Source organism: Sciurus carolinensis, chromosome 16 (genome assembly GCF_902686445.1).
Source record: "Sciurus carolinensis chromosome 16, mSciCar1.2, whole genome shotgun sequence".
Taxonomy (NCBI): domain Eukaryota; kingdom Metazoa; phylum Chordata; class Mammalia; order Rodentia; family Sciuridae; genus Sciurus; species Sciurus carolinensis.
The window spans coordinates 42673305-42813808 of NC_062228.1; the positions used below are offsets into that span (position 1 = coordinate 42673305).

A 140504-nucleotide genomic window follows, 5' to 3' on the forward strand; every position below is an offset into this window, starting at 1 on the left:
GGTTCTTTACTGTTCTATTTAATGTTCTATTTTCTAGATATAGGAAACACTTCTCTTTTCTCTTTAGTTATTTACAACCCACTGAAAATTAGTAGTTTATATTTTTTAAAACAAAAATCAAATAGTGTCCTTTTTTTCCTGTTTAATATCTCCAATATTCAGGAACTCTTACTGAGTATTCTTTTTTCTCATTTCAGTATAATCATTTACATAGTAAGGTCAATCAGAATCTGTCTTCCTTGGAAGGTGACTGTGTTGGTCAGCTTTCTGTTGCTGTTACAAAATACTAAAGAATAACAACTTAAGAGGAGGAAAGATTTATTTTGGCTTATGATTTCAGAGGTTTCAGTTCATGATCACTTGGCTCTATCACTGTGGACTTGTCATGAGGCAGAACATCATAGTAGAAGGTCAGGATTGAAGAGGCTGATCAGCACATGGCAGCAAGGAAGGAGAAAGAGACATAGAACGAAAGGGAGACAAGATATCCCCAAGGGTACCCCCAAAAGGATTCATTCCCTTCAACTAAGTCCTGCCTCTTACAGTATCTATCTCCCAATAGTCCATTTAAATTATGAATTCATCAATTAAATTGAATTGTTTAGACCCCTTGTGATGCAGTCACTGCCCAAAGGCCCACCTCTGAACATTGCTGCGTTGGGAACCAAACCTTTAGCACATGAGCCTTTGGGGACAATCCAGATTGAAACTGTAGCAATTACATAATCAGAACATTGAATACAGCCTAATGTAAACTATTAGTTTTAGTCAATAATACAGTGTCATATTTGCTCATCAATGGTAACAAGTAGGTCACAATAATGCTAGAGGTTAATTATAAGGGAAAAGAGCACACATACGGAAAGTCAGGGGTAGTTTTAGAAACTCTTTGTATTTCCCACATATTTTTTGGTAAATAATAACTGTGCTGAAAAGGGAAGTCTTTTTTTTTAATAAATCAAAGGAAACAAGAAATTACACATTATGCTTTCATTTTAAACCAGAATGAAGAACCAAGAATCAGCCACAAGACCTCTGGCAGAACAAGGGACTGAAAGATGGAGAGGACATCTCTGGGATATCTTAACACTGAAGCCATGTGTTAGGCTATCAGTGCAGTGTGGACGGAGTGGGGCAGACCTGGACTACAGGGGCAGTTCCAGTGCCACAGTTGGTGGTCAAGGCTCTGGGAGTCCCACTGTGATATTTGTGTGTTACACTGGACAGAAGTTATTTTCCCTGGATTATTTATGTATAAAAATTATTGGTCATCAGTGATAGAGAAAGGCATGCAACTTAGAGTCAAAGCCTTTAGCTAGAAAGGGCTCTGAAACTATTAAATTTACCAGTCACCTAAGAGAAATAAAGGCTGCTAACTCTTGACTCCCCTATCTGTTTTGCAAGGCCAACATAATGCCAGATTCAAGACATAAAGGGTCTTACATAAAAATCACCCTTAAGAGACAGATTTTCATTGAATACAAACTTCCTACTTACCATTCCCAAATAAGATTTTTCTATGGATAGGAAACTGAGAAGCCACTAATCAACTGAAACCCCACCAGAAGCAATCATCAAAGGCTGGCCCAACACAGGGGACCTACTTTGCTCTAAGTGGACAGCTGGTAATATACTGGGACAGAGGAGAAACTAAGAACCAGGAAGAGTGTCTTCATTTGGAATGATGATTTTTCTGCACACCAATGGGACCTTTTGACTTTTACAAGGAATCTGAGAACAAGGCATGTGTTCATCTGCTTGCTTGAGGATCCAGGTGGGCCACTGTGTGTGGCACAGGAGGCAAGAGGTTGTGTGTGCAGCAACCTCAAATATCTCATCTCTGACACCTTGTATGTTGGGACAGGTTGAATCCACTCTTCTCATCCATCTTAGGGTGGTGGAAGTTCATGAATGTGTGTCTGAGTGTAGTGTGTGCCCTTCCTGAAGGTGTGTGTGAGAGATGACTGACCAGAGGACTATGGTGCTATACTTGACTAAATTGGGAGGCATCGGCAATTCTTCTCAATCACACAGATAAAAGAGGTGGAGTTATATTTTTTACATAAAACTAATTTTAAATTAGGATGGCATGCTAGGAGAAAGAGTAGGGCTGACCACCGTTACCTTTCGCTGAACCTGTCTGAGCGCTTCCCTCATCAGTCCTAACGTAACTCATATTCTTTTGCAAGGCCACAAACCTCACCCGTTTTACGATGGTGGACAAGCCCCGCTTGTTCTGAAACCATATGCATTCCTCTGCTGTGTGACACATGTACTCTGGGGAGAGGACTTTGGTGGGTTTGTGGTAAAGCAGGTACTTGTTCAAGTGGCTCTCGTCATGCCACACGGCCTCGATGTGATTGGCTTGATCCATCATTATGGCCTGGTGACAGGCATTGGTGAGCCTATAAACCTCTGGCACAGAACCCCCAAAAAAGGCCGCTGTATAATAGAAGTCCCCTTCATTCTCTAGGATAGAGGCCTGTGACTGAGGGTTGCGTTCATAGGGGAAGAACTGCTTGTTGATCGCATAGTAGGCAGGATGAAGAGTGCCAAACAAGGAGGAGAGGATCTCCACGCCCACGTGGTCCCTGAACTTCATGTCCACATCTACACAGACAAGATAATTCACCTCTCTGTGGAAGCGCTCCTGAGAAAAAATGCTGATGGTTTCCATGCGGCGCATGGAGATGTCCTGCCAGCGGGCATAGCTCTGGACTTTGAGGATGACCATCTGCCTTCCTTTCTGGAGCAGGATTCGAGGAACATTGTCAGGTTGGTCAGTGAAGATGTAGTAGTTCACCCTGTGACCCACCATGAAGTGTATCTCTGCAGTCTGCAGGAACATCCTCAAGTAGTATATGTATCTTTTTACTGCAAACACAGTTAACCCAATGGTAACATTCTGACATTGGAAATGTTCATCCAACAGGTCAAAGTTGAAAGTTCCCTCCCACACAATGGGGGCAAGCCAAGGGGTCAAAACAGGGACATCTGGCCTAGGGGCTTTTAGCACATCTGGCTGTGGATATACCACTCTTGATAATTCCATGGCTTGTGGGCCACAACCTTCTCTAACTGCCAGGCTTGCCCCAGCTTGCCTGCTTCGAAGATTCTGGCTCTTCAGGTTCAAGTAATCATAACCAAAGAAGTCCACGGCAAGAGCGATTAGGAGAAGAAAAGTCACCAGATGCACTGAGCAGCACTGCCAGTGCGGTGTCCTCAGCAGCTTGACCATGGCTCCACTTCTGACTGTTGCAGCCTGGATCTCTCAGGTGCTGTCAGCCACCCGCTGCTCCTTGACCATCTGTCCTCAGCGGCTTCTTGGGCGAGATGAGGCAGAATATGTGGATCCCAAGGCATCCATGCCCCCTGCTGCTCCTCCTGAGACTCTACCACAGTGCAAGGGGCACCTGAGAGCAGGCTGGTCAGTGCCTCCCAGTGAAGGAAGGGTCTGGGGCTGTCAGAGAACTGGTAGACTTGCGTCTGGTTTGAGGTTCATGACAAGGAACCAGGCTGCGGGCCTCAGATCACCTGCGAATGGAACTTCTGGGCCAGAATGTAGACAGAAGTCAGGGCTCCCCAAACAGGCTGAGGAGGCTACTGAGCAGATGAAAGACAGATTGTGATGAAAGCAGAAAAGGGCAGGTGCCATCAGAGGGCCTCACCGAGTGTCAGAAGGCTCGTGCTCTGGCCTGTCCTTGACATTAGCTGTGAAACTCTTTCATTCGCACTGTGATTTTTGGAAATCCTATGCTGTCAAGACCGACTGTCTTCAGGGTACATCCAGTTATGACAACTGTTGTGGTCCATCATTTAAGAAGCCTGATCTGGGAGCCATGGTAGAAGAGACCCTGGTTTTAGAGCTAGGATTACTTTCACTTATTCCCCTATTAGGCATTCAAAATTCCACTGAGAATTCACTCACTAGGCCTTGCATTGTGCTTAGGATTGGGTACATAAACTTAATGTGCATTATCTTGTTGACTCCTCAGAACAAGGCTGAGCATAATAATCCTCCCTCAAAGAGTTGGGTGACTGGGACATGACCACATGGAAGCTGGTAAATGCCGAAGGCCCGTAACCAGCCAGACTCCCAAAGTGGAATCCTGACACACAGTATTCTGATATGCTGTCTCACTGGTGTATCCTCTGGGTTCTTTTTTTTTCCTAGGTTAGATTTTTTTTTTGATATGTGCCTTAGGGTTCCACGTCAGCCGATTCTCAGAGCTCTTGAGATGGGGAATGAAATCTAAGTCTTCATTAATTTTGGACTTACCATATTGTCTACAAACAAATCCTCTTTCCGCAGATCCAGGCACTTCCAAGCATGTGCCTCTTGGAAGATGAGGCCTTTGACATAGACCTTTTCCCACTGTAAGACCAGCAACATGTAAAAGGGAGTCCCACAGTGGATAGAAAGCACCTGCCTCTTGTACAATGAAGCTGCTTTGTCAAGTCTTGTTTCTGTCCTCCTACGGGGGAGGAGCTGGAGACGTATTTTTTTTCCTGGAATTCTGAAAACTCATTAAGGAAGTTATGAGCATGTCAGGAAAGGGAAGGATGAATATGTTTTCATAAGTGTGCTTTAAAGCACTGTCATTTTTATCTTTGTGGTCAGGGTTGTGACATTTTCCCACTTGTGGATACGAATATTAGCATAATCATCCCTCATCAATATGCTAATGTAGTAGCAAAATACCATAAAATTGCTATGGTTTGGACATGGTTGGAATGCCCCTCAAGGGTCCATTTTGATTGGAGGCTTGGTCTCTAAAGTGGCTCTATTGGAAGGTGGGACCTGGTGGGAGGTCCTTTAGTCATTGAGGGTGTACTCTTGGAAGGAAGTTCTCTTGCAACAACTTGAGTTCCAGTGAAAGGACTGTCATAAAAGGACAAAGTCTGATCCCAGATACAATTTTATTGCTCCTGTGTATGTTCCTACCATTGCTATCTGTCATGAAGTGATATATCCAAGGGATGGCCCTCACCACAGAACTGATGTTATGTCGTTTGGACTTTGAATCTCCCAAACTGTGAATTAAAAATCCTCTTTACTTCATAAGTATCCTACATCAGGCCTTTTGTTATAGTGATGAAAATATGATTAATACAATAACGTGTCATATTGCAAATGCCAGTGAACCAAAGAATTTCTTCGATGGGAAGATCATGTCAGAGAATAAAGAGTATACACTCAATGTGATTGTGTATCTCACTGTGTATACCTGTGCCTCTGTGCCTCGGGTGCCTGTCTCAGGATTCTACACACCCTAGGAGAGTGGAAAGGAGTGTCAGGGTCTTAAGCTCCCTTGCCCTTCTTGACCAGCAACAAGGGAAGGGGACACTCCCCAACAAGGTCAGACCGGGATAGGTAGGGCTGACTGACCGCCCGCCCCCAGCCCTCCGGGTGGAGGACAATCAGATGCGTCAGGGAGATCCATCACAGCAGGAACTCATTTATTGAGGAAATCACACAGCTTTTATGTAGGGTGGGGGCTAGGCGGGAACCAATCAGCTTAAAGGTCAGCAAGGCAGGGGGGGTTCATGCAGGCAAGAGTCCCATTGGACTATATGGCAAGCACGAGCTGATCACGTTGGAGGAACTGTTGTTAACCAATCCCTGACAGTGGTCCGGTTTATCATTATGAACCTTTGAAACCGCCTTTGAGCCTTGATCTTGCTCACTCGCCAGGGAGTAAGGAGTCAGCCTGAGTTAGTTAACGTGTCATTAGTCCCAACTGGGGAGGACTGATTACCTTTCTCATTAAAAAAAAAAAAGAACGAGTAGTGGGTTGGGATCCCTCAATCCCCTCAAGGGTATGCCTCCAACAGTGTCATCCTAGGGATCAAGTCTTCAACACACGCACTTTGGGAGATATCGGAGGATATTCGAGATCTAAACCATAGCATTGGGTACAACGTCATTCTTTATCATGTAGACATCCAATTTCCCTAGCATCATTTGTTGGTTTTTTTTTTCCCTCACTGAATGCACTTTTTATAGTTGTTGAAAATCATTTGGGGAACTGGGCACAGTGGCGCACCTATAATCCCAGTGGCTCAGGAAGCTGAGGCAGAAGGATCACAAGTTCAAGGCCAACCTCAACAACTTAGCAAGGCCCTAAGGCCCTAAGCAACCTGGAGAGATCCTGTCTCAAAATGAAATATAAAAATTCTGGGGGTGTGGCTCAATGGTTGAGCACCCACTAGGTTCAACTCCTAGTGTCCCGCCCCCCTGCAACAACAACAACAACAAAAACATGTGGGATTATTCCTGGATTCTCAATTCTACCTCATCAGCCTACATATTTGTCTTTATATCAGTATCACACTCTTCAGTAAGTTTGAAATTGGCATGTGTGAGACCCTCCAACTTTGTTCTTTTTTTCCAAAACTGTTTTGGCCATTTGGGATTCCTTAAGATTTCATATGAATTTTAGGGTAATTTTTTTTCTATTTTGGCAAAAAATGTGGTTGAGATTTTGATAGGGATTGCATTGAATGGATATATTTTCATTTATTTGTGTTTTCTTTAACCAAGTTTATGCGTTTCAGTATATAAGTCCTCTAAGTATTTAAGTATTTTTTGATGCTATGGTAAATAAAGTTATTTTCTTAGATAACAAATTGAATTGTACATTGTTAGTGTTTAAAAATGCAACTGATATTAAATTTTTTATTTGTTCTAATTAGTTATACATAACAGTAGAATGCATTTTGACACATCATACATAAATGTAGTATAACTTCTCATTCATCTGGTTGTGCATGACGTAATTACACAGGTCACATAATCGTATATGCACACAGGGTAATAGTGTTTAATTCATTCTATCATTCCTACCCCCATGCCCCCTCCCCTCCCTTTACTCCCCTCTGTCTAGTCTAAAATACCTATATTCCCCCCACTCCACTGTGAATTAGCATCCACATACCAGAGAAAACATTTGGCCTTTGGTTATTTGGATTAGCTTATTCTGCTTATCACAATATTCTCCAGTTCCATCCATTTACCAGCAAATGCCATAATTTCATTCTTCTTTAAGGCTGAGTAATATTCAATTGTGTATATATACCATAGTTTCTTTATCCATTCATCTGTTGAAGGGTGGCTAGGCTGTTTCCATAGTTTAGCTATTGTGAATTGAGCTACTATAAATGTTGATGTGGCTGCTTCACTGTAGTATGCCGATTTTAAGTCCTTTGGGTATAAACCTAGGAGTGGGACGACTGGGTCAAATGGTGGCTGCATTCCAAGTTTTCTGAGGAATCTTCATACTGCTTTCCATAGTGGTTGCACCAATTAGAAATGCAACTGATTTTATGTTTTGATGATACAAATCATGCAACTTTTTATTAGATCATTTTAATTATATATAATATCAGGGTTCATTTTGATATGATTATACATGCATGGAATATAACTTGCTTTAATTCAGTCCCCAGTGCTTCTCCTTTCTCTCCTCTCCTCTCTCTCCATTGCCTTACCTCTACTGTACTGATCTTTCTTCTATTTATTTATAATTTTTAAAACTTAGAGCCTTGTGGAATACCTGAAGGTGAGATTTGCTGTGATGTATTCATATATGTACATGGAAATTCACAGCAGATTCATACCACAGTCCTTTCCTTTTTCCATCCCTCCTCCTTCCCCCTCAATTCCCTTGCTCTACTTCACTGATCTCTCTTCTCTTTTCATGGAATTCCCACGCACACACCCATTTTCTTTTTCTCTTCTTTTTTTCTTTTTTTCCCCATTATTTTGGTCTAGCTTCCAAATATCAAAGAAAACCTTTGCCCTTTGACTTTCTGGGTCTGGCTTATTTCACTTAGCAAATGCCATGATGTCATTCTTCTTTATGGCCAAGCAATACTCCATTGTGTATATATATATATACCACATTTTTGTTATCCATTCCTTTGTTGACAAGCATGTAGGCTGGTTCCATAGCTTGGCTACTGTGAATTATGTTGCTATAAATATCGATGTGGCAGTGACATTGTAGTAGGTTGATTTAAGTCCTTTGGGTATATACCGAGGAGTGGGATAACTGGGTCAAATGGTGGCTCCATTCCAAGTTTTCTGAGGAAACTCCACACTGCTTTCCAGAGTGGTTGTACTAATTTTCATGCAAATTTTCTTAATTTGTGTGTGTGTAATCATTATAGTTTGGCATATAAAATCACATCATCTATGAGTAGTGATAATTTTACTTCTTTCTGAATTAGATATTTTTTAAAATTTGTCTTTCCTAGTTGTTCTTGCTAGGATTTCCCATAGTTGAATAGAAGTGTTGGTAGTGGGCATACATGCCTTATTCTTAGATTTTAGAGGAAAAGTTCTTTCACATTACACATATGAAGAAACAAATATCTCTAATAATGGTAACGATGCAAGCAAATATAAAAGCCAGTTTTAGTGCATTTTTGGCTTGGAAGTTCACTTTTAAAATTTCTTACATAATATAAAAGTCAAATGCATAAAAATTAATTAAAAATATACATTACAGGGCCCACAATGCATAAAGATGTAATAACAACAATAAAATAAAAAGAACAGGGGCTATATAGTAGATATTTTATATGCCACTGAAATTAACTTGTACTAAATTCAAACTAAACTATAAATTTAGGATGTTAAATGTAATTCCCATGGAGACCACAAGGAAATGAAACTAGAATAAAAGTAGTTCATCAAAAAAAAATCAATTAAACACAAAAACGTCAGAAATGGAGGAAAAGAAAGACAAAAGAGGTATAGGACATACACAAAACAAATGAAAAAATGGTAGAAGTTCTTCCTTATCAGTTATTATTTGAAATTTAAATGAACTAAGTCCTTCATTTAAAAAGCAGACTGGAAGAATGCATTAAAAAACAAAACCCAGGGTATAACTACATACTATCTAAAGGAGACTCATTTAGATCCAAGACACAGATTGAAAGTGAAAATTTGGGAAAAGTTACCTGATAAACATAGTAACCAAATGAAAGCTGGAGTGGCTATACTAATATCACATAAATAGACTCTATGGCAAAAACCATTATAAGAGCAAAGGAAAGACACTGAATACTGAAGAATCAGTTATAACAATTATAAAAAGACATGATCTAATACAGCCAACTCAAGAATGCAAAGTTGGTTTAAATATTCAAAAATCAATATAATGTATTGATTATCACTCTGTGCCCCATACGTATTTATGATTAAAATAATAATTTAAAAGTCAAGGTAGTTCACATATTAGGGAAAAAAGTCATATGATAATCTCAAATCTGTGTGTAGAGTAATTGACAAAAATTTAATATCCTTTTCAAAAAAAGTGTCTTACCAAATAGGAATTGAGGGTAGTTTCTTTTATCTGATAAAGTACATTTACAAAACAAAACAAAACAAAAAACCCAACAACTTCGGTTAACAGCATGCTGAACACTTTCCCACTATGTAACCTGGAAAGCATGTCCATTGTTTCCACTTGTAATCAATATTTACTGAAGGTCTAAGCAAATGTGATGATAAGAAAAAGAAATGAAAGGCATAAATACATATTAAACAGGAATATGTAAAACTAACTTTATTCATAGGGAACATGAATATGTATGTAGAAAATCCTAAGAAATCTACAAAAAAAAAAAAACACCAGCCAAATAGAATAAATTTAGTAATAATAAATAAATAAAATCATAATAAATAAATAATTAAAAATAAATAAATTTAGCTTACAAAATTAACATATAAAAGCCACCTATACTCTCTATGCTACTGGTAAACAAACAATTAAAATGATATTTGAAAGATTACATTTATAATAGCATTAAAGTAGCAAATGCCATACAAGACCTATACACCAAAAACTATAGGACAGGAGTTAGTAAACTTTTTCTGTCAAGGATCACAGGAAATATTCTAGGATTTGCAATTTATGTATATCCACATTTCTGTTCTCTTATTTTCACAAGCTTTTAAAGATTTCAACACCATTCTAACCTCATTTTTTTCATAAGATCAGGTTCTGGGTCAAGTTTTTTCCCATGGGCTGTAATTTATGAAATCATGCTACAAAACATTATCTGAGTGGAAAATTTTTTAAAGACCTAAATATAATAAATATAAGAAAAGTTGTATCATGCTTGTAGACTAGAAAAGTTAAACTTGGTGGTTGTTAATATTGGCATCAAATCTGCTATTTTGCTGCTGCCATTTCCTCCCTCCCCCACACCACTTTACAACCTAGATTGCTAGCCCAGGAACTTGCTAGTCAAGTCATTGGTCCAGATTGTTAGTCCTCTAACCTCCTCGCCAGCCTTCGCTCCATTGCTATTAGCCCACGAAATTCTATTACTTAAGAATAGCTCCACTGCCATTCTCTCTCTCTCTCTCTCTCTCTCTCTCTCTCTCTCTCTCTCTCTCTCTCTCTCTCTCTCTCTCTCTCTCTCTCTCTCTCCTTTCTCTTACCTTGCGGGCAGACACTCTGACTTTCCACTTGATAAAATCTCTTGTGAGTTTCCAAGTCCGGAGTGGTTTTCCTGGTGCTTTTCAGCTAATCTTGGATACGACACTGAAAGCAGACCTTTGGGATTCTATCAGAGATCTTGGTGCAAATCCTGCCCAAGTGATGTCTACATCCTAGTTGGAGGGAAGAACATCAACAAACATGATAAAGAAGTAAATTATTTTGTAGGCAAGCTGATAATGACTGCTACAGAGAACAAAACATTTTGTGGAGAGCTGAGTTTGTAGATAGGGAGAAGCATAGATTGTGTCTATATTTACATGAGAAAGACAAGGTGTCCCTCACTAGAGAAATGAGTGACTCGCAAAGGTAATAAAGGGAAGAAAAATCCAAATAGCAGGAACAGCCATTGCAAAGATTCCCTAAAAGACTACCTGGTGTCCTGGGGAGTAGTTATTAAGATGAAATAAAGTCAACAAGCATGAGAGTAGGAGAAGAGCGTAGAGAGGACAGCACACGGTCTATGAGGGCCTTGCAGGAAGTCATAAGAAAGCTGCCTTTTACTCAAAGATGGGAGTAATTAAAGTGTTAGAGGAAAGGATGGCCTGACCTGATTTCATTTTTGACAGTACTGTTCTTTACCTGGGAGTGAGCATGGAAGCAACAATAGTCAGGAGGTTGAAGCAGTAGTCTAGGTGGGAGATAATGATGGCATGGACTCAGCAATAGTGATGGAATATTATTTCTGGCCTGTCTCTATTTCTTTTTCATCTGATACTCTCATTAGGTTCATGTTTGTATGCCTAACATCATCTCACAATTAATCATAGAAGTGACCCAGTTTGGGCTTGTCTTCGTATGGAGGTTTTGATTGCTGATTTAATCTCTTTAAATCTGTTATGATCTATTCAGATTTTCTATTTCTACTTGAGTCCATTTTGGAAGTGTTTCCAACAATATGTCTATTTTACTGAATATATATGCAATATAGGTTGTTTTTTGTATTCATTTTTTACACAAGAATATGATCATTCTTCTCCCTATCTGTCAAATAAAAGATATACAGAAGAATTTGAATATGGTAGGGAGTTTATGATATGGATAAAAGATACTGAGAAAAGAGTTAATCTGCTTACTGGGTTACACATGATTGCCTGGAAGGAGCAAAAATGGTATAAGAACCTCATAGAATAATCTTGACAGAACAAGGGGTTACATAAAAATTTAAAAGTGGAAGAAATGGTATTTTACTTTTAAAGAAAAATGAAAGTTTATATTTTAAAGTTATTTCTTACTTATAGAATTTTAGGTTTATTAACCAAATAAATTAAGCACCATCCAAGGACATGGGGTAATTCTGCATGACCTCTGATACTATGTTCAAAAAGGAGAAAAAAAAATCTATACTATAACAGTCATATAGTAATGAAACCTCCCAGTTTTCAGTAGCCTGATGCATGAGAGGTACCTGACAATGAGCTTCCAGTCTCCAGCAGGCGTCTCAGGATGGGATTTGCCCCACATAAAGATGGCAGCTTCTGCTTCCAGGATAATCCAAGATGGCTGCACTGGCTTCCAAACGTGTTAGCAAATGGGGAGCTGCAGTGAGGGTGTGGGCGTTGAGTCTGCATGGGGTGAGGTTTGTCAGGCCGGGGGTCCTGGAGGCTGGGCACGGTTGGTCGGGCCAGGGGTCCTCCAAGTCATGGCTGTTGTCCCAAAATGGTGGCAGCCATGTGTAACCAAACCTGTGGGTATTGTGGCAATAGACTTCCAGTCAACAGTGTGCAGCAGGCGATCTGCTTGGGGTCTGTGGGTGGTCTGCAGGCAGACGATCAGCAGGTGAACCTTGGGCAGTGGGTGATGGGTAGGTGTAATGAGACAAGGAAATAACAGGAATTGCTGTAGTTGTGTATCATGTAGTATTTATAAGCTGTATCTGGTATTTGCCTGAACTTGTAAAATTAAATAAAGGCACCTGGTGACCAACTTGCTGTGTGGCAGGACGACACTCCTGAACAATGCCGATAGGAACCTTTATCTATGATTTGAGCGGGGGCTCCTAGTATAGTTGTGTTCTGGTCTTTATAATGAAGACCAGAGCACGACTGGGCTGAAAATCACTACTTAAACCCCTGAACTTTTGGAGCAAACTGTCAGCAGCACCATGACCAGAGGACTCCACGTTGCTCTGTCTCTTTACCGCCCTGGCTGCTGTCCACTCCATCACTGATTGCTGATCAACCATTGTCACTGAGGCCAGATGACTGCCACCCAGCCTCCAGCTTATTGGACACCCAAGGACAGCCCAAGACATCTGAGGAGTTGAGAGAGGCTACGGCAGAGAAGAATTCCCTCAGTCTTGCTGACTGACTTCTTGGCTAAGAGATATTGCATTGAATAAGTCCATGGGGACTGGACTCAAGGTGAACAAGGGAGTGAATCTTCAATGTATTTGTGACTTGCTATTATTAGGAATGTTAAGTTGAGTGTGCATTGCATGAATAAAATCCGCTTGTTGGAACCAAACTTGATTCCTCTCTTATTCACTGCTCATGTCAGTAGGTGAAAGACAGGAGATGGGCAGGCAAGAGGCAGGCAATCAGGCAAATGGCGGATGATAGGCAGCAGTCAGTGAGAGATCTGCAATCAAAAAGTAGGTGATATGCTGGCAGATGGTGGGGATTGCGGTGGACGAATGGGGTAAACATCAGGGGATTGATGAGCAGCAAAGACTGCCTCACAGAGAAACAGATTTTTCTCTGCTTGAAACCCAAGTTATGGAGCGACAAGGAATACAGCCTCCCTCTAGTCCACCATCTTGGATCTCCCCTGGTATTGTGTTTTGTTCCAAAATTAGATTTCATTTATAACTTGTTTTGCTAGATTTTTCCTATGCACACACCAGGACTGGGAAAATACATTCATCCTACTTTACAGAAAGTATATGGTAAACTTGTAAATACTACCTCTGTACCTCTGTACCCATTGTTCATAGCTACTCACCAACTTCTAAAAATAAAAATATTTAAAGACAGAAGGCTGAGACAGAAAGATGAGGGGACCTAGCTGATTACCACAACTCTACTGGACTGAATATTTTCATTTTCCCTCTGAATTTTCCTGTCACTGTATGGAAAGTACCATAAAAGAATTTCCAAAAACTCAAGGAGAATGGTCTGAGGGATTTAACCTTGATAATGCCTTCATTTCTATTAGTTTATGCAAATAATGTGATGGACATTTTCCTTTATAGGAGAAGGAATGAAGTTCATTTTCATAATGCAGCTTCATTTTTGCTGTGCTCTTTATTTTCATATTTGGTTAAGAGAGATATGTACATGAAACCATTATCTGTGCCATATTAATGACATAATCAATTGAGGAGTGATATGAGATATGGGAAAGATTCAAATGTGAAGTGATGAATCATGATTAGATATTGTAGGGATGTTCCTTGGTGCTGGCGAACATTATTTGGGAAACTCAAGCAGTGGAAGTAAGATAGCATAAAGGCCCTTCTCCGTGTTCTTCCAGTCTCCCTGAATTCACCTGCAACTGAAAAAACAATTTTGTCTACAGCAACAGGTTCCTATCCTTAAGCCTGCAGCTCTTTGGAAAAGACTAAAAGTTCACTTAAATGCAATAATAAAAATGATTATAGTAATATCATTCAAAGAGGAAAAGAAGTATACTAATAATATAAAAGATCTAAAGGAAACATTAATCATAAAATACAGTCAGTTATATAAAAAAACTCAGCTGATGTGGTGAAAGCAAAATGGAAACAGATAAAATATGAACCAGAGAACAAAAAGTGAACTAGAAAAAATCTCCAAATACCTGGAAAATAAACAGGACTCCTCTAAACAGTCAATGGGGAGGTCACAAGGTAAATTTGAAAATATTTAATTGAAAATAAATTTGAACACAACATATCAAAACTTGTGGGATGCAACTAAAACAGTGTTCTGAGAGGTGTTTTGAGCATTAGACGCTTACAGGAGAAAAACCTATGATCTATGCTTCCACCTTAAGAAACTAGAAAAAGAAGAGCAAATTAAACCCAACACAATTCAAAGGAAGGGAAAAACACAGACAAGAACTGAAATCAATCAACTGAAAACAGAAAGAATAGATAAAAAGAATGCTAAAAGCAGCTGGAAAATAAGACATAATAAAGATTAAAGAAATAGAAAATATACAAGAATTCTAAGGGTTGAAGAATTAAAGTGGGAGTATGGGACTGGGTTGTGGCTCAGTGGTAGAGCACTTGCCTAGCATGTGTGAGGCACTGGGTTCGAGTCTCAGCATCACATATAAATAAACAAATTAAATAAAGGTTCATAAACAACTAAAAAATACTTTAAAAAATAATAAAGTGGAAGTACAATATCTGGGGAAAAAACCTACAAAGGAGAGAAAATACCATGCAGAGAGAAGACAAAATATTACATAAGGAAATACAACAGCTAGATCATACTTGAATAAAAGAAAGTGTGTGTGTGTGTGTGTGTATATGCCTGTATGTTTCCCTGAGATCTTTCTCCAGGACCTGGGAGCTTCCTTAGCCACCTCCAGATGCTAACCAAACTACACGGGATACTCTCTGCAGGAACATCCCAACCAGTGAGGATGGGAATTGACAGATACATACCCTAGGTCCTCCACCCTGAGGATGCTCCACTATATTTCTCACAGTATCTTCAGCATGTGAGGCTGTCATGGTTTGTTTCTGGAATGTCCTCCAAAGTCTCACATGTTCAGAGTGGGACTTTTAGGAAATGATTGGATCATGAGAGATCTAATCCCATCAGCTGATTGATTTATCTGAAGGATTAAAAATTTGGATCATTGGGAGGTGGTAAAAAAATGTAGGAGGCGGGGCCTAGTTGGAGGGAGTAGGTCACTGAGGGTGTGCACTGCAAGGGTGTGTTTTGTCTCTGACCCCTACTCTCCCTTCTCTCTCTCTCTCTCTCTCTCTGCTTCCTGGCTTCCATGAAATAAGCAGGTTTCCTTCACCACAACTTTCTGTTTGTGTCAGGTATTTTGGTCACAGGGACACAATGTTGACTAACACAGGGGCCAAAGTTTCTCACAGTGTTATCTACCTTTTCTTAAAGAATTGCATTTTTTTGGGGGGGTGCTGGGGATCGAACCCATGGCCTTGTGCTTACAAAGCAAGCACTCTACCGACTGAGCTATCTCCCCAGCCCCTAAGAATTGCATTTTTACACTACAGTTTTCCTTGCTGCTTTTGGGGACTGTTTGTGAATGTTTAGTGATTCATATCTCCAAAATTCTCATTTCACAGAATAAAATCATTTTTTCTAAAATGATAATTTTAGCTTATAATAAATTTTAAATTCTAGTAGTATATACAAATCAGATTATTTTCCCTTTTGGTTTTTTTTTTTTTTTTTTTTTTTTTTTTTTTTTTGCAGGGCCTTGTGCTTATGAGGTAAGCACTCTACCTTATTTTCCCTTTTGAAGATCTTCAATCTTCATTTGACTTGTGATCCATAAGATTATGTTGCCAGAAATATTCTCAGGAATATGTGTTTTATATTATAATATTTAATGAAAATTTCCCACTGGTATATTTTCTGTTGAGTATAAAGAGATGAGATGAGCCCTAGACACCACAACCTAATGTTGGATTCACCCACTTCCCACTTCAATTGGGTGTTAGTGGCCTAATGCTAGTGGTAAACAGAGCCTCAGGGGAAAAAAAAACTTTTCCAGGTCCTAAATCACTGGACTTGGGGTTTTGGAAGAACAAAGCTAGAGAAATTGGTGCCCAAATGCAGCTTGCAGACTAATTGTCTATACCAACAATAGCCAAACAGAAAATATAGTTTAATATCTAACAAAGAATATCATTATCTCTATGAGAAGACATCAAACTGATAAAAACTGCTTGGTTTGGATAAGTGTTCCCCAAAGGCCCATATGCTAAAGAACTGATCATTGGTTTGTGCCCCTACTGGGAGGTGAAAGAACCTTTAGGAGGTGAGGTTGAGTGGAAGGAGGTTAGGTCATTGAGGAAATGCCAATGAAGGCAGTGGGACCCCCAACTCCTTTCTCTCTCTTTATCTCTCTCTCTTTTATTTTTATTATTATGTTTTGCTTCCTCCCTTCTATGGGCCTCTGCCACCTGCTCCTGTCATGATGTATTATGCCACCACAGATCCAATACATCAGGGTCAAACAACCATGAACTGACACCAGAAGTGATAATGAACCTTTCCTCCTTTGCAGTTGATAATGTCAGGTATTTCGTAACAGTGATGGAAAGCTGACACATAAATAAAAATTTAAGTCTAAAACAGAAATTTATCACATTCTTTGGAATAGATGACTTAATGTTAAACAATGTCAGTTTCCCAGAATAATTAAATTTTCTAGAGGGAATAATGGTGAATTTGAAAATATGTTGTAAAACTTACAAAAAAGAAAGAACTCTATAAAGAGATAAGTTGGCATTGATTAAGGTGTGCAAGTAGAAGTGATTGGCTCTTCTATATATTTAAAAAATAAAAGACAAGCAAACAGAAACAAAGGCATACAAATAATAAAACTATAGACATGACTGTAAAATCCTGACATGGGAATAAATCAATAAGTTTACAAAACATAACTCAGCGACATTCTCTTGCATTTGTTGAAACTTACATCTGATAAATGTAATCAATAAAATGGATGCAGTATTAAAATCGCTCTCTTCCAGCTCACTCTGCTCCAGACACATCGCTGTTGCTCTCACATACTAACTGTGATGTGTAGGGCTTCAACCTGTTGCTTTCTTAAAACACAACCTCAGGTGTTCATGTGGCTGCTTCTGCACACCCACTCCACGAGTGACTTTTTTTGTCACTTTACTGAAAACTGCAACTCCATGACTATTTCTATTTCATTGTTCTACTTTATATTTTTATGGCACTCATCACAAATGTTATACATTTTACTTAGTAAACAAATGAAGATACAACATAAAGGAGCAGATAAAATTAAGGTTATGACCTCTAAGGTTATGACCATAAGCCTAGGGCCATGAGGAAGTCAAAAATGTAGCCACTATATATTTTATTAGGACCTCAGATTGGAAATGTGGTGTGTCTCCCATTAAATATTTTTCATTAGAAAAAACATTTTAGGGAAAAGATCAAGTGCATGGTCCCACAGCATCCTTACAAGTTCTAAGTGCCATTGATTAAGTCTAAGGTAAGTATCATTTAGAGGGTGGCAATGCAATTAGCCCAGAAGTTTAATGAAATCAAGTGAATTTTAAAAAAAATCCATCAAGTCTTAGGAGAGAATTAAATTGCCAAACATATTGTGAGTGTGGATTTTTAAAAGACTGACTGAGTCTTTGGGACTGCCCGCAAAGTCCTCACGCTGAGAAGGAAGTTAGAACAGTCCTTGGCTCATGGTAAATACCCATTGGAGAGCCAGTAATTTTTCACTGAGAGTCTCAGCTCTGCAGTCTTCCTCTGTAGCATCTCTGGCTATTTTCTTCTTCACCTCTTTAGTCACGTTTATGTCTCTTCCAAGGTGCTATCAGAATCACCTTCCAAAATGTCACCCCCTGCCTCGATTCAACCCCACTTTTCTACCACATTGGACACTGATGATTGCCTTCCTGAATATATCTTCTGTTTCAGCTTGGGTGACTTTTTTAAAGCTCATTTTCCATTTTGGTTTCATTACATACTCTTTCTACTCCTCTTCCCAAGTCATCCTTTGACCTTGACATCCATTTTTCTTCTGTTTATGGACGAACAGTGTCCAAGCTCTCATTGATTCCAAACTCAATTGCACTGTTCATCATGCTGGTTCCCACTGGGCCTCTTTATCCCTGAGGAATTATATGTGCTCCAGGGCTTATGTGTCTACCTACACCTCCACTAGGAGGCTCCACTCATTTAATTCTCAGTATTCAGAAAATAAGACTCACTGTCCTTCCTACTAAATGAGAACCCCTGTTACACTTCACGTCTTCTTTTTAATCAAGAACTTTTGGGTATTTATAAGGTCCTTGCCTCATAAATGTAGAGTCATTGATACTTGCTATGGACATCATTCCTAACTTATTTCTTTATAACTTTGCAATTGTTGCTACTTTCAATCATGAAGTATCTTTTGGATGCCCTATTATCTTGGTTTTCACTAATATTATCCCATTTTAATCACTTTCCCTTTGATATAGACCAAAACCAGACCCAGATCTCCTACAACAGATTTAAAAGGATGCACGTATATGGTATTTAGCTACTGATTTGGCAAAGGTGTCCTTTTCTATTCTGATCAGAAAAGAGGCAGCAGTTCACATTTATATGGAATAGGAAACAAAATTAATGTATGGTTTTGCCCCAGAACTCTGTTAATTCTCCTGCTCTCTGTTAAAATACAGTTAGAAGAGACCTGAACCACCTAGATAACCCACAGCATGTCTCATTGATCAATTATATCATGACATCATGATGACTGGAAAGGAAGGACAAGAGGAGGCCAGGATGCTAGAGGCCTAGAAGAACACATTTTCCGTAGGGTTACAGATAAACTCTATGAAGATTCAGAACCTTACTGCTCCAATAATATTTTAGAATATAGTAGTGAGGGGCAGGTCAGAACATTCACTCCAAAGTAAAAGACAGATTACTGTCTCTTAAATCCCATTCCATAAAATAGAAAGCACAGTACCTGGTATATCTTTTTAGGTTCTACAGGCAACATACTGCACACCAAGGAACATCACATTGGCCTAATATATGCTGAGACGTGCAAAAGGTTGCCAGATTTGAATGGGACCTATCGAAGGAAAGTGGTCAGAAGATCCAGATAGTGGCAGATCCTGCTGGAGATGTCAGTGCTGGGAAACAATGTAGTCTGGGTTTTATGCCAAGGATCAGTGAAAGAATCACAACTCAGTTTCCTGAATTTGGAGCAAGGCCATGCCATCTACAACAGAGAATTAAAAGTAGTTTTAGAAACAGTTCCTCTTGTGTTACTAAGCCCTACTAAATATGTGTTATTTACTAGATGACCATACATCTGGAACTTCCTTATATGAGCTGGGCCCTTTTGTGCTAACCAAGTCATAAAGTTGAAGAGGCCCAGAAGGAATTCATTATAAAATAGAAATGACATGTCCAGGATCAAGCCTGAGCAGGGTCAGAACACAACATGTTATATAAGCAGATTAGTCCACATGTACATATAATCCACCATCCGTGTTGTGTCCCTAACTCGTAACTCTGGAAGTCATGAGCGGGCCTCTATGGTAAGCTGAAGGATGTGGGATGAATCATTTCAGTGTGTATGTATGTTCAAGTCATGTTCGGGAGTAGGCTTGATAGTGGAGAGAAGCATTCGCATGGAGCTGACCTGAGAACACAGCCCTTGGTCAGCTATTTTATGCAGAAGAAATGGCCTGATGTAAGAATATATGTAAATTCCTAGGCAGTGGCCAGTGACCCAGGTCAGAGACGTTGATGGAAAAGGACTGGATGATTGGATATAAAGAGATTTGGAATAAAGGTATGTGGCTGACTTGGAAAGTAGATGTAAAGTGTGATTATTTTATATAACAGGTTTACATTCATCACAGAGCATTCACTGTAGAACAGGCAATTGTGGGGTGATATCACACACATTTCTGTTTTACTGTAATCCTCTCCTCCATTGTCAATGCATTTCCAGATTAGAGAAAAGCACTTTCTTGTCCTGCACTTTGAAAATATTGTTTTATGGCAGGCCAACCTTGTAACATCTTTTGTTCGACTAACAACAATGAATCCTGTGTTGTAAGTACACGTCTAGACACATGTATTCTTCCATTTCTACAAAGTTAATAAAGTGCTTTTCCACGTTTTGAGGAAACTGAAGTGGCCAAAAACTTGTAAAGTCTTCAGTATCATAGGTAAGCAAATTACATCACTGTTAGTCACGTTGGGTATAGGTTGTGTAGAACAATTAGCAAATAGATCTTATTTTCTTTTATGGATTGGAAGAATTTTTGCCAAAATTTTCCACCTTCTTTGCTTACTGAAGATGCAGATAAATGAGTAGTTTTGTTTGTATTTGGATATCAACAATCTTTTATTTCATTTTTATGTGGTTCATTACAATCTTCATAGAAATAAATACCATTTGAAATTCCATTTTCAAATCCAAGGACCTAAGCAGCAAACATTTTTTTAATCAGTGTTTTCATGATTCCACACATCATACTATGATGAGTAAGATCTGATAAAATTAGCCCTGCACTGTAAACATAGGTAGTATCAAAATGTCTCCTTTTGTTCAACCATGGGATATTTTAGTTGAAATCTCTAGATCAGGAAATGTAACCCTACTTAGTTTAACAAATCAAAGGAATGATAGAACACACGTTTGTTCATGTGGTATGTAAATTTAACAATTCATTGTTTTTGACAAACATCAGTGACTTTTTAAATGTAGAGCTAGAATTATTTCCCTGTCTCATCCTGAACCTGAAAAGGCCCATCTCCAACAACACTATCACGCTGTTTTCCATCAGGCCCAACATTAAAATCTTTCCTTCATGTTGTACAGCATGCTGTTTAATTTACCTAAGTCAATTGTATGTCTTCTTCCATCTGTCATTAAAACAATAGTTATCAAGGATTCTCTTTTGGTGATTTCTGGGTTAGATAGCACTGACATTGTAATCATTCTCATTTGGATGGAATTTTTGGAGACCCGGAAATTAATTCCCACAAATCCCCCCAAATCCCGCTGTTGCTAGGAAGTAAAATCCTAGTTATTCCACACTCAAACGCTACTATTGAAAGGATATTTAGCTTGATATCATATGGACGGGCAACAAGAATCAGGGTCACCTGGGCCTGTCTCGAGCAGAACTGCAAGTCAAAGTGATTTTTACATCTGTCAAGTACTGTTTTACAACTACACAATGTCAGGTCTGGATTTAAGCAGCTGCACGGGAGAGAACAAAACAGCTAGCAACCCACTGCAAGCGCGGAGAACCGGGGCATCAAGCAGTCCACGCGCCAAAGTACAACCAATCAGACGCCAGCAGATAAACTTTAGTGGCGTCCTGCAACCACCCGTCAATCAACGGAGTCTCCAGGCAACCCCAGGGGACACTAAACCCTCAAGCCTTCCCCCGCCTATTCAGGTCTATAAAGACCCTGGGCAGCGTGGCCACTTGCGATTTTCTCTGGCTCTCCACCCTGATCTGTAACCGCCCAGGGCTGAAAATTTCGACAGAGAGCCAAATTCCAATACAGCTTGCTTCTGCCATTTTTGTCCGACTTTTGTTTGGCCACCAGTCCGCGCCCTCGAGTTTACACACAAGAAGAATGCTATAAAGGCTAGAGGCAGAAGTAGTATTATTGGAAAAAGAAGCAGAAAGGATTAAAATATCCTAATATATATCGGACAGGAACGTGTCTTTTAAATATAGGGAATACTTAGTCATTTCATAATTACGTTCTCCTTTTGAAAGATCTTACATTTATGTCTCTTATGAATACACAGTAATCTAGCTTACACAATTTAATTGTCTAATAAAAAGTTAAATAGCTGTACCAGTGGAAACATTGGCCTCCAATGTAATTAGTCTTATTAATCATCACTATAAATTAGTCCTATTAATGGTTTATTAAATAATAGCATTCCTGTAGCAGAAAAGTAGATACAGAAAATCATTTCAAACACCTGTTTTTCATAGGTTTGAGATAATAAACCATTTTGGTACACACTGTGGGGGTTTTGTTGTTTCGTCTGGTGTTGGTTGTCTAGAAAGTTGAGCACCTACTCTGGATCGCAGACGCCGAGCAATCTAGAACTCCTGATGCGGCCAGGCCCTATTCTCTGGGCGATGACCACAGACCCCTCAAACCCGCCCAGCAGCTCTGACGCGGGAATTGTCCCCTTGGGGGTGACCAATGTGAATGATTGCGTCTGCGCCGGCGCCCGCGAGGTCCCACCACCTACAGGAGCTCCCACAAGCCTCCGGGGCACAGGGTGGGAGGTTCTCGTGGGCGGGCGGTCGCTCTTGTTTTCGGTTTTACGACTCCGAACTACACGTCCCATAGGCCACTGCGATTGGACCAATTTAGCCTGGAACTACGCTTCCCAGAGGCCCCCGGGGCAACTTCGCCTAGTGCTCTGGCTGTCTGGTGTGCTGTGATTTTTTAGCCTGGCAAGGAGCTTTGGATTTCTGTGAGGAAGAAATCAGCGCCCAGTCTCGGGGCGAGGTCTTGCAGACTCGGGCGAGCCCCACGGAGTAAGTTGGATTTCTATGAAGGGAAAAAGTGTGGGGAGTTCGCGGGTGGGGCAGTCTGCGGCCGTGGAGTGGACGGGGCACGCAGGACGCCGACAGGGCTGATCCAGACCGGATCCCAAGCCTGTGTGTAGGAGCAGCGGGAGTTGGGGAGGAAAGGGGTCACTGTGAATGTCCGCGCATGTGACAGGGACCGTGTACCCCCAGGAAGACTGGGCGCGTGACCTCTGTGAACCTGGATTCTTTCAGCTGCGGGAATTTAGGCTCCTCTTGCCTTCTGCACCCTTTTCCCGAACAGCCCCAGGGTCTGCCCCAAACCGGTCGTCCCCAGAGCGAGCTCAGTTCTTGAATGAAGTTTCCCAGCAAGAAGGCTCGGAACTGATCTTCAGATGGGAATTTTAGAACTTGAAGTGTTCTCGAGAAAAACTCCCGAGAAGCTTGGTTGGGAAATCTCCTGGAGTAGAACTCCCCCGTCCCGGTTGCGGGCTCTGTGAGTGCCAGTTCCGCGTTTGAGAAGCGCAGCATTCCCAGGGCACTGCCTCCAGACGCTGCCTCCCACTCACTTCCATCTGGTTATATGGGTGAGGAAGGGTTGAGTGTGGCCTGGAGGGTGTTTTCTGAGCCCCCGAAAGGCCTTTTGTCTCCTTGATTCTGTCATTCTCCAGAGACCCTAAAGCAAAGAAATAATTGCTACATTAACTAGAATTAAGATTTAGGAAAATTTGTGTTTCCCTTTTGTACATCAAATTATTTTCAGAATATGAGAACATTTGTTTTCCTTAGCCTGAAATATTCTTCGAAATAGTGACCTACCCAGATCTTGTGAATGAGATCCTGGGAGATTGCATCCCCCTTCCCTGTGACGGCTCATTTTCTTTCTCTTAGTTAACATCTGGTTCCCTTTGAACAAATCATTCAGATCCTCTTCTGTGCGCTCTTTCTAAGCATTGTGATGGTATGGTAGAGAAATACAACTCTGAAGTTGTAAAATACAGAACTGTATTTTAGATTCTGATTTGGTAAGGGGGACACTTAGTATTTATGTTGCGTTGCATGCTAGGTAACATTTTGCCTGAGGCATCATTATCAGAGCTTAGCAAGATAGAAATCAGTTTAATGATTTTAGTCAACATGACAAAGTCATTTTCTGGGTGAAGCTTTTATGAGTGGGAATGTGATTGTAGATTTGAGCATATATAGGTTGCTCTGTGTCCTCAGAAACTTATTAGGTCTTGCATGAGGTTTGACTGCAAGTCTATTTCAGACCTCGTTAGACTGTGAGATGCAGTGTGGTGTGCTGTTGAAGAGTATGAGTTCTGAATTTTAAATATCTGACTTTTGAATATTAGTTCTGCCACTTACTCGATGTTTGAGTTTGAATAGACTATTTATGCACTTTTGTCTACATCTCCAAAATAGAATTGATAATAGTTTCTACTTCATAGGGATATAAGGATAAGATTTTTTTGTTTTGTTTTGTCTTGTTTTTTGGTACCAGGGATTGAACCCGGGGATGCTTAACCACTGAGCCACATCCCCAGCCCTTTTTTAATGTTTTATTTAGGGACAGGGTCTTGCTGAGTTACTTGGGCCCTTGCTAAATTGCTGAGGCTGGCTTTGAACTTATGTCTCTCCTGCCTCAGCCTATGTGCCCACTGGGATTACAGGCATGAGCCATCTTTCCCACCAGGATAAGATGATTTATTATGTGTAAAGTCCATTAAAACCGTGCCTGGAACATGGTACATGTTCAGGAAATAGTAGCTATTTATTATTTGGTAATTCTGGGTTATTCTTCAGAATTCAGTAGCAATAGAAATAAATTCATTGGCTAAAAAAAGAAATTCTTAAAAATGAAGATATTTGACATTATTTAGAGTCTTTCAGGCAACCACAGTCCACCTGTAACTATATGCAGAATTGTTTGTAGAAAATAAACTCAGTGGGCTGGGGTTGTGGCTCAGTGGTAGAATGTTTGCCTAGCATGCATGAGGCCCTGGGTTCAATCCTCAGCACCACATAAAAATAAAATAAAGGTATTGTGTTTACCTACAACTAAAAAACAAAATTTTTTAAAAAAATTTATAAAGAAAGAAATAAACACAGATGTATTTTTCTGGGGCGAAACATTGTGATTTTATTATATTAACAAAGGTGCTATGCATTATAAAGATACTTAGAACCATTGATGTGCAAATAATTTAATATACGGTAATGATCTTGTATCAGTTCAATGTAATGTAAATGGTTGGATAGATTCATGTGATGGAATTAGAGTCTGCCTTCATCACTGTTCTGCATCCAGGAATGGCTTGGTTCACTGGAGTTCAAATCCTCCTGTTTTTCCTCAAAAATTTGTTTGATGGTAGTTGTAGCATAGTTTGGAAAATAAATGAAGGAACAAAATTTATCGATTTATGTCCTTGGGAATACTAAAGCCTCCTTTTCTTCTCTCAGCTCTGAGAACTTCTCTGGAAGAGGAACCCCATATTTCTAAAAGCATGGCTTGTGTAAGTTGGCATTTCTTCTTGAAATAGTGGGATTTTTAGATTACGTAGCTATTCTCATTAATGAACCTCAATCGTTCTGCCTAAGAGAACACCATCTAAATTGCTTATTGATTCTTCATTGAAAGGATGATGCCAAATAACTGTTTCCTCCTTATGAGGTCCTCTGTTCTAAACAGTGTTTATGAATTCATTGAATAAATAACTGAACAGGTACTATGTGATAAGTCTTTGTGGAAGGGCTATGATAGAATACTGAAGGAGTGATGTCCGTGAGAGAATTATTTGAGCTTCCTCTGTCTGTGGTTTGGTGAGTTAGAGCTGTTGGTTTTATTAGATCCTACATCAGAAGATTAGAAGTTTTCCAGAATCCTGATAAGATGGAGTTTTGTATTGATTGATCATAATATTAGTATGACGAGATCACATGCTCTTAAGGTTGACTAGGAGCTTCATTGTGACATGAAAACATCCATATGATTTTGCCAGGGAATCCTTGAGAGTGATGTGAGGTCAGTCTGTGGAATGGGTAGCATACATATAATTCTGAATTATCTTCATTATAATCCACTGATTCAACAACAGCAAAAAGGGTCAAACAAGGGATCCAGCATAACAATACAAGTATATTATCCAAAGTAGTAGATTAACAGATTACAGAACTGGGGAAACCTGAGACAGTCCAATATACATTTACAAATATAAAATAATTTGCTAACTCTTATCTATATCCTTAAGATGACTTTTATGTCCTCATGGAAAAAAATTTATTTCAACAGAAGGAAAAGTGCTTATGATTTGACAGAATGATCTTAAAGCTTGTAGAATTAACAAATTTTATAATGCCTACTTTTTAAATAGAAATTTATTTGAAAGAAAAAACCATAGCTTTTTTCTCTTAAAGGGAAAATAATGTAGAGACTAATAGTTCTTGAGATTTTTATTAGTTGGGTACGTAGCAAGCACTGTCTTTGTATGTGCTATTTTATAAAACAGGGGAAATTATATTATTTTATTCATTTCCCTATAGGTCTAGAGAATTGAAGTATCCCACAAAATATATAGAAAATTTTGTCTGTGACAATAAGATTCTTCTACAACATACAGATACTACACTTTCCATTCAATCCCCATGTCATAGGCTTTCAGCCTACTTGATTACTATATTATTACTCTCTTAGTACCCTGAAACTGGGAAATACCTTCTTTAATTTCACCAGATATATGTGGGTTTACAGTTTCAGGGATCAGTGACATTCAGGGATGTGGCTATCACCTTCTCTCAGCAAGAGTGGCAAAGCCTAGAATCTGCTCAGAGAGACTTGTACAGAGATGTGATGTTGGAGAACTATAGGAATTTGGTCTCACTGGGTAAGTTTACCTCTCTCAAATAATTTAAAATCCGCTCCCTGAAACTTTGTCCATTATAAATTTTAGTACTGTCTTAAGTGATTGCAATTAATTCTCCATGATCCCAAAGAGTTTCTAGCTTTGTTAGGCTAGAAAGGATGAAACAAGAAGATTAGAATTTTATTATTGCATAAACATTGACAGAGAGGCCAGATTTCCATTGTGGTTAAGCTCAAGATTGCTATAAATGCTCTATGAAAATCTGACCCATATATAGGCAGAACAGCTCCACAGAAAGTCTGATTTTTTTCAAATACCTGAAAAGCCTATACAAATGGTGGCTTGTGTAAACAAATCATTTAAAACTAATTTACCTCATTTTATTTCCTACAACATAGTTAATCTGATTTTATAGTTAAAATATATAATTCCTGAACTTTGCATTTAAGATTAAATGAATATCCTATAGATAGAGGTGACTCAGGAAAACTTTTTGGTTTTTTTCCTAAGCAAAGTAACAATTGTAATGTGAATAGTTTATGTTGTGCTTATCATGTATGAGTCACTATTCTCAAATATTTATAGATATTTATATTAACTGATTTTTATCCTCAGAATCACCCTATAAGATAGGTACTATTTTTACAACCATTTTATATGACAGGGCTATTTAAGTAGATTAGACCCTAGTTAATCAGATCATATGACTGATAAGTGGCAGAAATAAAATCGAACCCAGGCACTTTGCTTCTGCATTCTGTGTTCTCAGTTACAATGTTATATTTTCTGTTAAGACACAGAAAGATAAGTATGTAGGTAGGTACACAGATGGATACATAGATTTCATTTAAAATACAACCCTGTTTCCCTACCAATCTGGTTACTTGAATTCCTTTTCCCTTCTCTGAAGTATTTATCAAAATTGTTTTAATCTTTATTGCAAATTAACCTAAGCTCAAGGTAGTTTTGAATTAATATTTTTCTTTGCTTTATTGTGTGGCATGCTTGTTTGTAAGCAGGGTATTCCCTTTCTAAACCACATGTGATTACCTTATTGGAACAAGGGAAGGATCCATGGGAGACAGTGAGGAAAGATAAAAGAAGACAATGTGCAGGTAAGAGTGAGTCAGGTGTGGAAATCATCACTGCTGGAAACTGCTCAGGTGGTCAGGGAGAATGCATATTCCTAACACTACTTATATTGCTCTGAGATTTTTTGTTTTGTTTATGTACTGTATTTATATCTCTTATATGGAAATATTAAAAAAATATAAGAGAATATTACACCATTCTTAAAGGTGTAGGTTTTTGGTTTGTTTTAGCATTTTGCCAACTAAATTAAAAACTATATAAAAGGTGAAAGAATAATGTAATGACCGTCCTTAATATCTTCACCTAGATTCACCAGTGCTAAATAAACATTTTACCACTTTGCTCTATACCTATATGCATATAAAACTTTAGCTGTACTATTTAAGTAAGCTGCACAGATTATAACTCTTTATCCTTAAATACTTTAGAATGTACTAATAAAAAGGATATTATTTTCCATAATCCCCCCGCCTCCCCCTACACACACACAATATTTCACTGGCAGTACCCACTGAAGGATCATCTTAGGCTCAACTAAGCATTCAGACTGAGACAGCCTTTGGTATTTTGGCTCATTCCTCTAGATTATCACACAAGAGGAACTCCAGCTTGCCAGCACAGCAGCATCAGCTGTTCCTCTCAGTGTGAGTCCTCACAGTGGTTCATGTAGGACGCACAGTCGTCCACAACGTAAGGTGCAAGAAATGAGATACCCATTAGGCAGGTTTGGGAGTTGCCATGACTTAAAGAAGATGCATTTCACAGAATTTAGTACTTGTATCAATGCCACGGGTATAGTCTCCAGGGCCCTCACAAAAGGCACGTCATTTAAAAGAAAGCCACTTTCAGAGAAGCTCAGGATGTGGAGTTCCCATCAGGTTTTTGTAATTCTTCCCCTTAAGAATCATTACATATTCATCTTTCATTGTTACTGATTTTATAATTCGAAATAATTATTTGCATACTACTTTTGTCATTAGATTTCTGTCATTGTTTTTACCAGAGCTCCAAATTAAGAGGCTTTTTTTTTGGACAAACTCATGAATCTCAATTTTTATACTACTTTATTGAGATATGATTGGCATACAAAAACTTATACATATTTACTATAACTCGATTGAGTTTGGGAACCCATCGATCTTTGAAATTATCCTTCCTTTTTTGGTACAAGATATCAGAGTCTCACTTTCTACCTCTGCCTCATTCTGGAAAATATCTATTCCATCTCATATTCCCTGATTCATATTAATGGATTATCAGTAATTATTATTATAATACTCTTTTAATATTATTATAATTTCATTTCTTTTGTCCAGAGATTTGTTTGTAATCAGCTAATTACTACTGTGTGCTTATAGTTCAGTACTGAATGAAAGAGTTGTTGGGCCTGAAATGAGGAATGTATTATTAGTTGTTTATTAATGTATTATAAGTTGCAAGTCAGAAATCAGCACAGGTTGGCTAAATCAAGGTATCAGTCATAGCTGCAATCCTTTGGTGCTCAGGGTTCTCTTCCAGGGTCACTGGTTGTTGGCAGAATTTATTTCCTTGTGCCCCCTTCCACCTTTAAGCCAAGAGCTAACAAGGCTTATCCTTTTTACGCTTTCAATATTTCTGACTTCCCCTTCTGCTGAACCTCTCTGAGCCTCATCTGTCCTCAGCCAGGAGAAAACTCTGCTTTTAAGGTCCTGTCCAGACAGTTCAGGATAATATCCCTATCTTAAATCAGTTGATTAATAGCTAATATAGAGAGCTTTACCATGTGACAGGCTATATTCAAGGACATGATGAGCAGACAAAGATCATGAGGGCCAAGATATTGTTTACTACAGGAGGTTTGGAAAAAGTAAAATCATAAGAGAAAAATTTTAATTATATAATTAAATCAGAAACGAGTAGGAAGTCAAGGAATGAAGTGTTGGAATAGAAAAAGACATGGACCTCCCTAGACAAGGTCAGCAGTTTTATAGTATTTCTGGTAAAATGACATTTTACCTTAGACATATGTAGGATGAGAAAGATCCAGTCTGCAAATGACACATGCCAAAGGATTTTGGGGAGTTGGTGCCACCTGCACATGGAATCAAAAGATGAGAAAATTAAATTTGTGGCACATTCTAGGTGCTGAAAGTGGGAAGTGAGGTAAATAGGGAACACAGGGAGCTGTGGCTTGATAGGAGGCCCGACGGGTAAACAGTGACTGTATCATTTGTAAAAAGGCATGTGGGCTTAATCTAAATGTAGGAAGAAACCATGAGGGGATGAAGTATGGGTTACGAAAGTTTCATCTGAATCAGAAACATTTGTTAGAAATGTTAAAAATATTGATGCCCAGGAACTTCCCTGTATATACTGACTCAGGACTCTAGATAGTGCTTGAACATTAGTTTTGTTTTTTTTAAAACAAGCCCTTTGAAGATTTTGCTCTACACCTAAATATCAGAAATGAAACCTATTTCACTAATCACCAATCTTACTATTTTACATAAACTCCCATTAATCTCTGCATTTCCTTTATTTTTGTATTTTATAACAATTTATTTTTATTCAAGTCATTTATTTCTAATTTATACTTTTTCAATTTGTCTTTTTTTCTTCCATAGAAATTATTTTTTTCTCATTTGGAAAACAAACTTTTTGGCTTTTTAAATTTTCTTTCAGATTTGCAGTTGGAGGATGAAGTAATTAGCCATGAAGAAATTTCCACTTATGAAAAATGTACATCTTTTGCTCTACATCAAAGAGTTCTTAATAGAGAGAAGCCATGTGAACGTCAAGAATTTGGGAAGACTTTCTGTCAAGGCTTGAAGTCTGTTCCACACAAGAAAGTGCATGCTAGTGAAAACCCCCACAAATGTAAAGAATGTGGAAAGAGCTTTAGTAATGGACAGCAGCATTCTATACATCAGGGACTGCATGTTGGGGAGAAACCCTATGAATGTAAGGAATGTGGGAAGGCTTTCACTAGGGAATCAGCCTGTGTTAAACATGGCAGAATTCATACTGCTGAGAAACCTTGTAAATGTAAGGAATGTGGAAAGACCTTTAACAGTAGCTATCAATTTCCTGTACATCAGCACATCCATACTGGGAAGAAACCACATGAATGTACGTCATGTGGAAAGGCTTTTTACAGTGGCTCATATCTTGTTCAACATCAAAGAATCCATAATGGTGAGAAACCCTATGAATGTGAGAAATGTGGGAAAGTTTTTATAGTGTATGGAAAACTTATTAGGCATCAGAATATTCACACTGGTGAAAAACCTTTTGTATGTAAGGAGTGTGGAAAAGCCTTTAGGCTTAGTTCTTTTCTTAATGCACATCAGCGAATTCATGCAGACGTAAAGCCCTATGAGTGTAAGGACTGTGGGAAAGCCTTTAGTCTTGCCTCATACCTTGTTCAACATAAAAGACTTCATACTGGTGAGAAGCCCTATGCATGTAAGGAATGTGGGAAGGCCTTTAGTACCTTTTCATACCTTGTTCAACATCAGCGAATTCATACAGGTGAAAAACCTTACGAATGTAAAGAATGTGGGAAGAACTTTACCACTAGCTCATCCCTTGTTCAGCATCAGCGAATTCATACTGGTGAAAAACCCTATGAATGTAAGGAATGTGGAAAGGCCTTTACTGTGCATGGACAGCTTACTCGACATCAGAGTACTCACACTGGTGAGAAACCCTTTGAATGTAAGGAGTGTGGAAAAGCCTTTAGGCTTAGTTCTTTTCTTAATGCACATCAGCGATTTCATGCAGGGATAAAGCCCTATGAGTGTAAGGAGTGTGGGAAGGCCTTTAGTCGTGCCTCATATCTTGTTCAGCATGGAAGACTTCATACTGGTGAGAAGCCCTATGAGTGTAAGGAGTGTGGAAAAGCCTTTAGTTCTAGCTCATACCTCATTAAACATCAAAGAATTCATACTGGTGAGAAACCTTATGAATGTAACAAATGTGGGAAAGCCTTTACTGCTTATGCTCAACTTGTTGGACATCAGAGTGTTCATACTGGTGAGAAACCCTTTGAATGTAAGGAGTGTGGAAAGACCTTTAGGCTTAGTTCTTTTCTTAATGCACATCAGCGATTTCATGCAGGGGTGAAGCCCTATGAGTGTAAGGAATGTGGGAAGGCCTTTAGTCGTGTCTCGTATCTTGTTCAACATCAAAGGATTCATACTGGTGAGAAGCCCTATGAGTGTAAGGAATGTGGCAAGGCCTACAGTACCGGCTCATATCTTGTTCAGCATCAGAGAATCCATGCTGTTGAGAAACCCTTTGAATGTAATGAATGTGGCAAGGTCTTGATTAGTCGCCATCAACTCACTGTACATCAAAGGGTTCATACTGGTGAGAAACCCTATGAATGTAAGGAATGTGGCAAGGCCTTTAGAGTGCATGTACATCTTACACAGCATCAGAAAATTCATACTGATGTGAAGCCCTATGAATGTAAGGAGTGTGGAAAGACTTTTAGTCGGGCCTCATACCTCATACAACATGGGAGAACTCATACCGGTGAGAAGCCCTATGTGTGTAAGGAATGTGGGAAGGCCTTTAGTACCTTTTCATACCTTGTTCAACATCAGCGAATTCATACAGGTGAAAAACCTTATGAATGTAAAGAATGTGGGAAGAATTTTACCACTAGCTCATCCCTTGTTAAACATCAGAGAATTCATACTGGTGAAAAACCCTATGAATGTAAGGAATGTGGAAAGGCCTTTGCTGTGTATGGACAGCTTACTCGACATCAGAGTGTTCATACTGGTGAGAAACCCTTTGAATGTAGGGAATGTGGTAAGGCCTTCAGATTGAATTCATTCCTTACTGAACATCAGAGGATACATACTGGTGAGAAGCCCTTTAAATGTAAAACATGTGGGAAGACCTTTAGATATAGTTCAGCCCTTAAAGCACATCAGAGAAAACATATGGATGTACAACTCTAAGATTTCAGAAATGTGGGAAGTCTTTTCTATATGGTTCAAACATTGTTCATTATACCTGTAAGAAACTTTTGAATGCAAGGAATGTTGGTAGACCTTTTGGAAACGTTCTCATCTTTCTTAACTCATGCTCTCTTACAATGAGATTATGTCCCAATAAACAGATAGAAAATACATTTAATGCAGTACCACTAACTAATCTACCAAACATCACAGCTTAACCAAACCTACCTTAACCTTTCTTGAAACACATTAACTTGTAGGCAAAATCATCTAACACCAAACCTACGTGATAATAAAATGTTGAGTGTATCAGTAATTTATTGAAAAAAATCAGAATCTGAAGTACAATTTCTACTGAATACAGAGCATTTTTGCATCATCCAGAAGTCAAGATTGTTAAGTCAGGGACCATCTGTTTTGGAGAATTCATAATTTAATTCAGAAAACATAAGAAAGCCTCCCTAGGTCTTTCTTGTGTTCACAGCATCAGACTCAGTGGACACTTGAGGAAAGGTGGGAAGCATCAGTACTTGATTCTCACAGCTTGGACAGGCTGAAATTCGGTATGCTGTATTCTAATGCCCCTGAATGAAGAAGTGAGGAAAGTCTCCCTGTACTTCTTAAATCATCGTCGGACTTCAGTTGATTCACCTTGGTTTTTAAAGATGATTTAATGTAATGCAGTGAAAGCTTTAGCTGCTGCCCATGTTAACATCTTGTCATTCCACTGTGGTACAGGCTTGTTGATGATACAACCCATACTTATTACCTCAGGGCATTGTTTTAAAATGGTGACAATAAAACCTACATTCTTGTAAAAACCTGTGCTCAAGAATAATTTTTTCTTTTTTTTTTTTTGCACCAGGGATTGAACTCAGGGGAGGTTAACCACTGAGACATATCCACAACCCTTTTTATTTTTTATGTTGAGACAGGGTCTTGCTCAGTTGCTTAGGGCCTCACTAACTTGCTGAGGCTGGCTTGGGATTTGCAATCCTCCTGTTTTAGCCTCCTGAGCTGCCGGGATTATAGGCATGTGCCACTGCATCTGGTTCTTTTTTTTTTTTTTTTTTAATAAATAGTGTGAAATTTTGAGGGTCAGTCCCTACAGATACAATTAATCTAGAAATGCCTCTGTATCCACTCATCCATTTTAGGATTTCAGATAAATCTTTCTAGATAAAACTTTGTAAAAAGAAAGGAACATGAGAGATGATTCATGTAGAGATCATTTCATAAGGTGAGTCAAAATTCTTAAAAGATCCACTGTTATATTGTGTATCAAAATGTTCACACTAAAATTGACAAAACAAAAAGTTGGTTCTTTGAGAAAGTAAACAAAATAGACAAACCCATAGCCACACTAACAAAGAGAAGGAGAGAGGACTCAAATTACTAAAATTTGTGATGAAAAAGGAAATATCATGACAGACACCACTGAGATACAGAACATAATGAGAAGCTACTTTGAAAATCTGTATTCCAGCAAAATAGAAACTACCGAAGACATTGACAAATTTCTAGAGACATATGCTCCTCCCAAACTGAACCAGGAGGACATACATAATTTAAACAGATCGTTATCAAGCAATGAAATAGAAGAAGCCATTAAAAATCTACCATCCCAAGAAAAGCCCAGGACCAAACGGATTCTCAGCTGAGTTCTACAAGACCCTCAAAGAAGAACTCATTCCAATACTTCTCAAAGTATTCCAGGAAATAGAAAAGGAGGGTACCCTTTTCTATGAAGCTAATATCACCCTCATACCCAAACCAGGAAAAGACGCATCAAGGAAAGAAAATTTTAGACCAGTATTCTTGATGAATATAGATGCAAAGATCCTTAACAAAATATTGGCAAACCGTATCCAAAAACATATTAAGAAAATTGTGCACCACGATCAAGGGGGGTTTATCCCTGGAATGCAAGGATGGTTTAACATCCATAAATCAATAAATGTAATCCATCATGTCAGTAGACTTAAGGAATCATATCGTTATTTCAATTGACACTGAAAAAGCATTCAACAAAATACAACACCCCTTCATGCTCAAAACACTAGAAAGAATAGGGATGGTGGGAACATACCTGAACATTGTAAAGGCTATTTATGCTAAGCCCATGGCCAACATCATTCTTAATGGAGAAAAACTGAAACCATTCCCTTTAAAAACGGGAACAAGACAGGGATATCCTCTTTCACCACTTCTATTCAACGTTGTCCTCAAAACTCCAGCCAGAGCAATTAGGCAGACCAAAGAAATTAAAGGGATATGAATAGGAAAAGAAGAATTTAAACTATTCCTATTTGCTGATGACATGATTCTATATTTAGAGGATCCAAAAACAACCTCCAGAAAACTTCTAGACCTCATCAATGAATTCAGCAAAATAGCAGCCTATAAAATCAACACGCATAAATCTAAAGCATTTTTATATGCAAGCGACGAAACAGCTGAAAGGGAAATGAGGAAAACAACTCCATTTGCAATAGCCTCAAAAAAAAAAAAAAAAACAAAAAAAAACTTGGGAATCAATCTAACCAAAGAGGTAAAAGATCTCTACAATGAAAACTACAAAACATTGAAGAAAGAAATTGAGGAAGACCTTAGAAGATGGAAAGACCTCCCATGTTCTTGGATAGGAAGAATTAATATTGTCAAAATGGCCATACTACCAAAAGTGCTATACAGATTCAATGCAATTCCAATTAAAATCCCAATGACGTACCTTACAGAAATAGAGCAAGCAATCGTGAAATTCATCTGGAAGAATAAGAAACCCAGAATAGCTAAAACAATCCTTAGCAGGAAGAATGAAGCAGGGGGTATCACAATACCAGAACTTCAAATATACTACAAAGCAATAGTAACAAAAACGCCATGGTATTGGCACCAAAATAGACAGGTAGATCAATGGTACAGAATAGAGGACATGGATACAAACCCAAATAAATACAATTTTCTAATACTAGACAAAGGTGCCAAAAATATGCAATGGAGAAAAGACAGCCTCTTCAACAAATGGTGCTGAGAAAACTGGAAATCCATATGCAACAGAATGAAACTAAACCCCTATCTCTCACCCTGCACAAAAATCAACTCACAATGGATCAAGGACCTTGAAATCAGACCAGAGACCCTGCATCTTATAGAAGAAAAAGTAGGTCCAAATCTTCAACTTGTTGGCTTAGGATCAGACTTCCTTAACAGGATTCCCGTAGCACAAGAAATAAAAGCAAGAATCAATAACTGGGATAGATTGAAACTAAAAAGCTTTCTCTCAGCAAAGGAAACTATAAGCAATGCGAAGAGAGAGCCTGCAGAGTGGGAGAATATCTTTGCCACTCATACTTCAGATAGAGCACTAATTTCCAGAATCTATAAAGAACTCAAAAAACTCTACACCAAGAATACAAATAACCCAATCAACAAATGGGCTAAGGATATGAAGATATGAAGCAAGCAATCAACAACGTATGAAAAAATGTTCACCATCTTTAGTAATAAGAGAAATGCAAATCAAAACTACGCTAGGATTCCATCTAACCCCAATTAGAATGGCAATTATCAAGAATACAAGCAACAATATGTGTTGGAGAGGATGCGGGGAAAAAGGTACACTCATACATTGCTGGTGGGGCTGCAAATTAGTGCAGTCACTCTGGAAAGCAGTGTGGAGATTCCTTAGAAAACTTGGAATGGTTGGAATGGACCCACCATTTGAGCCAGCTATCCCACTCCTCGGCCTATACCCAAAGGACTTAAAATCAGCATACTACAGAGATACAGCCACATCAATGTTCATAGCTGCTCAATTCACAATAGCCAGACTGTGGAACCAACCTAGATGTCCTTCAATTAATGAATGGATAAAGAAACTGGTATATATATATATATATATATATATATATATATATATACACAGTGGAATATTACTCAGCTATAGAGAATAATAAAATTATGGCATTTGCAGGCAAATGGATGAAATTGGAGAATATCATGCTAAGTGAGATAAGCCAATCTCAAAAATCCAAAAGACGAATGATCTCACTGATAAGCGGATGATGACACACAATGGGGGGTGGGAGGGGGGCAAGAATGGAGGAAGGAGGGACTGTATAGAGGGAAAAGAGGGGTGGGAGCGGTGGGGGGAAGGAAAAAATAACAATGAATCAAACATCATTAACCTATGTAAATGTATGATTACGCAAATGGTATGCTGTTACTCCATGTACAAACAGAAACAACATGTATCCCATTTGTTTACAATAAAAATAAATTTTAAAAAATGTTCACACTAGCTGATGATCCATATTATTTGTCCAAAATTCAAGGTAAGTTAGAAATCAATAATAGCAAAAATAAATGATCCATTTGAAAATTTCTTTTAGAACTTTAAGATGAAAACTTCAACATAGAGAAAAGCAGAGAGGTAAAATTGCAGCCCTCGTTAATAACATTTTGCCATATTTATTCTGTCACTTGATCTCTCTCTACTTGTACACAGTCATTTCTACATTTGAGAAAACCACAGATTTCACCCCTAAATATCAGTCTCTTATTTTTGAGCCCCACCATTTCACATAATTATGAGCTTTTTTGGGAAGAGCTCAAGGAAGTTGTAAAATGCCTTGCATTTTGCATTTGATTGATTGTTCATGCTGTCCTTTAGCTGGTTCCTCATCACTCTTTAAATAAATATTATAAAGATTTCATTGGGTTCTGAAGAATACTTCCAAACTGATGCTGCCTATGTCTAGAAACACATAATACCAGACTTTCCAAAATTAGTAAAACTTAAAACTTGGTAGACATTGTTGGAGTTTTCTATGATAAGATTCCCTTACACAGTAATCTGAAACATATTTTCTTGCATCTTCATTTGGAAAGTGATTATATTGTATATATTGGGAGTAAAGAGAAAACCAAATTTTGAAATTTTGGTCTATTTAGAAAAGAGCGATGTGAGATCCTAATGTATCAAAACCATTTTAATTTATTTTATTGTGTTTTACTTATTTATTTTATGTTGGAGTCTTGTTTTGTTGTCAAGGCTGGCCTTGACCTCCTCCTCCTGCCTAAGCCTCCCAAGTAGCTGGAACTATAGGCACAAACCTCCACACCTGACTATGTTAGAATTTGAGGCCAAAGTTATACTTGGAACATTTTTTTTATATATAATAGTTAATTAGAAAATGAATACCAACAGGAAACCATTTTGTTTATCCTTCCACCAATGTAATAATTGTCACGGTGTATGTAATTACTTAAGTTGTTAAAAGAAGGAATAATCATATTCAGTTGTTCTGGGGCTGGCTTTTGAAAAGAATCACCTTTCTCACTGAGTTGCTCTGTTGAAAATCAATAGACCACAAGCTTGATTTAATCACTTTGTAATGTGCACATACATGAAATCTCTTCTGTGTACTCTCCTATACCATTAGCTGTGGTCTGAATGTTTATGCCTCCCCAAAATTCTTATACTGGAATCCTCATTCCCACGGAGATGGTTTTAGGAGGTGAGGCCTTGAGAATTTATTAGTCCTGAGAGGGGAGCCCTCATGAGTGGATGACTGTCCTTAAAAAGAGGCCAAGAGAGACCCCCACCACCACCCTTTCTGCCTTGTGAGGTTGAAGTGAGAAAAGACAGTTGTTTATGAAAAAACAGGCCCTTATCAGACATCAGATCTGCTGGCCCCTTGACCTTGGAGTCCTGGCCTTCAGAAGAGTTGAAGGGAATTGTCCATAAGCCAGCTAGTCTAGGTGTTTTGTTATGGTAGTCCAAGTGGACTGACCCCACTGGGCCATGTGTGTGTATTTTTTTTTATTCCTTCAATATCAAAGTATTGATTATGACAACTCAATTTTTTGATTGTAGGTACTTTTCACTTGCATATTTTAAATCAACTTGTCAATTTCTAGGGAGAGGAAAAGGCTTCTGGGATTATAAAGTGGATTGCTTTGACTCTATTGATTAAAATGGAAATAATTCACATTTTAACACTATTAAGTCCACCAACCCATGGTCAGTATTTCTTCTTTTATTTAGGTTTCTTAATTTCAGCAATATTTTGTAATATTCAGAGTTCAGATGCTCTACATATTTTGTGAAATTTATCCCTAATTAATAATTCTGTTATGGTAAGTACTCAATAAACAATTGGGAAAGGATCTTAACTACTGTAGGAGCAAAGTGTTTTTGCATCTTAACTTTCCTACTACCTAATTGAGTTCTGGTAGCTTTTTGTAGATTTCTTAGGATTTTCTGTACACAAAATCAAGACACTTCTTTCTATTCGGTCTGAATAGTCATCTCTTACTGTGTTTTCTGGGGCACCCAGTTCAATGTTGAAAGTTTAAGTGTAGACATTCTTGGCTTTTGTCTAATCTTGGTGTGGGGAGAACATTCAGTTCTTTACTATTAAAATTAGCTTTTGATCTTTTGTTAATGTCTTTTTGTAAAAGTAAGGGAGTCCCCATTTATGTATAATTGAGTTTCACCTTATCAAGTACTTTCTTCTCCACATGAGATCATCCTATGGTTTTTTTCTTGCTCATTTTCTTTATATGGTGATTTACATTGACTTTTAAATGTTAATTCACCTTTTTATTCCTAAATTCCTCTCTCTTCTTGTCATACACTTATGCATTTTTACTATTGTTTGTTAAAGAATATTCAGGTCTATGCTATTAAGAAAATTTTATTTTAGAATTATTGGGTTATAATTTACATAGAGGAAAATCCACCGTTTTAGGTATATGGTTCTTTGGACTTTGACAAACATATAACCATAACCACAATCAAGATAGAGAATATTTCTATCCCAAAAAAGTCTCTTATGCCTCTGAGTAGTCATTTCCTTTCCCCGAGCCTGAACTCATCCATTCACCCACAAGGAGATGGTTTTAGGGAGAGTGACCCTGGGAAGGGATCTTCAGTTTTGCCATTTTCCAGAAGGTCAAGTAAATACAATCAATATGGTAGGTAGACTTTTGTTCCTGATTTGTTTTTTCACTTAGCAAAATATATTTGTGAGTCATCCATATTATTGTATCTGTTGCTCATTCATTTGTATTGTTGATTAGTATCCCATTGTATGGATGAGCCACAATTTTTTATCCATTCATCATATGGTAGAAATTTGGATTATTTTCAAGTTGGGGCAATCATAAATAAAGGTATTATTTGCACTCTTGTGTAAACATTTCATTTCTTTAGGAAGTACCTGTGAGAAGATGGGTTGAGTCATATGGTATGTGTATGTTTAACTTTATAAGAAGTTGATAAACTTCTCCAAAGTGTGTGTACCATTTTATATTCTCAGCATCAATGTGTAATAGTTTTAGTTTGTTATTTATCCTCATCTGCAATTGGTATTATCAGTTATTTTTGTTATTGACCATTCTAATAGTAACTGATAGAATCTTATTGTAGCTTTAATTTGCATTCCCCTAAAAGCTTATGATAGTCAATATTTTGGTGTGCGTGTCGGTGGGGGTACTGGAGATTAAACCAGGAGTGCTTTACCACCATGGTTCTTCTCCAGCCCTTTTATTTTCTATTTTGAGATAGGCTCTCACTAAGTTGTCCAGGCTGGTCTTGAACTTGTGATCCTCTTGCCTCAACCTCCCAAGTCACTGGGATTACAGTCATGTGCCATTACACCTAGCCAATGTTCACTAATTTTTAAAGGTTTATTTGACATCCATATATCTTTGGTGGAATGTTTATTTTTTTCCATTTTTAATTAGGCCCTTTTTTCCGCACTGTTAAGTATTAAAGAACTCTGTACATTCTGCATACAAGTCCTTTGTTGTAAAATATGTGTTAGTAAATTTTTCACAGTTTAGTTTGTCTTTTCAGTAACTTTCTATTGGTGTTATATCTAAGAATTCTGCTTAACTCAAGGTCATGAAGATTTTTTTTCCTTCTCAAAGTTTTATGTTTAGATCTATGATCCATTTTGAATGTTTTGTGCATAAGCTGTGAAGTTACAGGCCTTCATATTTTTGCAATACTGTTGTCCATTTGTTCCAACACGATTTGTTGAAAAGGTTATCCTATTTTTATTGTATTGCTTTTACAACCTTGTTAAAAAATGAGTCTTCTGTCTTCTGATAGATATCACTGTGCCTATCACTGATCCAAGGAAGAATAGATGTACCAGAAAAAAGTATTTGGTTAATGATGGAAACTCTTCAAGTTCTGGTGCATTTATAACAGTACTCTCTGAATTTCTGGTTTCCTTCTTTGATGCTGGCTGTGTGAACCCCACGGACTTAGTGTTTACCCCACACAGGCAAAAGCAGCACAAATCCAACATATTTACAGAACCAGCTTTCCCCCCAGGCACTACCCTGAGATGTTAACCAATCACACCATCACATGAGTTTTATTTCTCTTATTCAATTTTTGTCACTTTATAGAACTTATTTTGATGGAGTTTAAATGATCTTTCCAGGGCAACTATCAAAACATGCCTGTGGATACTAACATTTCATATTATTCAAATGAAATGACAGGATTCAAATCACAGCCCCAATCCACAATCTGTCTAAGCACACAGTGTTTCAAATCAGCTATTGTAGTCCCTTACTTTTAAATATAAACAGCTATAGATCAATAGGAATTTCAAAGATAAAAAAAAAATGGGGTAAAAACTGCAAGGATAAAAGAAAACTTCAAAATTTATAATATCAGAAAATATGAGAATACATTGTATCCATGAAATAAGGTTCTGTTGAAAATATTAGCATGAAAAGCATTCTGAACATTAAAACTATAATAAAAATTATAAATAGAGAGGTTGAAAGATAGCACCGGGGAAATAGGACTAAAATAGGAGATACATAGGAAAAATGAAAGCAAATGCTTACAAAATTAAGAGAAAATTTTCCAGGAAATGAAAATCTGAGTTGTAGCTGTCACCAAAAGGGAATAGAGAAAATAAGGGACAATTTGACCAAATAAATTATAAAAATTATTTGAAGGAGAATAAAAGATTGAAAGGGCTCATCAACCTCCCAACAAAATGAATAAAAATGGACATACATCAGGACATACCATCATAATACTTAAAATATTGTGGTGAGAAAAGATAACTTACAGCCTCCAGAAAGAAACAAAGATCACAAATAAAGGAAAGAAAATCAGAATTACATCAGATATCTCAGTGGAAACACTGAATGCTGTAAGATAATGGTGCAAGATCTTCACAGTTGGAGGCCTAATATTTACTAAGCCAGAATTCTATACCTAGCCAAACTAACAAAAGACTGTGAAGCTAGAAGAAAAATATTTTCAAGCCTTTAAGCTCTCAGTATACTTTCTTCCATTAATGTTTTTATAGGAATGTTCTAAAGGTAGTGTGTCACAGTGAAAGTGAACCAAGAAAGGAATACATGGGATCCAAGACATGTTACTCAACCCATCAAAAATTACAAAGTAAATCTCAGGATAACAGGTGTTCAATAGACCCAGAAAACACCATTTTGGAGCAGAAAGACCAGCCCATAATGGAATTGTCCACAGAAGAAACACAAAGATTATGTAAAGTGTTTTTACAGTTCTGTAAGTGTTTGGGGATGAACTAATATGATGTGCTGAAAACCAAATGACTATAAATCCATGGCCAAATGAATTCCTCACCAACAAAAAGACCAACATGACTGAAATGAGGAAGACACTGGGGAGAGTATAAGTAATGAGAGCAGAGGGGTAGAATAAAGATAGCATAGAAGTCATTTTAAACCACTCGGGTCATTCTAAGGATTTTGACATTTTGTGAGTTCACCAGTGCAATCAGAAGCTTAAATTTTTATTACAAACAGTTCCTCTGTATTTGCTGAAAAATATAAAAAATAATAAAAATATATTTCTATTTACCTCTAGATTTGGCAACTATTAACTTCAATAGCTCCTTATGTTGTATTTAAATATACATTTATTCGTTATAAAAGAGAATGTTACAGATAATTAAAAATTTTTTCCTTTATCTGGAACCCTGGTCACGTATTCCGCCCCCCCAAGCATCAACTGACATTAATTTGGCATGTATCCCCCAGGTCACTTTTTAGTAATTTTATTGGAATTTACTTTAATGCATATAAAGTTTTATACTTAATTATTCTGTGATGTCATACAGATGGTAACATATTTTTCTGCTTACAATTGTTAGGACATATCATTATGAACTTGTTGGTTTTTATTTATTCAATGTATTTCAATACACATTCTTTTTGATGCTGAAATTGTGATAATTTTGCTTGGCATGGAGGCACACACCTTTAATCTCAGCAACTCAGGAAGCGGAGGCAGGAGAAATGTGAGTTCAAGGTCAGCTTCAGCAATTCAATGAGGCCCTGTGTGACTTAGCAAGACCCTGTCTCAAAAACTCAACAAACAAACAAACAAGCACACACAGTGGTAAAGCACCTCTGGGTCCAATCCCCTGTACCAAAAACTAAACCAAAAAAAATTTTTTTTTTTTTTGTAATTTTGGCCATAAGTGTGCCTTCAAGTACACTTCTGTATGTCTGGAAATAAATTTAGTAATATTCAAAACTTCTTTATTATTAAGACTTTTAAACACAAAGTTTTTCAAATTATTGGAAAATACTGCCATGCCACTTATATTTAATAGCTGTTAACATTCTGCAGTATTTATTTAACAAAATGTTTTTGTTGAATCAAAGATCTAGACATCATAATAATTGAAACTAAATAGCTTGGCATGCAGATGACTTTGTCTTTTAAATATTATTTATGAATTCCAGTATTCCTTAATCCATTCTTTAAATTTATAGACAAAGGTCAGTAAACTTATCCTGTAAAATACTATGCAGCAAATATTTTAGGCATTGCAAGTCATATGCTCTCTATTCCAATTTCTCAACTCCACTGTTGTAGCACAAAAACAGCCATTGGCAATACATCAATGAATAAATATGGCTGTGTTCCAATAAAACTTTATTTATAAAACCAGGAATGGGCCAGGATTGGTCTGCAGACCATGATTTACTAAGCCTTTCACTAAAATCACAATTTATTTTCATGCTAAAATTATCACAACTCATGTCAGTAGAAATCCTTTCAAGCTGGCTACTGTGTATTTTATAAAACATCCCAATTAGTCATTGCTTTTGGGATCAAGCTATCCCAAAATTACCTTACAATTCCCCTGTGCCATTCCTGGAAGTAGTCACTTCTCTGAGAAATCTTGATTGATGTTGTGTGGAGTGATATTAAAGATGGAATGTTATGGACTGAATGTTTGTGTTCCCCCAAAATGCATATGTTAAAGCCCTGAACAACAATGTGATGATATTTGGAGGTGAGGGAGATAAATAGGTTAGATGAAGTCATGAGGGTGGAGTCCCCATAATGAGATTAAAGTCCATATAAGAATAAGAAGAGAGAGTGATCTATCCCTCCCTCTCAACCCCCATCTCTGCCAAAGAAAGACCTGTGTCACATAGTGAGAAGACAATCATCCACAAGCCAGGAAGTGTGTCCTCACCAAGAACTCAACAACCGGTATCCTGACCTCAGACTTTTTCAGCCTCCGGAACTATGAGAAATAAATGTCTATTGTTTAAGCCACCCAATCTTTGGTATTTTGTGAGAGCAGCCCGAGCTGACTTAAGACAGCTCTTGGTACTAGGAATGGGTTCTGGTAATCACTACCTAAAAAATATGGAAGTGGCTGTGGAACTAAGTGAAAGGTATAGGCATGAGGAATTTGGGGTACATGCAAGACACATGCTAGGCTAGGAAAAACCAAGATTATTGTAAAAGGATTTACAAAGATGATTCTGGTTAGGGCCCAGAAAGAAAAGAGAGTTGTAGAGAAAGTTTCCAACTTCTTTGAGAATACATAAATAATCAAAACAGTGCCATGACCAGCATGGCCAAACTCACAGTTCCGCCCAATGGCGAAAGGGGATTAGAAAATAAAGACTCAGGAACACAGATTTTGAAGAGTAAGCTGGAATCAGGTGAAGCTCTGCTCCCTGATGGAGATGCAGATCTAAAGAGTTATGCCAGCAATCTTTATTTATATATGTCTTGTTATCAGGTAAAGGACTATGCAACCATTATTCTTTGTATTCAGGAAAGTTACAGAAACTAGGACATCCTATGTAGCTTTTCCACAAGTGCAATCCACAGTTGCAAAGTGCAATGTTAGGAGTTTTGTGGAGCTCTCAAGAAAGTCCATTGTTAAAAGTTACTGCAAGGGGGGCAGGAACTGGAGAAACATTGTGGTTGTCTAGCAGAATTCCTTCCTTCCTGAGAGCTGTGTGCCTGAGATCAAGGTCAGAGCTGACAGGACCCTTGCACAGAGCCTCCTCACTCAGGGCATTGCTACAGTAGCTAGGCATCCTTTGCCCTTGCACAGAACATTCCCAGGCACCGGGCATGCCACAGCCATGAGGGCATCAGAGACCCCTGATCTCAGTCACTGCTCTCCCATCCTCCATCACCACTCTCCACAGAACAGAATTTTGAAAAATATGGATGGTAAAGGTCATTCTGATGAGGTTTCTGAAGGAAATGCAGAAAATGTATTAGACAATGGAGAAAAGGCAATCCATGGTACAAAGTGGCAAAGAGTTTAGCTGAATTTTGTTCATGTTGTGTTTTGTAGAAAGTAGAATTGGATATTTAGCTTAGGAGAGTTCTAAGCATAGTGTTGAAGGACCAGCTTGGGTCCTACTGATTACTTGTAGTAACATATGAGAAGAGTGAAATGAATTGAAGAATTAACTGTTCAACAAACAAACAAACCAACAAAAAAGAAACTAAAACAGATTGTCTATGTATCACAAAAGAGAAAGTAAAAACCAAGGTTATGGCCAGGCGCCATTGGTAAGATTAGTGTGAGCGTGAAGCACAGACACATTCATCCCTCAGCAAAAGCTTTGCCAATTTGAACTGAGGGAATGGAGACAGGAAACTATGAAGGAAGACTGTTGATTTCTTGGATAGCACAGGACTGAATTATAGAGCTATTCAGGGCATACCTGGGCTGTTCTTCAAGACATGAAAGGATGATCCTCAGGGTAGATCCATAAATCATTAGGGCTGCACCTCAGTTTCCAGGGATGCCAACAACTCAGTTCAATAGGCCAGACTGCAGCTGCCCAGAGCTTAGGGAAGGGACTGCCTGGAGTCTTGGGGGCATAACTCCCACCCAGCAGAATCTTTGGGTAGAGCACCACTCAGGGTGAGACCCTACCAAGAAGGCTCACTGTCAGGGGCGGGCTCTGAGGGCCCCAGAGCCGCACCGTGGCCTGATCTCTAAGATGGCGCCTGGCAGCTTGCCAGACATAGCTTCACTCATAAACAAGTTTTAGGAAGTAACTCTGGTTGGCTGTTGTACATAAGGCAATCCTGGTATCTGCCTGGAGACTGTTCCTTGATAGGCTGACTTTCCTGGTAGTCTACTCTCTGATAGGCTGATGTTCTCAATATAAGTCTGAGACTTGTGGAATAAAGCCCCTTTTTGGTTCCTGTGATCAAGAAAAGCGTATGCGTTGTGATATGGAGGCGGTGGGCGGTCATAGCTCACAGAGTCACAGAGAGCAGAGCGCTGAATCAAGAAGGATTATTTTTAAAAACTTACGATGTTGTGATATTTGCTGTACTAGGTTTTGGAGTTGGCTGGTTTCCACCTCCCCAACCACTTTAATTTCTCCTTTTGAACTGGATTGTCTATTCCACCATTGTGTTTTGGAAGAACATAGTTTGTCGAATTTCCTGGGTTCACAGGTAGAGCAGAATTTTGCCTCAAATCATATTCAAGTCTCACCCATATTTGATTTAAAGGATATTCAGTTGAGACTTGGGACTTTAGGATTAAGAGTCAATGCTGGAGTGAGCTAAGACCTTTGGGGGTAATATGGAATGGATTTATTGTGCATGTGAGAGGGACATGAATTTCAGGGGAATAAGGGGCAAAGTGTTATGGACTGAATATTTGTGCCCCCCCCCAAAATTCATAGGTGTGAAGCTCCAGTTACCAGGGAGATGGTATTTGGAGGTTAAGTTTTAGGTAATTAATTAATTTCAGATAAGTTCAAGAGAGTGGAGCCCTCATGATAAGATTAGTACCCTTAAAAGAAGAGTTGGAAGGCTGGGGGTGTGGCTCAGTGATAGAGCACGTGAGGTACTAGGTTCAATCCTCAGCACCACATAAAAATAAATAAATAAAATAAAAGTATTGGGTCCCTCTATAGAAAAAAGGAAGAGGAGGAGGAGGAGGAGAAGCAGGAGAAGGAGGAGGAGGAGGAAGAGGAGAGCTGGTATTCTCTCTCCCTGCCATGTGTATGCATCAAGGTAAGACCTTGGAACACACAGTGAGAAAGCAGATCTGCAAACTAGGAAGAAAGCTGTCATCAAGAGCCCAGCCACACTGGTACCCTGATTTCAGACTTCCAGCAACCAGAATTGTGAGAAATAACTGTCTACTGTTTAAACCCCAGTCTATGGTGCTTTGCTACAGCAACTTGAGCTAAGATAAAAGTAAAAACCTGGACATGCTACTTACTATGTTTTAGGTAATGTTTCTCCTAAACCAATTCAGTTCATAGTGCTAAAAATATTTTTAACTGAATTTATCTATTTTACATATAGAAAGTGTCCATTTAAAAAATAATAACCATTAGGTTTGTAATTTTTTTTCTCTCAGACTAAATGTCTTCATTCCCAGTTAACAAAGTTCCTCATCTACTTGTTATAATGGTAAACAAAATATTTTCAGAACAACAGTACTATGGTTACTACAGAAATAAAAGTGCTGAGTGCTTTTAATTTAAATATTTAGAAATAATTAACATGTCTGACACCATATTAAAAATATATAGAAAGTTATGTTTTAGCCACCTTATAAGATAGGATGGACCCTTCGACCTACACTTTAGTTCATATATGGAAACTGATAACATACACACAGAGAAATGAAAGGGTTATTATACTTATGTGAGGTCCCTGGGGACGCAGGCCAGGCATGTCAAGCAGTTCCTAAAGAAAATATCTTAAGAGGGCAGGGAAAGGAAGATGGCATGGGCTTTTATTGTGGTTAGGGCGTGGGATGGCTTTCTTACCAGCTTGACCGGATATGAGGCACAAGAAAGAGGTGAGACTTAAAAGCTATGAACAAACATCAAAAAGTGGAGTCAGACTCTTTATTACAGTTCACCCCTGAAGTTTGGTTGATGACTCAAACATGCCATTTTTTGTTTAACTGAATTTGAACTTGTTAACAATAGCCATTGTAGCACTCTATGAAGCCTGAAGTCGGTTAGGAAGGTGAACTTTCCACTGAGAGCCTTGTGCAAGTACCCAGCAGGTGCATTCAGAGACGTGAGATGAGTACTTGGTCATTGCCAGAAATGTCTGGAATTCTGAGAGGGACAAGTGCCTCGCTGAGGCCTGGTCTCCTGGCTTAGTAAATGCAAAGGTATATGTAACCCCGATAAATACTTCGGTATATAGGTAGGATATTCCCAAAGGAAACCCTCTGGACAATGGCCTGAGAGTCTATAAAAATTTCTAACCTGAAGCCAAGTGTAACCTCAACGCTACTGAGACCAGAGGGTGGGGACCATGCTGTGCAGATCACCCTTGTGCCACCATCTACCTCATTCTCTTTTATTACCCCGTGCTAGCTGATGTCCACACGGGCAACCGCTAGTTCCACCAGACTAATTTCTGAAGTTGCTTCTGGCTGCACGTCAGCAGAGTAGACTTCAGCAGCACTGGGCCATGCCATTTCTCTCCGGGGCTCTCCCTGTGCATCCCATGAGCAAACCTGCAGACAGGATAGATGCCAAACCCATGAAGCACTTTGCAACTGAAGAACAAAAGGATACTTACAAAGTATTTCCCAAATCCAATCGTGATTTTAAAATAATTAAAAACCTCAGCTACCTTGTCAGTCAGCGCCGTGTTCAGGCGGGTGGCCGTGTGCTGGCGACAGCAACTTGTCTCCGGCACCATGAGCAGCTTCAGCAGCGAGGAGCGCGCCGCGCCCTCACCCTCGAGTACCGAGTTTTACTCAAAAATGGAAAAGGACAATATATATCTCCATTTCATGATATTCCAATTTATGCAGATAAGGATGTCTTCCACATGGTAGTTGAAGTTCCACGCTGGTCTAATGCAAAAATGGACCCTTTAAACCCAATTAAGCAAGATGTGAAAAAAGGGAAACTCCGTTATGTTGCGAATTTGTTCCCCTACAAGGGGTATATCTGGAAGTACGGTGCCATCCCTCAGACTTGGGAAGACCCAGGACACAGTGATAAACATACTGGCTGTTGTGGTAACAATGACCCAATTGATGTTTGTGAAATTGGAAGCAAGGTATGTTCAAGAGGTGAAATAATCAGGGTGAAAGTTCTGGGCATATTGGCTATGATTGATGAAGGAGAAACCGACTGGAAAGTCATTGCCATTAACGTGGATGATCCTGATGCAGCAAATTATAATGATATCAATGAGGTCAAATGGCTGAAACCCGGCTACCTAGAAGCTACTGTGGACTGGGTTAGAAGGTACAAGGTTCCTGATGGAAAACCAGAAAATGAATTTGCTTTCAATACTGAATTTAAAGATAAGGACTTTGCAATTGATATTATTAAAAGTACTCATGACTATTGGAAAGCACTAGTGACTAAGAAAACAGATGGAAAACGAATCAGTTGCATGAATACAACAGTGTCTGAGAGCCCCTTCAAGTGTGATCCTGATGCTGCCAAAGCCATTGTGGATGCTTTACCACCACCATGTGAATCTGCCTGCACAATACCAACAGATGTGGATAAGTGGTTCTATCACCAGAAAAACGGATGGAATTTCTCTGGAATACAAGCTGATACTGCTGCATCCTATTCATCTGGAAGTAGTAGATGCAAAAGTAGTAGCTTTTCAAAGCTTTAAATTTATAGAACTCAGATCTAACTAAAGCAAATTCTTCTGTGACCAATTCAATATATTTAGAATGTTACCTGTCTAAAAGCATTTTTCATATTTCAGCTAAGATAACTTTTGTACATGCTTAAATGTCAAAGCAGTTGTGGTTTGGAAGTCATTTGTGAATAGATGTGCAAGATGAACACATATTGGGTGTATATGTTTACCATGTGTTAGGAAATAAAATTATTTTGCTGGAAAAAAAAAAAAAAAAAACCTCAGCTAACTAGATAGAAATAGAAGGGAATTTCCTCAACTTGATAAAGGACAACTACTAATAAATCTGACCAGCAACCTCAATCATAATGGTGAAAGATGGAAAGCTTTCCACCTAAAATCAGGAACAAGTATGGGTTTCTGATTACACCACTGTTACTGTAACTTGAATTCTAGCCACTGAATCAAGGAAAGACAGGAAATGTGTACAGGTTAGAATGGAAGAAATAAAACTATCTTGTTTTCAGGTGACAAGATGATCTATGTATTAATTAATTGTTTGCTAGGGCTGCCATAACGTAATACCACAGACTGGGTTGCTTAAGCAACATAAACTTATTGTCTTACTGTTCTGGAAGCTGAAAGTCCAGATTAAAGTGTTGACAGTTTTAATTTCTCCTGAGGTGTCTCTCCTTGACTTATAGATAGTCACCTTCTTGCTGGGTCCTCTTATGGCCTTTCCTCGGCATGCACACATCCCTGTGTTCTTCTCTCTCCAACCAAGAAGTCTTCGTCCAGTAAAAGTATCCTTCAGAAGTGATGAAGAAATTAATGCATTTCCACCTAAGTAAGCTCATCATCAACAGACCTGTTCTACAAGAAATGCTAAAGGATGCCCTTCAGGTTAAAACGAAAGGACACTTGACAGTAACTCAAAACTACATGAAGAAATAAAGATCTTTGGCATAGGTTCATACAGAGGAAACTTTAAAAGCTTGTATTATTGTAGCTCCACTTTGTTTTCTCCATGACTTAAGAGAATGATATATATAAAAAATTAGTAATCTAGGTTTTTGGACATAAAATGCAAAAAGAAGTAATTTTGTGACATCAATAACTGAAGGTGGTAGAAATGGAGTTCCATAAGCACAGAGTTTTCTGTGTTATTGAACTAAGCTGGCATAAGTTCAAATGAAAGTACTATGATTTTAGGATATTAAGTGTAATCACAAAGAAAGTGGTCATAAAATAAATACAAAAGAAAATTAAAATGTTTTACATTTAAAAAATCAAACACAGAAGAAAATTGTAATGCAAAAAATAAAGGACATAAAACTTATAAGAAACATCAAAAACAAGTAGCTGAATGATAGAACTAAATCTTCCTTGTTAGTAATGACTTTAAATATAAATTATTAAACTCTTAAAGCAAACCCAGAAATTGCCAGAAGGACTTAAAAAACAAAATAAACAATTAAAAAAGTCCATGATACAATGATATGCTGTCTGCGTAAGACTCATTTTAGACTTAAGACACAAATAGGTTGAAAGTGAAAGGATGGAAGGATATTCCATACAAATAGTAATCAAAAGAGGGCAGGGGTGGCTATGCAGGCATCAAACAAAATATACTTTAAAAAAATGAAAAAAGGGCAAAGGGCATTATGTATTAAGATTCAACACAACAAGAACATATAATAAGTATAAACATTTATACACCGCCATGGCTTGGGTAAGGTTTAACGGTGTCCCTCAAAGGTTCACACACTGGAGGCTTGGTTGCCATTGGGATGGTGTTGAGGTGGTAGAACCTTTAAGAGGCAGGACCTAGTGTAAGGTGGTTAGGTCATGGAAGCACTGATTCAAAAGGGTGCATGCTGGTCTCAAAGAGTGGCATAGTTTTCACAAAAATGAGTTTTTATGAAGCAAGTTCATGGGTCTCTACTGTCTCTTACTTTGTCTTGTCATGTGATCTCTCCCTCTCACATGTGCTCCCATGATGCTATCCACCATGTCGTGATGCAGCCAGAAGGCCCTCACTAGAACCAAGAAGATGCACTTGAATTGCCAGAATTTAAAACTTTTGTCTTAATAAAGCAGTCAGTCTCAGTTATTCTGTTGTAGCAATACAAAATGAACTAATAGATACCTAACAACAGGCAATCAAAATACATGAAGCAAAACTGGACAGAAATGAAGGAAGAAATAGTTCTACAATACTAGTTGAAGAATTCAATATCCTGCTCTCAATAAATGGGTAGAACAACTACACACAGATCAACAAAGAAACAGGGGACATAAGCAAATATAACAAATCAGTTAGATCTAACACATATATAGAACACTCTACCCAACAGTAACAGAATACACATCCTTTTCAAGTATTCATGGGACATCCTCCATGTTAGACCATATATTAGGCCACAAATAAAGATTTAGTATATTTTAAAAGAGAGATATCATATAAAGTATCTCCCCTGGTCACAAAAAGACAAAATTAGATTGTCAACAGCAAAAGAAAAAAAAGACAATTCATGAATTCATAGAAATCAAAGAACACACTCTTAAACATTCAGCATATCAAAGAAATCACAAAGAAGTTATAAAATACTTAAGAGATGAGATAAAATGAAAACCCAACAGACCAAAACTTATGGGATACAGCAAAAGCACTGCTAAGAGGGAAATTTACAGCTATAAAGCTTACATTAAAAAAGAAAAAATTAAATAAAAAGCTCAAATTAAAAAATCAAACTTTGTAACATAGGGAACTAGTAAAATAAGTACAAACTAAACCTAAAACTAGAAGATGGAAGAAAATAATAAAGATTAGGGCAGAGATAACTAGAGAATGGAAAATGATAGAGAAAATCAACAGAACCAAAAGTTGAATGTTCAAAGAGATTTTAAGACTTGACAAATCTTTAGCTAGATTAACTTTAAAAAAAAAAAGGTGGAAGATTCAAATTACTAAAATTAGAAATGAAAGTGGAGATGTTACTATTGATCCTACAGAAATAAAAATATTGCAATAGAGTACTATGAACAACTGTATGTTAAAAAATTGGATAACTTAGACACATGGACAAATTCCTAGATATAGAAAACCTACCAAGACTGTGTCATGAAAATACAGAAAATCTAAATAGAACAATAAGTAGTAAAGAGAGTGAATAAAAAACATATACCCCCACAAAAAAGCCCTGAACCTGAAAGTTTGAGTTCTACCATTTAAAGAATTAACAAAAAGCTTTCTCAAACTTTTCCATAAAATTGAAAAGAGGGGGAATAGTTCTTACCTCATTCTACGAGGCCAGCGCTGCCCTGACACCAAACACCAAAAAAACCACCAAACACCACTACAAAAAAACTACCAATCAATATCCCTTTATGAACAATGATGTGAAAAACAAGGTAACCAAATCCCACCATGTCCAGGTGAATTTCTGAAATGCAAGGATGTAAGACATATGAAAATTTATCAGTACAACACATTGATAAATACAGGGATAAAATACACATCATCTTATTTGATGCTTAAAAAGCATCTGATAAAATGCAACACCATCTCATGATTTTAAAATAGCACAGAATAAATTACGAACAGAAGGAAATTCTCTCAACATGATAAAAGCCAATTATGAAAATTCACAGCTATAATCATTCTCAATAAAATACTTAAAGCCTTTTGATCAGTATCCAGAATGCTCCCTTTTTCTACTTCGATACAGTACTAGAAGTTCTAGTCAGCATCATTAGGCAAGAAAAATAAATATAAAGACACTAAAATATAAAGGAAAAAATCAAAACTATCTGCAGATGATATTATCTTATATGTAGAACATGCTGAAGCAACACACAGACACACACACACACACACACACACAATTAGAACTAATAAATTCAGCAAAGTAGCAAGATAAAAAAAAAATCAATGCAGGAAAATGGGTTGCTCCTACTCTACACTAATAATAAAAAAATCCAAAAAGAAAATTATGGAAACAATTTCATTCATAATAGCATCAAAATAAAATACTTAGGAATTAAGCTGGAATTCTTTCAGTCTTAAAAGAGAGAAAATTCTGATACATGCAATGACACAGATGAACCCTGGAGACATTGTACTAAGGGAAATAAGCTAACCACAAAAAGACAAACGCTTATGATTCCACTTACTTGAGGTACTTACAATAGTCAAATTCACCCAAAGAGAAAGCATAATGGGCCTGGGAAGGTGGGGGAGGAGTGTGGTAGTTATTATTTAGTTGGTAAAGATTTTGGTTTTTCAAATTGAAAAAAATTCTGGAAATAGATCAAAATAATGGATGTACAAAAATGTAACGATACTTAATACTACTGAACTATATACTTAAAAATGATTAAGATGGCAAATTTGTTATGTGTATTTTAAAAAATTTTTAAAAATTGTGGTGTACTTATCCAGTCATGCACTGCTCAGCAGTAAAATGAATTAATTGTACATGTCCATAGTACAGATTCTCAAAATAATTATGCTTTCATATATAATCATTTTCTCCTGTTGAAATCTAAAATATCTTAGTCCACATAATTGTTAAAAAATAATTGTGCTGTATGAAATAAATCAGACCAAAAAAAAAAGTCTAAGTATTTTATGATTCCAATTATATGCAATTCTAGAAAAGACAACAAATCTATAGTGAAAAAAAGAGTAAACCAGTGGCTTCCCTGGGACAGCAAGAAGGGATTATAAAGGGGTACGAGGTAGCTCTGTGGGTGAGGGATATGTTTATCATGATTGTGGTTTGATTCCCTGAGTAATATATTTCAAAATTTATCAAATTGTGTGCATGTACACTCAATTATTGTGTGACAATTTTGTTTTAACAAGGCATTAAAATAATTTGTTGCACATGAAAACATGACCACCCATTTTAGAAAACTAGAAGATTCAACAACATTTATATTAATCTGCCCTCTCTCTCCTCATGCCTTGGCAGCAAAGAATGTGACATCCATGGAGAACAGGATCCTTTCTCTTAGTAGAAAGGCCAGCAATGGCCTTGAGATGCATTGTGCATAGAGCCTGCAGTATTCCATAAAATCTTTAGCTTATTTGCTCTGGCAGGAAACTTATTTGTAGGATAGACATGGTAAGGTTCTGAGCATTTCAGTAAACCCTGAATTCTGCACAGCCACATTCAAAGGAAGCTTTTAGAGTAGATCCATTCCTGCTGGTTTGTGATAATCTCACCTATTCCCTATAATCATGCTCCATGTTTCTGCACAAATTATGGGTCCACCTGGGCTGGGTTCATCTTGATGTACAGAGACATCTGCATAGCGGATGCTGAACCTCAGGTACCAGTTAAACAGCAAGTACTTGACAATGCAAGAGGGAAAAGGATGCAATTCATACTGCTCCTAGATGCCCCAGAGCTTGTCACCATTGCCCCCTCCTTAGGATAACACAGTCATACTATGAAAATTCATAGCATTCAGACTGCAATAATGGGCCCACCAAGCCATATGCTCTTTCCTTAAAACCCTGGGTAGCAATGCACAAGGCTAAATCTGGACTGACTTGTTCTTTACCATCTAACTGCCCCTTCCGAGGCAGTATATTTGGAGGCACACACAAGAGCTATTCACCCCTTTGGTTTAGCAGACCTTTGCTCTGTTCTCATCCCACTCCTCACAGTGACCAGAACACAGAAGATTAAAGACGGCTTTATCAAAAAGGCCCTCATTATCACACAAAACCCAGCAACGGGTAGTAGGTAGCTGGGTCAGGTAAAACAGACTGGATAAGTCCATCTCAACAGTCACATTAGACCAGTGTCCCTGAAGGAGGGAGACCTCTGCAAGCTGCCAGTAGAACCCCACTCAGGTCTTCATGGCCAAAGACGGGTCATGTCCACAGATGAATCTGCCATAGGGGAAAGGTCATCTTCCTATGGCCTCAGGCTACTGATGATTCTCTCCAGTGAGCAGAAAAAGGTCTGCCTTCCCCAAGTGCTGTGGAGAGGCCAACCTGCACTCTGGAGGTCTGCCAGTGGTAGAGCATCTGTCACAAATCCTCACAGTGACAAAACTCTGATAATATTCACCGTCAGAAAAAGCGACGTAGCTCCTGAAAGCTTCCATGTCCAGCATTCATAGGAAATTTCCCCAGTGGAGATTACTGGGTGAACGACGTTCAACATCTGGCCAACAGCTCCTCACTCTCAGAGCTTTGCTCTGGTGTGCGCTGCTGTGTTGAACAAGGAGGGAGCACATTCTCTACGGTCCTTTCTCTGGTGTGAATTTTCTGATGCCGAATGAGGGTAGGCCTTTGGCTGAAGGCTTTCCCACATTCGTGGCACCCATAAGGCCTGTCTGGTTTGTGAACTTTCTGGTGCTGCCTCAGATTCGACCTTTGTCTGAAGGTTTTCCCACATTCACTGCACTCGTAAGGCCGTTCACCAGTGTGAAGCCTCCGGTGGTTATTGAGGCTGGAGCTCTGGTTAAAGAATTTCCCACATTCACCGCACTGATAAGGCCGTTCACCAGTGTGAAGTCTCCGATGGCTATTAAGACTGGAGCTTTGACTAAACAATTTCCCACATTCATGGCACTCATAAGGCCGTTCACCAGTGTGAACTCTCTGATGTTTCATAAGGTCAGAGCTTCGGCTGAAGGCTTTCCCACATTCACTGCACCTGAAAGGTCGTTCACCCGTGTGAACTATCTGGTGTTGAATGAGACTGGCGATGTGGCTAAAGAATTTTCCACATTCATTGCACTTGTAAGGTCTTTCTCCAGTGTGGACTCTCCAGTGTTTAATCAGGCTGGAGTTGCAGTTGAAGGATTTCCCACATTCCCTGCACTCATGAGCGCTTCTGCCAGTGTGAACCCTCTTATGATGAATGAGGTTGGAGCGCTGGCTAAAGAATTTCCCACACTCACCACACTCAAATGGCTTTTCACCAGTGTGTACCCTTTTATGCTGAATAAGGTTGGAGCTTCGGCTAAAAAATTTCCCACAGTCGCTGCACACGTGAGGGCTTTCACCAGTGTGAACTCTCTGATGCTTTATGAGACTGGAGTTTTGGCTAAAGAATTTGCCACATTCGCAGCACTCATAAGGTTTTCCTCTGTTGTGAACTCTCTGGTGCTGAATGAGGCTGGTGACACGGCTAAAGAATATTCCACACTTGCTGCATTCATAAGGCCTTTCTTCAGTGTGGATTCTCTGGTGCTGAACCAGTGTGGATGTGTCACTCAAAAATTCACTGTCCCTAGATTCAGTGCTCTTGTTATGTCCTTGCATAGTTTGAACATCCACTGTAACTTCAGTGCTCCTGTGTGGCTCCTGCAGACTGGGAGTGACCTGATGCTGTGGAAAGCCCGATGTGGCCACAAAATCCTTCCTGCTCTCTCTGCACGTGAAAGGCTTCTCTGATGTATGGTTTCTGCAGGTCTTCATAGGAAGGGCCTTGCCTTCCTCCCTTCTGACAGGCTTGTTTGCATTCTGTCGTTCCTGTGGCTGGAGAGGATTTGCATTGAACTTGAACCCTCTCCCATTCACCGCACACGTGGATGGCTTCTGCCTGGGATATGTTGCCTGGTAGTCTTTCAACTCTAGGCCACATGTGTCACAAGGGAAGGTCTTCTGGGTAGATAGAGCTGCCCTGGAATTCCTGTCCTGTGACACTCCTTCTGCAGAAACACATTGCTCAGAAGGTAGCTCCTTATCCTCTCTTCCATGGCAAAAATCTGCAAGCAGAGAAATGCCAGTGAAGTTCATATAAACTTTGAGTGAACACCCCATTATATATCCTTGTCTGACTCTGGAATGAGTCCATAGTCTCATAGTCTCGGTGAGGTGAGGAGCCTTAGGACAGGGTAAAAAGTGGTATGCTCTGCAGTATTGTGACTGGTCAAGTCATAAGACAAGGGAGGCCTTATTAGAACCAAGAACACAAGAATGGGGTACAATACAGGATGGAGAGGCAGCATCTCCAACTCACTTCTCTCCAAAGGCTTTTTGAATTGGCCTTCATTGCTGCAAACCTTTGAGGGTTATGCAACAGGCCAGGCCTGGGAAAATCTAATTCCAACTGAATTTTCAAGCACTTAAAGGAAATGTGCATATTTCAGGACTTACTAAATGGAGTCCAACACTGGAGCGTGCTGCAGAGGAAGCTGTAGCAAGAAGGAGATGTGGGGACTAGAAAGGTGGGATCCAGCCAGGGACCCAAAGTCAGAGCAGAGATGCCAAGTGGGCAATGGAGAAGGAAACGTATGAGCGTGGCCACTGGCTCTGGCACCAATGATAGATACAAGAAAAGATGCTGGTGTGTTCTGAACACAGTACTGACATCATATCCTCCCCAGCTACCACTTACCAGAACCAGGCCTGCCATAAGCCCCTCTTGCCATGGCCGATGTCATATCCACTCTGTCAGGCACCCAGGGCTCTTTCCCCATATTCAGTTGGGCAACTATGTAGGACCTGAAAGATGTAAGTCCTAAGGAAAAGACAGGGTAGGTCAGTGGCCAGCACCTATCTGGGGGAACTAACCCACATCAGATTACAGAAAACTCAATATTACAAAAAGAACATACAAAGGAAGTCTGGCAGGAATATCCCAGTGAGCAAGTAGCAACCACACGAGTATGTGGAATTTCTAGCACTCAAGCACAGGAAATGTCAGCAAAGGAGAGTAGAACCTAAATCACTGTCAGGGATCTAGACGACCATCCAGGTGAGTAGTAGCCAAAGCAGATGGGCTCTACCAGGCTGACTGCAAGGCTCCCTCTGCCTGAACCCTTCTCTGCAAGGTTTTAGGTAGCAGGTGTGGGGCTGACTGGGGAGAGGAGATACTGCACCCAGCTCCACCCTGGAACCCACAATACACGGATTGAGAAAATGGAAGCAGTACCCGTGGTCTGGCTATAGGAAGGAAAGAGCTGTCTCTTGGGCAAAGGGGACAGGCAGAGACAAGCTCAGGACACCAGGGAGGGTACAGTGGCCTTACCCAGTGAGGCTGTGAGTGCAAAGTTCTCCAGCATCACATCACAGTACAGGAGCCTCTGAGCCTCATCCAGCAGCCCCCACTCCTCCTGAGAGAAGTAAATGGTCACGTCCTCAAAGGTCACACAGCCCTGCCATGATAAGGACAGTTCATTCCATGATGGTTCTCTCCTTGGCATGCCCTACCCATCCCCTGCTCACCCTCCTCCCTCACCCTGCCCCCCAGCTCCAAGAAGATACCAGGCCCAGTTCCTGCTTGCTCATTTCTCATGTTCCACATGGCCACTGTTTCAGCCTCAGACAGCCACAGAGTGGTGGGCACAGGGACACCATCTAAGCTCTGGGCCTGACCTGTAGGGCCTAAACCCCTCTTCAATCAGCCCCCTCCCCTAGTGCCATTAAGGTCATGCTTCTCAGGCACAAACAAAAGAGGGCTCAGTCTTCCCCCTCAATCCCCAGTGAGGAGCCCTGGGGCCAAGAGCTCACTCCCAGGTACACCTCTAAAACCATGAACAACTGTGGACTTCGCCACTCCATCCTGGTTGTCATGGTTACCCTCTCCACATCTCTGTCTATATCACAGACATCTCCCACATGTCACTCTGCACGTGGCACCCAGAGAGTGCTTGACAAATACAACCATGATCCCATTCGGCCCTGGGCCTTTGATGGTGCTCTCTGCCAAGGGCCACCTCAGCCCCTGCTTTAGACGCCTGGCCTGGTCCTGGCTTCGACGTGAGCCACCCAGAGCGCACACACACGCAAAGTCAATCCCTCGGGTCTTCCTACTCCCTTACCATAGTCTAGATCTTGAATGTTCCTAAAGTCCCACATGATGAAGGCTTGATCCACAGCCTGTGGTGCTACTGGGAGGTGGTGAAACCATTAGGAGGTGTGGCCTACTGGAAGGAAATTAGGTCCTTAAAGGGGACATTGGGATCCTAGTCCCTCCTTTGTCTTTGCTTCCTAGTCATATGAGATGATCTTGCCTCCTCTTCCACAGGGCTAAACCATCATGGACTGAAACCTCTAAAACCATGAGCTACAACAAACCTTTCTTCCTTTTAAGCTGATTATCCCAGGATTTTGTCCCAGCAATGGAAAGCTAACTAATACATTCTACCACCCCACAGCAACAATTGTTGCTGGAAACCATTCCGACTAATCTCATTTACCCCTGAGCTCATTCCCCAGCCTGACTGAAAATCCCCAGGCTCCATCAAGGGTCACTATAAAAGCCTGGTAAGAACAGAGGGTGGATACGCACAGCCCAAACCACACTGTAGCATTACCTCCCTGACTGCCTATGCCCCTAGGAAGATCTGACCACTGGCCAAACCCTCTTGTCCCCACATGGCACCCTCCACCATGACCACCACTCTTCCTCATCCATTTTTATGATGCCAAACAAGCCGACCCTGGTGCAAGACATCCTGCTCTCAGTTCTCCAGCCACACCCTCCTCTTACCAGCATTGTCACCATGACCTGAAGATTCACCCTTTTAATCTGACACCCAGTTACACTCTTGCCCACACACAGATGCCACAATCTGGATATTTTGTGGACATTAAAAAAAATAATAATAAAAGACCAAATGAGAAAAGCCAAGGCTATTTCTTCAGAGCTGGTCGTAGCAAGGGAGTCAGCCTCCATTGCAGAGGGTTTGGCAGAGACCCTATGGAAAGGGAGAGCTGCAGGTGTGCCCTGATTAGAGGTGGAGGGCTGGGCAGAGGGATCCTGCGTGTAAGAGGGCTAACTAGAAGCAGGGCAGCCTGTATGATTGGTCAGGGAAGTATATTTGTTTATTTGCATTTGGTCCTAAGTTGGACACAGGAACGAAAATTAGAGTTGTCAGTTATTAATCAAGTCCAGCTCATACAAGTGGCCAGTCTTTACTGAAGCTGCTCTGCTGTTTAACTAGCTGGATTGTCACTGGAGATAGCAATATGGCTTCCTGCAAGTCTAACTTGCAGCAGGCTGTCTTCCTGACATGACAGGGGTGGTTTCCTGGACAGGTTGTGGGTCAGAGCTCCACTTTTACATATGGTCTGGCCACTGTCCAGTTTGCATGTTATCTCTCATGACCTTAATTAACACCTCCCTTCCCCAGAGCACGCAACTGTTTGCGATCCACCCACTCTGCACATCTACTCAGAATCTCTGGAACATCAGAGATTCAACATGGCTAAAACCTAACCCGTTATTTCCACTGAAATCAACATCCTCTCTCAGTTAATGTATCGCCCATCCTTCCTGCAGCTAAAACCCCAAACCATGGAGTCACGCCTCCTCTCTCTCACCTGCCCATAAGAAAGTCTGCTCAGCCTGATTTAAAAGACAGATCCAGAATCCACCTGCAGTTCTTCTACTGACCTGGACTACTCCTTGGCCTGCATCGTCCTCATTCACTGTCAATGCAGTACCTACAACTGTGCCTGTTGCTGACACCTGTCATACCACCACACATTCAAGTTTCCACTCTGTGTCCATAGGGTGTCTGGTTAAGACCTGAGTCCTATCACCCTCCTCCTCTACTCTAAATCCTCCACGGCTTCCAGCACCTTCAGAGAATAAGTTTCCCAGTTTCTCAGTCTGTCATTCTGGGTGGGCTGCCTGATTCCACCAGACGTAGGAACAGTGACTTGGTGTCTCCAGAACACTCCCAATTCACTGCACACAAACACACACACGCCAAACCTCACAAACATCTGTACCTGAAAGTTCCTGAGCGCAGGAGACCCTTTCTCCCCTCACCCTTAAGAGCGCAGAAATGGAAATCGCTCTATATAATTCCTGGCCTGCATTCAGAACCCCCGGTCTGGAATGACTCCCCCCTCCCCAGCCCCCCAAGGTTCTCTGACTCAAGCAGGGAGAAGAGCGCCACCTGTTCTACCTTGGCGCCAGGACCAAAAGGATGGGGATCCCACCGCACACGGTCTGAGGCCCACCCACTCACCTTCCCAGGGTCCATCAACGCTGCTACAGCCATCGCGGCCTGGGAAAGAGCGGAGCGGTCAGAAGTGGGTGACAGAGGTGGCTCTCAGGAGCTCAGTCCACCATCCATCCTGCCAAGTCCCGGGTGAGGCGTGACCCCGGGCTGAGGGTGGCGCTGCTGCCCTCACTGCCGGCTCCTCACGCGGTGTAAAATGCGTGCACCGCCCAGGGCCGCCTCCCGGGTGCGGAGAGCGAGCGGACCTCCCAGTCTCCAACGGACACCCCAGGTCCAGAGGGTCACGGCTGGTGCAGAAGCGGGGCGGAGGGTCAGAGCTTCACTGTTCTCCCTAAGCGATTCCGAAAAGCCCCCCAGGGCAGGGTGAGCGGCCAGGTCACACCCTCCCACCCGGTCCTGGGTCTCCGGGTGCAGGGACTCAGCGCTGCCACCGGGAAATGACTTGCCCGCTGTCGCGCAGGAAGTTCCGGCCTCCGCCTCCGCGGCCAGAAGTAAAGCTGCTCTCCTGCAGCCGGTGGCCGGAAGCCAGCCGCCGACACGAACCGGCTCAGCCTCGCGGACCGAGTCTCTGTCGCCCCCGCGGCCGGGCAGTGAGGAGCGGGGCGGGGCCTATAACGGCTCCGCCCCCTCGGTCTCACCGCCCCCCGCCCCGAGTTTTCCTCTTAAAGGGACCGTTCCCAGCGCTAAGTGACCGCCCGGGCCAGGGCGCTGCCCCATCCTGCTGGTGTGGGTATGGGTGAGTCCCCTTCACCTCACTCAGGGACCTAGATTCATTGACGTTACTACCTGATCGGCGGGATCTTTGTGTACGAATATTATTCTAATTCAGTACTTCCCAAACCAAAGCATTGGCATCGCCTGGGAATTTATTAAAATGCAAGTTGGAGACAATAACCCAAACTTAAGGACTCAGAAATTCTGGGGGTGGGGTTCAACTTTCAATGCCTTAACAAGCCTTCTGGGGGGACTCCATGATTGCAGCAATTTGAGAACAGGAACTTTCTAAAATCCAGTATATAAAACGGGGAAAACAGCACTACTCACAATCTCCTGGGTCACAGAGTACATAGAAGGCACATGGTTTGGTTTCTACTTATGTAAAAGTTATTGCTACCATAATCATCATCCCAATACTCACAGACAGGGCTGTCAGAGGGCAGGTAGAGACACTTCTCAGCAAGGTCCTTTGGGGTATCTGTCAACATATAAAATACAATGCTCTCTAACTTAGTAAATAGCTTTATAAGTGATGATTATAATTTTTACATGAAGGCACATTCTTGTACCCTTTGGCTCCTTTTATACTACTTTCTCTTTTTTAATAAGATGCATTAATTTTTTATTTTTAATTGATAAAAATGGCATGTGTTTATCATGTACAGCATGATATTTTGGAAAACATGCATTGTAGCTTATTAGCATATACGTTACCTCTAAGAAACAAGAGCTTTTGACTTCCTGCAGTTCAGTCACTCTAAATGGTTTTTCTGGGTGCTGAGAAGGAGCTACCCTGCCATGCCATGGGTGCCCATCTTATGGAGATTTGAGAGGAGCTGACCTTGCCTGGGCTTCATCCGGCACCTTAACCATCCTGGTGTCCCTAGCTCTTACCACCACCTCCAACACTACCACCCTGGGCCAGTTCACCATCTATGTACTCCTGAACAGTGGAGTGGACATCTCCCTGGGACCCCACGTCAATTCTTGTGCTCTTCATACAGCATCCAGAGTAAGATTTAATCAGATTATGTCACTGGTTAGAACCCTTCCTTGGCCTCCAAACAGAGGTAGAATAAATCCAAATTTCTCATTGTGATCCACAAAGTCCTGTATCTGGTCCTGCCCTCCCTTCTGGACATACTGATGTTCACCTGGATCTTGCAACAGACTAAGTTGTCACCTGCCTCTGCATCTTGGAGCACATCCTGTCCTTGGCGAGGGACATTTTCTCTTCGAAACCATCTACTTCAGGCATTATATCACCTCATTTACTGTCCACTCTGTATCCTCTATGGTACAATTTAATTTTTCATCTTTGTTTTTATTTTGTGTTGCTATAACAAAATACACTAGGCTAGGTACTTCATAAAGAAAAGAAATTTATTTGGCTCATAATTCTGGTGACTGTAAAATTCAAATAGCATGGCATCAGCATCTAGCAATATATAACCTGACAATGTCACAACATGGTAAAGAAGCCAAAAGGGAAGCACCCGTGTGCAGAAGGTGCCAAGCCCATGGAGTGGCCTCGCTTTATAACAATCTACTCTCTCAAGAACTAATTCACATATGTGAGACCCAACCTACTCCAGAAGACAGCACTAATCCTTTTCAAGGTTGGCACCCCCATGACCTAACCTTCCACTGGGCTCCACCTCTTAAAGATTTACCATCTCTCAGTACCATTACAATGAGGACCAAGCTTCCAACACACGAACCTTTGGGGAACCAATCATATGCAAACCATAGCACCACATTTATTTATTTTTATTTTGATATGGGAGATTGAACTAAGGAGCACTCAGCCACTGAGCCACATCCCCAGCCCTATTTTGTATTTTATTTTGAGACAGGGTCTCACTGAGTTGCTTAGTGTGTCACTTTTGCTGTGGCTGGCTTTGAACTTGTGATCCTCCTGCCTCAGCCTCCCAAGCTGCTGGGGTTACAGGTGTGCACCACCTCCACTGACCAAAGCACCACTTTGACACACAAGAACACTGAGACCTAGAGAGAAGTGGCGTGCATGAAGTCATCCAGCTGTAACCAGGCTGGGCTCGTGCTTTACCCCCAGGGTATAAGTTCTTTCCCACTTTGCCCTCTGCACCTGCCCTTCCTTACCCAAGTTTCCGTTCTCCTGTCCTCTGTATTTCTGAAGGCCTCAGCTCTCAGTCCTAGCAGTAGTGCTGATTCACTGCATCCGTCTGTGTGTTTCCCACAGGACACGGTGAGTTCTCTCCCTGCTCAAAGCCGAGTTCTCTCCCTGCTCAAAGCCAGGACGCACCTCTGCCTCCCTGTGTTCCAGCTTCCTTCAGTGGGCCCAGGACACAACGTTAGCCCGTGTGTACGAACAGGGAGTCTCTTGTGATTCTTACTCTTTGTCGCAGCAAGTGCATAGCAGATTCTTATGACTGAATGAAGAGATGACAACAGGATGGGGAGAACGGGGTGATAAGGGAACAAACAACCAGTCTTTCATCCTCTGGACTGCCTCATCGCTTCTGCTTCAGGACAAATGTGAGCCCAGTTCTCTACATGACCCTGTTGTAAAAGGAGCTTCTAGATCTGGAAATAAAGACCCTCTACTGAGAACCATGGTGCTTTGGGAGAGGGTTTTCTCGAACTTTCTCCAAGACAGGTGTCAGCAACAGGCACAGCTATAGGTACTGCATTGACAGTGAATGAGGACCATGCAGGCCAAAATAATGCTCCTTCTCAAAAGAATAGAAAATGAAACACATTGTCATTTAATATGGTGACTTTATTGACCCACTGAAAGGAGAAGACCTGTACAGCAGCAATATATAATATAAAGTTCCTGCCCACAATGATGAGGTCATACTGGGAAGGTTTTCACTAAAAGCTTCTGAGGAGGGCTTAGAGTAAGGAGGTAGTATTTTTATCTATTTCTGTGTAATATATTTCTACCTTGAGATAACACCGATCATCTCATGTATCCTGGCAAATACTCTCAAAGAAAGTTCCAAGGAAAGAACCCCAGAATATTCCATGGTAGAAACCATATATGTACCTACATATTTTTATCTAGTCTGGTCATTCAAATTCCAGTCACTTTATTTGATAGCAACATGTCACACAATCTTCTATAAGATTAAACAATGGCAGTCCCTCCCCAGATAGCTGCAGATTAACCCATAGAAAACCAACAAAGTGGATTTGGAATGAACAGATGAAGTGCAGGGTTTTTTTTAAGACAGTGAAACTATTCTGCAGGATCCCGGAATGGTAGATACATGACATTATGCATTTGTCAAAACACATGGAACTTCATAGTATAGAGAGTGAATTTTTTTTTCTAGAGCTGGCTATTGAAACAAGGTGCCCTCTGCCACTGAGCCACACCCCCAGCCCTTTTGTTCTTATTATTTTATTTTGAGATAGCGTCTTGCAAAATTACTGAGTCTGCTCTCCAACTTGTGATCCTCCTGCCTCAGTTCCCCAGTTACTAGGATTATACACATGCACCACTGTGCTCAGCTAGAGTGAATATTTATGCAAATTTAAGAAAATCACTTAGGTGCTCATGAGATCCCAGGATAGAATGCAGACCATGATAAGAGAATAACTGCATTGCACTTGTATGAACTTGTATGAAACAAGTTCATTGATAAGGGTGAGGGAATGAGTGCTGACCTAAGTCATTCTCAAAATTATAAGAAGTCTATAAGACTAAAGGCAAAAAGAACTGCACATAAGCTCTGTACTCTAGTTGATAAAGTTAGTTCCCACAGAGGTACAGGTTGACAATTCTAATACCCTAGGTTCCCAAAACATACCAGTCAGGTACTACCACTAAAGCATGTCTCCCATTGGTGTAGATTTTAATGCTCTTATTCTTCCCCTTGTGAGAGTCATAAATTCCACCATCTGAGCTGAGTTGATGTTAACAGAGACTCATTCCCTGAAAAGTCTCTTCCGAAGTCTGTATTGGCATATCTGCCTGCGTTGTTCTTTCTGAGGTACAGAGGTTGAGATCTGGGTCTGTAAAGAGAATCTCTAAAAGGTCAAGATGAGGAGAAGTTAAAGTGTTTATGCCTGCAATGCAGTCATGTGATTGCCCTTCCATTAAGAGAGAAAAGCAGCAGTAGTAAGATTTTGAACATCAGTGGAAAGTACTGTGAGAGGGAGAATGCAAAAGAATCTCAAGAGAAATAAAGCGAGAGGTCAAAAAATCTTGGGTGGGTTGGGCGTGGTGGTGCATGCCTGCAATTCCCAGCTACTCAGGAGGCTGAGGCAGGAGGATTGCAAGTTCGAAGCCAGCCTCAGCAACTAAGCAAGACCCTGTCTCAAAATAAAAAATAAAAAGAGCTGGGGATGTAGCTCAGTGGTAGAATGCTCCTGGGTTCAATTCCTAGTAACACACACACACACACACACACACACACACACCTTGGGTGTTTCAGTTAGGACAAGGATGAAGGATTTAGACTTCTTGGGGTACGTAAATTTCAGGCTAAGCCAAGGTTAGTTTGAATCACCTTTGCTGTTGTTTCCTGTAGCTTCAGCTACAGGGCCTTGAGAGAGACTAAAACGTCCAAGGGCCCTCCGGTTTCCATGAGGCCTCGGAGATAGGACATCCTTTTCTCTTATAAATGAATAGGGAGCTTGGAAGGAATCATTTGGGAGCCTCAAGGAGGGAGTAGAGGGAATATGTAGAGGTTTTTAAATGCCACTGTGGAAGGTGAGTCCCATCGTGGGTGTTCAAGCACAGTGAAGGCGTTAAGAACACGCATCTCAAAACATGCCAATTGGGCAGATTGATTATTTCAAGCTGAAAGCGCTTGAAAAATAGAGTAGCTCCAGAAAGAGCAACTAGACTTTCCCTGAAGCAAAACACACTGAAGCAAGCCTTCCCCCTACCCAGATGCGAAAATAACCCTTATCACCAGAGATTGCAAATGGATGTCGCAATGGGTTTGTACAAATAAACTTAACTAAAATAACACTTCTTCCAGGAGCTTTACATCTGCACCCCCTCCCCATATATATGCTAGTGTTTTCCTCACTATTTAATGCCCCTAGTCCCAGCCCCTTTGTCTTGTTATTTCTTCAATTTATCACTTCTTTGTTTAAAAGGTATAAAATCTTTTTTGTTTTGGCCATTTCTTTGGGTCTTCATTCCCATGTGAGAGTCCACAGGTACATGTAAAAATGTATTAAACTTGTATGTTTTTCTCCTGTTAATCTGTCTTGTGTCAATTTGATTTTCAGACTCAGCTGAGGTTCCCAAGTAAGAGCTAAGATGGGTAAAGAGAATCTCTAAAAGGCAATAAAAAGGCAGGGAATGTGACTCAGTGGTAGAGAGCACCTGGGGATTCAATTCCCAATCCTCGGTACCACAAAAAAAGAAAGAAAGAAAGAAAGAGAAAAAGGAAACAAAATACCTGGGAGAATCAACTTAAAAAGAGGAAAAGTTTATTTTGAATCACAGTTTTAGAGATTTCAGTCCATGATCAGTGGGCCCCTTTACTTTTGGGCCTGTGGCCAGGCAACATGTCATGGTGGGGAGCATTGGTAAAGCAAACTACTCACCTTCTGGTAGCCAGGAAGTGAAAGCAAAGAAAGAAGAAGAGGCCAAACCCCTAAGGTCCCCTTCAAGGACACACCCCCAATGACCTTTGACCTTTGACTGAACCCATCTGTAAGGTTCTACCACCTCCCACTAGCAACCCATTGGGGAATAAGCTTTTAACATGTGGCCCTCTGGGAGACTTTCCAGATGCAAACCATAAGCAGAAGATCAGCCACCTACTGGATGAGGGTTGAATGACAGAAGAACAAATTCTTTAGGCTAGTACTTAATGTCAAGACCCAGTAAGCAGGGACTTCTGAAAACGCAGGCGTCGTGACGGCCAGTGTAGTGCTGATGTTCCCATGCAGGAGTGGAGTGGACACAGAGGTTTGCTGGAGAGAGCAGAGCTTGCGAATATGATAACATGCTGACACGAGTGCAGTTGGAGGTCTGAATGCAAAAAAAAAAAAAAAAAAAAATATATATATATATATATATATATACACACACACATATATATATGTTGGATTTGGGGAATACAAAAAACCACCTGGTAACCCTTTCCATTAGGTGACTTTTCCTTTTCTTCTGTGTGTGCGTGTGCATGTGATAAGCTGGGGATTGAACCCCGGGCCTGGCAACATGGTCAGCCGTTACTGCAGCACCAAGATGCCTCCCCAGCCTCTCTATTAGGTAGAAAAGATGTGTTTAGAAGATAGAGGTGGAAATGAGAAGTCTCTCCAGTCTGCCACCCTAAAGCACCTCAGATTTTAAGGACTTCTGTGTTAGTTTAGGGATGGGGTAGTGAGGTCTGTACTCATCTGTCAAGTCCCTGCTTCTCAGATGCGCCCTGTGCCTGTCATTCCATTAGCCCCAGAGGAGTCAGGAATGTGGACAAGCGTGTCCTGAAGGGAGATTATCAAGGACTTGGAGAGGTGGGAGGGATCATGGAAACATGGGTGACCTACTGGAGCGGCACACATGAGTGAGGGAGGAGTCTGGGACTTCAAGAGTTAGTCCCTTGGATAGGCATTCCAATCAGAAGTGAAATAAATGAAAAGAGGTTGTAGAACTTAACAAAAAAGCAATTGTGGGGTCTGAGAGATACAGAAAGGGGACCTGAAAGGGACAAATTCTATGGTAAATGATCTGGCCCCTCTAGAGAAGGTTTGTGTACTTGAGGACTGTAACAGGGAATTGCGAGGTATGGGGTGATGATCAGGTGGCCCTGGCATTCATCAGAAAGGAAGTGGGGTACTCATTGACCGAGAGCATGATTCCACCCTGTGAATTGAAGGGCATCGGACACCTTTACCAATTAGTCCAAGAAGGGTGTCAACACTGGAGAACATAACCCTGAGACTATTCTGAATTATGTAAAAAAAAAAAAAAAAAAAATCCTCCTTTTTTTTCTTTCTTTTTCATGGACCAGAAAAGTCTTTTAATATAGCAGGTAAGTCAAAGTGAAACCAAAGCTGAGGTCTGATTACTAGGTGAGTTCATTAGTCTGCCGGGAACAGATTCCTCCAAAGGGAATCAATGGGACTCCTACAAGACCATTATAACTGTTCTTTATCGTCTTTTATAATTCACAATCTTTAGCCCAAAGTCCCTCTGCCCTGCAGTATATCTGCAAGTGTATCTCTATTAAAGATTTTGGTGAAGTTGAATCTAGTTTGAAGGCCTAGGAACAATTTCCCTTTAGTTTGTCTAAGCCAGAAGTTTGCATTGTGTAGATTTAGTTTTATTGGCCCAGGCAACCTCATGAATCTGTGCTAGATCTCAGAAATAAGGACATTTTGCTAATTAACATGATGGTTTTGAATAACCTCTTGCAGTTCCACAGGAACCTATTAGCAAAGTGAGTATTTAAAGCAAACACCATGTGGTCACCGAAACTTAGAACCAAGTCATACTTCCAGAAGGTTTCTGACAGGTGCCTGCAGTCAGAAGTCAGTTCTTCTCTTTGTTTTCTGTACTCTCAAATCTTTGACCAATCTATTTTAAATGGAAAGATCCTAGGGATGGAATCCAAGAGCTATTCTCCAATTTCCTTAGCTCTGGGATAGGATTTGGGTGTGTTTTTATTTCATTGTAATCCTTCAGTGACTCTAACCCATTGGCCTTTCCAGACTATAAGGAGGTATCTCCAGGATTCACAAGAAGTTGGACTAATTGATAAAGGTAATAAGCACCAGAGAACATGACCCTGGGGTTATTCTGAGTTTGTAGAAAATTTCTCCTTTTCCCCCTTTTTTTCATGGGGCCAAGAAAGTCACTTATCTTCAATTGAGATGAAGGCTTTAAAATGACTTTTTGGGAAATTGAAGTCCTTTACTTTCCCCTCTGGGGTTTGGCTACTAGGTGAGTGAATGCCTCTGGTCCTCTCTCATCAGAGCTCATTCATTCCTCTTGACTTTAAATACCACACATTTCCCACTGGTTTCCAAAGTTATAGTGCTGGCTCCCTTCTCTGCGCTCTTGGCCCGTATTTCCACTAGATATCTCACAGTCCTCTCCAAGTGAACACCTCACCTCCAAATGTCATCCTTCTGCAATGTTTTCCACTAGTTATCAAGAGAAAGGTGAAAAGAGAGTGAGACCAAGGATAACACACACACACACAAACACACACACACACACACTCCCCCCCCCCCACACACACACAGAGAGAGAGAGAGAGAGAGAGAGAGAGAGAGAGAGAGAGAGAGAAATAGACTTTGAATCTCAGAAAATGACTTAGAGGGAGCAGTCCTGACTCAGTCCTACAAAGGACAACCTCAGCAATCCAGGAGCCTGATTTCAAGTACTGGAAAGGAGGGCCCAAGTTCTAAGTGCTTTCCTAGCTAGGATTGAGCCCTATGGAACACCACATTTAAATGTCAAGTGCCACACACACAAAGGTACCCTGCAGGCTGGGGATTTGTGTGCAATTGCCTGAACTCATTGTCTTCACCCAAAGGTGCACTTGATCCACCATCCCTCCAACCCCTTTCCCTCCATTGCCAATGACACATAGTGCTCACGTAGTGCTTGTAAGATTCTACATCACTCACTGTCTATGGTAGTCCAGGCTTCCAGAACTTCCTGATGGAATTCCTGAACCAGCCACCTCCCTAATTCCTTACTCAGCTTCCTGGCTCTCTCTTCTTCCATTAACAGCTTGCATCTATTCACGACCTGACTGAGATTAACCCAGCATGAGTCTCCCATGCATGCTCTGTCTTGAATTCCAACAAGGGAAGGACCTGGGATACTTAGTCCAGGTCTCATCTCTCATGAGAAGGTCTGTCCCTTGGGCCTTCTGGGCCTCCCAGGCACAACAATCTCACTGGCTCCTTAGCTGACAAACCCAAGACCCAGTGCCACTTTCCTCTGCCTCCCACAGCCATTGAGAGCAATGGCACCAACACTGTCCCAGTGTTCCTCTCCCCAGAACCTTAGGGCTGAAGACTCAGGCCACAGAGACTTTCAGGCTGAAAGCAAATTGACTTTATCAACTCAAGGGCCACCCCCAAGTCCCCTCTCCTTCAATGGTAGGAGTCCGACGTGGGGAAAGTGGAGATGAGGTCTAACCTTTTCCTGTACATTTACTGTGTGCCTGAGCCTATGATGAAAGTGGACACAGTGGAAATTCATTATTTACAAAGGAAACATAGTAACTTTGCAGTGAGAAGCCCAACGGACACCACCTTAACCAGGTGATCAGGCTCACCACCACGGGTAAGGTCACGCTGGCATCATAGTCCTTTCTCTGCTGCACCTATGAGGTCCCATCACTCTGCTCCCAAGGCATCAGAACCTCCCCATCGAATCAAAAGAAAACATCGGACAAGCCCAAATGAAGGAGCAGGCTACAAAATACTTAACCGAATAATTCTACGTCTACAACCTGATGAAATGGAAAGCTGTACTCAAAAAAAAAAAAAAAAAAACAAAAAAACCAATTTAACCTATGCTCTTCAAACGTCAAGGTCATGAAAAACAAGGAACATCTGAGGAACTACCACAGACTGGGGAAGACTGAAGCAACAAGGACAAGAACAGGCAACGTGGGGTCCTAAACGGGACATGAGCTGGGAAATCCAAATGCAGTCTAGAGGTTAGTTAATCGTGTGACACTAATTCTTCAGTTTTGATGAACATTTTTGTAGTCTGGCATGATGAGGGAAGTGGAGTGAAGGGTAGATAGGAACTCTCAGGATTCTTTTTGTTCCTTTTCTCTAGGTCTAAAATTATCTCCAAATAAAGTGAGAGATGGGAAGAGAGCCTTTCAAGAAAATGTGCTTGTGGGTGTGGGGAGGAGAGATGGGGCCACATAAAGCAGGAATAATGAGGCGGAATCATGAGAAAATCTGCCAAAAAAAAAATCTTCACTTGCTGAAGGTGAACAGGCTGCAAGAAATCCGGGGAAGCCCCCCCCCCCCCCCCATCCAGGAGGCAGATGGATTCTGGAGCTCTGAGGACGGGGCTGAAGACGGAGATATGGGAGTCCTTGGTCTCTACCCCATAAACACCAGAGGAGTGAGAGAGGAACGGGGAAGGTGCATGGAGAGAGGAGCCAGGGCAGCCAGACTGAGCCATGAGGAATAATATTATTTAAACACAGGGTGCATTTAGTGTTTTAGAAAATAAGAATCTGTATTCATATTTGCTTACAGATGACAAAGTATCCAAATATACAAATCAGTGCTCTTCCCCCAGAGAGAGCCCACTGTGTACCACGGTGTGTGCTGCATGGAGTTCATTTATCTCGCCCCCATTAGTAATCAGGTACACTTTTTTCAACCTTTTGTACCATGGGTGGGGGTGGGGACATGGAAGTGAATGACGATACCTAGGTTATATCTCACATCTGTGAGTATCTCTACAGGAGAAATCTCTAGCACCTTAATTCCTAGTTAAAATCTAAATGTATGTATGAGTCAGCCTTTCTTTTTCTTTTTCTTTCTTTTTTTTCTTATCAAATACAAGAAAAACAACTTATAATGTGATGGCAAAACCAGACTTGGTTGTGAAATGAAATTATAAAAACGTTATGGTAAGAAACCAATGCCTGGGGAAAGGGTGAGTTCCCCTCCCGTATCTCAGCCTTTCTCCAGGAAGCCTAATGAGCCCTGGGTCCCTACATTTTGGGTTTTACATAACTGCCTTAGGAGTCTGACGACTCCCTCTTGAAATGTAACAGATACCTGTGAAAAGAGCCCTTTCTTCTTATCTGTTCTGTGAGCATGCTTTATGTTAGAGACGCTGCACAGGCCTTCAGCCACGAAGATTAAGACTTTTTTTTTTTTTTTGCGGTACTGGGGATCGAACTCAGGGCCTTGTGCTTTCGAGGCAAGCACTCTACCAGCTGAGCTATCTCCCCAGCCCAAGACTTTTTTTTTAAAAGAGGGACAAGCCCCCCAATGATAGGATGGGTCTAAGATGACCTATAAATGTTGTGAGAAACCATGGATCAGGTCTCAGAATTTGGAGTTTTGTTTTCTTCTGGGCCCGCCAGCATAAAATAAAGGTTGGAGTTCTCCTCTCCTCCTCTCCTCTGCTTGCTGCTTCTCCTCCAGTCTGTTTCCCACAACAATAGGAGAAAAGGTTTATTTTGGCTTATGGTTTCAGAGGTTTCAGTCCATGGTCAACCAACTCCATTGCTCTGAGCCTCAGATGAGGCAGAACATCATGGTGTCAGGGACATGTAGCGGAGGAGCTACCCAGTTCATGACATCCAGGGAACCGAGAGAAAGAAAGAGAGAGCAGAAAGGGCTAGGGAGAAGATGAACTCTTCCAGAACATGGCCCCAGTGACCTCCTTCCTTCACCTAGCTTTCAACCAGTAGTTCCGTCAGCGATAGACAGATGAATCCATCAAGTGGATCGATCCATGAGATTCAGAGTCCCCATGGTCCATGCCTAGCAGCCCTACCCCTGAACCTTTCTGCACTGGGGATCATACTTTCAACTCAAGACTTTGGGGGACATTCCAGATGCAAACCATAACACTGAATTTCTAAATATTTCCGCACAGCTTTCTATGGAGGTACTGGCAAAGTGGTGTTCCTATCAGCGATCTCCAGTGATGCCTGTGTGCCCACACCCTTACCAGCAGATGTCATCAAACATTTTTTTAATCACAGCCAATCTGATACATGAAGAATCATGTTTTGTAGAAGTTTTCTTTTTTTCTTTCTTTCTTTTTCTTTTTGTTCTTTGGAGATATACAGGACAGTAGAGTGTATTTTGACATATCATACAAACATGGGACACAGCTTCCCATTCTTGTGGCCGTACATGATGTGGAGTTTTGCTGGTCGTGTATATAATCATATATGAACATGGGAAAGTCATGGCCGATTTATTCCACTGTCTTTCCTACTCCCATCCCCCTCCCTTCCCTTCATTCCCTTGTGTTTAATCCAATGAACTTCTACACTCCACCCTCCCTTGTGAGTCAGCATCCACATATCAGAGAGACTATTTGGCCATTAGTTTTTAGGAATTGGCTTATTTCACTTAGCATGACAGTCTCCAGATCCATCCACTTACCGATACATGCCATAATTTCATTATTCCTTATGACTAAGTAATAAATTTGCTTTTCTCTTAAGATGAGTGAAGGCAAGTGGCTTTTCTTATGTTGAAGAAACATTAGATTTTCTTTTTCTGTGGATGATTTCATCCTATTCTTTGCCCATTTTATAACTGGATTGGTGTTTTTTTTTCTGGTTAATTTTTAGAAGCTCTTTATAAATGTGGAAAATTAACTCTTGATGATGTGAGTAGCAAATAGGTTTATGATGGTCATTTGCATTTTATTTTGTTTATGGTGTTTTTTCAATATGAATAATTTTATGGTATCATGCTTAGGTCACTCCAAAGCTGAGATTAACTTAAAAAAATATTCTTCCATATTTGTTTATATTCTTTTGTAGTTTCCATGTCTGATGGCCAGATATTTGCAACATTTGGAATGGATCCTAATGTGACCTGATGGTATACATATGTCTTGTTGACTCTTTTACATCACTTCCTAAGACAATGCCTGAAACATAGTAGTTAACTCAGTAAATACTTGAGTGTATGAAAAATTAGCACTCAGACCTGCTGATACATTGTCTCCTGAAGCCATTCATCTCAAACTGTGTTGCTTTACTGTATCTCAGGGACCCCCAGACTGTGTCTCCCATTTCTCATAAGAAGACTCACTCAGAGTATTTCCCAGAGAGCACTGAAATCTCTCAGAGTGAGACAACTAGGGAGAGCCTGCCTTCACCCAAAGGCCTCCTGCTGAGAAGACCACCAAGGCTCCCACGGTAGCTCTCTGCAGTTAGGCTGCTGCCTGTGTACTGGTACCTCAGGCAACTCCAGCCTTGTGAACCCTTTTGTATAATAGGGCGTGACAACTAAGGCATGCCTAGCTTCAGATGATAAAAAACATCCTCTTCTGTTTGGCCATGGAAACCACTGGACACGCGAAGCCCATGTCATGGAAAATTTTCGTCTAGAGAGCCAAAGCAGGGCTGTCTTTCTTGGTGTGCAGTGCTTGCCTTGATTCACATTTACAGAATGTAAAATTAAAACGTAATGTGTGAAGACAAAAGGAAAGACAGATGGTTTGAAGGCAACTTTTGTGGGGAAAACAACTTGCATTGTTACATAATACAAGGGGGTGGGGGGCGGTAGAGAGGGGATGTGAGGAGACCAAGCAGAAACACCCAGGTGGCCCCAGCTGCACTCTGCTTCAGAGTGTTCTCCCTCCAGGAAAACTGAGCCCGGATGTCCACCTGTGCTCCTTCTGCTTGGCCTTCCCCAAGCTCCTCGGTGGATCATGCTGGGCAAGACTTCTCGGATTTCCAAAACTGAGCCGCCTAAATGGCCCCTACCAGGGGGTCCTAGTCCAAACTGCCAGGAAAAGAGAAAAGGCAGGAACTCCAACCAGAAAAGGTTCCTGATTGGGAGGAAATGGCTTTTCCTGCCACGGGAAGAGCCAGTACATCCTGAGGAAGCCACAAGTTCTACAGAGCCTGAGCTCAACCGGGCTCAGAGGGCAATTCAGTGGATGTGTGATATTCAGGCATAGAGAGTGGGGTGGAGGCTTTAACTGACTCAGAAAGAACCAGCCACAGGCTCCAGGGGAGAAGATTCTGTAAGGATGAGGAAAGGACTCTGTGTTTCACTGTAGGTTCAGCAAACACTGGTACAGACACGAGGACAGAAGCCATCGGGTCCAGGGAGTAACAGAAATACATAATTCACGTGGGTACAGGATGGCACACGTGGTGAGAAACCTGGTGTGTATTTGGGGGTGGGCGGCAGGCACGGGCATATTTAGCCCGAGCATGACTGGGGATTTGACAAAGAAATGATTCAGAGGTGGACAGAGGAGAGGCAAGGTGTTATTTATCTATTACTGCAAAAAAAAAAAAAAAAAAAAAAAAAAATCCTAAAACATAGTTGTTTTAAAAACACACATTTGTTATCTCTCAGTTTCTCTGGGTCAGGAAGCCAGGGAGGGCCTTGGGGTATCCTCTGCCTCTGTCAAGTCTCATCTCATGGCTTAACGGGAAAGGAATCGCTTCCAAGTTCATTTGCTGTCTTGTGCACTGTTGGGCGGAGGGCGCCTGTTCTTCACCAGCTGTGGGGTAGAGGCTGACTTTGATTCCTTGCCGTGTGGACCTCACCAAGATGGCAGCTTGCTTCATCGAAGCAGGAAAGTCAAGAAGACAATGGAAAGTCTGCCAACGAGAGGGAAGTCACCGTCTGCTGTTGCCTGATCATGAAATTGACATTCCATCACCTTTGGGTTAGAAACAAGTCACAAAGTCATGCCCACACAGAAGGGACAGAAATTACATAAGGGTCCCAGGAACAGGAGGTGGGGATCAGAGGAGGCCTTCTTAGAAGTCTGCCTCCCACAGAGGGGGAAGCACCTGGGGCAAATACCTAAAGCTATGCTCTCCCCTGGGCCTGGACTGTTCTTGAGAATTGTTTAAGGAGACAACCTTTTAAGTGAGTTAAATGGCAAAAAAGGAAAGTTACAAAAATGTTAATCTTCCTAAAACTTTCTAGGGTTGATTTCCTAATATTTTATACTAACTGGGATTGACTTCTTATAAAACAACCTTTTAAAAAAATAATTAATGAAACATAGGCAATTCGCCTTGGTATGGTTTGGATGTGGTTTGAGCACATTCCTGAAAGCTTCACGTGTGGCGATTTTGGTCCCTAGTATGGTGGTGGTGGAAGTTGGTGGGACCTTTAAGAGATGAGTCCTAGCCAGGCAAGGTGGCGCACACCTGTCATCCGAGTGGATCGGGAGGCTGAGACAGGAGGATCTCCAGTTCGAAGCCAGCCTCAGCAATGGTGAGGTGCTAAGCAATTCAGTGAGACCCTGTTTCTAAATAAAATACAAAATAGGACTGAGAATGTGGCTCAGTGGTCCAGTGCCCCTGAGTTTAATCCCTGGTACCCTAAAATAAATAAATAAACAAAAAGACATGAGCCCTAGTTGGAGATAATTAGGTCGTTGGGGTCCCATGAGAGGCAATTTGTTCACACAAAAGCAAGACCAGCCCCTGGATTGCTCTCTGGTTCCCTATCTCATGGTATGATCTCTTGCTTTTTCCGTTGTGATGCCATCTGCCATGAGGTCCCACTGCAGTGGAGCCATTGCCAGGGTCATGTACCTGGACCTCCGAAAGTGAGCTAAATAAGCCTCTTGTCTTTACAAGTACCCAGCCTCAGGTATTGAAGTACGAAAACTTTGGCCTTACCTCCTGTTGGAGTAGGAGGCTGGGAACAGATCCATCTGGCTAGCCTTGAAAGAAGTCACTGTGCAAGGTCACTGGCCAAACCTGTGCATTTGTGATTCTCAACTTTCCTGTTATTGTAAAGCCTGTAAAACTCTTCATTTTCTACTGCTGTATAACAAATGACCACAAGTCTAGTAGCTTAAAAGAACACCCATTTATTATCTCTGTTTTGTGGGTCAAGAGTCCAGGCGGGCTTGGCAGGGCACTGCTCAGTTTATTGGAAGGCCAAAGTCAAGGTGTCAGCTGGCTGGACTTGGAGGGAAGAAATCTGTGAAGACTCCAGAAATTATATCTGTATTAGGACATCCAGCCTCAGATCTTCGCTGCAAGGTGCTGCTAGGAAGGTTCTGACCACCAGAGGGCACCAGAACCACAATCCTGCAGCAGCTGCCTGTGTTTCCGCCCTTTTTGCCCAGTGTGGTCCCCAGGTTACCAGTGGCATCTGCAGAACCTGGGAGCTTGTTAGAAATGCAGAACCTCGCCCTAAAACTAGACCTGCTGAATCAGAATCTGCATTTTATCAAGACTCCCAGGCATCCATGCACCGGGTAAAGGGCACTGGAGTTCTGTAGTTCCCAACCTTGGCTACATGTTAGAATCACCTGAAGAACTTTTACAATGCCTAATTCAAGCCATCGCACTCTAGAGATTTATTAGCCTGGAATGTGACCAATTGATAAAAGTTTCCCTGGGGATTCTAATGTGCAGACGAGGCTGAGAACGGCTGCCAGTCTAGCTTAGTGAGTGCTGACAGAACTTTGTGTACAGGTGGGACAAAACATGGGTGTATAGGCCCAGGAGGACAGAAAGCCCCATCCTCAGGGATCTCCCAGAATGTAATGCCCCAGACCTCAGGGACACCCAGGCTAGTGTGAAGTCAGGGCAAATGTGAAATGCTGCCCACGTATTGTCTCAGATTCCAAGTGCTTCAAAGATTCAAGGCAAATGCCAACTGCTCAGTGGGAATTCTAGTTCTGGGCGATGGTGCTGACTATGGTATCCTGTTTGCTTCTCCAGCCTCCTGATCTCCACTTCGGGTTCCTTGAGAGCAGGAAACGTGTAGATTCTCCTGCATTGCCATGTTTGCTCAATGAAACCCCACCCACGACTGCTATGTGACCTGGTCAGACCCTGGCTGGTTTGTGGAATTGGTGAGTTGAGTGTCAAGAAAGAATGTGCCTGGAAGACAGCTGTGGAATGTGAGGAGGGACTTCAAATAACCTTTGTTCTTCCCCAATCATATAGCTCTTTCCCAGTACACGATTTTGTACATTATTTCGTTTTTGTGATACCCATCTACATTAGATTAGAGTGAGGTAGCAACAGATGAGGAAGACTGAGCCACAGGGAGGTGAATGGAGGTACTGGAATTTTCAGGATGAGTCAGGCAGAAATAAATAGAAGAAGAAATCACTTCCCTGAATTTCTTAATTTTTTACATGCTGTTTCCAAGATATAGCAATAGCCAACTTCTGACCTCTCTTTCCCCATCACTGGGGAGAATTTCGGGGTATTTTTTCTTTGTTTTTCCTTTTCCATTCTCCTCCGGCAAGCTGAGGGTTTTTCTTATCGTTCTGGAATACTCAGTTGACCTCTCAGCAAATGTCCACTGACTTATTTGAGTTCTCATTTTTCCATAGCAGACTCACCAGGTATGGAGACATTCTCAGCATGTGCTAGCAATAATGATAAAAGACTCACTTCAAGTTTCTCGAATGTGTCCTTAATGTGCAATTCCCATTTCATCTCTAGCACCGGACACACCTTTGGAGTGAATGAATAGCAAGTCTAGTAAAGGGATTTGCTAAGTTAAATCTGAGGGAGGTAGCAGATGCAGAAATTTTATCTGAGCAAGTCTGCAGGTGCTGAGGTGGGCCACAGCTCTAACCTCTGAACCAAGAGCTGATGCAAGAAGAAATACTGTCGGCACAGGGGATGGTTGCTTTTATCTTCTCCAATAAAGGTCGACTCTTCTGCATCCCGTTTCCCCAGGATATAATTCCTGCTCTCATGGAATGCCGTTATGTTCTGTGTAGTCCTCAGTGAGACTCTGCCTATGATTCTCTCAATAAGGGCTTCGCTTGCTCCCCGCTTTCTTCTGTCAAGTGCTCCTCCTCCTTCCGGGGCCCCCAAACAACTCTCCTCCCCCAACACTTGTGGTGTAGAAAGGGTGTGAGTGACATGTCCCGACTTCCACCACCAGTTCCTGCCTTGTCGGATGCTCTAGGCTCCCCACCTGCCCCTCGCCCACCGCCTACCCTTCTTCTTGCTGCCCTCCTCCATCGTCTCCCACTTTCCTTGAGAACTGACTTTGGGGGCTTGCAGTGTTTGTCCAAGGTGGTGCTGAGGCCAAGAGTATGGCTCCTTCTCAGCCCCATCTGCCCCTGGCGCCAGCACGGGTGTCTGGCATCCACAGCGTACAGGCCGTGGGCCTATATTTAGGGCCTGTGAGCAGCAGGTGAGGACAGACGAAAGAGGCTACCGCTGGTAGACACTTGTGATCGGTGATAAGGAGGCCGAAGAAAGAGTCATGACTCTGGCTGGCCTGCTTCAGGAGCCGCACCGCACTGTACAGGTCTAATGTCTCTATTTTCAGATCACAAGAGAAGAAATTTCCATGAGGGCATGGACAAAAAGTATTCCGACTAGATTGAATTGAGATAGATTTGGGGTTGAGTCCAGGGAAAATAAGGAGGCCCAAAGAGCCCAAATTTTTGCCTTTATGTGGCCCTAGGGTATTTATCATATGTTTCTTCAAAATTCAAGCCCTCTCCCTCATCTTGTCTTGGAGTACATCTGAATGAGGTGCAAATATTTACTAAGAATTTTTAGACATTCTTTACTAAGAATTATTTGCCACAAGGGAATTTTGGGAGTTATGGGTATACATATTTGTTAAAAGTATACACTCAGAATGGGGTACATTTTATAGCATATAAATTATACCCCAATAAGTTGTATTAAAAGATTGGCAAGTGGGGTGCAGTGGCTCATGCCTGTAATCCCAGTGGCTTGGCTCGGGAGGCTGAGGCAGGAGGACCACAAGTTCAAAACCAGCTTCAGAAAAAGTGAGGTGCTAAGCAACTCAGTGAGACCCTGTCTCTAAATAAAATACAAAATAGGGCTGGGGATGTGGCTCATTGGCCAAGTGCCCCTGAGGTCAATCCCTGGTACCAAAAAAAAAAAAAAAAAAAAAAAGATTGTCAAGAATATTGATAACTGTCAAAGGTGGATAATGTACACATGATAAGTCTTCATGTTTTTCTCTGTACTTTTGGTAGTGTTTGAAAATTTGTATAATGAAATGTAGAAAGAATTTACTCTAGCTAGTAAATTTAGTTTGGGGAAGCCACATATCATTGGCATTTAAGATTCACTCTTGAAGTTTTCTATTTACCAAGCAATGCACTGAACACCAACTCTGTGCCAAACATTTTGCCAGGCACACAGGGAGTGGCACCCTGCCCCTGCCCTTATGGTGTGCATAGGTCAGTGGAAAAGACAGTATTTAACAAATAATTTCCCAGGTAAATGATGACTTCGTGATCAATATGAAGAAGCAAGATGCCATGAGATTGTAGAAGGACCCACCTTGTCCCGAGTAGTCAGAAAGGTTCCTAGAGGAGGAGAGAGCTGAATGCTGAAGGATGAGTAGGAGTGCTAAGAGACAACGATTTGAGCATATTAATTCAGTAAACTCTCATGACATTTTATCATCATTAGAGGAAAGGGGGATGGTAAAGCCCCATGTCCCTGAATGCCCTCTTTCTGTACCCAAAAACCTAGCCTAGTTAAGTGAACAAAGAGAGCCGTCCTGGGTTGGAATGTTATCTCGAAGGACACGGGCTTTGCCTTGGTAATTTGTGTTATCTGTAGAAAGCTACTTTCTTGCATTTCTGCCAGGACAGTTGCTTCTTAGGATGCTGAGGAAGCTGTGCTGCTGATGTCATTCCTTCTGCACCGTGACATCTAAAACTCTTCTGTCAGTGGTGATTGGTGTGGAACTGAGGACACCGGAAGGGTAGGGGGTCTCTCGTCCAGCCTGCTGCCACCAGGAGAGGGTGGAGGCGCGGGTTGGCGCTCGCGGAGAGAGACGCAGGTGCCGTCTGTTGGACCTGTCACCCCTGAGTGCTTCCTGGAGCAGCCACTGATCTCTTGTAAACTTTTCCCCCAAAACCATCTGTCTCCCACGCTGCCTCCAGGCCCTCTCTCTGCCTTTCAGCAACTGGGCTGTGAGCATGGCAGGCATTGACGCTATGTGACTAATACCAAGGATGTTCTCCTGGGGAACTCGTATCAGGAGATTCCAAATGATGCCGGGTATTTTATTATGACTCAAGATGATTTGTCCTCCGACACAAAAACTTATTTCTTTGGGAGCTAAGGAGAGAGATATCTTGAAGAGAAGTATTGCTGAAGTATTTGCAGTGGCTGTCACCGGTCAACTGGTGTGAAAACAGAGTGGATGTCCACTAGGTGCATTCAAAGGTGTTTGCATGAAGCAGAAATCCTCCAGCCATTCAAAAAAAAAAAAAAAAAATGAGTGCTTTGGGAATGAGAAAGCAGGAGGTGAGTCTGAAACTGGACTTTGAAAAGTGGGCGGATTTTGTACAGGAACAAAGAGTACTCAAGGCAGAGTGGATCAAACAGGTTTGGAAGAGGAGCTGGCAGCGATGTGTGTGGGAGACAGTGTGAGTTTTCTCCCACACCGAAGACCAGGGGGAGAGATGGCTGGGTATTCAGATAGGGTGGGGTTGGCGGGGAGCCTTCGAAAGCCAAGGCAAGGCAGTAGGAGTTCACTGCCAATTGCATCTCCCTCTCACTGACCCAGCTTCAGGTGTGTGAATGAGCAGGACCTGGGAGCCTTTCAGTACCAAGAATCCCTTCTTTTAAGCTTGCTACGGATCAGGTCTGGCTGGGAAACTGTAGTCTGGCCGGAGATGAACGTGGTCTGAGCGTCAGATGAAAACAGCGTTCACAGCACAGGGGAAGCCAGCGTGCTCCGGTTCGCAGGACTCTGTTTCTTTCTGGAGGAATCTTCAAGTTCTTGCCTGCTTGTGCCACAGGTGGTAAAGCTCACAGAGTCCCTACCAGTAAGGAACAGGTTCCAAGAATCTGCCTTCACCCAGAAGCAGCTCATGAGTATCTGGACGTGGTGCTTAGAATCCACAGTGACAGACACAAAAGGAAACAATGTCATCCACCATGAGTTGTTATTGTTCCGATCTTCTCAAAATAAGGGCTGCCAGGCATAGAGAGTTGAACTTGTATTTTTTTTTAATGAGGAACCCACCCCCAAGACACCTAACCCACTCCAGTGATAATGGCATTAATGCATTTCTTCAAAGTATCACAATGGCGATTAGATTTCTCATGGGTTTTGAAGGGGACCTTCAGATCATAGCGTAATTCCTCTCCCACACACCTATTTCCTTCCCCTCATCCATCCTTCCTAAAGGAAGGGCATCATCCTATGTTATTTCATGACTTTTATTAAATCAATATTCAGTGATCTATTTATTTACTTAGCGGTCCTGGGGACCAAACCCAGGGCCTTGTGCTTGTTAGGCAAACACTCTACCAACTGAGCGAAATCCCCAGTCCTCAGTGATCTTCTTATGCCTAGGGAAATGGTGGAGTTGAGCCATGTAGGGTGCTATCCTATTTCTTTTTCATGCAACCTTTTTGTCTTTCTTTACAACTGGAGTGAAAATGTGCCCTTCCCCCACTCCCTTGAAGAACCGAACCTCCGATATCTCTACTATTCTGTTCGCCTCTCTGAACCCCTTAATTTATCTAGGACTCTAGGACTTTCTTTGCCGTTGCGCTAGATTAGCCTTTGTTTTATGTCTTGTTTTGATGGAAATATCTTCTAGGAGCTTCCTGAGAAAGAAAGAGTGCTTGGAAGCAATTTTTTGAGACACTGTTTGCCTGAAAACAATCTTATTTCCTCTTGATTGACAGTTTGATAGAAGTATAAGTTAAATAGCATTTTTTTTCTTCCCAGAGCATCCAATATTCTTCCAACCATGATCCTTTCTCTGTGATCTATTTTTCCTTCTCTGGAAACTTATAGAATGAGTGTTCTGAAATATTATTAACATATTTTAACAAGTGTGCCGACTACTCTGTAGGTCTCTTCTAATCCTGTTTAGTTGTAGGGAGTTTTCTTGTAGTATTTCTTTAATATTTTCTTCACTACTATATTTTCTGTTTTCCAATTTTTTTTTTGTAATTTCTAGAGTTAGCCTCTAATTTTCCTATTGTTTTTCTTGTCTATTTTTGTTTTTATTATTTTGCGGAGTTTTCCTTTTTGTTTAACACTTGTAGTTTAAGGAAGCACTCCTCTCTTCCTAGTTTGCTAGGAGATTATAATCATGGATCAATGCTGAATTTTCTAGAATGCTTTTTTGCATCTTTCAATCTATTAATGGGTTGATTTACTTTTATTGATTTTCTATGTTAAACCATCCTTACAAACCCACCTGCAAAGTTCAGTCTGCTAATATGTTGTTTCGTGTTTGCATGTATGTTTATGAGTACAGTTCTCTTTCCCACAATGAAAATTGATAGATTTGTCAGATTTTGATATCAAGGTAATAGTCTCATAAAATGAGTTAGAAAATCTTTCCTCACTTTTCTTTCTGGGAAACAATGTGTATTAGACTGGAATTGCTTTTTTCTTTAATGTTTGGTGAAATATCCCATTAAAAACTTTTTGGCCTGTGTTTTTACATGTCTGGTTTCATGGGGTGGTTGGGTGGAGGGGGAAGAATTTTTAACCAGTAGCTCAGTTTATTTAATTTACTTGTTACCTAACTATTGCTATTTTGTGCTTTTTCTTGAATCCATTTTGGTAAATTCCTAGGAATTGGTTCACTGCCCTAAGTGCTCAAATATATTCACAAGAAGTTGATCATAACCTAATTGTAAGATGAAATAGGTATCTTTGTTCCTTTTGTTCACTTTTAATTTGATTTATTTATGCCTTTTTTCTCTTCTCTATCAATCTGTCCCAAGTTTTGTCAATTTTAAAAATATTCTATGTATAATAAAAAGAATACATTCTTTCCTTGTTGGGTGAAATTTGTTCATTAGCTTAAAATTGTTATCTCTTCCTGTGAACTGAACTTCTATGTTGTTAGGTAAAGACTGTCTTTATCTTTAAAAATGTTCTTTTGCAGGCTGGGGTTGTACCTCAGTGGTAGAGCGCTTGCCTAGCATGTGTGAAGCACTGGGTTCAATTCTCTGCACCACATATAAATAAAGTAAAATAAAAGTCCATTGAAAACTAAAAAAATATATTTAAAAAATGTTCTTTTGCTTCAGCATCTTTTTTGTTTGATATTATAGCTTTACAACCTTTGTTGTTAGTATTTTGCTGATAAATCTTTTTCCTTCATTTTACTTTCAACCTTCCTTTGTCCTAATGTGTCAGTGATTTGTAAAGAGCACAAGACTAGTTTTTTAAAAAATATTTTTTAGATGTTAATAGACCTTTATTTTATTTATTTATTTTTATGTGGTGCTGAGGATCAAACCCAGTGCCTCACACATGCTAGGCAAGTGCCCTACCACTGAGCCACCACCCCAGCCCTGGCTAGTTTTATTTCTGCTTCCGGTTTGGGAATGTTTGTCTTTTAACTCAGTGGCTACTCCATTTACTCATATTCTAATTGCTGATATGTTTTTTGCATTTCAGTCACAATATTTTATGCACTTTCTCTTTATTCCATTTCCCCCCAGATTTCTTATTTCACCATTTTTTTTTCTTTATGTGGTGCTGGGATCAAACCCAGGGCCTCATGCATGCTATGCAAGCGCTTTGCCGCTCAACCGCTAGCCCAGCTTATTTCACCTTTTGTGATTTCTTCTCAATTGAGGGGCTTTCCTGTCCATCTTTCTCCCTCTATGAGTTTAGAAGTTACGCGTTCTTATTTTAGATGCATGTTTTGCGTATCAGTGTCTCATTAGTACTTTGGCCTCTTTGAACAACACAAGAACTTTTTACTTATTATTATCATGCATTTTAGTTCTATCCTGTTTTTTTTTTTTTTTTTAACCTGAAATGTGTTCTGGTGCCATCACAACCCACTTAGATCTGCACACACATTCGTCATTTTCGTTGCTCATTTTTCCATTCTGTCTCTCATATTTTCCCCTCAGATACGTCTTTTTTTTCTGTTGAAGTCAATTCTTTAAAATTTCCTTTAACAAGAATATATGTCTAGCAAAAAGTTTTCAGTTTTTATTCCTAAAAATGTGTGTATTTCCATTTTCATCTCTGAAGGACTGACAGGAATGTAGTTCTAGATTGACAGTTGTTTTCTCTCAGTACAGTGAGGAAAAGTATCGTCTTCATTCCATTTTTGCTATTGAGAAATCCACAGTAAGTCTAATTTCATTGGGTAATGTGTCTTTTATTTCCAGCTACTTTTAAGATCATATCATTGGTTTCAGTGTTCCGTGGTTTCTAGGTGTGCTTTTTAATTTTTTTTATTTTCTATTTTAATCATTCTATTCTTTTTATTCTCATTCATTTCATTTATTAACTTTTTTTATTTAATTGGACTTCCTGGTCAATAGTACTTTGCTTTTTTCATTTTTTTTTTTGTGTGTGGGGGTGCGAATTGAACCCAGGGATGCTTTATCACTGAGCCATATCCCAGCCCTTTTTATTTTTTGAGACAAGGTCATGTTGTTGCTGAGGGCCTCACTAAGTCTCCAAGGCTGGCCTTGAACTCACGATCCTCCTGCTTCAGCCTCCCAAGTTGCTGGGTTTACAGGAGTGCACCACAGTGCCTGGACCAACAGTGCTTTTCAATGAAGTACTCTTCATCTACAATTTAATTTTTTCCTTTAAATTTTTTTCCCTTTTGTTCAGTTCCTGTGTGTATCCTTCCTTCTCCATCTTTTTAGTGAGAAAATCCAAACACAGAAAAGCTGAACGAACTGTACAGTGAACACTACTGGATTCTGCCAGTGACACTTTAGTGTACTTGCTGTGTCTGATTTTTTAAGCATCTGAAGTCGGTTGCAGACATCAGGTCCCTACCCCTAAATCCATCACTTAGGAATTACTCTTTTAGTTTCCTCTGGTTCATGAATGAGGGAAGCTCTTCTTGTACCAACTAATTGAAAAGCTCTGTGCTGGGCAGAGGGGAGTTTTTGTTTTTGTCCAGCAGGAAACCTCTCTGGTTCCAGTAAATTCCCAGTTCCAGGGAACGTGTGTATGTGAGTTGTTTAACCTGCTGTTGCCCCAGCTGGCTACAGAAGGTCACTCACAATGCAGTGGCTCACCCCAGCCCCCTCCCTGGCAGGCATGCTGCTTCCCGTCCAGGCAAGTGCGTGATGACTCCTCCTCCTGAACAGTCTCCCTGGCCCCAGGCCTTGATGCTAGCCGGTTCCAGAAGGTTCCAGGCTGCCAGGTTGCATATCCTACTCTTCTTATTCCAAATAAGTGACTGCTGGTTTGACCATCAGGATGAGCCCTATGAGCTTTGCAGGCTTAGTTTGAGATCTTAACTGCTGACATTTTTTTTTTTCTTGGCTTCTTCTTGGACTTGAGTTTCATTGCCTTGTTAGTCCTTCCTCGTAGGCCATAGTGTGGTCTTTCGGAAACCCCCTGTTAGGCCAGGAGTGGAGAATGCATAGCATGTAGGCTTCAGAGTTCTCCTTCATGGGCTGGTGTGATTCCTCAAAGAAAGCATATGGCGGTAATTTTATTTGCAAAAAAAAAAAAAAAATAATAATAGCATAAAACTTTTAAGGTACTGGGATAGAGGAATGGGAGGTCAGGAGGAAACTTTTGGGAGTAATGAATGTGTTGGTTAGCTCGACTATGGTGATGGTTTCATGTGTCAAAGTCACATATCAAACTGTATAATTTAAATGTGTGCAGTTCATCACACATCAACTGTACTTCAATAAAGTCATTAAAATAGTTTTAACATTGTTATTAAATTTTTAATTACTTTTAACTATTGAGGTAGGACATACATACAGTAAGAGGCACAAGTCTTAATGTACAGTGTAATTAGATTTTCATATGGATACCAGCAATACTCAGATTAAAATGTAGAATTCTTCCAACACCTCAGAAACTTCCCTGTGTCCTCCTAATCTTTACCCACCAAGAGTAAACACTGTTCTGACCTGAAACACCATAGATCAGTTTTTCCCGTTCTCAAAGTTTATATGAATTCTAAGGTTTAGGTCAACAGTTGGCTTATATTTACTGCCATGAAATATTCCATTTTCTGAATATGTCACAATTTATTGACTCATTCTATTATCGATAGACATTGTTTGAAGTTTGGGGCTATCATGAACAAGATTGCCAACGTCATTCTCATTCATGTCTTCTAGAGACTTTTTACGGTCTTTTCACTTGGTTGTTGTAAGTGTGGTCCCAAAAGAAATGTCAACATCCTAGCCCTCGGAAACTATGACTCTGACCTTGTTTGGGAAAAGAATCTTTGTAGATGTAATTTATGATCTTGCCTATCTTGGGTTATCCCAGTGGACTTAAATCCAACAACAAGTGTCCTTGTAAAAGACACAGGGAGGAGGAAAGGTCATGTGGAGACAGGCAGATTTATATGGTCACAAACTGAGGAAGACGACAGAAGCTGGAAGAGGTCTATGATGGAGCCCAATGCTGCTGACCTCTTGACTTGAGATTCCCAGCCTCCGAAAATCTGAGATAATAAACCTCTGTTGTTTTAAGCCACCAAGTTTGTGGTAATTCGTTATGGTAGACCTTGGAAACAAATACAGATGTCATTTAAAATTTACTAACATCCATTTTATTTGTTTTTAATGTGTACTACGCTCGAACCGAAAAAAATATTTTTGCATGCAGTGCTCTTTTTTCCCATTTTATAGTCAAAGAAACAGAGGCACAGTGCTACATGGTCTTGATGGTGAAAGTGGATTTCTTTCAGGAGCCTAATTATTACTCTCAGTATCCTCTCCGATGTGAAGTCCATGCTTGTATTTTGCTCAATTCAGGGTCAAACTCAAGATAAGTACACGTTAATTTTATTTCAAGTGAAATGAGATTTCTGGTCCTGTTCTCGATACAGTTCTGGATACCTGGAAGTCCAAGAGTGTCTGATAAGGGCCTTCTTGCTGCATCATTACATGGCAGAGGGTGGTCACATGGGGAAACAGCGAGTGTACTCTCAAACTGAAGTTTTAAAAGTATTTCCAATGCCAGATGAACTTTTTCTTCTATTTCTGGGAATAAGTGATGTTTTTCTCAATATACAAAAGTGTTGAGAGTAGCTCTGTTTTAGTTCATTGTGTGCTGCTAACACAGAATACCTGAGACTGGGTAATTTTTATGGAACAGAAATTTATTTGGCTCATGATTCTAGGGTCTGGGAAGTCCAAGATTTAGAGGTTCCATATAGCGAGGACCTTCTTGATACCTTATCCCATGGAAGAAGCTGGAAACTTCTTAAGTTTCTAACCCATTCAAACTGTAGCAGGCCTCAGTGCATTTGTTAGCCTAGCTGCAAACCTTGCGAATGACAGCGTGAGACTCTGAGAGCCGTGTTCTGCCTAGAGGGGTCTGTTCCTTAGGTAGCCTGTGTGACTTCTGCTAGGGCGGTCAGGGCTCCATTTCTGTCTTTTTTCAAACCTGCAAGGGCAAGACGCAGTTGTTTCCTATTAAAATTAGCCATCCTAGAATTTCTAAAGATTTTTCTTTTCAAAAAACAGAATCAAATATTCATAATTCCAATACATAAAGCAGGAAAACAACCAACCAACTAACCAACCAACCAACAAACAATGACAGCAAAATATCTCAAAAAGATACCCAATGAAACCTGCCCTGTTTGGAAGCCTTTTCTAATAACTTGATTGTGGAACAAAATGGAATCCTTTCAGTTCCCCATCCCTTGTTCCCGTTCCAAACACACACGCATCACCTCATTTTCAGAGTTTTCATGGGGCTGGGTTGTAGCTCAGTGATAAAGTGCTTACCTAGCATGTGCGAGGCACTGGGTTCGAGTCTCAGCGCCACATGTAAATAAATTTAAAAAAGATTCATTGACAACAAAAACAATATTTCAAAAAGAAAGTTTTCCTAATAAGCAGTATGGAAAAGCACCCAGAGCTAAACAAAGCCAATATAGAGAAGTGACAAGCCTTCTGGAATTCCCGTGTTTCTCCTAGTTTTATTTCCCCAGCATCTGGTTCCCAGCATCTTGTATAATGTGGTTGCTGAAATCATGAACCACGGGCGCTTATTCAAACACCCTCTTGGGAACATAAAATGGTAGCTTCCACCGTGATTGGGTACTTACTGTGTTCTCAAAGCCAAGGCGAAGCATTTTACTTATATGATCTCATTACAGTCTCTCAAAACCCCTTGAGGTGGCTAATAAACTCCATGCTTTATAGATGAGGGCTGTAAGCTCACTGACTCCTGGGACCAGATCTATATATCCGTGGCTTAGTTCTCATTTTCTAGGACAGCAGCTGACAATGTGTTTGTCACTGGGAGAGGAGAAAGTCTAGAAAATCATTGCAATTGATCAAAAGACCCTCCAACCCTCACTACTGAAATGGACCCTCTACTGTGTTGGAGATTCCTGGAACAGGGCCCAGCTAGGATGACAGGTGGGATGGAAGTCCCACTGGGCAAAATCAATCCCTTCAAAACAGGAAACTTTATGTTTAATCCTGACAACTCCTTGTACACCCCAGTGGTCAGAAAAAATAATTTTTAGATTTGAGAAGCAGAGGGAGTCATGCCGTTTTAAACTATATCTGGGGCTTCTCAGATTTCAAGGTAGCAATAAAATATGTACATTAAGAAAAAGTAGAAAAGTAGGTTCTGGGAAGAAAGATGGGGAAAAAGAAGAAATCCATTCAGTTCAAACTTTAGTACTCTGGTTTAAAAAAGAAAAGAAAAAAAAGAGCTTCATTCCTGACCAGGTGCTAGGTTCTTGGGCAACTCAGGGTACACCAAACTTCCTCTCCAGATAGCTCCAAGTTAAAGGACAGGAAATAGCCTTGAACCTGGAATCCCTGCTGTGAGAGTAGCATCGCTTCTATTCAGGACGACAGAAGACAAAGCAGATGTTCAAGAGAAGCAAAAATCCAATAATACGGGAGAGGTCACTCTAGAGGATAGCTAGGAGGGAACCGTCCAGTTTACCCTGTAGGAACGCATCAGTTTTGTGGAAATGGAGCTCAGTGTAGCCCAAAGGGTCAGATGTGAACCACACATGGAGAACAGGACATTAGAGGAGCTGGGACTTTCCAGGGTGGAGAGCCCAGGAAGGGGTTTGGTCAACATCAGACACACTTGGTGAAGAAACCTTAAGTAGACAGAGAATGTGGGCGGGATTTGATAAGACCGTGGGTACTGAGTGGGTACATTCATGGAACAAACCAGAAGTCACAGTTCATTGGAAACAAATAGACACAGACGTCAAGGTGGCAAATCTCGATGTATCTAGGGAGTGAAAACGTTACATCACTGTTTAATATTTGTCAGAAATACACAAACCCACACTCTGTTGAGTACCCACGAAGGAGCAAAAATGGTCCAATCAGCACAGAGCTCATCTGTGCATCAACTCTTCATGTGGGAAATTCTATAGAACTAGCACAAAATCTGGACCATTCAACACCCCTGCCACCTCAGGTGGGACTCTGATGGGCAACCTTATGATCCTACGACTCCCCTGAATGTGAGAAAGGCAGAGATAATGGAATGGGAGGGTGCTGTAGTTTGGATTTTAAAGACCCATGTGTTAAAGGCTTAGTTAGTCCCCAGGTTGGTGCTGTTGAGAGGTGGCAGAAACTTTAAGAGGTGGGGTCTAGTGGGGTCATTGGGTCATTGGAGGTTTGCCCTTGAAGCAAGTAGTGGGATCCCTCTTCTTCCTCTTTTATTTTGCAACCCAGCCAAGAAGTGAATGGTTTTGCACCCCTCAAGTTTCTGCCATGATGTACCGCCTCACCTCACCCTGACCCAAAGCAAGAGGTCATTAATCAGGGACTGGAACCTCCAAAACAGTGAGCCAAAACAAACATTTTCTCTTTATCTACTGCTTCTCTCAGGTATTTGTTACAGTAATGGGAAGCTGACTAACATAGAAGGGGATGTTTTTCAATTTGCAGAGCTTTTAGGGTAAGGAAGCAAAAGGAAATTCTTAGGGAACCCTGCTCTGTTCGAGACATAGGACACATGAGTGCTTTCCCGCGCTTCCAAGATCACTGGGTTCAAATGAGTTTTCTTCTTTCTGTTGTCTTAACTCAAGTCCTGAACTTTGCTCAGAAATCTGCCTGCCAATGCAGAAGCTCAGGAGAGGTAAAGAGAACACCGATTGAAAGTCCAGTTTAACCCCTAAGAAAAAATCTTGAGTCAACCTTGATGTTATCTGAAGGTGCTAATCTTGGGCAAGGACAGAGGAGTGGGTCTTGAGAAAGGATGTGCCAGTTGAGAAAAGGGAAATTAGACAGCTCCACACTTGGGGCTGGGTGATCACCCGCTGCCTGCTGCAGACTCCCAGGGCCAGTTGAAGGTTTGTTTGGCTATGTTGCTCAGAGGTCCCATGGACATCTCTGTCTCTAACAAGTTTTCCAGATAGAACTCTTGATGTATTTCTTGCAAAACAGTCTTATTCCAATTCTCTGCTGCCTTTTCAGTTGCTAAACCACAGGCTGGGTGATTTAGCTGGGACCCACTCCTAAGTATGAACTGACAGGCAAGGACCAAGCACCTATGAAGAAAGCTAACCAAAATACATGGACAGTGACCCCACGTGGGCACTTTGGAGAACTCAGTACGGTTGAGTATGACTTATCCAAAATGCCTGGGAGTAGAAGAGCCTTAAATTTGGATTTTTAGGGATTTTGAAAAATTTGGGGGGAATTTCTAGGAAACAGCCAGCAGGCTATGCGGTGACTTAACTTGGGTGTCCTTGACCGAGGAGGACATCAGGAGGTGGCACTGGGCCAACAGGTGAGATCAGGCTGGAAGGACCCTCCCAGGAACACTCACTCACCATAGGCCACAAGATGTCTCCAGGGCAGCACGGGGAAGCCACAAAGCCAAGGTGCTGGCATTCCTGAGCATGGCGCCCCAGCAGGACGCACAAAGTCTCCCTCGGTCCCCAGCTGGCACGGAGGCCGTGGACCCAGCTCTCCACGTGCACCTGAGGCTCCACGTCTCTACTGCAGGCCCTGTGGGGCCCTCCACAGGCACCCGGCCACCCACAGAAGGTCCAGTGTAGGGCTGCCTTGTCCAGTGGGCACAGAGGAGCGAGGCCCACGGGCAAGCTGCAAGCCCTGGACACATCAGAGAGCCAAGTGCTCGGAGACATGGAAGCCATCCTGAGGACCCATGCTGAGGTCCCGCCCAGGTGGCAGAGGGTATTCATGTAGGTCTCAGGCACAGTCACCCGAAGGGTCGGGGATTCGTGGACAGGCAGAGGGGCCAGAGGCAGGCTGGACTGTAACCACTGAGGATATGGAGAGGCCCTGAGTGTTCCTCCAGCCAGGGACAGGTCAGGCTGACCTGGGACCCATTCACCTGAACACAGACACCCAGTGTCAGGTAGCCCACACCCAGACACCAGCCCTGATGGTCCCTGCTCTCCACTCTCCACAGGGCACCCAATGGATTTCTTTTTTTCTTTCTTTCTTTCTTTTTTTCTTGGTACCAGGGATGCTTAACCACCAAGCCACATCCCCAGCACCGCCCCCCTCCACCCTTTTTGAGACAGAGTCTCACTAAGTCGCTTAGAGCCTTGCTAAGTTACTGAGGCTAGCTTTGAATTTGCGATTCTCCTTCCTTAGCCTCCCAAATGATGAGATATCTGGAGGGTGGGACCCAACTCTACACACAAAATTCATTTATGGTTTCATATACATCTTTTACACATAGACTGAAGGCAATTTTATATATTTTAATAATAATTTGGGGCATGAAACAAAGTTTTGTGTATATTGGACGTGGGGCACCATGTCAGTACTCAAAAATTTTCAGATTTGGAACATTTTGGATTTCAGATTTTCAGATTAGGGATGTTCAACTTATATTGTGAAGATATCAATTGTTGGTTATAATAACCAAACTCTCATTATTGGGTTTTTTCCTCTGTTTGGAACTTGATAAACTGACTCTGGTGTAAGAAGAAGATAAGACTTACCTTATCTGATATCAAGACTTACTATGGGGCTTAAGTAATTGAGGTAGTTTATAACTCAGGGCTGGACAGTAGATCAATGGTACCAACCTGAGCACCTAGAGACAGACTCATACGGAGGAAGCAGGGGTGGCCGGGCAATCAGTGCATTACACAGGAGCATTCACGTCAACTCCATTTCTCATAGCAGAAAACCAGAAACGAGCCAGTGTCCATGGGCAGGAAAAATGGATAAATTGTGAAGTTCCACAGTGGAATGTTGGACTTCAGTAAAAATAGATGAAGTATAGTTAACCCGCAGCCACACAGATGCATCTTAGAAATACACTAGTCCCTCCTCATCTGCAGTTTTGCTTTCCAGGGTTTTAGTTACCTTCAGTCCAAAAATATTAAAAGGAAAAATACCAGAAATAAACTTTTCACAAATTTTAAGTCATGCAGAAGTAGCATGATGAAATCTCACAGTCTTGTTCTTCCTACCCAGGAGGTGAATTATGGCTTCACCCAGTGTATCCATGTTGTGTATGTTACCCATCCATTAGTCACTTAGTAGCCATAATCATTATCAGAACCACTGTTTAAAAATTGGTCCTTGTGTATAGGGTTCAGAATGCAAGATTCAGAGTTTCCAGGCATCCACTGGGGGCCTTGCAATGTATCCCCAGAGGATAAGGGGCACTACCTGTAATGTTGAATGAGAACATCACATCATAGAAGAGGACACGTGACCTATGTTCGTATATGAATACATGACCAGTGTAACTCCACATCATGTACAGTCACAAAAATAGAAGTTATATTCCATGTATGTACAATATGTCAAAATACATTCTACTGTCATGTATAACTAAAAAGAGCAAATAAAAAAATTTTAAAAATATGACTCATGATAATGTTTTATTTGATCGATTGATTGATTTTTGGTACTGGGAATACTTAACCCCTGAGCTACATTCCCTGCAGTTTTTATATTTTTATTTTGAGACAGGGTCTTGCTAAGTTGCTCAGAGCCTTGCTAAGCTGCCAAGACTGACCTCGAACTTGTGATCCTCGTGCCTCAGACTCCCTAGTCACTGGCCTTACAGGGTGTGCCACCATGCCTGGTATATGATCGTTTTATAAAACTCAAAAACCAGCAAAACTTAAAACATACGTTATTTAGAAATACATACTGATGTGATAAAATTTACTAGAAATGTAGTGGAATGACCTGGGCACGATGGTGCACGCCTGTAATTCTAGTGACTCGGGAGGCGGAGGCAGGAGGATGGCAAGTTCAAAGCCAGCCTCAGCAATTTAATGAGGCCCTACGCAACTTAGTGAGGCTCTGTCTCAAAATAAAAAGGACTGAGGATGTGGCTCAGTGGCTAAGTGCCACTGGTTTCAATACCTGGTATAAAAAAAAAAATAGAATGATAACTTTCAGATGAAGGGTAATGAAGACTTCTGGAAGGGAGGCAAAGTGGTATGGGAAGTGGCCTAAGGCAGTCACAGGTTTAAACTAGGAATGGGACATGGGGTCATTTTATTGTTATATATGATGCAGATACCCCTGCATGTGTCAATTATTATGTAATAAAAATGGAAAGGGAGGAGAAAGGCGCCCAGCCTAAGCCATGGGTAACGCCAATGATTATAGGCCAGGTGGAAGAGAAGGAGGTGTATGCTGAAGTGAGATGGGAATCTCAGAGATGCAGGAGGGGACCCAGAAATCATGGCAGTACAGAGGCCAAGAGCTTCCCAGAGGGAAGAGGAATCTCCTAGGTTCACGGCTTCTAAAAGCAAAGCAGGAAGACGAGGGCTGGCAAATGTGTTGATTTGACCACCAGCATAGTCCCTGAACTTGGAGGCACCGTTCTGGGGAGCAGAGGGCAGAAGCTACGTTAGCTACCGTGAGGCGGGCCGCAGGCCAACGCAGGGGTGGACCACTACAGGCCCAGGATAAGGAGAATCCTTTCATCAATGGGAGAGTCAAGAAGGGAAGGATGAGGTGGCCTTCCTCAGCCTCCTCTGTAGTATGAGCACCCCGCCCCCACCCCACTCTCTCCTTTCTCTCAGGAACAGCTGGCCAGAGGGTAACACGACTCCAGACGGACATGCTATTCCAGCCTGAAGGTCATGACTCTCTGGCCCAACCAGCACTCTGAGATAAAAGGAAGGGCCAGGTCTCCTACCCTTATCCTAGAAGTCTGAACCCTGTGAAAGGAGAAGAAGGAAGAGCCCATAAGGTAGGAGTAATGGGGTCCTAGGATACCTGGTGAGGTCCAGGCCTGGCCTCTAAAGGTCAATGTCTTCCCCAAACCAGGAAGAATCCTCGCTGGGTTCCACCGGCCCTCCTTCCCCATTCCTTGGGAGGTTAGATTCCAAGAAACCTTTACTGTGTTCTGCTGAGAGGACAGGCAGGCTCTTGTCTGGCCTCCCCAGACCTAGGTGGTCTCCAACATCATAGCCACGGCGGCGGGAGCTGGCCAGGCTTCCTCCCTGGCTCTGGAGGCTGCAGCAACCACCTTCCCTTTGTTTGTCTTGGGAGGGGCAATTGCTGGGCAAACAGGGAAGGGAAATCCTGAATTCTGCCCCCTCTCTCCCATTAATCAGCCCTTACACAGGCCTGAGGTCTCTGGGGCCCACTCAGGACTGATTCTTTCTTGGCCCTGTATATGGAAAGGGGTTTGGCCTGCAGTGTGCGGAGTACCCAGGGCCTGGTTTTAGTGATGACTTAGAAAACTCCCAGCCCAGGGATAGCAACACATGTTTGCTGAGCACCTACTTCATGGGAGCCCTGGGCTGGGTGCTCTGAATGGCCAAGTTCTGTTTACTCATCCTAGGATGTTGTACCAAGACACCTTCAGTGTCCAGAGGAAGGAACTGAGGCTCAGGGTTATGAGGGGAGAGTATTGGAGGAGACAAGAATCCCAGCCAGATCTCTGTGACCCCCGAGAACTCATTTCTCAGAGTGGAACAGGAGGGGACAGTGCTCGGGGCTTGCTGGACAGGGCCTCCTCCCTTCACCTCTCTCTTTTCTCCCCCAGAGGCCACAGTGCTGTCCACGACCCTCCTCATGGCTGAGCTCCTACCCCTGCTGTCTTGGGTGCCCCCAGGTTCCCAGGGTGGTGCCCAGGACTCTCCTGTTCCTCCAGCTGAGCATCAGGCACGGGATGAGAGGGCCCAAGACCTGGCCCCTGAGTCATGGAGGTTCCTGGAGGTGCCCACCATTCACATAACACCATCTAGTGATGGGGAGTCACCCCCCTCCACCCCAATCACCCCACGCTTGCAGCGGCCGAGGACCCCAGACCTGGAAAGTCTGTCTCAGGACAGGTCAGACCTGGGCAGTGGAATGGATAGAGGGTTTTTTTTTTTTTTTTTTTTCCTTTCTCTCTCTCTCTCTCTCTCTCTCTCTCTCTCTCTCTCCTCATGTTCAAAGGTGAGTTTCTGGTGGACTGTCATTGCCTAGGTGGAAGGTGGGGGGACCGCAGGTCAGTGAGGGTGGCTTACAGGGACCTGACTGGAAATTATGAAACAGTCGTAGTGGAAAGTACATTGGGGCAACTGAACGCTGCCGAGCAAGACGAGAGTGGAAGCCCCACCACCGTTTGACACACTCAGTGTTTTTCAAACTATGGGTCAGACCCACGTAAGGGTCCTGAAACTAAGATGGTCAGTTGTGATCACACTTTGTTCCCAGACTGAAATAACATAGAATTGAAAGAAATGCCACATATGAGGCTGAGCAAGGCTAAGTGTGGTTTCCTGCGACTTCTGTGACATGACATATATTCCTAAGTGCGTGCCGGAGGCAAATGTAAGAGGTATTTCCTGCTGTAGCTCACAGGCCAAAAAAAAAAAAAAAAAGTTTTAAACAAAACCTCTGCAAAGAAACACTACCTCTAGCCCAAGGAGACAGGAACTGGGAGGTTCAAGGGCACAAGGGGAAAAAAAGGAAAGAACTTCACTGCCCTAAATAGAAATATGCAATGTGGTTTCTTCCAACAATGGACACTCGATAAGAGCTCAAGTTTATGAAGCAGAGCTCTGTGTACGGGTGTGTAGAAACCTCAGAAATGATGGGATGAGAAAAAGCAAGTTGCAAAATGGTACATTAGGAGCCCAATTGTGTATCTTTTTAAGAGACACTGAATAACAGGCCATGTTGTTAGGGATGCATCCTGATGTAGAAAAGGGGTAGAAAATCACATGGGAAGGACCCACACTGACTTGGAGGCATAGCAGGTGGGGATGAGGAGCTGGGTCTTTGGCTATAACTTTAATAGATAATTTTTCTCCTTCTCCTTCTTCTTCTTTTGTAAGGATCTGAAATAAAATGGTCAAATGTCCACATCTGTTGGATACGGGTGATGGGGGCATACATGACTATCATATTTTTTTCCTGTTGGAAATAAACGCTACTTACAAAGGTGAAAGTATTTCAAAAGAAGAGACAGGCAAGGAGAAATGTAAAGAGAGCCACGGGACACAGGGAAAGGGTGAAAGGAAGACCTGCCTGATATTTAAGGAGGAGAGGTAGCCATGGAAGAAAGGGGAAGAGCTTTCCTAGGCAGAAGGGATAGCAGGAGGAAGTCCTGAGGCAGGAATGTGCCTGGAGAGAGAGAGACAGCAGGGAGGTGGGGTGGCTGGGGGAAGGAGCAAGAGGGAGACCTAGGAGGAGGTGGTGAAGTCCAGAGGTGAGAGAGGCCCAAGCACTAGGGCCTTAGGGCCAACTGAGCTCTTCTTGGCTTTTACCTGGAATAAGGTGTATGTTGGGGTGGGGTGGGGGGTGGGTGAGACCTCCCTGAGCCAGGACAGGAAGGGAACAGGAGAGCAGGGATGGATGAAGCCAGTGTGACAGTCCAGGTGGGAATAGGGGAGGGGAGTTTAGATTCTGGAAAACTTTGTAGGTGGAGCTGACAAAGGTTTGTGATCCTTCGGGTATGGGTGTTGATGAAAGAGAGGAGTGAAGAAAGACTCAGAGGTTTGGGGCTGATCACCTACCAAAATATAGGAGACAGATGGTTGGTTTTGTTTTGGGTGGGGGTTGGAGGTGGGGAAGGGGTAAGGGTGGGGAAGGGATGTGAATGGAGTTTTTTCAAAAGAGGTAGGGATAGCTCACCCTGGAGAGCAGTGGGGAGTAAGTCCTCGTGCTGGGGCCTGAGCTGAGGAGCTGGGGGGTGGGGTTCATGTTCTGTGTTTTTGGTCAAGGTGCTCAGGACACCAAAAGACAGCACCTTGCAGAGATGGGGGCAGGCTGTGGTGTCAGAGCAAGAGCCTGTACCGCTTCGCAGCTGGGTGGCTTGCAAATCACTTCCCATCATTGAGGTCGGGCTTCCCCATCTCTAAAAGCACTGTTCAGGGGAAAGCCCTTACCACGGAGTGAGTGGGATGCCCAGGCCTGGGGCAACTTGCCCAGGGCCACAGCACAGTCAAGAGACAGAGGGTGACAGGATTCTGACTTAGACTGGAGGACCAGGACTGCGAAGCCCCCAGAGACCAAGGTCCTGGAACCTCCGGGAGCCAGAATTGAGGCTGAGAGACTGGGGGTGCTCCCAGCTCTCTTCGGTTCCCCCCAAAACCACCTACGCACCTCGGCTTCCCCGCACTTCTGTGCCACCCCCACCTCGCCCCACCTCTCCTGTTCTTCCCCGGGGTGGCGAGGAGCTCCCTGCCAGGTGCCTGAGTGGAGCTGAGGGCCCTTTCCTGGGCGCCCCAGTCGGTCCCTGGCGGCTACCAGGCCGGTGTCCAGTGTTAACGCAACCTCGGTGGCCCTTCCTCTCGCTGTCTCCCTGCCCACCTCCGCTGTCCTCCCGCGCCCCTCGGGCGGCCGGGCTCTCCCAGCTTCCCGTCCTCTCCTAGGCCGCGGCGGGTCCCTCTCGCCCTCCCCGCCCGGCCGGGGGCGGCGCCGTGACGCGCGGGGCGGGGGCAGGAAGGGGGTGTCGCTGACGCCGCGGCGGCCTCCGGCGGCTCCGGCCTTTTGTGCGGGCGGCGGGGTCGGGTGGGGGCGGCGACCGAGGCAGGCGAGGCCGGTGCCCCGCGGGGTCGCCCAGCTCAGCCAGCCCCGCTCAGCCGAGCCCTGCCCTGCCCTGCCCTGCGGCCGGGCGCGCCCGCCGCGCCGCATCCATGTTCGAGTAAGGAGCTGGCCGCGGGGGTCGGGGCGCGGGGACCCGAGGCCGCCGCCGAGGGGGTGCGGGGTCGGGGAGCGGCGCACGTGGGCCGGCCGGGCCGGCGGCGGGGAGCCCCGGGCACGGGTGCAGCCGGGGATGCAGCGCGGACGGCGGGGAGGCCCGCGGGCTGGTCGTCGCTGCTGGCCCGCGACGCGCCGGCTTGCGGGGTTTTGATGGGGCCGGGGCCCTTCTTGCAGGGAGCGTCCCCAGGCCTGCATCGCCCTGGCTCTCGGGAGCCGGGGGCAGGCGCGAGGCCGGTCGGGGTCTGTGGGCCCGGGATGGAGGGAGGACCGTGGCCAGCCCCCGCCAGCCGGGCCCACAGGCCGCGGAGCCCTGGCAGGCCCGGGACAGGCCCTCCTGGCCGCGCCCCCTCCCACCGTCCTCGGCTGCTGCGGGGTGGGGGCTTCTGCGTAGCCGGAGGACCGAGCGCCGGAGGTCCTCTGGGGTCGTGTGAGCGCGGAATTCACCTCTACGGGTGCCTGACCCGGGTGTGCGACTGTGTGTATGAATCGCGTCTTGCAAGTGTCTGTCGGTCTGCCTGGGGCTCTTGGTGTGTGTGAAGCAGCTGTGGCCCTTTTCGGTGTGTAATTTCTGTGTGTAATTCACCATAAATTCTGTCGGTGGCCCTGGGTGTTACCATAAGTTACCTATGTGTGTCGGATTGTGACTGTGTAGTGTGTGTCTGGGGCTCGTCACCTGCTGCTGGGACCCACCGTTGTGTGTACCAGCTATGTGTTTCCTTCCATCTGCGACTCCAGGAGCAAAAAAGATTACCTGCTAGTGACTTTGGAGTGTTTACCTGCGTCTGGGGCTCCTAGTGTCCTCCTTGTCTGTTTGTACAGGAATTTACCATTAGTTCCATCTGTGGCTCCAAGTGTCACTGTAAGTTACTGATGTGTGTCCCATAATGACTGTGTAGTGTGTGTACATGTGTCTGGGTCTCTCTGTTCCTCCGTGACCTTCTGTGCTCCTGTATGCCTGTAATTTCCCTCTGAAACTCTTATTTAGCTTTGTATGCAAATGTAAATTACCTGGATGTGTCCATTTATGACATTGTGCCCCTGGGGGCTCCGGTCTTGTGGCTTCGACCCTCTGTTTGTGTCTATAATTTACTTCTGATTCCATCTTTGGAATGTATCCATTTGTGACATTGTTGTATATTGAGTGGGGTTTTCTGTGTGCCACTGAGACCCTTTGTGGCTTTGTGCGAAGAGAAAAAGAGAGAGACCCCTGGTGGCTCTCTGTGGGCCTGGGACCCTCCTTCCTGAGACCTTGGGTGTAACCTTGACTCTCTGGAGGCAGTAACTATGACAACTAACTTGTCCCCCTTTTCGTTTGTAAAGCATATCCTACACATTATTGCAGAATCTGGCCACTGTGTCATCCTGGTGTGTCCACAGTCCCCTGGACTGTGTTATTCCCGAGTCCTTCCTGGCTGTGTGAGTGTCATAGTTGTCTGCCATATCAACAGCAGCTGACAGTCTATCCCGTGTCACTTTAGAACTGGCCTTTGCTTTGTCTTTCCTGCTAGGCAGTGAATACCGTGAGGACAGGACGTGCAGGCTGACTGAGTGACTCCATTTACCTAGCCTGTGTGTGTTAGCTGGGGTCCCTGTGACTGTTTTCTCACCACGTGGCTTTCTTTGTGATTATGTGAACGGTTTTTGCTTTTGACGCTTTGCTGAGACTTTCTTGTGGTTGTGTGTGAATGTCATTTATCTGGGACCGTCTGTGGTTCTCTATGTGTTTCTGTGACCTCTGTAGTGCTGTGTATGTGCAAGCACATGCAAGCATGTATGTGTGTGTGTGTGTGTGTGTGTGTGTGAGAGAGAGAGAGAGAGAGAGAGACTTTTTTCCAGAACTTTGTGTGTGCTGTCGCATATTTACAATGCTACAGTTGTGTGTGTTTGTATTTATTCTGGGACTCTGTGGCTCTGTGTGTGACACTACCATTGTGTGCGCGCGCGTGCGCGCGCGTGTGTGTGTGTGTGTGCAGATGACAGCGACTTCACAGTTTGCCTAGGACACTGACTGTGTGTGACCCTGTGCGTTTTTTCCGCTGATGCACACCTGTCTGTGCATCTGCCTCACTCTGATCAGCAGCAGCTCTGGGCCTGTTGAGGCCCCGGAAGTCTGAGATGAAGTGCCTGCAGTGGCAAAACCCCACACTTCCGAGTCCCCGCCCCCATAACGGTCCTCCTGCCCCTTGGGCTCCTCCCTTCACTCTCTACAGCCAGCTGAGTTGGGCAGACCCTGGGCCGGGCCTGCCCTTGGGCACTTCCTCCTTGCTCTGCTCGGAGCAAGAACTGGGGTGTGGGCCCTGCCCTGTCTGTGTGTCTTGAACCTGTCCCCAGCCAGCCCTGCCTCTACTCCTGGGCTATGAGAGAGCAGGGCAGGGCTGCTTCAGGACAGAGAGGTGAGTAGATGAGGTGAGGGAGGTGTATGGTCACCCCTCCCCAGAGCCCCTCCCTCCTCGCCAGCACTCTCAGGGTGAGCCCCAAACTCCTGATCAGGGTCCACAGGCCTGTGGCCTGGGCCTGGGCCCTCCGCTTCTGCCCCGGCCCGCTGGCACCTCATCTTCCTCAGACTTGCCGAGCTCAGCCCTGCGCCTGAGCTTGATGTTCCTGCATCCAGAACTGTCTTCTCCCAGCTCTACCACGCTGCCAAATCTGGCCTTTGTCCCATGGCTCAGCCTCGCCCAGCAAGGCCTTTGCAGACTCTCTTGCTGAGGAAACCATCCCGCTCCTGCTTGTCTGTCCTGTGTCTCTGTGGTCCTCACACTTGAACGTGTAGCACGCTCTCCTGGGCCCCACCCCGGTTTCTGATTCTGGAGCTTAGGAGTGGGTCCTGGGATCTGCATTTCCAACAGCTTCCGGGCGCTGCTGGTGCTGCCAGTCTGGGGGCTGTGCTGAGCAGGGCTGCTCTGGAGCACCGGCCAGCATCTGAGGTCATCATCTCATTTATGTTTTCTTACTGATTGACTGGGTTCCCCAGCCAGCACACCGTCCCTGCAGACTGGGGACGGATGTGTGTGGCCCCCTGTGTGGCCGCAGTGCCCGGTGCAGGGTAGGAGCAAATGACTAGAGGCTCCTGCCAGCCCAGGTGCATGGGAGATACTGTCAGGGTTGGTGCAGCATCTTGGACAGAGGGGCTCCATTTCAGTCTGCCAGAGGGAGAAGAGTCAAATCAAATTGTCCCTATGTGCTAGATTTTAGATATTGCTTTTTGTCCTCCAGGCAACCCTACGAGGTGGGTACTATTGCTATTCCCATTATATAGCAGAGGAAACTGAGGCTCAGGAAGGTCCAGACACTAGCTCAAAGTCACACAGGAAATGGCAGCACTGAGACCGGAAGCCCCTAGATCTACAAGTCCAAGTTCTGCAACTTACCCACCAGGTTGAGTCCGAGTTCTCAGGGGAAGGTTGTGGATCATTTAGTCCACAGTGACAGATGCGCACAGGGCACCTACTGTGTGCCAGGCCCAGGCCAGGTGGGGGGGATGAGAATCCAGGGGAGATACAGAATCTGCTGCTGAGGGGAAAGAGAAAGCAGGGAAGGAGGACCAGGGTGGGCAGTGTGATTTCAAATCGGGCATGGGGGGTGGTGCCCTGAGATGTGTCCACTGAGGAGGACCTAGGGGGTGACATCTGGCAGGAAGAGCATTTGGGGCAGAGGGAAGAGCCAAGGCAGGGGCCTCAGGGGAGGGAGTACAGGTGACAAGGGTCAAGAGGGACCACCCTGGGCTTTCCTGGGGTGAGAGGTGGCCTGAGTCAGGTTGCGCGGGTTGTCTCTGGCTGCAGGTGGGAACAGACTGGATGCAGGGACAGGAGCAGGAGACCAGCGAGGAGGCTGGTGTGATGGTGCAGGGAGAGTGGCCGTGGCCAGGCCACCATCTGTTTAATTCATGTATATATTCCACAGTTTCATTTCACAAGTATGTGAATGTTTCACTGTGCTCCATCCTGGGCAGGGCTGGGACCAGAGCAGCCCCAAGGATTGCCATCAGGAAGCCTATAGACCTGTGGGGGAAATGAACAGTCATCAGACAGTGACAGTCCAGGCTAGGGACGAGAGCTGCCCAGGGGCACCGGCTCGGGGAGAGGGCATGTGAGCAAGAGGCTTGAAGGACGCATGGGAATTTGCTGGGCACAGAAGGGCAAGGATGGTCTGGACAGAGGGAAGGGTATGTGCTGGTGGCAGGAGAGATAAGTCAGAAGAGCCCCTCCTGGGAGGGAATTCCACTTGCATCCCACAGTTGATTTGTGGATTTGAGGCAAGTGGTTTGTGCTTGGAGCGTCAGTCGCCTCCTCTGTGTAGCAGGAGTGGCGAGGGATCAGGTGCACAGGGTTGTTTGAGCTGGACATAGCTCCTGATAAGGAGTCAACAGTGAAGGTCCCTTTCAAGTCCCCGACGCTTACACACAGCCTTTATTAGCCTGTATTTGCGCAGTCACCTGAGCCTTCTGTTTGTCTGACGTCGCCTCCCCCAGAAGGCGAACTCTCCCAGGGCAGGAGCCGCAGCCCACGGTCTCTGCTCCTGCCAGCTCCACCCAGCCCAGGATTAGTTACTCAGTCACCCGTGTTTATTGAGAGTTATGTGTCCCATACAGTTTGGGATGCTAGGGTCACAGGTAGCCACCAGGACCTCCCAAAGTTTACCAGTGAGCAGGCAGTAAACAAACTGAACACCTGAACCAGGATAAGTGTAGATGGCGTGGGGTGTGACCAGGGAGGTGCCCACGTTAGGCGGAGTGACCAGGTGAGGAGGAGCGTTTGAGATGAGTACGAGGGAGCGGTTGTGCGGGAGCTGTGGATGGACATTCTAGGTGGACGCAACCGCAACTGCGGACGCCTCGTCGTGGAATGAAGTTTGAGAGCTTAAGGAACAGGAGGAGGCTGGAATGGCTGGGACGGCCAGGAGCGGGGCATGAGGTCTGGGAGGTGCAGGACCTGGTCACCGGGGCTTTGGGCCTCAGGGTGAGGACTCTGCTTTAACTTGAAGTGAGGTGCAGTTAGGGCAGGGCGGGGCTTGGAGGCAGGAGGACCCTGAGCCGACGCAGGTGGTCACAGGTTCCTTGTGGCTGCAGTGGGAACAGACTGGAGGCAGAGACTGGAGCAGGAGACTGGGAAGGGGGCTGCTGGGGTGCCCAGGCAGTAGGGGATGAAGGCTGGAATAGGGCGAGGTGGGTAGAAATAACGGGTACCTGTAATCCCAGCGGCTCCGGAGGCTGAGGCCAGAGGATCACAAGTTCAGAGCCAGCCTCAGCAACTTTAGTGAGGCTGCATGCAACCTAGTGAGACCCTGTCTCTGAATAAAAAATAAAAAGACCTGGGGATGTGGCTCAGTGGTTAAGTGCCCCTGGGTTCAATCCCGGGTACCCCCCCCAAAAAAGATGGAAGTAGTTTTACTGGGTTTTTTTTTTTTTTTTGGTGCTGGGACTGGAACCCAGGGCCTTGGGAATGGTAGGCAAGTACTCTACCCCTGAGCTACATCCCCGACCCTGGAAACACAGCGTGGTGGTGGAATGAGTGGAACTTGCTGACGGATTGGAAATGAGTTTTGGGGGAAGAAAGAAATTAAGAAAGAGTCTGAGGTTTTTAGCTTGAGCAACTAAGTGGAAAGTCACTGTTTGATAAATATTTGTAGTATGAATGAATTAGTATGTTTAAAAAAATAGGCCGGTACCCTGGTACAGCCTATAATCCCAGCTACTCAGGAGGCCGAGGCGGGGATCACAAAGTCAAAGCCAGCCTGGACAATTTAGCGAGACCCTGTCTCAAAATAAAAAAGGGTTGGAGTTGGGATGGAACTGGGTGGTCAAGCACTTTCCTGCTCAGGTCCTGGATTCCACCCCTAGTATTTGGAAGGGGAGGTAAAAAGCAGGTGTTCTTGAGAGCTTGTCTGTGGTTGGCTGTTGGAGGGACTGAGTACTTTCCACACACTGATTTGTTTAACCCTCTGAACAGCAAGATGAGGGTGTGTGTTTATTACTTCTGGATTTCAAAGAAGGTACCCGAGGCACAAATGGACGATGACTAGATGGACGGCTGGGTGGGTGGGTGGAGGGGCGGTAATGGGCCAGTAGCTGGGCCTTTAAGAGCAAGCCTGGCCTGTCTCCCTCAACACTTCTCCCTACCCCCAGCACCACACCCCACTCTGGCCGGAGCACACCCAGCAGCTCCCCATCTCTCCGTAAGCGCCTGCAGCTCTTGCCCCCAAGCCGACCCCCTCCTGAGCCAGAACCAGGCACCATGGTGGAGAAGGGGTCAGATAGCTCCTCGGAAAAGAGTGGAGTGTCCGGGACCCCCAGCACCCAGAGCCTGGGCAGCCGAAACTTCATCCGCAACAGCAAGGTTGGTGTAAAAACCAGTTGAGGGGACGGAGGGGTGGCAGGGTGGGCGGCCAAGGCCTCATCCTGACTCCTCTCTTTCTCTTGCAGAAGATGCAGAGCTGGTACAGTGTAAGTATCTGGGCAAGGGGACTTGCTAGAGGGCTGGGAGGGAGGGGGCCGTCAGCTGACACCACAGCCCCAGGCTGAAGCAGTCAAGGAACAGGGGCTGCGACTGACAGACCAGTTAATCCCGTGCTGCTAGTAATGTGCTGTGCGATCAGGGGTGTCGCGTAAATTCTCTGGGCCTCTCTCACTCTCCTTAAGAAACAACCCTACCTTACAAGGGGGAAGGGAACAGTCAATAAGGGTTGGTGATGCTGGTGGCACTTGACACAGGGTCTGGCTTATCTAAGAAATCAGTAAATGACAGGCGTCATTAAAGGGATCCTCCTGTGATGAGCCACAGAAGGCAGAAGCACGTTAGATACTGACATTTCAGAGATCCTCAAGCTGAGAAGACTGAAGGGGCTCTGGAAGCTTTGTGGGGCAGAACCGGGGCTGCGTAGCCCCATCCAGGTTCTTTAACTTCCCGTAGATGCTGAGCCCCACCTACAAACAGCGCAATGAGGACTTCCGGAAACTGTTCAGCAAACTCCCTGAAGCTGAGCGCCTCATCGTGGGTGAGTCCCTGACCTGAGTTCCCAGCCTCTGGGCTGCAGAACAGCCAGCCAGGTGACTCCGGCATCTCCCGTCTCCTCTCCCCACTCTCAGATTACTCCTGCGCCCTGCAGCGGGAGATCCTCCTTCAGGGGCGCCTCTATCTCTCCGAGAACTGGATCTGCTTCTACAGCAACATCTTCCGCTGGGAGACCACGGTGAGCTGATGGGAGGGGAGGTGCCCCGTGGGCAGCAGGGCCCCGGTCCCTTCTGACCCTCCTGCCGTCTTCAGATTTCCATCCAGTTGAAGGAAGTGACGTGTCTGAAGAAGGAAAAGACAGCCAAGCTGATCCCCAATGCCATTCAGATCTGTACAGAGAGCGAGAAGGTGAGCCCAGGGACCCAGTGACGGGGACACATAGTCACTGATCTCAGCAGTCTCTCTGCTCTCCTGACCCAAAGCCAGTCAAAGCCAAGCTCTGTTTCTTCTGCACCCCAAACCTCTCTCAGATCCGTCACCTGCTCTTTATTGCCCCAGCCCCTGCCATGGCCTGACTCTCATCCTTTCTGACCTGGGTCCCCACCTCAACTTCCTGTCGGATCCTTTCCTCACACAGCTGCTCAGGGACATAGTGGAACCCTTCCCTCCCATGTCTCCGGCAGCTCAGATGCCCTTGCCCCTGGGACACCCCTCTGGGGCTCCATTCCGACCTCTTCACCATGGCCTCACGCCCAGTTCATTGAAAGATGGCTAGTCCAACCCCTGGCAAGACAGGAAGCAGGAAGGGCAAGGGGAAGACTTCACAGCAGACTTGCTTTTATGTTTTGAGGATCAGGTGACCACCCCAGACACCAAGGGGGCTAGGAAAGTGCCCTGGGCTTCCCCCTTGCAGCCCCAGCCACCCTGAGCTGAGCCTGTCCAGAGAAGGGTCTGTCTCCCACCTGGACTGTGGGCCCTGCAAGTCTGGGCACAGGATAAGCATTTTGTGGAATGAAGGCAGGGACAAGTGAGTAGCAGGGACAGCCCTGCAGAGGATGGATCTTCCCGGGCTCCAACCCGCCTCTCCCCTACCCCTCACACGCCCTTCTGTTCTGCAGCACTTCTTCACTTCCTTTGGCGCCCGTGACCGCTGCTTCCTCCTTATCTTCCGCCTCTGGCAGAATGCACTGCTTGAAAAGGTGAGCCTGGGTGTGCAGGGGAGAAGCAGGGCGTCAGGGGACCATGGAGCCAGGGGTACCAGACCTCAGGGAACAGGAGGAACCCCAGCTCTTCTCCATGGACACCAGGCCTCTTGCACAGCCCATAGGTCCAGCTGGGGGCAGCCAGGGGTTCCTGCGCTTGACTCTGAAGCTGAGTCTCCAGCAAAAGAGAGGGGTTGGTGTCAATCACTCATGACTTCATCCCTGGGGCTGGGGAAGATTTTCACACTGAGCAACATCAAGGTTCTGCTGGTAGGAATGCGGGTATTCCTCACACGAAGTCTGCTGCTGGGGCCACAGCATCTCTGAACGTCCAGACCCTCTCCTCCAGCTGTGCTGTGGGTGCCCTGTCTTCTGAGGACCTCTTATCCCCCGGGGCAGCTTCAGCTGTGGTCATTTCCAGAACAAGAGTGCTCAGAGAATCCCCTGAGGAGCCTGAGAAAGGGACAGGGGAGAGGACAGTCACAGCTCAGGCCCTGCAGTTCCAGCCCCAGCACTGAGCAGAGATGCCTGGGGCAAGTCATTGAACCCATCTGCCCTGCGGGCACATCCCTACCTTATAGCACCCAAAACTGGGGCCCCAATAAGCGCTCAGTAATGTCTGCTTGTGTGAAGTTGGGTAGGCTGGTGGCTAGCTCCCAGGCTCTCTGCAGCCTCCTGGGACCTCATCCAACACTGTCACTTCCCAGTCAGATGCACCCACCTGTAAACGGGTGCGGCTTTGAAGACCTGGTGGGTTAGCAGGATGCCTGGCTCCTCAGCACAGCAGCGGTGCCAGCTGCTGCTACCACCGTTATTATTTCATCATTGTCATCCAGCCACTCTGAGCATGGGAAGCTGAAACTGGGGGCGACTGAGGACACCAGGAGAAAGAGTGGGGGGCACTATAGCCATGGCCTGTGGGAACATGGGCTCTGGAGACTGGCTGGACTTGAATCCCAGAGTTGCTTCTGGTCACTAAGTGACCTCAAGGATATAACTTCCCTTTCCCTTTCCTCCTGGCCCTCTGTAGTCTCCTCTGTAACAGCGGAACTTTAACTGGCCAGAGCCTGCAGGGACTTGGGAGGTCTGAGGTGTAGAGCGAGCCCCAGGCAACGCGCCTGGTGGGCGGTAGGCTTCCTGGAAGATGCGTTTCCTGCCCAGGGGGCGGGGCCTGACTCATGAGGCCATGCTGCCCCCTTGTGGACGTCTGGGGAACTGGAGGCTGAGGGCTGGGGGAAAACCTAGTAGGGAGGGCTCTGGCCCCAGGTGAGGTCAACCCCATTCCTTCCTGCCCAGACGCTGAGTCCCCGCGAGCTCTGGCACCTGGTGCATCAATGCTACGGCTCCGAGCTGGGCCTCACCAGTGAGGACGAGGACTACGTCTGCCCCTTGCAGCTGAATGGTCTGGGGTGAGTTAGAGGTGGAGGGGGCTCCAGGATTTGGAGGAGACCAGATGGGGCTGTGTGCAGAGTTCCAGGAGTGCCAGGTGGATGGACTGAGGTGGGTGTGCAGGAAGGTGAATGGAGGCTGGAGGATCCAGTGGTCCCACTTTTCCCCTCCCACTACAGGAGCCCCAAGGATGTGGGAGATGTAATTGCCCTGAGCGACATCACCCCCTCTGGGGCTGCCGACCACAGCCAGGAGCCAAGCCCTGTGGGCTCACGCCGAGGCCGCCTCACCCCCAACCTGTCCCGGGCCAGCAGCGATGCAGACCATGGGGTGAGCAGGAGGGTACAGGAGAGAGGAGGGTGCTGGTGGCCAGGGACAAAGGAAGGATGGGGGAGAGGGACAGACTAAGAGACAGGGGTGAGGGAGGGGACAGATGGAGATGGGAAGATGGTCAGGGAAAATAGGGCCAGAGAGGGGGGAGAGAGACAAATGAAAAGGGGGCACAGACAAGTGGAAAGGGCGAGAAGCAGAAGGGGCAAGATGGATGGGTGGATGGACGGAACAGGAGACAGCTAGATGACCAGGAAGGCAAGAAGGCCTATGGTCCAGGCATCCCCACACACCTGGTCAGAGCTAAGAGGAGCCCGCATCTGGGTGTCCGCCGGGCCTCTCTCAGCTCAGCCTGGGCCCCAGGTGTGCACACACCTCACCAGCACCGGTTTCACTACCTGAGCAGGGTCTCAAATCCTTGCAGCCAGTGTGGACCCAGGCAGGTTCCCAGGCTGGGATGGTGGCGGGGCAAGGCTGTACAAAGCCTTTCTCTGCAGGCAGAGGAGGACAAGGAGGAGCAGACGGACAGCCAGCCAGACGCCTCCTCCAGCCAAACGGTGACCCCAGTGGCAGAACCCCTGAGTACAGAGCCCACCCCGCCTGACGAGCCCACTTCCCTGGGCCCCTTGGACTTGCTGCCCAGGGAGGAGCTGTTGACCGACACGAGTAACTCCTCTTCATCCACCGGGGAGGAAGGTGAGGCGGGAGGGCTCAAGTTCATTCCCTTCCTCACACACAACCTTTTAAGGAATTAAGCAAGAAGGGATGTGTTGGCTCATGAGAATAAAAATGCAGAAAGTCGGCAGAGATGGCATTCAAATGGTGTTGTCAAAAGTCTGTCTGTCTTGAGCTCAGCTTGGAAGGCTGCATGGCAGGATGAGTAACAGCACGGTCTTGGAAAGTAGGTTGCTGGGGTCCAAATCCTGGTTGAGCTGCTTTCAAACCAGTATTATGAAATTGTTTAACCTCCCTGAGCCTCAATTCTCCCATCTGGAAAATGGGGATAGCAGTAATAATGCCCACTTCATAGGGTTGTCGTTAACATTAATTAAATGTTAGTACGTGTTAAAGTGCTTAGGCCAGTTATTATGTTCATTTTCTCAGTGCCAACAAATTTTCAGGTATCCTTTATTCTCGTGGGGTCAGACAGAGCCCCGGCCAAGCCTAGTGTTAGAAATAACAAGGTGCCGCAAGAAATCAAAAGGCAAACCTTTGCTTCTGGGAGAAGGCCGTGCTACTGGAACCTGGCTAGCAAGCGCTCCTGGGCGTGCAGACAGCCTGTTTTTATCTCTACCTAACGCAGGGCTGCCCTTCACTCTGATTGGAGGAGTTCGGGGTTGCAATCTATGCGATTGGTTGATTTTAGAATTAGGGCGGGAAAAAGGAAGGGCTACAGTGGTACCCACTTAAGGCTTTACCACGTTTTGAAAAAGGACCACCAGACTTTTACTTCTCACAGTAGCAGAAAGGGAAGGGAGCATGCTTTTCCCGGTAGCTACAGCAAGAACCTTAGGGTTGGCTTTGATTGGTTCAGCCTGACGAGTGAACCCGCCCCCGAACCAATCACTGTGGCTGATTGGCTGGACTGGATAACACACACGCCCCTGGACCAATCCTGGCTGATGCGCCTGGGTGCCCAAGCCCACCTTCAGCCAACCGCTGTGGCAGAGGGAGCTGAGTAGTGCCAGGCCTGAGGTCTCCTTGGTCCAGGAGGATAGATATGCATCCAGCCCCCTAGGCCTGAGGTGGGGAGGAGCAGTCACCCAGAGGGAGGGAAGGATGGGACTCACATCGTCCGGCCCTTCTCTGTCTCCTAGCCGACCTGGCCGCCCTGCTTCCCGACCTCTCTGGCCGCCTCCTCATCAACTCGGTCTTCCACGTGGGTGCCGAGCGGCTGCAGCAGATGCTCTTCTCAGACTCGCCCTTCCTCCAGGGATTCCTGCAGCAGTGCAAGTTCACAGGTCAGGGGCGGGCTAGAGAAGATACCGAGGTCACCCAGGTGTAGGAGAAGGGCGAGGAAGGGTCAGTCGGGAGAGGGACAGTTAAAACAGGTCTGCGGGACTGGGCACCGTGGCACACTGTAATTCCAGCGACCCGAGGCAGAGGCAGGAGCATCTCCAGATTTTAGGACAGCTTCCACAACTTAGTGAGACCCCATCTGGATAAATAAAATAAAATAGCGTCTGTGAGAGCAGAAGTGGGTCAGCCTCATGCCAACTGAGTAGCCTCGGGCAGGGTTCCAAGCCACTTTGTACCCCGGTTTCTTCTTCTGTTTAATGTTCACAGCACGTGCCTTTCCCAGCTCCCATTAGAACTAGATGAGTTAATACTAGGAATGTGCCTGAATGGCAGTATGTAGTAAGTGTTTAATAGACACAAGTTAATGATCACAGTCAGCGTCTACTCTGCAGGCCTTGGAGACCAGGAGAGACCAGGGTGGGTAGACTCCTGTTCTCAGTGCCCAGGATCTAGTGGGAGCAGCAGGAAAAACACAAATAAGTACCACCTGCTGCAGGTGTGATGGGAGTTAGGGTCTGTGGGCGTCGGGGCGGCTGTGTTTTGAGGGCACTGTGAAGGCTGCTAGGAGGACCCGAAATGGAAACTAAGGCTGGAAGGAGGAACTGAGGAAGGTGGGAAAGGGAGAGGGCCAGGGGAGAGGCCAGCAAGGTCATGCAAAGCCCTCTAAGACTGGAGGCTTAGGGATAAGGAGGGCTGCGGTGAGACCCGCTGAGGGAGGCTGTGGTGGAGGTTCAGGCGGGGCAGCGGCTAGTCAGATGGTTATTTTCCTTTGTTTCTTTTTTCCTCTGTTGAAAGTGAACAATGTAGGTTCCCCTGAAGTCACAAAGACAGTGCCCTGTGTTGGGTTAGACAGGCCTCGCAGCGCTATGCTTACATCTTGGGAACTGGCACATCAGGCAGAAAAACTCAGACTGCCCTGGGGGCACTGGGGAGCAATGGAATGTCTTAGGCAGATAAAGGTTACAGTCAAGCTCGGCTTTAACAAAGTATCCCTGGACCAGAAATGGAGTCTGAGGGCAGGTGCCGAGCGGGAGGCTGGGCAGGAACACTGGGCAGGTGAGAATGGGCCAAACCAGGAAGGATGCTCAGCGGCACTGAACAGGTGGTGGAGCTGACCTTAGGGGGGTGAGGTCCAGGACTCCAGTGGGGGCCTGGAGGACCCCAGGATGGGGACCCAGGGCAGCCGGGATTGAGGAGGTGCTGAGGCTTCCAGGGAAGGTACTCAGAAGGCCGCAGGTGCTTAGACCTGATGCCAGGAGAGAAGCCAGTTCGGGTACAGAGGGGAAACCGAGGCTGCAGGTGTAGACGAGATGGCCCCAGGAGGGGTCAGAAGAGGTCCCAGCCGTGACCATCACTGACTCCTGAAAGGAAGGCAAGGGTAGGCGGCAAGACGGGGACTTGAAGGAAGGGTGGGGTTGGGGACAAGTCTGCAGAGAACTGAGACCCTTTAGAAAGACTGAGTCTCCTAAGCTGGGGACAGAGGACGGGAGGATGTGCCCTCATTCTTTTCTTGTGCCCTCTAGATGTGACCTTGAGCCCCTGGAGTGGGGACAGCAAGTGCCACCAGCGCCGTGTGCTGACTTACACCATTCCCATCAGCAACCCACTGGGCCCCAAGAGCGCCTCCGTGGTGGAGACACAGGTGGGCCCGTGGGGTGGGGCGGCCAGGCGGGGAGCCTGGCTGGGTGGGCCGGCCTGACCGCCCTCCCTGTCCTCGCAGACGCTGTTCCGGCGCGGCCCACAGGCGGGCGGGTGCGTGGTGGACTCAGAGGTGCTGACGCAGGGCATCCCGTACCAGGACTACTTCTACACCGCCCACCGCTACTGCATCCTGGGCCTCGCCCGGAACAAGGCCCGGCTCCGGTGAGCCACCCCTCGCCCTGGCGGTCCCAGGGACCCTACTCCATATCCCCACCCTGAGTCAGCTGCAGAATGTTGGATCCCACCTTGGCAGAGGAGCATAAGCGTTGGGTCCCTGAGACCCCAGGTCTCTGAATAGCAGAGGGTAGACAGGTGGCCCTGGGGACAACTGGTCCCAATCTACAGGGGGCGTGTGAGCAATGAGAGGGCGAGTGAGTGTGCGAGGGAACAATACATTTGTTCACCTGTTTATTGAGCATCTAACTGTGTGCCCAGCCCATTCAAGACCTTGGGGTACAGCACAGTTAAACAAAGGCCCCTGTCTCAGGGAGCTCATGTTCTGGGGGGGATTGGTGAGTAAAAATGATGAATGAGCCTGCAGAATATTCACCAGTGATACAGGCTTTAGAGAATAGCACAGTGGGCTAAAGAGCCGGGGAGGCGCTGGACCAGCAGAGCATTTTACCCTGAATGTCCTCTAAGAAAGGAATATTTTACAAGAACATGAAGGAGGTAAGAGCTGATGGCAGTGCAAAGGCCCTGAGGCAGACGTGTGGGACTGGCTAGAGTGGAGTAAGTGGAGGAAGGGTAGGCAGTGGCTTTGCGGTTCTGGCGAGGACTTGGTGGTTAGCTGTGGTGAGGTGCACCGGGTCCGGGCTCTGAGCTGGGGACTCTGACCTGACTCAGGTGTTCACAGGCTCCTTCTGGTTGCGGGTGGTAAGAGATAACAGGGGCAGGGACGGAGCAGGAGACCAGGAAGGAGGCTGCTTGGTGTTCAGGCAGGAGGAGACGAGGCTGGGCTGGGGAGGCAGCACAGGGGAGGACAGTTTAGATCCTGGACAGTGTTGGTGGGAGGGGTCGGCAGGGTTGGCTGAGGCTGGGTCCACGTGTGCATGAGAAGGAAGGGGCAGGGCCACTGGGAACCCCCAGGTGTCCAACCGGAGCCGAGAAGGATGGAGCTGCCATTGACCGAGATGGGGAAGGCAACAGAGGGTCCAGTGCTAGCGGAGGACGCGCTGAGCTGAGCTGAGCTGCTCAGAACAGCGTGTGGGTGGGGTGCGCAGCCAGGTGCAGAGGCTCATCCGGGGAGGTCCAGGCCAGGACGTCAGCGTGAGTGGACGGTGCTCAGGCAGCTGGGAGCCGTGGTAGCCGGCATGGAAGGAGACAGGGTCAAGGCTGGGTTAGCCAGCTTGGGGGCCAGGGGCCTGGGAAGGTGGTGGGCGGGGAGCACATTGTCTTGTCTGAGTGACAGAAGGCCCTCTCTGAATTAGGGGGAGGGACTGCCTACCCTTCCTCCACTTACTCCACTCTAGCCAGTCCCACGCTTCTGCCTCAGGGCCTCTGCACTGCCATCAGCTCTTACCTCCTTCATGTTCCTGTCCCATCCCTGGGGGACGGGACCACAGCCCTGAAGCCACACTCTGACCCTCTCCCCCTCCGTCTGCCCCAGAGTGTCCTCGGAGATCCGCTACCGGAAGCAGCCGTGGAGCCTGGTGAAGTCCCTGATTGAGAAGAACTCCTGGAGTGGCATCGAGGATTACTTCCATCACCTGGGTAGGGCGGGGGGGCCGGCGGGGTGGGGTGGGGCGCGGCCTGGCTGGGTAGGCGTCCAGAGCCCCCTCTTCCCTCCACAGAGCGAGAGCTCGCTAAGGCCGAGAAGCCGTCCCTGGAGGAAGGCGGGAAGGATGCCCGGGGGCTGCTCTCAGGTCTGCGGAGGCGAAAGCGGCCCCTCAGCTGGAGGGGCCACGGAGACGGGCCCCAGCACCCAGACCCGGACCCCTGCACCCGTGCTGGCATGCACACCTCGGGTGCGTCCTCAGGACCTGCTCAGGCAGGCGGAAGAGCCGGGGGGCCTGGGGGGGGTGGGGAAGTGGGGGGGGTGTGGCCCTGTGCGCGGTTGCCTGACCCCGCGCCGCTGTCCCGCAGGCTCCCTCAGCTCCCGCTTCTCGGAACCGTCCATGGACCAGGGCCCTGGGGCAGGCATCCCCAGCGCCCTGGTTCTCATCAGCATCGTGTGAGTAAGAGACAGGCCTGGCTCTACAGCCTGGCTGTGTGGCCTTGAGCAAGTGCTTGGCCTCTCTGGCTTAGTGCTCCTTACACAGTGTAGATGCTCAGTTTGTCATGGGAAAGGATTCCCTGCTGGAAAGCAGAGGCCCAGGGGGCTGTGGGAGGTCAGAGTAACTTGACCTTGACCAAGGGGCAGGGAGGGCTTTCTGGAAGGTCAGACACCAAAGGCTAAAGAATCCGCCAGGCGGGCAGGGAGAGGTGTCAGAGCTAAGGCGCTGGTGCTTTTCACTCCTCGTTCCTGCCCCGCGCTTGGCTGGGCGGGGGCTGGGACACAGTGGTGACCTGCAGCCTTCGGTGGAGACAGACCTGATGCGAGACCAGAGGGACCAGGACTGGGGTGGGAGGCTGTGGGAGGACAGGACCTGCTTCCTCCACGGCCCCACAGCTGGGCGGTTGGGGTGACTTTCCTAGGCTAGCACAGGATGTCCGCGCTGCGACCTGAGCAGGCAAGCCCACGATCCAGGGGCGGGTGGGACAAGGTGCTCCGGGAGGGGAAATCAGACCAGTTCAGGAGCGGCCACGTGGCAGCCTGGCCCGGCTCCGTCCTGGGTGGGGACAGGGGCGGCGGCACAGGCTCATGGCTCTCACCTCCTTGCCCCCCTTACTGCTGCACAGGATCTGTGTGAGGTAGGGTCCCACGCTTCCACCTGCCCTCCCCTCCCCTGTCTCAGCCCCCTGCTGACTCCTCTCCCTATTCCAGGCCTCCCTGGGTCCCCCAGGGAAGTGGCCTCGGGTGGTGGTCAAGGGCATGGGTATCGCTCAGGCCTGGCTTTGAACCCTGACTTTTTTACTTACATACTGTGCATCCCTAGGCCTGTCTCTCACCCTCTCTGAGTCTCAGTTTCATCCTTTGAAAAGGCGGGAGTGTAATCTTGGTGCCCCTTCATGGTGTGGTTGGGGGGCACTGACTCCTGACCCCTGTCCCCAGCCTCGTCGTCCTCGTCGCCCTCAACGCCCTCCTCTTTTACCGCCTCTGGTCTCTGGAGAGGACTGCCCATACCTTCGAGTCCTGGCACAGTCTGGCCCTGGCCAAGGGGTAAGCGGGTGGCGTGCGGAGGGTGGGGGGCTGGACGGGCTGGGTGAGGCCTCGGCCCTACCCAGGCCCCGTGTCTCTGCAGCAAGTTCCCCCAGACGGCCACAGAGTGGGCCGAGATCCTGGCCCTGCAGAAGCAGTTCCACAGCGTGGAGGTGCACAAGTGGAGGCAGATCCTGCGGGCTTCCGTGGAGCTCCTGGACGAGGTGGGCCTCCTCCCCGCCAGGGCCGGGTGGGGCTGTGGGATGGACGCCCTCCCCTCTCTGGGCCCAAGTTTCCTCCTCTGCAAAATGAGGAAGCCACTCCTAGTCCCCACCTCTCAGGGTTGCTGGGGGTCAATGGGATGAAAGAAGGAATTTATCGGTTCTCATCCTGGAAAAAAGTCCAGGGGTCTCACTTCAGGCATGGCTGGATCCAGCCCCTGGGTAGGAATAAGAATCCATCCCTTCTAGCTTCTCTTGACTGTGCCGATGCTCAGGGATAGCTTTGTTTTGGGGTATCCTTTACTGCAGGATGACCAATGACCAACGTGGTACCTGCCACTCCAGGTTGGCATCCAATGGACAGTGCGCTGTCACTGCCTGCTGGGGTCATGTGCCCACCCCTGAAGCCCTCACCACAGCCAGGGCTGGGTTAGGCTTCAGTCCCTTTTGGGCGAAGGGGTGACAGGGTCTGCAGGCAGAAGAAAGGTTCTCCAAAGGACACTGCAGTCTCCTCTCCAAAAGGGGGTCGACCTAACTCCCCGTGTAGTTCAAGGGCAGCATCTGTTCAGAATGTGACAGGATTCAAGTTCTATCCTGTGCTGTGTCTTTACTGTTTGAACCTTGGCCGCTGCCTCTGAACATGGATGATAATTGATGTCACCTCTTGTGAGGGTGGAAGAGGTTAGCATTGGGAACAGTGGTGGGCAAACAGTTAACACTTGATAGAGGTGTGCTGTCAGTCAAGCGAGGGAGTACACAGCACACAGTAGGAGCTCAGCCAACATGCTGTCCCCGTGTGGTGATGCCCCTGGCCCCAGTGGACTCCAGCAGGCAGCTGTAGGGGGTGCTGGGGTAGGTGCCTACAGTAGGTGCCCATGGCGTGTGCGGGGTCGATGGGAAACGGAGAGTCCATCACTGACTGGGTTTCCGAAGTGGTCAGAGCTGAAGCTGCAGGTGATGGTGACCTCCTGTCTGCTAAGACCCTTCCATCACCCTGGATACTTTTTTTTATATATGTATTTAGATATATTTTTAGCTGTAGATGGACACAATATCTTTATTTTTTTATGTGGTGCTGAGAATTGAACCCAGTGCCTCACACATGCTAGGCAAGCGCTCTACCACTGAGCCACAACCCCAGACCCTGTGGCCCATCTTTAGAGGCCTTATTGTACCCCAAAATCATGCTCATGGGGAGATGCCCCACAGGGCGTGCAGGACATGATGGGGAGGAAATTAAGGCTGGGACCCCATTGCTCAAAGAGAAGGAGGGCAGAACTCCTCCACTCTGCGTTAAATTTTTGATGATTTTTCTCTCTCTCAAATTGCCGGGAGTACAGAGTTGACTTTGCAGATTAATTGTAGCAGCAGATGCGGGCTGAGCACTTACAGAGCCGGCTGCTCTAAGTGTCGAGCATGATTGACGGCCTCATGCTCCTGGCCAGCCTTGTCCGGGTGATCTGGTTTATCCCCATTTGTAGCAAGTTAGGAGGCGTGCGACGTCCTGGGGTTTGGGGAGGTCAGGAGCTTGCCCAGGGTCACGGGGTAAGAATCATAGCTGAATGCACTGGCTCCAGACTTCATCCATCCCTGAAATCGTCCCACGAAGCAGGGATGTTACTGCCCCACATTTCAGATGAGGGATATGGGCTCAGGGAGGTGACAGCAAAGTCAAGATGGAAAGCCAGGCCACCTGACCCCACACTCACACTGAGCCGATCCTCTGCTGCGGGGAAGTGGTCTCTTCCCACAGCATGACCTGTCGGGGTGGGGGCAGCCTCCCAGCTGCGGGCGGGGCTGACCTCACCCTCATGGCGCTCACCCTCCCTGCCTCCTCCTGGCAGATGAAGTTCTCGCTGGAGAAGCTACACCAGGGGATCACAGTCTCGGACCCTCCCTTTGACACCCAGCCACAGTCTGAAGACAGCTTCTCCTGAGACCGCCTGGCCACCCGGCTGTCCTCTCAAGTGGACAGAAGGACACAAAGAGCCCCAGCGGCCACTGCTGGCACGGTGCGAACGCCGGGAACCTCCTGCCTGCCCCTCCCGGTGGGCCTGCCGAGGGCCATGCAGACGTGGGGACCACAGAAGCAAGAAGCACTTTAGACCAGCGTGTGCAAGTCCAGCTGCCATTGCCCGCCCAGCCAGGGAGCTGGCCTGGCCTTTGGCGGCCCCGCACTAACTTATTTCGCCTGGCTGGGGTTGTGGGGGGTACCCCCTGGGGTGCACGCTTCCCTCAGCTCTGGGTTTAATGTATTATATTTATTGGGGGCCGACAAAGCCCTAATAAAGGGTTGGAAGCGGCTGTGCCTGTGCCTGCGGGGGCCCTGGAACGGGTGGGGGCTTCCTGTTGCACTCAGATCCCACTGTGGTGGGGAGGGCCGCTTCTGTCCATTGCCTGGACAGGTACTGAAGACATCCAGGTACTCTGTCCCCAGCATCTTACATCATCCACGCCCAGAGCAGGGGCACTGAGGATGAACTCGTACCTGGTGGCTGGGTTCAACTCCTGCCTCTTGGTAGTCATGTCACCTGGAGCAGGTCAGTGGCTTTGGGCCGGTTTTCTCTTTGTAAAATGGGTATATAACAGCACCTTTCTCTCAGGATTGTTAGAAGTCATTGGATCTCAAACTTTAACCACATGAGAATCTCCTGGAGAGCTTCTACAGAATGAGAGTTCCTGGCTCAGTGGGTCCCGGCAAGGCCGATGCGCATTTCTAACACAGTCCCAGGTAGTGCTGATGGTGCGCCTCCAGGGACCACACTTTGAGAACCATGATTATGAGATTCCAAGGAGTTAATCAGTGTGACTCTATTACAGGGCCTGGCATGGAGGAAGTATTCAATGAATGTTATCTTCTTGCAGAAAAATCGAGAGGAAAAAAAGTAACTGGCGTAGAGAACACCAAACACGCACCACGCTCTGTGCTGGGAACTGATGCTCATTTTTTTCTCACAGTGACTCCTTGAGGTGGAGGCAAATAAAGATTTACATGCCTGAGGCCACCCAGCAGGGAGGCAGACTCCAAGCCCCCGCTAGAGTCTCCATATTTACAGGCAAGGTGCTGACTCCTTCAGGATCTGCCCCCAGCAGCCCACCCAGGTTGGACACCTGTCTTATAGAGAAGGAAAAGGACTTGCAGGCAAAGTCCCCTGGGCAGTCAGAACCCAGATCTGTCTCATCAGACCCGTGCTGGTGCTGGTGCTGGTGCTGGTTTCAGAGTGAGGAAGGTCCCTTTGCTGTCCTGGGGGTTAAACCCAGGGCCTTGCACATGTTAAGCAAGCACTCTACCACTGAGCTACATCCCCAACTCCAAGAATCATCTTAACCAAAAACTCCGGGCAGGAGACTGGAGGAGGGATTGCATAGAAGCAGGATGGATTGCAAGTTGCCAAGGGCAGAGTCAGTCCTTCCTGTCTTCTAGCTCTGTAATTACGGCCAGTCACCCACTCTGCACCTCCGTATCCAACACCTGTAAATTGGGCATAATGATAATACCCCCCTTGAAGAAAGAATTACTAGTGAAGTGCTGAGGTCAGCACCAAGCCCATAACAGGTGCTCAGCAAAACACAGCTTACCAGGATTTTAAGAGGTGCCCTTGTCCATTGCTAAGGTCTGTCCTTACTGTGCCTCCACCTACCATCCCCCACCCGGAGCAAGGGCCCGGAACAGCAGGAGAGTTATTTTCTGCAGGGGAATTTCACAGCTCGGGATGCTGGCGTAAAAGCCCAGACCACAAAGGTGTCCGGTATCCCTGGCTCCCTGCCCCTCTGCCCTGGACCTGTCCCACACCCTGCTTCCTCTTGCCCTGGCAAGGTTGGACCAGGGGAATTCTGGGACTTCACCCCAATGGGAACTGGAAGGCAGGACCTAGGAAGTCACCTGCCACCAAGAGTCTCACTCCCACCATGGCCTTACAGTGCAGAGCTCCATCCCTGTCCTCTCCCTTTGGCAAAACCTACTAGTAGCACAGGCCACTCATCATTGCCAGAGCAGGATTCCAGGTCCACTTTAGGCCAGCTGCACCACCCTGGGCAAGGCAGTCAAGCTTCCCCAACCTCAACTTCCTCATTTTATAAATGAGGGTAACAGAACTTGCTGCAAAAGTTTGGGGAGGCAGAAGTGGTTCAGTGAATCAGAAGGATCAAATAAGCCCTGGTGTTTATTCATGTGGCGGATAATGAGTACCTACAATGTACAGTTCAAAGTGCTGGAAACGTACATAGGACCGTGTCCTCACTCTGGGGTATCTTTTATTGCAGGGTTAGAGGGACAGGCAGTGAACAGATCAACTGTATAAAAGAACATAGGTAGAGACAACGGTGAGAAAAAAAAAAAAAAAAAAAAAAAAAAAAGAAGAGTAAAGAAGGTCAAGTAAATAGGGAGAAAAGTAGGGAGAGAGATGGTTTATCTTGAACAGACACAGGAGACTTGAGAAGGGGACACTGCTGCCAAGAGCTTCAGGAGTTGGGAGAGTGAGCCTTTTGGTCACCTGGGGGAGAGTGTTCTGTCCAGGCAGAGGGAAGAACTAGGGCAAAGGCAGGAATGAGCTCTGCTGTGCTGGGGGTGAAGGGGGGGCCTGGATAGCCGGAATGGAGTGGGAGGAGAGCGGAGTAGATGACGTCAGAGACACACTGAGAGGGGCGAGGGATCGTGAGAATGGTCCTCCAAAAAGGAAAAAAAAAGGCACCTCCAAACTCCCAAGTTGCTTTTCCAGTTTGGACTCCAGGGTGCCCGGGGTCTGAATTCCAGGGTGTCCCTCCGGTATATTACATGTAGCCCTACCCTGAACCTGCCCCCGCTCCACGTCCACTTGGGTCCTTGCATGGTGACCTCCAGACTTGGATATTAGGGATCTCAGGGCCAGGTCACTTGGATACTCCAGCCAGAACCCCCTCGAATTCAGGAGGATGACCTCCATCCATATTTTGGAGAAGTGAGTCCATCCGTCCCCCAAACTGCCCGCTAAGTCTTCTTGTGTGTCCGGGGGTGACCTTTCTCAGACTGGGAAGATGAGGGATCCCCAGAGTCTAGCGGGGCCGGAGACACACAGACCACCCTCCCCGCCGCCCAGCGGCTGCGGTCCCTGCGCCACCGGAGAGGCCAGCGCAGCGGGCGCCTCCCGGGCCGCTGCGGCAAAGGCTGGGCGGCCGCGCCCTCCCCCCTCGGTGATTCATCCCGCCCCCTCCCTCTCCCTCTCCTCCCTCCTCCCTCTCGGGCCGCCGCCGCCGCCGCCGCCGCTGCAGTGCGCAGGAGACCGCTGTCCGCGCCCCAGCGCGCCCGAGTCCGAGCCGGGCCGGGGTCGGTGCACCTGGCGGATGCGCCCGGCTGTGCGCGCCCGCGCAGCAGCCCGAGCAGCGGCCGCCGCCCGCGCGGCGGGGATGCCCGGACGCCGGGCTCCGGGGCTGGGCCCCCGGCGGTAACCGGAGCGGGGGGGCCGCGCCCCCCCTCCTCCCCCTCGCCGGTCCCAGAGCCGCAGCTGCTGCGCCCGCGCGCTCCCGGGGACATTCGAACCGCCGCCCGGGCCCGCCGCCGCTCGCCCCGCTATTAATACCGGCGGCCCGGGAGGGGGGCGCAGCGCGCGCAGCGCAGCGATGGGGACGCTGCTGGCCTTCCTGGTCGGCGCGGCACTGGGTGAGTGCGCGGGGGGCGCGCGGCTAGAGGCGCAGCCGGGGCACGGGCGGGATTGCGGGAGTCGCGCTCGGGACGCCTGGCGGACGCGCCAGGGCCGCCCCCTGCCCATCCCCCGGCCCCGCGAACTCCGCTTCAGAAGTTGTGCGCGCGGGGAGCGGGGCCCCGAGGGCGGTGGAAGTGCGGTGGGCAAGAGCCGGCGGGGACCCGTTTGGCACGGCCTCGCCGCTGCGGGCGCCCAGCCGGGGGCGAGGAAACGCGGAGTCAGCTGCTCCCAGAGCCCCGCAGGCTGCAATGTGACACCCACAGCCGCGGGAGGGGTGGGGTGGGGGGAAGGCGGCGCCCGGAGACTGGGACAGGAGACTGAGAGACTGGGAGAGATGGAGACGGGAGGGAGGAGGCGAGAGAGACCTAGAAGGACATGGAGTGCTCCGCTGGGAGGCTGGGATGTGGGGCTAGAGTGGGAGACAGAGAGGGATGAGAGAGAGAGAGAGAGAGAGAGAGAGAGAGAAACTTGAGAGAGGCAGAAAGAGATGGGGAGAGGAGGAGAGATGGAATCAGACCCAAGGAGGGAACGCGGGACAAGTTTAAAAAGGGAAATGCGGAAAGGTGGATAGAGAGACCTAGAGAGAGTCTGAGCCTGCAAAGAGGAGAAAAAGTCATGAAGGCGAGACCTTCAGGGAGACCCCAAAGAGAGAGAAAGATGGGGGAGGCAGAGCCAGAGGAGCCTGGGAAACAGAGAGACATCAGGGGAGCTGGACAGGAAGCCCTGAAGATAAAGAGAGGAGATTCAAGGACCAGAAAAAGACCCAGAGCTGAAGCTGGGGACATAGCTTTAACTGGAGACACTGGGAGGCAGGAAGGAGGTGGCAGGTAAGAGGGGAAGAGGAACCCAAGGAAAGATCCTGGAATAGAGTGGAGGTGCAAAGGCCCTGAGGGAGGAAACGAATTGATGGGGTGGAGGTCTGGATGGGAGGAAGCCTGGGGCAGAGGGGACCGAGGCCAGAGAAGTGGGGGAGGGGCTGGATCACACAGGGGCTTGTGGGGGGAGGGAGCAGAGCTGGAGTGTGGGTCCGGGTCCTGGAAGCCTTCTCTTAACCCGGTTTCGCTCAGCAGTTTAATGGTGGAAATGGCTTTGCCATCTTGAACTTCTAAAGCAGCTGGAATTCTAGTCCCGCCCGCCACCTAGATGTCTTGGTGCCTTGGGCACCAAAGTATCCCTTCTGAGCACGGGATACTTGGGTAGCAAAGACTGAGTTACTGACCACATTGACAGAAGTGCTTACTGGGCCTCCGGTGTGCTTAGGGGCTCTGCACAACTGCTGGAAACAAAGATGGTCAGTTCTTTTACTAAACAGAGAGGTAAACTGATCCTCAGAGACGAGTGACTTGCCAAGGTCACACAGAGAGGCAGAACTGGGCTTGGCACATGGTTCCGTCAATCTGTGATTGTTATCGAGGGGAAACAGATGGTTTCCGAAGGGCCTGGGAGTCAGCAGCCAGTGAGCCCGGCATCGCCTGGGGTGACTGCTGCCTCTGCTCGACTTGAGCCTGCTGTCCCTGCAGTGTCCTCAGCCTGGGGGGGCTGCGTGGAGGTGGACTCAGAGACTGAGGCTGTGTATGGGATGACCTTCAAAATACTATGCATCTCGTGCAAGCGTCGCAGTGAGACCACCGCAGAGACCTTCACCGAGTGGACCTTCCGCCAGAAGGGCACTGAGGAGTTTGTCAAGGTGTGTGGGTGCTGGTCTGGGCACGGGAGGGCAAGCGACCGTGTGGGGGAGTTGGTGGGGCTGAATCTCAAGGCAGGGGGTGTTTGTTGGCTTCTTTTCGTAATAAGAATGTGGCTGTGAATGACCCCCCTCCCCTGACCAGCTGGTGCCTCGGGGAAGTTACTGGTCATCTCCAAGCCTCTGTTTCCAGCTCTGTAATGACGGGGTGGCAGTGGTCTCATGCCCATAGGGTTGTGTGAGGGGTGAATGAGTTGATGCACCTGGCACATGCCTGGCTGGCATGAAATGAAGGTCACTGGAAATATTTGGCACCAGCAAAAATGTTGCAGATAGTCGTCAGGGGGGAAAAAATAGAACTTTTTTTTTTTTCTTTTTTTGACACTTTATACTTTGTGCTTGGAATCGCATGTGCTGGGGGCACGGGATACCAGTGGAGAACTGGGTCTGTGGTAGCTGGGATCAGGCTGCCCTGTCCCTGTCTGGGGAAGAGTGGCAGATGGCGAGGGCCAGGAGGGTCACCGGGGTCCTGGGCGGATGGCTGAGGATGTGTGTGACTCAGGGCTGGAGGCAAAATCCAGGTCTCAGAGGGTCGCAGGGGTGATCTCAGCGCCGCTGTGCCCACCCGGCCCGGGTGAAGGCGACTGAGTCCGTGCGTGTGCCGCCTGTGTCAGGGCAGGGGACGGAATCGGGGGTCGGGGCTGGGGGAGACAGGCTCCAGCAGTGACCTCCCCACCACCCGGCTGCCCCAAGATCCTGCGCTACGAGAATGAGGTGCTGCAGCTGGAGGAGGACGAGCGCTTCGAGGGCCGCGTGGTGTGGAATGGCAGCCGGGGCACCAAGGACCTGCAGGACCTGTCCATCTTCATCACCAATGTCACCTACAACCACTCAGGTGACTACGAATGCCACGTCTACCGCCTGCTGTTCTTCGAGAATTATGAGCACAACACCAGCGTTGTCAAAAAGATCCACCTAGAGGTGGTGGACAAAGGTGAGCTGAGCCCTCCCTGCCCCTTTGCCCCTGTGCCCACCAGCGAGCCAGATGGAGGGACAGATGGCAGGTAGGGGCCAGGCTGGCTCCGTGCCTGGGCCAGCCAACCGCCCACAGCAATAGAGGAAGCGTCACCCGTCCCCCATTCCAGCTCTGGTCTCCATTGCCCCTCAACCCACAGAAGAGGTCACTGCAGGCTTCTCCCCACAGGCATTGTGGGTACAAAAGCTAGCTCAGTTGCCTGTGCTGTGTGACCTCCTGCAGGTTCCTTCTTGTCTCTGAGCCGCAGGGTGGTCTCTGAGATGATAGCAGTACCTGCTGTTGAGGGTGTCTTTTGAGCCTTTCCGATGTCTTGGGAGTCATGAGGGTCGAGCACAGTCCACCAAGCACAACCACCAGGGGCCTGCTCACCTGCACAGTCTGACTCAGCAGATCTGGGTGGGCCCATGAGCCATTTCTAACAAGTTTTGGAGTGGGGCCAGGGGCTAGGGGCTGGGGGCCACAGTGTGAGCCGCAGGGTCTGAAGTATTTGTAAACTGTCTCAGCAGCTGAGCTTCAGCCGCCTCAGACCCCTTCTCTGGCCCATCTTCTGATTGGCATAGGTTGGAATTTTCCAGAGCCCGGTGGCTCCCTGGCATAGCGAGTCAGGAAGCTCCTTTAGGCCTTGAGCCAGCAAAGAGCCACGGCAAGTCCACCCCTTGGGACCGTAGCACACACAGCATCACGGACATCACGCATGGCTGTCCCTTTCCACGAGATAGCGCTGGCCTTGGTGCCTCTCAGGAAGTCCCTCAGTGAACCCTCCCGCCCACCCTCGGGGGCAGGGTTCTTTCTGTCCCCCTTCTGCAGATGAGAAAGCAGAAGCCCAGGGAGGTAAGATCTCGGGGCCAAGGTTGCAGAGTGGGGACCTGAATCTGAGCCCCACCGCCCCTGGGTGGCGACGTTTCTGTTGCTGGCATGAATCACTGCACTCTTGTCAGCCGGAGCCCGTGGGATTCTTTTTATAATTAGCATTTTTTACGTTTCTTATCCAAGTGGATCAGCAGAAGGCAATTCAGAAGACGTGTGTGAGCCACTCAGTGGCCCACGTCACCCTGCTGGGTGGGTGGTTGGCCCCAGATATAGAAGATGGAGCCACCAGTGGAACTGGATAGAGCAGAGAGGCTGTAACAAAGACGCCCAGCCTCCTGGCGTCTACAAAGCCTGGCTTCTTTCTCTATCACGAATCAGTGCCGAGGAGAGGGTGAGGCAGGCGGAGAGGCTCCAGGAAATGCCCCCTGGTTTTTTCCATCTTAACAGGGGGCCCTTGCTCAGGGACCAGTCCTCATCTGCTTAGTACGGGCCCACCCTGACCTGGGAGCCGAGGCTTTCCTCACATGATCTACACTATTTTGCTGCTGTTTTTAACAGTATTTACATAGAGTGGTCATGCTGTCTTCCCAGGGTCCATGTTTTCAGCATTAACACCATATTCTAGTGTTTTCTACCACCATATTATAGTATGGCCTTTTGCATTTCCTAGTATTTACATTGTACTGTCTATACTGTTTTCAGGGGAGTTTGTTTGCTTTCTTTCTTTTTTTTTTTTGTACTGGCGATTGAACCAGTACTTACTGCTTCTCTACATCCCCAGTCCTTTTTTATTTTATTTTTAATTTTTTTAGTTTGAGACAGGATCTTGCTCAATTGCTGAAGGTCTTGCTCAATTGCTGAATCTGGCCTTGAACTTGGGATCTTCCCGCCTCAGCCTTCTAAGTTGCTGAACCTACAGGCAGGCAGCACCATGCCCAGTTAGACGACTGTGTTTCTTATCATCATCTGTCATGCCGGAGTGTTCCAACATTCCCCACTGTGAGCGCATGCTGCATGGTTGCCCACCATGCTCTGCTCCAGTATTTAAAAACTGTCTGGGTTACATGGGAGTATTGTTTCCTATTACCTGTGCTCAGCATGACCCATGGGACTAGGATATTTTCAGCATGATTTATCAAGCTGTAGGATTTCTTCATTACTGACAGTATTACGGTATTGTTAGCATTGCCGGCTGGACCGTATTTTAAAAATGATTCCTACTTTCTGTCTTGCTGCACTTTCAGGGTTAGCCATCAACCTCTATTGCCTCCTGGTAGTGGCCCCCAAGGAATGAGCCCAGTCAGGTCCAAAGGAGGGGCTGTGCGTCAGGCACGGTGGCTCGGGAGGCTGAGGTAGGAGGATCACAAGTTCAAAGCCAGCCTCAGCAACTTGGCAAGGCCCTTAGCAACTTAGTGAGACCCTGTCTCAAAATAAAACATAAAAAGGCCTGGGGATGTGGCTCTGTGGTTAAGTGCCCCCGGGGTTCCATCCCTGGTACCAAAACTGAAACAGAACTGAGGGCAGTCTGGCCTGCAGAGTTGCATCCGGGCTTCAGGTCTGGGGCCACCTGGGTGGGCAAGGCAGGCAAAGCTCTCAGAAAGTTTGGGGTGTTTTAAGAGATCGAAGGTCTCCCCGGAGAAGTGCTTCTGACCCTGCGTGTGACTCCTCTGCCTTGTGGCAGTCCTACCTTCTCTGAGATGTCTGCGGAGTCTCGTGGAGACTGTGTTCGTGCACAGCAGCTCTCAGCCCCTCTTTGGTGGCGGAAGGTTTACGGAGCAGAGAGGAGCCCTGGCCTTGCGTAGGGTTCCACTTCAGGTTGGCTCCGAGCCCAGTCATGGCTGTGTGTCCTTGGTCTAGCACCTGTCCTTCTCTGTGCCTCAGTTGCCTTGCCTGGAAAATGGACTACAGACTTGGACCTTTCACGGTCCTAAGATGACCGGGAGAGGGAAGGTTCCTTGTTAACCTAAATCTCTGTGGGTACCGAGCCTCAGGAGCAGGGCTGAGCATTCCAGCGACTGAGAGGTGTTCCAGCAGTATGGGGCTCAGTGTGACTCCTGGCCACGAGGAGCCAGGGAGATGCTCAGGTGGAAACCGCGCTGCCTGCAGGACCAGTGAGTGAATGAATGCGTCCGGGAAGCCTGGCCAGGCTCCTCCCGCCGGGAGGGGGCAAGAGCGGCCAGCCCCGCCCCCCTGCCCCCTCCCTCATGCTGGCCCAGAAAGCCTCAGTGCCATCTGCATGGGATGCAGCAGCAGAAAGAGCCAGGCTCCCAGGGGAGGAAGACCACAGGAGGACAGCAGCAGGGTGGAAGAGATCCCAGTCCCCAGGAGGGGACCAGGGACTGGGGATGGACACCTGTGATTCCGGCTGAGGATGCCAAAGTGGCCTGCGACTCTGGTCCCCTGGCTGAGTGTGTTCCCTTTACAGTTTAATTTTAGGCTCAGTGAAAGGAAACTGGCAGTGGCAAGGGCCAGCGCTGCAGAAAGGATGTGGGGCTTCGGAAAGCAGCCAACACTTCTGCAGTGCTTTTGTGAGCTCCATCAAGCACGCTAGGGCTGGAGCGTAACTCGGCTCCTCTTCCCGGCACCCCTGTGAAAAGCTGTTACGATCATCCTCGTTTTACAGAGGGGGCATTGAGACTCAGAGAGGTAGAGTCATTGGCCTAAGGTTGCACAGTCAGTAGGAGACAGGATTTGCACTCTGGCGGTCTGGGTCTGTAGTCTCTACTCCTAAACATTACGCTGTACTGCCCCAATTATAACGGTAATAATAATACTGAACGTTTGTTGGGTGCTTGTTGTAGGACGAGGACTATTCTAAGAGTCTGCAAAGCTTATTTAATTCTCACAGCACTTCCATGGAGGTATCACAGTTATCGACTTTTTGCAGATGGGGAAATAGATGTCCGGAGAAGTTGAGTCACTTACCCAAGGTCACACAGCTGACAAGTGACCAAGCCAGGGTTTGAACCCAAGCCTTTTGAGTGATGGATGCTCCCTCAGGTTCCTCAGAGAGGCAGTTGAGGGTGATCCCCAGGCCCACCTGAGGCTGGTTGTTAATCAGACTAACAGCCAGGACTCTGGGGAAGCAACAGGATGGTCCTGTTTGAGGCGGTCCAGGCCCAGGAAGGTCAAGCCACTCGCTCAAGCCCACACAGCAAGTGCACTGGGCACTTAAGGTGTCCGTCTCCCGAGCTTGGCCTCCACCCCCTGACCCTGCCCGGCCCCTCAGCCAACAGAGACATGGCGTCCATCGTGTCCGAGATCATGATGTACGTGCTCATCGTGGTCCTGACGATATGGCTCGTGGCAGAGATGGTGTACTGCTATAAGAAGATCGCCGCTGCCACCGAGGCTGCTGCGCAGGAGAATGCGTGAGTGGGGGGGGACCCGCCCAGGCCACCCGGGCACCTTCCGTGTTCCCAGGGCGGCTGCGAGTAGTGGGGAGGGGTGGGGAGCAGGACACCAGGCCAGGTGCCACCCGTCTGCCCTCCCCAGAGCTGGAGTAGACTGCCAGGTTCCAGATCCTTCTCCCTTCGGCTTGAGCGTCCAGCCCATAGCCCCCTGCCCTCTCACTCACCAGGAGCTCTGGCTACCTGGAGCGAAGACCTCGACCTTCCCCATTCCCCCGGGGGCGGGGCCGCCTGGTGATAGGGTCACTGTACACTTGGTCTTTCCCCCCAATAGCTCGGAGTACCTGGCCATCACCTCTGAAAGCAAAGAGAACTGCACGGGTGTCCAGGTGGCCGAATAGCCCTGGTAAGGCGGGTGGGCAGGGACTCGGGGGTCTGGGAGAGTTTCAGCCTCCTGGGTCCCTAATTCCCTGTCTCTCCCTCCCCTTTAGGCCCTGGGCTCCGCCTCGAGGAAGAGCCAGCCCTAATGGGGAACATCCAGGCACAGCCTGCCCCCAATGGGGGTTGGTCATTCCTGGGCCTGCACTTGCCTCAGAGTCCTGCCAGCAGAGCCGCCAGGGAGGGAGGGGGCAGGGGGGTTGGCTCGGCTCATACCCCAACCCAGCCTTCCCTGGCCCTGTCGCCCACCCACCGCCATGCATGACGGGTAAAGCAATACTGCCGCTGCCCCACCCCTGCTTCTGCTGCCTGTTTGGGGAGGGGTCAGTGAGGCGGGGGCAGCGGCTCCGCACCCCTTCTTCTTGCTGATTTGCACACATTGGCCGCTTTGGACACGCACTGCTGGGGCCAGCCCGTCCCTGTCCCTGCCCCGTCCCTGCCCGGCCTGGGGGGAGGGGTCGTGAGGGGCTGGAACAGTTTGGGGCAGGTGGTTCTGGTACCCACTGGACCCCAGCATCATTTCCCCCGCCTCCTCCGGCTGGACCTGGGGTCTCCTCCCCCTGTGATGCACTCTCGCCCCAGCCCCACCCGCCCTCTCTCACCAGCCTTGGATCGTGGCCACTTAGAAAGGGGCCCATTCTGCCTCGTCTCTCTTTACAGAAGTAGTTTTGTTCATGAAATAAAGATTCTTGGACTTGATTCCCCGTCTGTCTCGTGAGTTAGCCTGGCCCCCAAAACCAAGAGCTTCCATTTGCCCAAGGATCCTCCCTCCCAGCAGGCAGTGGGGCCTGTGCCACTCGAGTTAGGGATTCATTGGAAGGGTAGCAAATGAAGCCACTTAGTACTTGATTAATGTCTGGCTGAGGGGAGTCATTAGCTCAGTGGGGGTTGAGAGGCAGGGGACGGGGGAGGGAGCCCATCCAGCAGGGAGGAGGCTCTGAGGTTGGGGGTGCAGGCAAAGGGAGGCAGAGCTGAAGCTAGGGTGCGGCTACCCTGTGGGGTCTGAGCGTTCCTCTCCAGAGAGGCAGGCGTTGCGGGGAGAACCGGGGAGGACAGGGCAGTAGGGAGAGAGATGAGGGGCCAGCTCCAGGCAGGCTAACCCGGTGCGCCCCTCTGGGCAGGGCTGGGGCTGGGGTCTGCGAGTTGGACTGGACACAGAGGGCATGCGTGGGTGAGCAGGTGGTCTGACTGTTCGGGGCGAGTCCGACCTCAGGCAGGTGGCTGCGGGCAACCCAGGCCTGTCCGGGTGTTTATCTGGCCCTGGGGTCTGACGTGGACGGCTCCTGGCTGCTGGCGGGACAGCGTGTATCTGCCTCTGGACACTTCCGGCCACTTGGCCTGGCCTCAGCACTCAGTGCTGCCTTTTCCGGGCCAAGCCCCCATCCCCCTATGTAGGACTTTCCCGGCTCCAGAGGTCACCGCGGCAGGCGGCAGAGAGGCTGCCAAAGCAAACCAGCCCCCGTGACTTTAGGAAGGCAGCTGGGGGGAGGGGGCTGGCGGGAGGATGAGCAGGGCATGCCGGCAGAGGGAAGGGGCCGGGGTGGACAGGTGTGAGGGCGGCGGAAGGGACAGGGCTGGAGCTGAGGCTGGGACTTGGGTGAGGGGCAGGGATGGGCAGGGCAGGGTGGGCTTGGGACAGCCAGGGCTCTCCATCTGGTTCCTTTGGATCTGGGTCGCCGTCCTTGGTCCTCTAACCGCCCCAGCCGGCTCACACGGGCCACCTGCGCCCCGCTGGAAAGGAGTCCAGGCGGGGCTGGGGCTGCCTGGTCCAGCCCCTGTCAGCCGGCCCCTCCAGCCAGGTGGCCTCTGGGGCTGCCAATCCCTCGGCCCGGCCCCGCCCCGCCCCTGCCCCCGCCTCCTGCCCAGCCCCCTCCTCCTCAGGTGAGGCCGCCCGGCCTAGCAGGCCCCACCGCTGCCGCCGCCGCCGCTGCCACCGCCGCCTCTGCTCCCAGGCCGCCCGCTGCGCTGCAGGGCCACCATGCCGCTGCCCAGGCCTGGAGACTGACCCTAAGCCGCACCATCTCGAGGCTCTTCCCCCACCTGCTGGACCCCAGGGTAAGGACCAGGGACCCCAGACTCCGTTCCAATCCTGAGGACACGGGTTGCCTCACCCCTACCCAATCTGATGCCCACCTCCCAATACAGGGGCTCCCGGCGACCCCAAGTGTGGACTGTCTGACTTCTTCCCAAGCACCCAGGAGTTCCAGCCCACGCTCCCTTCAGACTTAGAGATTGGGCCCCAGCTTTCTCCATGTGCAGACTCGGAGTCCAGGCCCCCAAATTCCCGCTTCCCCAGGGCTGGAGATTCAGGCCCCTGGCCCTCTCCTCCCTCAGACCCAGGGGTTCAAGTCCTCATCGTCCTCCCCAGGCTCAGGCCTGGGGGTCCTCAGCCTTGCAAATCCAGGAGTCCGCCTGGCACTGGTCGGATGCTGACCGCATCCTTGAACCCAGCCCAGTCCGAGTCCGTGATCATGGCGTGCTCTGGCCAGGGCCCAGTCCCTCCAGCCTCCCTGGATGAACGCCTGGGACTGGGGGCACCAGGACTGGACTGGGTTGGGCTCCCCCAGGTCCTGCCTCCCTGTTCATCTCCCCACAGGTCCCACCCCGGCCCAGGAGGTCAGCCGGGGAATCATTAACAAGAGGCTGGGACATGGCCCAGAAGGAGGGTGAGTCCCCCTTTCCCTGAGCCACCACTTGGCTCTGCCCGATGCCCTTCTGCTGTGCTCTCTCTTCAACCCTCCCCCCACGGGGAGCCCCCATCTCTGGTCCCCCTCCCAGGCCTATTCCCACCCCCTCCTGCAGCCTCGTCCACCTGATTGACCATTAACTGTGTCCTGTGTATTTGTACCACCCCCTTGGCTTCCTGCTACCTGGGATGACCTTCCTGGCACCTTGCCTCAGTTTCCCCTCACTCCCAGGGATTTCTCAGCTCACCCTGAGCCTGTCCTTTACTGGGGAGGGGGCTGAGGTGGGGACAGGACACTGCTCTTTTGCCGTGGTTAAGGGAGCAGATGTTAAGGTCAAACACACAGGCCTTGCACTTGAATTTGCTCCTGCTACTTATTTGCTGTGTGATCTTGTGCAACTGAATGCATTTCTCTGAGCTTCGGTCCCCCTCCTCCCTCCTCCCCCCGACCCCCGGTCAAGTGTGGATCCAAAACTCCCTCCCTGAGGTCACTGGGAGCGTGAAACACATAAGGCACCGGCCTGGGGGATCAGGATGTACGACATGCCATGAATGACAGCTGTTCTGACAGAGGTTGGCAGACTTAAGAGTCCCAGGGAGTCAGGACCCCCACTGAGTCCACGCTTTCCTCCCACCTCCCGGCTCTGTGGGCAAAAGAGCAGAGGAAGGACTTTGGACTCAGCCCAGATGGATAGAGAGAGAAGAGGAGCAGAGAAGCCACCCTGGGGATGCTGGAGAGAAGCCACCGATGGAGCAGTTGGCATTCAAGGGCTCTAGGCAGCTGGCCTCCCTCTCAGCCTCTTCCACACTTGGGGACCCAGCTGGAAGGGCAGTCTTTTCTCCCAACCCTACCCCAGCTGGGGTTGACCTCTTCTTCCTGGAACCAGCATTCAGTCCTAGACAGCAGCGCTTTCTAGCTGTGTGGCCCTGGGCAAATAGCTTCCCCTGTCTGGGCCTCAGTTTCCTCTGTAAAATGGAGATGGTGATGGTGTGCCTCAGCACGGCGTGAGGAGGCACTGGGCGTACTGGCCGCTGTGACCAGCACAGACCTCTGGCCTCCTTGGGTCTCAGTGTCAGCGTAGATAGCATCTCAGACCCTCAGACCCGAACCATTCCGCTGCGGTTCAGAGTGAACCCAGGTTCCTTGCCACTCTGGAGAAGGTGCCATGCACCCCGACTGTGCAGGTGGACAACAGAGCCTGGCTCCTTTGAGACAGTGTCTCTTCTGGATCTGATGGAAGGGAGCTACCAGGGCTGGGTGAGTGAACCAGGTAGGAAACACACAAAGCACCCAGTGGGCAGAGTGGACGGAGGTGGGTCTGGTGGGGTTGGTGTCCGAGCCTCTTTGGGGCTCCTCTCCTGGTCTGTAAACAGGACGATAGTGGCGGCACCTTCCTTGTTATCAGCGGCAGGGACTTAGGACGTGCCGGACGGGACAGGGCTGCAGTAGAGTGGAATTCCGAGAGCCCTGGCTGCTGCCGAGGCCCCCGGTGCTTGTGCTGTTTTCTTGCTGTTGAATCGTGCCCAAGGCCCTCAGTGCTTCTGGGGACTTGGAATCAGAGGAGCTGACTTCTGAGTTGGGACTCAAAGGATGAGGAGGGATAGGTCGTGTCTGCCAGCAGGGGAAGAGGTGGCTGAAGCTGTGGGTGGCAGACTGCCCGGGCAGCTAGTGCTGGTGTTTCTGGAGGTGACACTGGAAGGAAGCTGGGAGAGAGGTGAGTCGGCAGCCCCAGCTTCTGTCTCCTGTGGTGGAGCCCTGGATTCCTTGGCAGTGCGGGGTCTCCCCACAAGATGGCGCTGGAGGTCATGGTTCCTTTCTCAACTGGTAGTGCGAGTTCTGTGGTTCCAGTGGCTTTTAGGAAGCTCTGTGAGGTGTCTGATGGGGAACCGCACTCTTTCTGGGAGTTTGGGAAACACGTCCAACTCTCGAATCGCTAAAAGTCACACTTATATCCTCCAGGGCAGGACATGTCTGGCTGTGGGCCTTAGCCTCCATCCTGGGGGGCGCTAGGGAGTCATGGATGGTTCTAGGTTAAGAAGGGACAGGTAGGTTCCCTGGGCTTCCCTGTGGAGGGAGACCAGAAGGAAGACAGAACTCAATGGTTGGATGGGGCTCAACTGAGGCAGGACCAAGGGAAGGGAAGGAAGGGTAACAGGAGGGTCACTTAGGAAGCCAGGCTGAGGGAGCTGGCAAACTTTAGGGAGAAAGAAATGTCCTGCAGTCGAGGGACAGTCTTGGGGAGAGGCCTCAGAGTCCTGGGGGGGATCTGTGAGGAAGAACAGATCTAGGGACACCTTGAAGCCAGTATGAGACCTGGCAGGTGAGAAGAGACTAGGAGGCTTCAGGGGAAGACATCTAAGAGGCCGCGATCTGGGACTCAGAGCAAAGTCCAGGGCTGGGGACAGAGAGTGGAAACCGAGGCCACAGAGCAGGTGAGGCGGACGGAGGAGCAGGAGAGATGGGGAGGAGCTCACAGCCATCTTATGAACTTGGGATTTCCGGGGGCGGGCGGAGAGCCTGGGGTGGGGCCTGGTGAGCAGAGACCCTGAGGGGTCAGAGGAACACGGGTGTGTGTGGGGTGTCTCTAAGGAGCCGTCAGTCTCACACGGGAAGTTCAGGTCACGAAAGAGAAGGACACGCAGCTACCGAGAGGGCTTTGAGAGACTCAGATTCAAAGATGTCACCTTTGATGGCAGCAGGACCTTCCTGTGAGAAGCTGGGGGACGTCCCGAGAAACGGAGTGGAGAGTTTCAGGGAGAAGTGGGGGTCAGGGGAGGCCTGCCCGCTGAGCACAGGCCCCTGTTGCTTCCAGGGGTCATGATGTTGAGGGTGCCCTCTCTCACTTGGCAAGAGAATGCTTCTTGTCCCAGCAGATTTACCCAGGAAGGATGTCTGTCACACCAGGGGACCAGGTGAGGACGCATCCTGACCCACCAGAGGGGTCCTGGAGGGGTTCAAGGTCCTGGCGTGGAAGGAGGTGCTTTCTTGTCACCCGAGGAGACACAGGTGGCATTGCTTCCTGTTCCCCAGATGCGCCAGAGCCTCCAGGCTGGGTTCTGCGCAGCCTCGGCCCCTGGCAGGCATATCGGAGCCTGCAGGCTGCCGGAGGCCAGGATGCCCACCCCTGCCTTGGAAGGGAGGATGGTCAGCGGCAGAGCTCAGAGTGGGCACGGCCCTCCCCTCCCCCAAGGCAGGCAGGGTCAACCAGCAGGGCCTGGGCCGGGCCCCCGGTCCCCAGCCCCTCTTGGAGGGATGGAGTGTCCTGATGCCTGGAGGGGAGCCATGGGCTCTCAGATTCTTGAGCCACCCGAACAGTGACTCTCCCAGGAAGGTCCTGGACCACTCCCTGCTCGGATCCGGGTACTGACCTGGCCCTCTGCCCACTAGCCATGCTGCCCCGGACACGGGAGCTCCTGCAGCCCTGGGAACACTCTCAGGCAGCCCCATGGAAGGCCATTAGTGGTCTGTTTTCTTTGGTCCTCCTATAATCTCCAGAGGACAAGTTGGCATTTAATCTCCAGGACCTCTGTTGCACTGGAAATAAATTCCTCTTTCCTCTGGGGCCTCCAGGCCTTCCTGGCTGTCCCCGGCCTTGGTTCCCGCTGCCCTCTCCAAGCTTGTGCCCTTCTGCCACCTCCAGGGCCTGTCTAGCCCTCGAATGCAGTGAGCTTGCTCTTGCCTCTTGGCTTTGCCTGTGCTGTTCCCTCTGCCCATCATGCTGTTCCTTGGTGCCTTTGCATGGCTGCCTTTGCATTCCGGTCCTAGCTGCAGAGGTTCTTCTTAGGGAGCCCCCTCCCCCTTGGGAAGTCCCCCCACCTGCATTATTTTCTTCACAGCCTTTGCCACATCTGGAAATGATCAGGTTCATGTTTACTTGTGGCCAGTCCATATTCCCCCCTCACACGCATGAGAGTGGCATCCTGCCATTCTCTCGTCTATCTGTCTTGACCTCTGCTCCCAGAGCCTAGAACGGTGCCAGGGATACAGAGGATGCTCAGTAAGACAGAAGAGGAATCAAGCTCCATTTTACTGATGAAAACACAGAGGCTCAGAGAGGTGGAGTTGCAAGGTCCACACACTCTGATGATCTGTGAAGCATGTATGGAGCGCTTGCTGTATGCCAGGCCTGGTGGCTCAGTGAGAGGCTTCATGGCTATAGACTTTGGACCTGGCCCCAAGTCTGCCCAGGGTTCAGATCTCAGCTCTCTCTGCCTCTCGCAGGCTGAGTCACGGTGGGCCTGTGAGTCTCTCTGAGCCGTAGGAAAAGTGGGCATCATGACGCGGGACTGATACGCAGGCTGAATAGTTAATTCGTCTAGAACCGTGCTTGACACATGGCGTAAAATGTGTGGTTGGTAAGATTTAAAAGAACTTCAGAGTGTTATTTTTAGAAGTGGATGCAGGTGGATTCCCACTGAACAGACGAGGACACTGGGTCTCAGGGAAACGGCGCCACTGCCTACAAGCCCAGCCGGGAAAGAGTAAGGCTGGCAAATTTCCAAATTTGGGTTCTTAACTTCCAGGGGGCAAATTCAATTTTGGAGCCGGGTCCTGTGAGAGAGGTCTGGTCTCGGGGATGCCCAGGGGCAGAGCCCAAAACTCCCAGGCAACAGGGAAGAGGGGAGACATCAGAGTCCCCACCCCAAGATGCTCCAGGAACCCCAGGACAGTCAGCAGGAGCGAGAGGTCCAAGAACAGTTGGCACAAAGTGACGAAAGAAGTGGCAAAGCTCAGTGTCACCTGGGAGGAGGAGTCCCTTAAGAGCCAGGAAAGGGCCGGGGTAAAGGCAGGGTCATGGCAACCGGCCCAGCCATGGCCCCTGCCCAGCCGGAGCCCTTGGGGAGCTGGACACCTGGTTGTCCACCTGGCTGGGGAGGGACCGCCCTGCCCACTGCTCAGCCCTGGGAAACCCGGCCCAGGGCACAGCAGGCTCGGGCACGATAAGCGAGCCCTGGGGGCGGGGCAGTGCTGGCCCGGTGCCTGGACCCTGCGGCAGTGAGGGCCGGCCTGGCCCTGCCCCCAGCATGGTGTCTGTTGCAGGTGGCCGGACTGTGCCAGGCTGCTCCGGACCCAAGGTGGCAGCTGTCACTGTGGGGACCCTGCTGCTCGTGACTGGCATCGGAGCGGCGTCCTGGGCCATCGGTGAGAGCTGTCCCTGTGCCTTTAACCTCCCCTGGCCCTCAGCCCGCAGCGTGCCTGCCCTCACCTCTACCTTCTCTGCAGTGACCGTTCTACTCAGGAGTGACCAGGAGCCACTGTACCCGGGTGAGTATAGCAGGCTGGGACCCTGTGGGGAGCCCTGGAGGAGACTGTGGGCAGCAGGGAGCCCCGTAAAAGTACTTCTGAATGAACGTACCCATGCACTCGGAAACGCTAATAAGGAGTGCATTTGTACCGAGCGCCAGCTGTGGCACCAGCCACTGTTTTAATAAGTACGTCACTTGTCCAGCCCAGTGTCTTTCAGACTCCAAACCAGTTACCCATTAGCGCATGAGGGAATTAAATTACGAAGTTGGCAACTCCCTTTTTAAAAAGAGATTAGAAAATATCAGAGTGCAGCTCTCCGAGGAAGAAAAAAGTGGTGCTGGTTTTTTGTTTGGGTTTTATTATTCACATACGTGCCATTCCACCACCTCTTCCCGCAGCCCCCTGAGGGGGTTATTCTCCCCAGTTTGTAGATGGGGAAACTGAGGCTCAGCCACCTAGTTTGCACCAGATCACGGAGCTCCCTTGGGCTGCGCTGCGTCGCACAGGTGTGTTCCGTGCCCTGGGGCACGGTGGGGACTCAGTGACTCCTTCCTGCTCTCCTGGGAGGTGGGAGAACCAGGTTCGCCAGGCTACTATTTGCCCATTTCTCAGATGTGGAAAATGAGGACCAGAGAGGACGCACAGCTGGTAAATGACCAGGCCAGGAGTGGCTCACCCTCACCTGATGCAGATGGGTCTGCAGGTCACGGGGTGAAGGGCCACAGCACTGAACAGATGCAGGAACGAACTGTGGGGCGAGGAGTGAATCCACCCTGATGCCAACTTCAGGCCACCCTCCTGTGACCCCAGGGCAGCAGAAAGAAAGGGGAACTTGCCTGGGGAGGTGTCTTTTCACATCCCGGGCCTCCTCGAGTTCCTTAAAGGATTCAGTTCACACCAAGAGCAACGCCGGAGTTCCAGGTACAAAAAGCCACTTAGGTGACACACTCCTGGCGAGCACTTAGGTGACATGCTCCTGGTGAGCACTTACGTAGCATCTCCTGGTGAGCACTTAGGTGGCACGCTCCTGGCAAGCACTTAGTGACGTCTGTCCGTGCCAGGTGCAGGCCTCACGCTTGAAGGAATTTTCTCTCAGTCCTCCCAAGTGCCCACGTTTATATGGAACCAACTGCACAGAAAGGTCAAGGGACCTACCCCAGGTCACAGAGCTAGTAGGTGGCAGGGCTGCCCCTTGCACCCAGGCAGCCTGGGTGGCTGCTGTGTGTCACTCCCACCCTCTATTGTATGTCAAGGAACTGCCGAATTCGTTGCCATGGTAAAGGGTAACATGCCAGGTCCCGACCGCACCTTTGCCCAACAAGCCCGTGGCGTGGGAGCTGTCTTGGGCCCAGCGTTTGCATGGGGTGTGGGAAACTGGGGCCCAGCCAGGTGAGCCGACTTGCCCGAGACCACCGTGGACCAGGTAGCAGAGCAGCGAGGTCGGGCCCTTGAGGAAAGCCCCCTGGGGTCGCAGGGTGAGGTCCCCACCCACACGGGCTCACGGGCTCCTGGGACGTGGGCCTCAGTCCACCCCACCTCGCCCGGCCTCCGGCACTCTCTGGGCTCCAGCCTGTGGGGGCTCCCCTGCTCCCTGACGCCCACTTCCTGCCACCCCCGGGGGCCTCCCCGTGCTCACACCTGGCACACAGTAGGCACTCAGGACACCTTTGCTTAATAAATAAGCACAAGGACAAGTCACGGAGATGGGCTAGGCTGTCCTGGGTCTTCAGCGGGAGAGTCACCGGCCGCCACCCAGACCTGGCTCTGGCCAGTGTGCCCTTGCCCTTCGGTTGTACTTGGGTGTGTCTAAGGCCCTGGGAAATTACAAAACAAACAAACAAACAACACAAGGACCCTCCACCATAGCCCTACCTGGTTTTCTGGGATGTTCACCCAGACCACGTAGGAGGCACACCAGGTGACCCGGAGCATGCTTTTGGCCTTGCTTAAAATAACATAAACAAGAAGAAAGCTTTTAAAAGTGAGAAAGTGGCTTTAAAAATAACCCGAAGAGGCTTTTGGTATTCTCGTCCCCTCCCCCACGTCCCACACCTCCTGCGACACACATCCGGAAAGTCATTCCTTTTTCTAAAGCCCCACACTTGCTGGAAATTTCTGGAACAGTTAGGAGTCATTTAAAAGTAAGACTCCGCCTCCACTCCGCCGCCCCTGCCTCGCTGTCCCCAACTCTGTTCTGGTCTTGGAGCTCTGGAGTGGCGGGCACCACCCAGAGGAGAGGGGCGGGAGGCCATGATCACACCAGACCAGCCAGGAAGCTTCTCGGTGCTGGCCGTGGGCGAGGGCAGCCAGGGCAGGGACAGGCCTGGTCCACACGGAGCAGGGAGGGCGAGGGTCGGTGTGCCTGGGGTTCAAATCCCGGCTTCTCAGCTGTGTGTCCCCGGGCACGTGTAGCCCTCCTCGGCTCAGTGCCCTGACCTGTGGGATGGGCACAGGCATGGTCACTAGGCTGGCCTGGTTTCACCTCCTGTCGTTGTTTCTCACTGGCTCGGTGATGTTGGGTACCGCAGCTCACCTCTCTCAGCCTCGGCTTCTCCATCTGGAAAATGGGGGTGATCTTTGTGGCTGTAAGGCCGTGGTTGATGTGGGGCAGGGAGAGTGTGTGGCC

General features: G+C 46.3%; 7 protein-coding genes and 1 long non-coding RNA gene across 18 annotated transcripts in view; 5 read left to right on the forward strand and 3 right to left on the reverse strand.

Moving 5' to 3' along the window:
- Positions 1-2092: 2092 nt before the first annotated feature.
- LOC124966073 (histo-blood group ABO system transferase-like) lies at positions 2093-3238 on the reverse strand. The gene has a single exon (XM_047527167.1). The coding sequence runs from the start codon at positions 3236-3238 to the stop codon at positions 2093-2095; it is 1146 nt and encodes a 381-aa protein (XP_047383123.1).
- A 10580-nt stretch (positions 3239-13818) lies between these two features.
- LOC124966574 (uncharacterized) lies at positions 13819-22382 on the reverse strand. The gene is made up of 3 exons (XR_007105369.1): positions 22261-22382; positions 19158-19415; positions 13819-14012 (listed from the first exon to the last, which is right to left on the reverse strand). It is a non-coding gene; the product is annotated as an uncharacterized LOC124966574 (long non-coding RNA).
- Positions 22383-22615: 233 nt separating this feature from the next.
- Positions 22616-32985, forward strand: Znf30 (zinc finger protein 30). 2 transcript variants are annotated; one of them, XM_047527939.1, is made up of 5 exons: positions 22616-22731; positions 25186-25238; positions 26474-26606; positions 27602-27700; positions 30339-32985. In XM_047527939.1, exons 2-5 carry the CDS (start codon positions 25230-25232, stop codon positions 32627-32629), a joined length of 2532 nt encoding a protein of 843 aa, XP_047383895.1. In that variant the 5' UTR covers positions 22616-22731; positions 25186-25229; the 3' UTR covers positions 32630-32985. The 2 variants fall into 2 exon arrangements, with proteins under 2 accessions (XP_047383895.1, XP_047383896.1); XM_047527940.1 differs by having other exon boundaries at positions 27605-27700.
- A 15645-nt stretch (positions 32986-48630) lies between these two features.
- On the forward strand, positions 48631-49579 carry LOC124966393 (inorganic pyrophosphatase-like). The gene is given in 2 exon segments (XM_047527617.1): positions 48631-48664; positions 48667-49579. Coding segments are annotated over 2 exon segments (942 nt in total). The 3' UTR covers positions 49575-49579.
- Positions 49580-51560: 1981 nt separating this feature from the next.
- Positions 51561-62068, reverse strand: Znf792 (zinc finger protein 792). 2 transcript variants are annotated; one of them, XR_007105325.1, is made up of 5 exons: positions 61500-62068; positions 58547-58673; positions 57914-58036; positions 55176-57281; positions 51561-51583 (listed from the first exon to the last, which is right to left on the reverse strand). XR_007105325.1 is itself a non-coding variant. In XM_047527496.1 (4 exons), the coding sequence occupies exons 1-4, from the start codon at positions 61530-61532 to the stop codon at positions 55723-55725; spliced, it is 1842 nt and encodes a 613-aa protein (XP_047383452.1). In that variant the 5' UTR covers positions 61533-62068; the 3' UTR covers positions 53496-55722. The 2 variants fall into 2 exon arrangements, 1 of the variants encoding a protein (XP_047383452.1); XM_047527496.1 differs by lacking the exon at positions 51561-51583 and having other exon boundaries at positions 53496-57281.
- A 34692-nt stretch (positions 62069-96760) lies between these two features.
- Gramd1a (GRAM domain containing 1A) lies at positions 96761-119252 on the forward strand. Of its 6 annotated transcripts, none has more exons than XM_047527452.1 (20): positions 99660-99839; positions 106020-106230; positions 106317-106337; positions 106804-106888; positions 106980-107083; positions 107158-107253; positions 107964-108044; positions 109344-109456; positions 109616-109766; positions 110264-110462; positions 111584-111727; positions 113309-113427; positions 113506-113648; positions 115096-115199; positions 115280-115453; positions 115572-115659; positions 116328-116339; positions 116641-116748; positions 116831-116951; positions 118793-119252. In XM_047527452.1, exons 1-20 carry the CDS (start codon positions 99832-99834, stop codon positions 118883-118885), a joined length of 2175 nt encoding a protein of 724 aa, XP_047383408.1. In that variant the 5' UTR covers positions 99660-99831; the 3' UTR covers positions 118886-119252. The 6 variants fall into 6 exon arrangements, with proteins under 6 accessions (XP_047383412.1, XP_047383408.1, XP_047383409.1 ...); XM_047527454.1 differs by lacking the exon at positions 99660-99839 and adding an exon at positions 102273-102291; XM_047527456.1 differs by lacking the exons at positions 99660-99839; positions 116328-116339 and adding an exon at positions 96761-97038.
- Positions 119253-122196: 2944 nt separating this feature from the next.
- Positions 122197-130643, forward strand: Scn1b (sodium voltage-gated channel beta subunit 1). 2 transcript variants are annotated; one of them, XM_047527663.1, is made up of 6 exons: positions 122197-122583; positions 124147-124313; positions 125064-125304; positions 129386-129527; positions 129841-129912; positions 129998-130643. In XM_047527663.1, the coding sequence occupies exons 1-5, from the start codon at positions 122544-122546 to the stop codon at positions 129905-129907; spliced, it is 657 nt and encodes a 218-aa protein (XP_047383619.1). In that variant the 5' UTR covers positions 122197-122543; the 3' UTR covers positions 129908-129912; positions 129998-130643. The 2 variants fall into 2 exon arrangements, with proteins under 2 accessions (XP_047383619.1, XP_047383620.1); XM_047527664.1 differs by lacking the exon at positions 122197-122583 and adding an exon at positions 123112-123453.
- A 1175-nt stretch (positions 130644-131818) lies between these two features.
- Hpn (hepsin) overlaps positions 131819-140504 on the forward strand; it is a 15596-nt gene continuing 6910 nt past the window's right edge. Inside the window, exons 1-4 of one of the 3 annotated variants that reach the window (XM_047527564.1) lie at positions 131819-131999; positions 132541-132610; positions 137672-137773; positions 137855-137896. In XM_047527564.1, the coding sequence (XP_047383520.1) occupies positions 132595-132610; positions 137672-137773; positions 137855-137896 (160 nt within the window). In that variant the 5' untranslated portion in view covers positions 131819-131999; positions 132541-132594. Of the gene's footprint in view, positions 132000-132540; positions 132611-135470; positions 135544-137671; positions 137774-137854; positions 137897-140504 lie in introns of those variants that run through there. The other 2 variants (XM_047527562.1, XM_047527563.1) reach the window with 2 other exon arrangements.

What these genes read in the sequence shown, in the direction of transcription:
- Scn1b (XM_047527663.1), top strand. Translation starts at nt 122,544, where the DNA reads ATGGGGACGCTGCTGGCCTTCCTGGTCGGCGCGGCACTGG. An exon ending in CCTGGTCGGCGCGGCACTGG is followed by an intron (nt 122,584 to 124,146) that starts GTGAGTGCGCGG and finishes CTGTCCCTGCAG; the next exon opens with TGTCCTCAGCCTGGGGGGGC. An exon ending in CCTAGAGGTGGTGGACAAAG is followed by an intron (nt 125,305 to 129,385) that starts GTGAGCTGAGCC and finishes CCGGCCCCTCAG; the next exon opens with CCAACAGAGACATGGCGTCC.
- Znf30 (XM_047527939.1), top strand. An exon ending in TAGGAATTTGGTCTCACTGG is followed by an intron (nt 26,607 to 27,601) that starts GTAAGTTTACCT and finishes CTTGTTTGTAAG; the next exon opens with CAGGGTATTCCCTTTCTAAA. An exon ending in TAAAAGAAGACAATGTGCAG is followed by an intron (nt 27,701 to 30,338) that starts GTAAGAGTGAGT and finishes ATTTTCTTTCAG; the next exon opens with ATTTGCAGTTGGAGGATGAA.
- Gramd1a (XM_047527456.1), top strand. Translation starts at nt 96,779, where the DNA reads ATGGCTGAGCTCCTACCCCTGCTGTCTTGGGTGCCCCCAGGTTCCCAG. An exon ending in GCAGCGATGCAGACCATGGG is followed by an intron (nt 109,767 to 110,263) that starts GTGAGCAGGAGG and finishes CTTTCTCTGCAG; the next exon opens with GCAGAGGAGGACAAGGAGGA. An exon ending in GCAGCAGTGCAAGTTCACAG is followed by an intron (nt 111,728 to 113,308) that starts GTCAGGGGCGGG and finishes TGTGCCCTCTAG; the next exon opens with ATGTGACCTTGAGCCCCTGG.
- Znf792 (XM_047527496.1), bottom strand. Translation starts at nt 61,532, where the DNA reads ATGGCTGTAGCAGCGTTGATGGACCCTGGGAAG. An exon ending in CGTTGATGGACCCTGGGAAG is followed by an intron (nt 58,674 to 61,499) that starts GTGAGTGGGTGG and finishes TTATCATGGCAG; the next exon opens with GGCTGTGTGACCTTTGAGGA. An exon ending in TGCACTCACAGCCTCACTGG is followed by an intron (nt 58,037 to 58,546) that starts GTAAGGCCACTG and finishes TCTTTTCCTTAG; the next exon opens with GACTTACATCTTTCAGGTCC.
- LOC124966073 (XM_047527167.1), bottom strand. Translation starts at nt 3,238, where the DNA reads ATGGTCAAGCTGCTGAGGACACCGCACTGGCAGTGCTGCTCAGTGCAT.